Source organism: Choloepus didactylus, chromosome 2 (genome assembly GCF_015220235.1).
Source record: "Choloepus didactylus isolate mChoDid1 chromosome 2, mChoDid1.pri, whole genome shotgun sequence".
NCBI classification, from domain to species: Eukaryota; Metazoa; Chordata; class Mammalia; order Pilosa; family Megalonychidae; genus Choloepus; species Choloepus didactylus.
In genome coordinates, this window is record NC_051308.1 from 109,108,266 (window position 1) to 109,245,538 (window position 137,273).

General features: G+C 46.3%; 9 protein-coding genes and 3 pseudogenes across 19 annotated transcripts in view; 4 read left to right on the top strand and 8 right to left on the bottom strand.

Annotated features, from left to right (window-relative positions):
• Nucleotides 1–1,055: 1,055 nt before the first annotated feature.
• On the bottom strand, nt 1,056–13,034 carry TSACC (TSSK6 activating cochaperone). 4 transcript variants are annotated; one of them, XM_037825734.1, is made up of 6 exons: nt 12,962–13,004; nt 12,048–12,107; nt 10,794–10,968; nt 10,147–10,271; nt 9,504–9,623; nt 1,056–1,289 (listed from the first exon to the last, which is right to left on the bottom strand). In XM_037825734.1, exons 3-6 carry the CDS (start codon nt 10,826–10,828, stop codon nt 1,072–1,074), a joined length of 498 nt encoding a protein of 165 aa, XP_037681662.1. In that variant the 5' UTR covers nt 10,829–10,968; nt 12,048–12,107; nt 12,962–13,004; the 3' UTR covers nt 1,056–1,071. The 4 variants fall into 4 exon arrangements, with proteins under 4 accessions (XP_037681662.1, XP_037681663.1, XP_037681665.1 ...); XM_037825735.1 differs by lacking the exon at nt 10,794–10,968 and having other exon boundaries at nt 12,962–13,034; XM_037825737.1 differs by lacking the exons at nt 10,147–10,271; nt 10,794–10,968 and having other exon boundaries at nt 12,962–13,008.
• A 227-nt stretch (nt 13,035–13,261) lies between these two features.
• Nucleotides 13,262–27,986, top strand: CCT3 (chaperonin containing TCP1 subunit 3). Its single transcript, XM_037825738.1, has 14 exons — nt 13,262–13,415; nt 14,903–14,964; nt 16,232–16,282; nt 16,374–16,436; nt 16,784–16,880; nt 18,917–19,034; nt 22,264–22,450; nt 23,174–23,323; nt 23,999–24,131; nt 24,319–24,400; nt 25,963–26,143; nt 26,637–26,882; nt 27,161–27,292; nt 27,667–27,986. The coding sequence occupies exons 1-14, from the start codon at nt 13,385–13,387 to the stop codon at nt 27,769–27,771; spliced, it is 1,638 nt and encodes a 545-aa protein (XP_037681666.1). The 5' UTR covers nt 13,262–13,384; the 3' UTR covers nt 27,772–27,986.
• Nucleotides 24,967–25,373, bottom strand: LOC119528134 (annotated as a pseudogene).
• A 4,774-nt stretch (nt 27,987–32,760) lies between the features above and the next one.
• Nucleotides 32,761–37,491, top strand: LOC119526547 (glycosylated lysosomal membrane protein). 2 transcript variants are annotated; one of them, XM_037825739.1, is made up of 6 exons: nt 32,761–32,907; nt 33,340–33,597; nt 33,784–33,984; nt 34,122–34,340; nt 34,842–35,098; nt 35,212–37,491. In XM_037825739.1, the coding sequence occupies exons 1-6, from the start codon at nt 32,791–32,793 to the stop codon at nt 35,375–35,377; spliced, it is 1,218 nt and encodes a 405-aa protein (XP_037681667.1). In that variant the 5' UTR covers nt 32,761–32,790; the 3' UTR covers nt 35,378–37,491. The 2 variants fall into 2 exon arrangements, with proteins under 2 accessions (XP_037681667.1, XP_037681668.1); XM_037825740.1 differs by lacking the exon at nt 33,784–33,984.
• On the bottom strand, nt 35,959–41,361 carry TMEM79 (transmembrane protein 79). Its single transcript, XM_037825741.1, has 4 exons — nt 41,290–41,361; nt 39,725–40,509; nt 39,209–39,422; nt 35,959–36,933 (listed from the first exon to the last, which is right to left on the bottom strand). The coding sequence occupies exons 2-4, from the start codon at nt 40,464–40,466 to the stop codon at nt 36,726–36,728; spliced, it is 1,164 nt and encodes a 387-aa protein (XP_037681669.1). The 5' UTR covers nt 40,467–40,509; nt 41,290–41,361; the 3' UTR covers nt 35,959–36,725.
• Nucleotides 41,362–42,846: 1,485 nt separating this feature from the next.
• On the top strand, nt 42,847–72,549 carry SMG5 (SMG5 nonsense mediated mRNA decay factor). 2 transcript variants are annotated; one of them, XM_037825742.1, is made up of 22 exons: nt 42,847–43,060; nt 46,726–46,824; nt 47,334–47,457; nt 47,837–47,993; nt 50,250–50,339; nt 51,326–51,415; nt 52,580–52,658; nt 57,229–57,354; nt 57,448–57,516; nt 58,012–58,220; nt 58,883–59,020; nt 59,192–59,794; nt 61,029–61,204; nt 62,419–62,494; nt 63,186–63,361; nt 64,293–64,451; nt 68,355–68,414; nt 68,785–68,944; nt 69,341–69,431; nt 70,332–70,406; nt 70,757–70,895; nt 71,082–72,549. In XM_037825742.1, the coding sequence occupies exons 1-22, from the start codon at nt 42,987–42,989 to the stop codon at nt 71,163–71,165; spliced, it is 3,054 nt and encodes a 1,017-aa protein (XP_037681670.1). In that variant the 5' UTR covers nt 42,847–42,986; the 3' UTR covers nt 71,166–72,549. The 2 variants fall into 2 exon arrangements, with proteins under 2 accessions (XP_037681670.1, XP_037681671.1); XM_037825743.1 differs by lacking the exons at nt 70,332–70,406; nt 70,757–70,895; nt 71,082–72,549 and adding an exon at nt 70,104–70,324.
• Nucleotides 72,550–73,416: 867 nt separating this feature from the next.
• PAQR6 (progestin and adipoQ receptor family member 6) lies at nt 73,417–77,860 on the top strand. 2 transcript variants are annotated; one of them, XM_037825748.1, is made up of 8 exons: nt 73,417–73,548; nt 74,848–74,923; nt 75,394–75,521; nt 75,647–75,852; nt 76,021–76,147; nt 76,582–76,678; nt 76,896–77,046; nt 77,426–77,858. In XM_037825748.1, exons 2-8 carry the CDS (start codon nt 74,873–74,875, stop codon nt 77,698–77,700), a joined length of 1,035 nt encoding a protein of 344 aa, XP_037681676.1. In that variant the 5' UTR covers nt 73,417–73,548; nt 74,848–74,872; the 3' UTR covers nt 77,701–77,858. The 2 variants fall into 2 exon arrangements, with proteins under 2 accessions (XP_037681676.1, XP_037681677.1); XM_037825749.1 differs by lacking the exons at nt 75,647–75,852; nt 76,021–76,147 and having other exon boundaries at nt 77,426–77,860.
• Nucleotides 77,861–78,402: 542 nt separating this feature from the next.
• On the bottom strand, nt 78,403–81,089 carry LOC119526553 (bone gamma-carboxyglutamate protein). The gene is made up of 4 exons (XM_037825750.1): nt 79,445–81,089; nt 79,128–79,166; nt 78,878–78,947; nt 78,403–78,690 (listed from the first exon to the last, which is right to left on the bottom strand). Exons 1-4 carry the CDS (start codon nt 79,506–79,508, stop codon nt 78,561–78,563), a joined length of 303 nt encoding a protein of 100 aa, XP_037681678.1. The 5' UTR covers nt 79,509–81,089; the 3' UTR covers nt 78,403–78,560.
• Nucleotides 81,090–81,260: 171 nt separating this feature from the next.
• On the bottom strand, nt 81,261–119,197 carry LOC119526551 (solute carrier family 25 member 44). 4 transcript variants are annotated; one of them, XM_037825745.1, is made up of 8 exons: nt 118,913–119,129; nt 113,331–113,968; nt 108,340–108,416; nt 106,229–106,416; nt 84,895–85,000; nt 83,831–83,931; nt 82,326–82,521; nt 81,261–81,756 (listed from the first exon to the last, which is right to left on the bottom strand). In XM_037825745.1, the coding sequence occupies exons 2-8, from the start codon at nt 113,953–113,955 to the stop codon at nt 81,709–81,711; spliced, it is 1,341 nt and encodes a 446-aa protein (XP_037681673.1). In that variant the 5' UTR covers nt 113,956–113,968; nt 118,913–119,129; the 3' UTR covers nt 81,261–81,708. The 4 variants fall into 4 exon arrangements, 3 of the variants coding, with proteins under 3 accessions (XP_037681673.1, XP_037681672.1, XP_037681674.1); XM_037825744.1 differs by having other exon boundaries at nt 108,340–108,467; nt 118,913–119,126; XM_037825746.1 differs by lacking the exons at nt 106,229–106,416; nt 108,340–108,416; nt 113,331–113,968; nt 118,913–119,129 and adding an exon at nt 103,384–103,572.
• On the bottom strand, nt 96,930–97,298 carry LOC119528135 (annotated as a pseudogene).
• A 6,092-nt stretch (nt 119,198–125,289) lies between the features above and the next one.
• SEMA4A (semaphorin 4A) overlaps nt 125,290–137,273 on the bottom strand; it is a 21,382-nt gene continuing 9,398 nt past the window's right edge. The window contains exons 11-15 of one of the 2 annotated variants that reach the window (XM_037825751.1): nt 129,268–129,448; nt 127,656–127,774; nt 127,352–127,509; nt 126,922–127,022; nt 125,290–126,506 (exon numbers count right to left, since the gene is read on the bottom strand). In XM_037825751.1, coding sequence (XP_037681679.1) covers nt 125,914–126,506; nt 126,922–127,022; nt 127,352–127,509; nt 127,656–127,774; nt 129,268–129,448 — 1,152 coding nt within the window. In that variant the 3' untranslated portion in view covers nt 125,290–125,913. The remainder of the gene's footprint in view (nt 126,507–126,921; nt 127,023–127,351; nt 127,510–127,655; nt 127,775–129,267; nt 129,449–137,273) is intronic. The other variant, XM_037825752.1, reaches the window with a different exon arrangement.
• On the bottom strand, nt 135,787–135,886 carry LOC119528434 (annotated as a pseudogene).

A 137,273-nucleotide genomic window follows, 5' to 3' on the forward strand; every position in this document is an offset into this window, starting at 1 on the left:
CAAGCCTAACTCTCCTTTAATCTTCTCCACATTCCACAGGAAAATAAGGCCTAACTTGGTCTGTGGAAAGAGGATCCAGTCTCAAGAGTAATATGCCAATAAACCTGTTAGAGAAGGCGGTGACTTAATGTGGCTCAAAAGGCTAAGCCAACCTCAGTTGTCACCTTCTCAAATACTGAAAACTTATGGGGGGACTCGAATCCTCATTAAAATTAAACTGACTTCCCAACTTAGAAATTTTAGGATGCTAAAACACGAGCTTACTTCTTCAAGCTCAAGACTATACCTTCTCTGCAATATCACTCAGATTCAACCATTCTCTCTTTTCATTTCTAAATTCTTTATCCAGATCATGGTGATTTTACATCTGATTACTCTATTACTACTTTTTGCAGGTCCTTGAACATCCATTCCCCCTCCATCCCACATTGTTTTGCCCATAATGTTTTACTATCTTATGTGTGCCTCCATAGCGCCAAATAAAATCAGAATTTCTGATAGGTGCTATGAGAGCAATTCCCCAGGGAAAGCTGCCCTGTCTGTTCTCAGCTCCTCCTACATTCTACCTCACCCCTCTCTATTCTGGAGGAAAAAAAATTGACATCATTCCTTTCTTCTCCTCACTTCTGATGACATATTTTCCTACCTCTAGGTCTTTCTGACTGGCACAGAACTACTTGACTCCATTGTCCATGCCACCCAGCCTCTCCCAATCTTCAAATATCATCAGAAGGTTGCTTCTTCTGGCAAGATTCCAAGATTGTCTCAGTTGTATCCTACAAACCTCCAATGTTAGCTCTTGGTCCTCATTACCCCTCGGAGCACCACTAAATTTTACAATGAATCATCTCTCTTACTCTCTTACCTGTTTTGTTAGACAATAAATCCCCCCCAAATTGTCTCTTCTTTAATATGTATCCCTAAGTGCCTTGTACAATGCTTTGCATTCAATGAGCACTTATTATGAACTTGTGAACAAGCTAAACCATATGCAGAACATATGCCCAAATTCCACCAAGGGTTTACTGGGAAAAGAGAGGGAAAAGCATACACAATAACTTTTTCCACAATTCATTTACTGAACTGGGGCAGATGATTTAACAACAGATTACAAGGTACAGCTGGGAGAGAGGAGTTCTTGCTTTCCTTCAGAGGAGCCAGTTGTGCCATGGATGCTTGTAAATTTTCCAAAATGGCCATCTGTTGCTTGGCAAGCTGGGTCTGAAGCTGGAGATTGGCATACATACATTCTAGGAGCCCTAAGCATTCCTTGGGCTTGCAGTCAACTCCTGAAGGAAGAGCAATGGACGTGCAAAGAGTATAAAGGAGAGAGAATTTGTAATTGTACTGAGGTTGCAAGTGTGTACTAAGATGATCCTTCTAATCCCTTTGCACAACCCAAACCCAGATATACCTTTGCTCAGCTGTCATCTTCTCAGCGAGGCCCACCTAGCCACCCTATTTAAATTTGAAACCAATCACTGGAACTCACTACCCATCTCCCTTACTTTATTTTCCCCATAGTAGTTATTATCATATGGCATATTTTATACTACTTATTTATTTTTTGTCTAAGTCTCCCTTCTAGGATGTCAGCCCCAGAAAGGCAAGGATTTTTTGTCTGATTTGTACACTGCTGTATCGCAAGCACCTAGAAGAGTGTGTGGTGCATATAAGTGTTCAATAAATATTTCATAAGTGAATGAAATGGTCTGGGAGTGAGGCCTAACTTCTCTCTTAAGAACTCAGAGGATACCTGAGCCTTTATCTCTTACCTGACATAGTGTCTCACAGCAGTGACCTGAAGTTCTTCCTGTTATCTAACCTCAACTACTCTTGCTGCATCATTGGCCAATTTTTTTCCTGTTTTATATATATACATATTCTTTTATTTTGATGGGGCTAACATTTATTGTCTGCTTCATTCTTTTTTTTTAAAGCAGTTTTATTCGCACACCATACAATTTATCCACCATGTACAATCAATGGCTCTCAGTATAATCACAGAGTCGTGCTTTCATCACCACAATCAATTTTAGAACATTTTCATTACTCCGAAAAAAAAAAAAAAAAAAAAACCTCCATAGCCCTTATCCCCACCTATTATTGACACTTAGCATTGGTCTGGTACTTTGTTACATTTGATGGAAGAATATTATAATATTACTATCAAATATACTCCATGGTTTGCATTTGTTGTATTTTTTCCCATATACCACCCTATTATTAACACCTCATTACAATGACATACATTTGCTCTAGTTCATGGAAGAGCATTCTTATATTTGTACTATTAACCACCTTCATTGTCTACAACTGGGTTCACTATGTAAACAGTATCGAAACACTACTGATTTTTGTGTGTTGATCTTGTATCCCACTACTTTCCTGAACTCGCTTATTAACTCTAGCAGCTTTGTTGTAGATTTTTGTAGACTTTCTAAATATAGGATCATGTCACCTATAAATATTAAGTTTTACTTCTTCCTTTCTGATTTGGATACTGTGCCAGTTTGAATTTACTATGTCCCCCAGAAAAAGCCATATTCTTTGATGCAATCTTGTGGAGCAGATGTTTTAGTGCTGATTAGATTGGAATCCTTTGAGTGTTTCTATGGAGACATGACCCACCCAACTGTAGGTGATAACCCTGATGAGATAATTTCCATGGAGGCGTGGCCCCACCCATTCAGCATGGGCCTTGATTAGTTTACTGGAGCACTACATAAGCTTAGACAGAAGGAGAGAGCTTGCTATAGCCAAGAGGGACACTTTGAAGAATTCACAGAAGCTGAGAGAGTAGCTACAGATGAGAAATAGTTTGAAGACGGCTGTTGAAAGCAGACTCTTGCTCCGGAGAAGTTAAGAGAGAACAAACACCCCAAGAGCAACTAAGAGTGACATTTTTGAGGAACTGCAGCCTAGAGAGGAACGTCCTGGGAAAAAGCCATTTTGAACCCAGAACTTTGGAGCAGATGCCAGCCATGTGCCTTCCCAGCTAACAGAAGTTTTCTGGACACCACTGGCCAACCTCCAGTGAAGGTACCTGATTGCTGAAGTGTTACCTTGGACACTTTATGGCCTTAACTGTGTAACCAAATAAAGCCCCTTTTATAAAAGCCCATCCATCTCTGATGTTTTGCATTCCAGCAGCATTAGCAAACTAGAACAGATGCTTTTTATCATTTTCTTGTCTAATTGCTCCAGCTAGAACTTTGAGCACAATGCTGAATAACAGTGGTGACAGTGGGCATCCTTGTCCTGTTCCTGACCTTAGAGGAAAAGCTTTCAATCTTTCATCATTCAGTAGGAGACTAGCTGAGGAGTTTTCATATATGCCCTTTATCACGCTGAGGAAGTTTCCTTCGATTCCTATCTTTCGAAGTGTTTTCAACAAGAAGCAATGATGGATTTTGTCCAAAGCCTTCTCTGAGTCAATCAATATGATCATGTGTTTTTCCCCCTTCAATTTGTTAATATGGTATATTATGTTAATTGATTTTCTTGTGTTGAACCACCCTTGCACACCTGGAATAAAACCTACTTCATCATGGTGTATAATTCTTTCAACGTGCTGTTAGATTCAACTTGCTGGTATTTTGTTGAGGATTTTTGCATCATATTCATTAAAGCAATTGGTCTGTAATTTTTTTTTCTTGTAGCATCTTTATCTGGCTTTGGTATTAGGGTGGGGTTGCCTATATAGAATGAATTTAGGTAGTATTCCCTCCTCTTCAATTTTTTTGAAGAGTTTGAGCAGGGTCGGTATTAATAATTCTTCTTGGAATAATTGCGAGAATTCACCTGTGAAGCCATCTGGTCCTGGGCTTTTCTTCATTGGGAGGTGTTTTTTTTGTTTTTTTGTTTTTTGTTTTTTTTTTATTAAATTCAGTTTTATTGAAATACATTCACACACCATACAATTATCCATGGTATACAATCCACTGTCCACAGTATGATAACATAGTTATGCGTTCATCACCACAATCTATCTCTGAACATTTCCCTTACATCAGAAAGAACCAGAACAAGAATAAAAAATAAAAGTGAAAAAAGAACACCCAAATCATCCCCCCATCCCACCCCATTTGTCCTTTAGTTTTTATCCCCATTCCTCCACTCATCCATACACTAGATAAAGGGGGTGTGATCCACAAGGTCTTCACAATCACACTGTCACCCCTTGTAATCTACATTATTATATAATTGTCTTCAGGAGTCCAGACTGCTGGGTTGGAGTTTGGTAGTTTCAGGTATTTACTTCTAGCTATTCCAATACATTAAAGCCTAAGAGCTGTTATCTATACAGTGCATAAGAATGTCCACCAGAGTGACCTCTCGACTCCATTTGGAATCTCTCAGCCACTGAAACTATTTCATCTCATTTTGCATCCCCCTTTTGGTCAAGAAGATACTCTCAGTCCCACGATGCCGGGTCCACATTCATCCCCGGGAGTCATACTCTGTGTTGCCAGGGAGATTTACACCCCTGGGAGTCGGGTCCCACGTAGGGGGGAGGGCAGTGAGTTCACCTGTCGAGATGGCTAAGTTAGGGAGAGAGAGGGCCACATCTGAGCAACAAAGAGGTACTCAGGGGGAGACTCTTAGGCACCATTACATACAACTTTAGACTCTCCTTTGCGGTAATGAGCTTCATAAGGGCAAGTCCCATGCTCGAGGGCTCAGCACATCAAACCACCAGTCCCAATGTTTGTGACAACATCAACACCAGTCCAGGTGAGGATGTCCAACACATCCGCACCTTCCCCCAGATCCTCGGGGCTGGGGAGGGGGAGGCTGTAAATATATTTTTTATTATCTGCCCAAATTACTCTAGGATGTGTCACTATTTCACTCCAGCCTATACTAACCTACCATATCTCACTTCCTATTCAAAGTTCCATGCAACTGTGGTGTTTGAACAAATCGACAGTAGAGTTGTACCATTTAGAAAATTTAGATCCTGTACCAAATAGATATCTATTCCCTTGATCTCACATGAAAGTTGAAGTTTTAAAACACAATCAGTTTCAACCTTTACCCTTTGGCCTGGCTTGCCCTGGTCTTAACCAGACCTGCTTCATTCATATCTCTAATTGAAGTCTGGGCTCTTTTTCAGCTTTTTTTTTTTTTTTTTTTTTGACAGTGGCTGTATGCACTAATACTGACATTGATATCTGTCGAGCTCTAGCTCTGAGTTTCAGGTGTCTCAGAGATATGCATTGTTCCAGAGACCAATCAGGTTATACGCTAGGGGATCAGCATCTCAAAGTTTAGAGACAGGCCTTACAATTCAGGGATAGAGTTAACTGCTGTAAGAGCTTACAATCTAGGGACTATTACAATTATTGTGTCCACGTTAGGCTATGTTCTAAGATTCAATTCTGAATTTACACATTGTAGTTAGTCCATATTGGTGAGGCATCATCCCTCTCACCATGTTTTCTCCAACACTTTTACTCCTCTCTATATATTTTCCTACAATTTTACAGTTATATTCACATACCATACATTTATCCACAGTGTACAATCATTTGTTCACGGTATCATCATAAAGTTGTACATTTATCACCACAATCAGCACTTGAACATACTGATTACTACAAGAATTTTTTTTTTTTTTTAGCAATAAGAAAAAATGATAAAAAGAAAAATAACATGTCATACAATACAATATACTACTAAGGACAGCAAATAACACCACTACCAAGAATCCCATATTACTCCCCTATATTCCCCTCTCATATACATTTAGCATTGACATATTGCCTTTGTTACATTTAATGGAGGTATATTACAATGCTACTGTTGACCATAGACTCCAGTTTGCTTTGATTATGTTTTTTCCGTTGGGAGGTTTTTGATGACTGATTCAATCTCTTTACTTGTGACTGGTTTGTTAATGTCTTCTACTTCTTCTAGAGTCAATGTAGGTTGTTTATTTCTAGGAAACTGCCCATTTCATCTAAGTTGTCTAATTTGTCAGCAGACAACTGTCATAGTATCCTAGTATGATCTTTTTCATTTCTGTGGGGTCAGTAGTAATGCCGCCCCCCACTTCTGATTTTATTTATTTGCATTTTCTCTCTTTTTGTCTTTGTCAGTCTAGCTAAGGGTTTGTCAATTTTATTGATCTTCTCAAAGAACCAACTTTTGGTTTTGTTGATTCTATTATTTTTTTTTCCTCAATTTTATTTATTTCTGCTCAAATTGCTATTTCCTTTTGCTTGCTTTGGTGTTTGCTATTCTTTTTCTAGCTCCTCTAAGCATGCAGTTAGGTCTTTGATTTTAGCTCTTTCTTCCTTCTTAACGTAGGCATTTAGGATTATAAATGATCCCTGTAGCGCTGCCTTCACTGTGTCCCGTAAGTTTGGATATGTTGTGTTCTCATTTTCAATCATCTTGAGATGTTTACTGATTTCTCTTGTAATTTCTACTTTGACTCACTGATTGTTTAAGAGTGTGTTGTTTAACCTCTCTATATTTGTGAATTTTCCAGTTCTCTGCCTGTTATTGAATTCTGACTTCATTCCATTATGATCAGAGAATGTGCTTTGTATAATTTCAGTCTTTTAAAATTTATTGAGACCTGCTTTGTGACCCAACATGTGGTCTATCCTGGAGAATGATCCATGAACACCTGAGAAGAATGCATATCCTGTAGTTTCGGGCTGCAATGTTCTGTATATGTCTTTTAGGTCTAGTTCATTTATCATATTATTCAAGTTCTCTGTTTCCTTACTGATCCTCTGTCTAGATGTTCTATCTATTGAGAGAGTGGCATATTAAAGTCTCCAACTTATTACCGTAGAGACACATATTATTCCCTTCAGTGTTTGCCTCATGTATTTTGGGGCACCCTGGTTAAGTCCATAAATATTTATGATTGTTATTTCTTCCTGGTGGATTGCCTCTTTTATTAATAAATAATGTCCTTCTTTGTCTCATAACATTTTTGCATTTAAAGTCTATTTTGTCTGATATTAAGTATAGCTACCTCAGCTATTTGGGGTTACTGTTTGCATAGAACATCTTTTTCCAGCCTTTCATTTCCCACCTCTTTGTATCCTTGGGTCTAAGGTGAGTCTCATGTAGACAGCATATAGATGGATCATATTTTTTACCCATTCTGCCAATCTGTGCCTTTCGATTAGGGAGTTTAAGCCATTATCATTCTGTGTTATTACTGTAAAGGCAGTACTTATTTCAACCATTTTATACTTTGGCTTTTGTAAATCATATCCTTTTTTTGTCTCTCTTTTTATCCTTTTAGTTATGCTTACTGATAATTTTCATTTCTACACTCTCCTCCAAGGTTCTCTCACCTGTTTTTTTCTTTTCAGCTCACAGAACTCCTTATATTCTTGTAGGACAGGTCTCTTGTTGAAGAATTCTCTCAGGTTCTGTTTATCTGTGAATATTTTAAACTCTCCCTCTGTTTTGAAGGACGGTTTTGCCGGATAAAGAATTCTTGGCTGGCAGCTTTTCTTTTTCAGTATCTTAAATATATCATACCACTGCCTTCTCACTTCCATGATTTCTGATGAGAAATTGGCAGTCTTATTGAGTATCTCTGTATGTGATGGATCACTTTTGCTGCTTTCAGAATTCTCTATTTTTGGCAGTTGACAGTATGATTAGTATGTGTCTTGGAATGGTCTATTCAAAATTATTGTTTGAAGTATGTTGTGCTTCTTGGATATGTATATTTTTATCTTTTATAAAAGTTGGGAAATTTTCGGCCATTATTTTCTCAAATATTCTTTCTGCCCCCTTTCCCCTCTCTTCTCCTTCCGGGACACCTGTGATTTGTATGTTTGTGTACTTCCTGCTGTCATTCAATTCCCTGAGACCCCACTCAATTTTTTCCATCATTTTCTCTATCTGTTCTTTTATTTGTTTGATTTCAGATGCCTGTTTTCTAGCTTGCTGATCCTTTCTTCTGCCTGTTCAAATTTGCTGTTGTATGCCTACAGTTTATTTTTAATCTCATCTATTGTGCCTTTCATTCCCATAAGTTGTTATTTTTCTTTGCATGCTTTCAAATTCTTCTTTATGTTCACCCAGTGTCTTAATATCCCTTATCTCTTTAGCTATATTTTCCTTCATCTCGTTGAATTGATTTAGGAGATTTGTTTGCATATTTTTGATCAGTTGTTTCAAATTCTGTATCTCCTCCAACTTTTTAATTTGTTCCCTTGACTGGGCCATGTCTTCCTGTTTCTTTGTAGCGCTTGTAATTTCTTGCTGCTATCTGGGCATCTGATTATCTTGATGAGATTATTCTGAAGGTCAGTTTCTCTCTCTTGTCTAGGATTTTGTTATTGGTTGGGTTTGTGTTCAGGTTTTTCTTTGACCCTTGGTTTGTCGGTATTTCCCAGTCAGAACAGGGCCAGGGACCCACGCTAGAGGCAGACCCTGTGGAGAAGGTCAGGAAAGACACCAAAAAGTCCCCCCCCCCCCAGCTCCCCAGGGCAGTGCTTTCCTGGCCTGCTCAGCAGATGGTACTCTGGCAACCTATTTTCCCCAGCCCAACTGAGACAGTGTCCTTTTAGCCCTCTGGCAGCTTGCCTCTGATGCCAAAACAATGGCATGGTGGCGTCTGTCTGGGACAGGCTAAAGCAGCAGAACCTAGCAGTCTAAATACACTGTCCAACAGCTGGATCAGTACTGGGCCATATCCTCTTCTGTTCTGGCAGAAGAGGACTTCCGTGGCCCTCCCACTCTGTAGCAGCCAGTCAGGCAGGGACCAGGACAACCCGAACCTGCTTGCCACAAGGATGGGGAATGGGCGCCAGGAGCCTCTGCCGTGCTAGTTACTCAGATTTCCAGCACCACTTCTCAGTCTCTTCGTCCAGCTCTTTCCTGGATCTGTGCAGTACTCCCCTGGTCTTCAAAGCCCCAGAACAGTTTATTTTGGACAGTTTCTATCAGTCCACTAGTTGTTTCTGGAAGAGGAGTGGGCCCTGCAACCCCTATTCTGCCATCTTCCCAGCTGTCCGTCTGCTTTTCTAATGTTATATTATCTATTGTTTGTTTATTCATTGGTCCTGACTCCTTTGTTAGACCCTGAGGTCCTCAAAAACATGGATCTTGACGGTGTAGAGTCCTGTTAAGCTCCTTACAGGTATGCCAAATACCCACTGACTTCCCCAGGGCAGGATGAATACCTGAAATTCAAAGAAACTGAGACTGACCTAACAGTCACTAGTTCCTTCCCAAGCCTCCTGTTTACTAACTTTACTAGTAAGAAACAACATTTTCATTTCATTCCTGCTTAGTCTAGCAAAAGTAGTAATAACAAAGGAAACAACACAAAATGGTAGAACCAGGAAGAATGAAATCAATTAAATGAATAATCAACAAGGTGCCAATGAAACATCTAGAAGTGCCTCAACATAGAGTTGGTGGCCAGATCAAAAGGAGAAAGCCTGGGCCACCTCCCTCTGTGTAATCCCTCCCCACTGCTGAGTTCATTTGGGAAACCCTCCCCATATCCTTACCTGAGAACAGCTCTGTTGTCTGGATGTTCAGGAAAGCAGTTGGGGAATTTGTTTGAAGATTAATATAGCTGGGGGAGGGTTTGGCTCGACAAAGTGGTACAGCACCACCTTCCTCTTTGGCTAGAACAAATTCAGAGGCAACTAAGTCAGAGCTCATTCCAAGAATAGATGGCCTTTCCAATTAGATTCTGAACCTGAAAAACAGGTGCTGAGGTCCTACCCTGAGTATCTTCAAGGAAAGATATCTAAGACAAACAACAAAGGAAATAGAGTGGGACCAAGGGAAACCAAGCCGGAGTGGGGTAAGCTAAAATCTAATTTGCTCACATCTTACAAGTGCTTACTGATATGTGATACATGCCTACCACTGTGCTAGATGTTAGGGAAAAACAAAAGAGGAAGACACGGTTTCTCAGGCAGATAATATCTAGTAGGGAGACAAATCAGAAGCAGATAAAACAGTGATAAAACAACACAAGGACATAAACAAATCTGACAGTCTGGAGCAAAACTAAGGTCTTTTATCTTTTAGTTATACTAATTGTGATTAAATGTAAAGTGAATGTTTCAAAAAAAACGGGATACATCAATATGAGTGCACTAGTCAGAAAAGGCTCCACACAGGTGGAAGACATTTACTGACCTTGAAAACTTGGGAAGTTTTTGATGAGCAGAAAACACTTTCCAAATGTGGAGAAGGAGGACAGCATGAGCAAAGGCAAGGAAGTAAGAATATGGCTGGGATGGTCAGGAACCCTGGGAAACTGGCTAGAATTAGGAGTGAAGAGGAGTAAAAAAACGAGATGGACTCTGGAATACCCTTTACAATAGTAAATATGAGACGTTTAGGCTTTCTCCTGAATACAGTGGAAAGCCATTGACCCTTCTGGGGTTAGGAAGTATGATGTAAGTGGTATTTTGATTAATCTATAGGTATTCAACAGAATATGTTGGACATGGAAGAAGTTCTAAATGGGAAAAGAGGACCTTAGCAAAAACAGTTAAGTTAGAAGGAAAAACTGATTTGTACCCCATTCATTCATATACGTAAGAGGTATCTAAGTGCCTACTATGTGTAAGCCGCTGAGATTACCATAGTGAGCTGAACAGATGTGGTCCCTCCTCTCATGGAATGGACAGTCTTAAAGTATAGACAGTCATTGAGCGAGCATGTTATTACACCTGGATAAATGCAACAAGAGCACCTAATCTAGTTCATGGAGCTGTGAAATACAATCTGAGGAATTGATATCTCAGCTGGCATCTGAAGGATGAAGCTAAAGCAGGTACCTCTTCATGAAAAACAAGCCTGGGGACAGAGGCATGACAAGTAGTCTGTATGGAGGAAGATGTCTTATTCTTGTCCTTTATCCAAGGTCTAACAGAAGGAATTGCCTGGTAAGGAAGAAGTGCTCAGCCATAGATGCCAGCATGAGGTGCTTTCAGTCTGGAAAGTCACTGAGCCCTAAGAAAACTAAATCAGTTACTCTTGGTGAGGGAATTATTATTATTTTTTTTTTTTGTACAGGGTTTGAGGATTTTCTAAGGCCTACAATATCCATCTTCTCTTCCTGCTTGCTCCAAAGTCATCAGTCATTTGATGATTCATATAGAGCAGTATGGAGATAGAAGCTGAAATTCATTTCTCAATTCACCACATGAAAATTTGTTAATTTCCGTGCAAATGCACTTCGAAATTATTTGAGCCCATCCTGTGTGTATGAGGATGTGCTATCTACTGGACTGTAAAGTTTGAAGAATCTTTTACTCACAATCTGTACTAAAGGAACGATATTTCTCATCAGATAATGTATAATAGAGGACTAGGTTGGGGAGCAGTAAAAGAAGGAAGGATGGAGAAAATAATAAAAAGTGCTTAATATACCTTATCTTAAACATTTCCCTCAACAACCCTAAGAGATAAATAGCATTAATCCCCATTTTATTTGAGGAAACTTGTTAGGAAACTTTTTCAAGATTCCACAATTACTACATAGCAGTGCTGGAATTAAAAGTTGGGCCCATAAATGCCAAAGTTGTGCTCTTTACCACTGCACTATATATGCTGTGAAAAGAGCTAGCTAAATCTATATTTGAACCATGGAAGAGTGGCCCTCTCAGGTAAAGGAAGCTACTCCACTACAGTTAAGTGGGCAGGTTCTGGAGTCCTACTGCTTAAGGCATTTTCCTGACCACAGTGGGACTGTCTCACTCAACTCATTATCTGTTTACTCTAGTCAGCATCATGTCTTCAGGGATCCCTAGACACAAAGTCTTGTTACAATTATCATAGGAGAAGTTTATCTAATAAATTAGTTCACACATATTATTGAACAAGTACTATATAAAGAGATACAGTTCTAGACACTAGGAATACAGCAATGTTCCTATTTAGTAGGAAATGCAGAATAAACACAAACACCTTCCAATTAACCAAGTAACAGGGAAAAGCATATATACAACTAGAATCATTTTTCCAAATGCTGAGGAATTTAAGGGAGGGGAAGCTTTTAAGGGAGGGGAAGCAGGGTCTCTGACACACACCTTTTCTGTTAGTAGGATGACTAGTGGGCTGCTCCATCTGAACACCAACAGGTGTGGTACCTCGGAAAGAATCATAGCATCACATGATCAACAAACCATGCTATTATTTCTACTATTGACAACTTTATAAATAATCTTCAGCAAGTTTCAAACTGTTCAATTAGGGTGAAAGGGTGTGCTCTATTTCAAGGCGAAATATGTTACTTATTAATAATGTATTATTGCTGCCTTTCTTTTGGACAAAATAGTAATTTAACCAAACACAAACCTTAAATTTCCTAAGAATGGGTCACAAAATCCCAATAGAAAGCAGCCCCAATTACTCCCTAGTTTAACAGGGTGTTCTCTTCATGTTTAATTTCTGCAGTATCAGTCCTTTTCCTGTCCTGTATGTTAATTTTAAAAATCCGGCTCCCCATCATCATACTTAACAGATTAGCAATTGAGTACATGGTGGGTGGGTGGGTGGGTGGGAAGTGGGGGGAGTGTAGTAGGGAGGCTGCCATGGGGAAAGAAAACCGCAAAGTACTAGATGGAATATTTGAGGAGAAGTTTTACATAGACAAACTCAAGAAAAATGTAAGCCATCACCCTCCGGTACTGCTCACAGCCTCAGGAGAAATCACAAGCTTAAGAAGGGAAAGGTTCACACATAGCAACGAGCACAAAGCGATGAACCACAACTCCCAGCGTGCCCGGAAGAAAGGATCATTCCCGCCCAGCCCGCGAGGACTACAATTCCCATCTCGCCCCACATCAAACCGGCCGAGTCTTTCCTAAACGGCCAGTTGAAATTCCGACCCTCTGTTCCTTGCCGTTGCTAAAGCCGGAACAAAACAGTGGAAACTGTCACGCTTTCCTTGACTTCCACGGTCCGAAAGGAACCCAGGAGCAAGGCAGTTTAAAGCTCTCACCTGCGGCGTTAATCGAAAACCTCAACCCCACCGCCCGCCCCCACTGTAGTTGATGCGCATGCGCAGTGGGGTGTCTCCCAACTGCCCGAGCTTTGGCACTTGCGCTGAAGCTCGCGCTGCACGCGGTCAGGAGCGGCCACCCTATTGCGCAAGCGCCTGTGCCCTCCCGTTTCCATCATCGCGCTCTCTCTATCTAGCTTGCCCAGCCGTTCTTGCGTAGGGGGCGGGGATAAGAATATCAATTGGCTCGTTTTCTTGTCGGTTAATGAGCTACGTGCAGTGATTGGTGGCGGCCGGGAGGGTAGCGTGTTTAGGTGTCATCCTTGAGGAGGCAGCGTTTTCTGGGCTTTTGCTTGTTTCTCTCTCTCCAGAAGGTTCTGCGGGTTCCCCATCTGTGGGTACCCGACTTTGTATCACGCCGCCATGATGGGCCATCGTCCCGTGCTCGTGCTCAGTGAGTTCTGGGGAAGCCGGGGAAGGGTCCCCTTTTCGCTCCCTTATCTTTGCACTTTTCAGTGTTGCCCGCCGGTCCCGCCCTGGCTCGGCCACTGAGCTTCCCAGTCATCGTGCTCATGTAGGAAGTCCGATTTCTTCTCTTTTCCTTAACTCATTTCCCCCTCTTCACAAACGCGAACTGACGTTTTCCCTCGCCGAGCCTCTTATTTTTATTTGTATTCACATCAGGAGGCTCCTTGCTACTCCATCCCGTTCCTCACTCCCGGCCCCTGCAGCAGGATTTTCAGTGTGGTGTAGCTGAAGGAATAATGATTTTTTGGTTAAGCCTGGCTTAATATCCTTGGCCCATCCCTTAGTAGCGGTGTGTCCTCGGGCAAATTGTTTGTGTTGCCATCTGTATAATGGGGTTAGTAGTGTTTATTGTAGACTTATGAAGAAGTGCTCATAAAAGGGTCTGGCACATAGTGAGTGGTATTCTTGGACACTTTGAATTGATCCTTTTGAATTTTCATTCAGTGATTCCTGTTCCCTGAAGTAACCCTTCTTCCTTTATTGGTTTTTCCTCAGATGTAATCATTTTCTCTGAGGCAACTGCGTTGTCATCTTTACCACTAACCAACTGAGTTTTCCAAGTTTCTCTATTAGACTTGTTCTCTTTACCCTTTAGAAGTATCCTTAATCTCTTTCTGATTTATGAGCTGCACCTCCTTTGTCTTCCCCTAGTGTGTTTTCATTCTGTGTGTAACTTCTGTACTCCATCTAAGATACTTGTCTAGCCGTTTCCATCTTCAGTGTACAGAATGTTGTTCAGATTTTTTTTTTTTTAATCCATTTTCTCTCTACCTAGGAAATAACTTTTTAGGAAAATTTTTTCAAAATTTTACTTAGTCCTGGAAAAGTCATTTTCTTTTTGATAGGTTATAGGTCCATGCAGGTTTTTAGTTACTACTGCCTGAGATAGGAATGTAAACCTTGAAGATTTGCAGGTGTTTAGATTTGATGGGACTGGATTGAAAGATTTATAGATTTAAATTGTAGGAGAATATGTAATTTGGAGAGGGGGGGGAATAGCATCATGATGCTTATAGCCACTGCTTTGTTTTATCTCCATTGAGAGGGTCCTGGGGTGAAGGGTGCATCTGTGAAGTCCTTTTACAGTCTGTAGAAATCCTTGCTTTAAATACATGAATGTTTGGTTAGAGGGAAAGTAATGACCGGGATTCCATAGTTGAAGTGTTATGGGGTTATTAGTATATCAGTAATCAAAGTAAATAAAGAGGTAAATAGCCGTAAGTGTGTAGGTTTATTTTTTAACAGCTTTTAAAGATACAATTGATATACAAGAAGCTGTGCATAGTTTGATAAGTTTTGACCTATGTGTGTATCTGTGAAACCTATATATTTTTATTTTCAAAGGTTGGGTAATAAACAGCATCTGTACAATGGGGCAATCATGAGCTGTTGCCTTTTGTTTTTATCTCTCAGGCCAGAACACAAAGCGTGAATCTGGAAGAAAAGTTCAGTCTGGAAACATCAATGCCGCCAAGGTACCATATCTTTTTAAACTGTGTTCTGGTTTGCTAATGCTGCTGGAATGCAAAATACCAGAGATGGATTGGCTTCTATAAATGGGGTTTATTTGGTTACAAAGGTACAGTCTTAAGGCCATAAAGCGTCCAAGGTAAAGCATCAACACAGGGTGTACCTTCACTGAAGGATGGCCAGTGGTGTCCGAGAAACCTCTGTTAGCTGGGAAGGCATGTGGCTGGCATCTGCTTCCAGGTTGTGTTTCAAAAGGCATTCCTCAAAATGTCAGTGTCAGCTTCCAAAGGCCGTCTTCAAAATGTGTCTCAGCTGCAGCTAACCATGGGCTCCTTCTGTCTGAGCTTTAATAGGGCTCCAGTTAACTAATCAAGGCCCATGCTGAATGGGCGGGGCCACACCTCCATGTAAGTGATCTAATCAGAGTTATCACCTAGAGTTGGGCAGGTCACATCTCTATGGAAACAACCTAATCCAAAGTTTCCAACTTAATCAACACTAGTCTGCCCCAACAAGATTGCATTTAAGAATATGGCTTTTTCTAAGGGAAATAATATACCAACTGGTACAAGTGGAATTTAAAGTTTGTCTCTAGCTGCCTTCTTTAGTATTTCCGTATTTCTTCATAGTGATAAATTCCCTGTGCATTTGGACTTTTAAGTGTGCAATTAGAGGAAAAATTGATTTCCCTGTTTTTGGGACATTGCCCTGATGAGATGGGGAGGGAAAGAGGCCTTCCCCTCTGAGTTAGGCCTAATACATAAACCTGCGTGTTATTCTATTGCTGTGTGTTATTTTAAAATATTCTATTTGTGCTTGTCTCCCATATAGACTAAGTTACATGAGGGTAAGGAAGGACAGTGTATTAGTTCCTTTTTTGTATTCTAGGGCCCACTGTAGGTCCTGGATACATATTCACTAAATGTCTTTTGAAAGAAAGATTAAAGTGACCCTAGGCCAGATTTAAGGTGGTATGAAAGTCACTGTCATGCAAAGAAATACCGATAGATCTAGGACACCTTCCCCTTTTTTCTTGTGAAGTCATTTCTTTCTGCATCCACTCTGAAAGCAATAGGATGGCAGTGGAGGGGAACAAGAGCTAGCCACATGGCACGCTATGTCTATAGTGGTTGCCAACCCTACTTTAGAGGTATCATTATTAAAATTAAAACAGCGGCTATGCGTGTTGTTTGTGCCCTTTTACCCTACCACTCTGTCCTCTGATTTGTGCTTACATGTTTTTTTTGTTTTTTTATGTTGTTTCTCCATTAGACTATCGCAGATATCATCCGAACATGCTTAGGACCCAAGTCCATGATGAAGGTAGGCTTGTCTCTTATTGAAGCTTTCAGACTACAGATATTCCCGTTCTGATTTCTGGAATGCTCAAATATAACTTTTGCTTCTGTCTTAGATGCTTTTGGATCCAATGGGAGGCATTGTGATGACCAATGATGGCAATGCCATTCTTCGTGAGGTATGACTTTTCATTTTCCTTTCTAACCGTTTTATAAATAATAAGATTTATAAAGATGTTTGTATTAGGTGGTGCTGCGTCCAGTAAATAAGCTTAAAGATACCGTTCTGTTCTTTAGGAACTTTAATAGTAGAGTTGGCATGGTGCGTTTTTTCCCAAAAAAGTAAGAGACTTGGGAAGGTGAAATTACTCTTTTTTATCTTTCAAGGTGTGGTAAGGAAATAAAGGGAAAGGGAGTAAGCATAGAGCAAGAAGCTCAAAAGTTAGGGCCAAGCAGAATAGGTTAGAGGTCTTTAAGTAGTGTTGATTAAGTGGCAGTCTACTCTTTTCTTTTCTTTTATTTCCAGATTCAAGTCCAGCATCCAGCAGCCAAATCCATGATTGAAATTAGCCGGACCCAGGATGAAGAGGTTGGAGATGGGACCACATCAGTAATTATTCTTGGTAAGGGAAGTATAAGAGTTTGATAAGGAAAATAAGGTGGAAATGTGGAGATTTTTGCTAGAAATAAATATGTCATATTTTAAGAAGGAAATTCTGTTACCAATCCACTAATTAAAAATATTTAAACAACTTGTTGATAATTTTCTATGTATTCTCCCTCTCTTAGTTTCCTAGGGCTGCCGTAACAAACTTCCACAAACTGGGTGACTTAAAATAACAGAAATTTATTGTCTCACAGTTCTGGATGCTAGAAATTCGAAATCAAGATGTCAGCAGGGCCATGTTTCTTCTGAAGTCTGTAGGAAAGAATCTGTTTCATGCCTCTCTCCTAGCTTCTGGCAGTGGCTTGCTGGCATTCTCTGCCTTAAGTTGTCATGTTGCGTTTCCCCCTATGTCTGTCTGTGTCCAAATTTCCTTTTCTTACAAGTATATCAGTCATTGAATTAGTATACCATCCTACTCCAGTATGACCTCATTTTAACTTGCCTAATTCCATCTGTAATGACCCTATTTCCAAATAAGGTCACATTCTGAAGTACTGGGGATTAAACTTCAACATATCTTTTTGGGGGACAGAATTCAATCCATAATGCTCCACAGTTGAGTACAAAGTACTTTTCATAATATAGGATGTGCTGTGCAAATCTGGTTGAATAAAATGCAAGTTTCTAGTTTTAAAGACTAATGTTTCCCCTTTCCTACAGGATTATTTTCTTCTGAAAACTTTGCATATTGCTTTTATTGAAAAATTATTTGTTCTGTTCTGTAAGTTTCAAGTTGATGGTGAAATGTTTGTAATAGAAGCATTCATTTTGAAAATTTATAATTGTAGCAACACAGTGTTAGGAAATGAGAAAAAGAACTATTTTAAATTAAGGTGTGCCAATTTGCAGTCCTTACAAAAAAATTATTATAATAAGATTATTTGGCTGGAAATTTGGTTGAGAGTCACCACCAACTAATCACATCTTTAGATACAGTTCTTTTGAGGCTTGAGAATTATATGTGGCTATTCTTTTTGTTTGTGGTAGAAGTGGTTTAGATATCACACAGAATTTTCTAATAAAGTTAGATGGTTGAATCTCCTTTTGATATTAGGTAAGTATCCATGAATCTAGGCGTCTTAGATGTAGGCAGCTTATAAAAAAATAAAAACTTGGATTCTCTAAAGCCATCTTTTTTCTATATTACTGTTTGACTTCATTAACAGGACGTATCCTTTTCTAACGTACCTTACTCAAGTATCGGGTAAAAATATTCATTAATCAACTTTCTTTTAATATACATGGTGTTTATTAAAGGATCGGAATAAAGTATTGAATGCAAAGATTTGAGCACATGCTAAAGAGTATACATGTGAACTTTGGCACATTTGTTATCGATTTAAGGTTATTATCAGTGGGCAGGTAGTACAAGCAATTTGTGCAAAAAATTTGTTTCTCTTTTTAAACTTTTAGAACAAGCCTTTTTTGTGTGTATATGTATGTATGAATTATTTTGTGTATGTGTGTAAATATATATGTATTAATTAGAAAGCAAAGACACATTTTTAAAGAAGGGGACATTTTTATCAATAATCCCTCATCCAGAGGGTAAATATTTGTAGATACTCTATAAGGTGTAAGGTTTTGTATTTTGTTTTTGTTTTAATTACCAGCAGTTTGACTGCATTCCTAGGCATTAGAGTAATAATAAATCAGTTTTATCTTCATGTATTTTTCTTACTATTTTAGAGTCTTTGGAAATTTTTCCTTTTTTTAAAAACTAGTAACAAATATTTAGATAGAATGATCAAGAGAATATGTAAACCCTAGGATCAATCTTTGATCATTTAAAATAAGCCATATGAGGGTTTTTTGCTTGTTTGTTTTTGTGAATTGGCTTGTAGGAAGTGTAAAATAAAGAGATACAGTGACTGAATGACATCTTTTGGGAGAATCTGTTTTATAATAGGAATGGTATTTTTAGAAGCATAGTGAGGTTGCTTTGATATCCAGGCACTTTTAAAAATGTAACCATTGTGTTTGTATTTTCAGCTGGGGAGATGCTGTCTGTTGCTGAGCACTTCTTGGAGCAGCAGATGCACCCAACGGTAGTGATCAGTGCTTACCGCAAGGCATTGGATGATATGATCAGCACCCTTAAGAAAATCAGGTATTAGAGAGGCCAGAAACAGATAGTCAAATGTGGGAGGCCCAGAAGACTGATCTGTTCTTATGTGGTACAAAAATGCCAGGCAGATCACACACTTAGTGGTTTGTACCCTGCTATCAGTTTGTGAGAAGAAACAGAGGAGAGCAAAATGAGGAGGAATATCAGAGAAATAAACGTTTTAGAAAATACCAAGGCATATAAACACAATGACTATGAAAGGAACTAGGATTAATTCTTCAAAATATTTTGGTTTTACACGCTATTTTCAAGTTTCTGTGTTGGGGGCAGCTATGGGAAATGTGTAGTATGTAAAATATGCCCACCTTGCCCACCTTCTAAGATTTTAGATTCTAGTGGGGGGACCAAGGAATTAGATAACTATAAGTACTTAGGATTTAATGTTACAATATCCTGCTGTCCTGCATAATTGTAGCCAATTCAGTACTCTGACAAAGTGCTGTGGAAGATGGTAGCCAGCAGTTTTCCATTATAAAATCAAAATGACAGGGACTGCAAATGCTCTTTGAATCTCATCTAGTAATGGAAGAACTTGCTGTTAGTCCATAGTTGCTGAGTGCTGATAGGGCAATGAAAGGAATATAGAAATGCATGCTTTCTAGCTTTCAGATTATTAAATTATGCCATTATGTGGAGTTAGAAAAAGGAGTGTTTTTTGTTTTATTTTGTTTTTATTGTGGTAACATGTATACACTTAAAATTTCCCATTTTAACCATCTTCAGACATAGAATTCAGTAGTATTAATTGTATTCATTCAGTGTTGGGCTACTATTACCACCATCCATAACCAAAACTTTTCCATCATCCCAAATGGAAACTAAACCCATTTAGCATTGACTCTCCATTTCCTCCTACCCCCCGGGAATCCTGTAATCAACTTTCTGATTTGAAATTTGCCTATTCTATTTATTTCATATAAGTGAAGTCATACCTTATCTGTAAAAGGAATATTTTTGATAAAAATTTTTGCTTAGGAAAAAAAAACTGTAATGTTCTAGTTTTTTATGTGGTTGGGTCATTAGGTACATAAGTATTTAATAATTCGGTGAGCTTTGTGTTGTGCTGCTTGCTATTAAAAAAATAGAAAATGTACAGTAATATATCTGTCTAGACCTCTTAAGGTATAAAGTGTTTGATGTAAATCATTTTTATGAAATAAACTGCAAGAATGTGGAGATGCCCACGGGTGTTTTCTCAAATATCACCTTCTTCATGAAGCCCTTCCTAAATCATGAACCCCACTGTGGCAGACCCTGTGCTCCATCCCTGCACTGTCACCATCTAACTGACTATATATTGTACTTACTTTACCATCATCTCCACTCCCACCCCAAACATAAGTCCTGTGAGGGCAGGACCTTGACTTAATCTTTTCTCCGGTGTCTAGGACCTGGCACATAGTGGGTGTTCAATATGTGTTTGCTGGTGGGATGATAGAAAGCTGGAAAGTAGACAGGGGCCAGATTATAACAGTGGATGGGTCCTGCTCTTAGCTGGGCTTTAGGGTGACAGAAGAGGGACAGTCAACCAGAGAGAAGGTGATACACTTGGCTGGGCCACGCAGGGGAATGGACTGCAGAAGGGATAGGAGTCCACTGTCATCCAACTATCCCTCCCTGCCCTTGCACCCAGCAAGTTTCAGGATTCCATCCTGTAGAAATAAAAGCATCAGTATGAAGGCTTGATATACCAGGATGTTTATTGCAGTGTTGTTTGAGTTAGAGAAAAAACAAAACAAAACTGGAAACAACCTGAATTTCTGACACTGAGAGACTAGTTCAATAAATAATACACTCATTCTAAGGACTAATATACACAATTAAAAATAAGTTATATATATATAAACATCTAGAAAGATGTTTATGATAAATTACTAAGTGAAAAGAGTATGTTACTGAATATATAAAGTATAATCAAGTGTTTGGTGGGGGTGGGGGGGGGCGGGATGTAGAGATTCCCAGAGGTTTTATTGAATGTATAGAGCTGAACTAATAGAAGGTTTTTCTTTTTATCAAGCAGTAAGTACTTCCTTAGAACACTATCATTTATCTTAGATAATAGTTTTGAAGCTCTTGCCTCTTCCCTAAAATCTGTTATTCAGCAGCTATTTACTGATTGCATATTATGTGCCCTACATTGTTATAGAAGGGATTTTAGCAATAAAATGCTAATAGGTGAAAATCTGGGCTAGTTGTTATCTGAGATTCATATTTTCACCCAACTTCATTTTGTGGTTCTACATAGTATTGCCATGCAGAAATTTATAATCTTATAAAGACTAAACCAACATAACAGCAATAAACATTAAGTGGCACTATTATGTGGCTAGATAGAATAGAATCAGGCATTCAAAGTGGATAGTACAGATTGATGATTGTCAAGAGCTCTCAGAATTGGCTAGTTATGTGATAAGGTTTCATAGACGAAATGTGTCTTGACCCAAGCCTTAAAAGTTAAAGACAGTGGAGTAGGGAATGGGGAATTAATGCTGAACTAGTACAAAGTTTCTCTTTGGGGTGTGGAAAAGTTTTAGTAACAGATAGTGGTGATGGTAGCGCAACATTATGAATGTAATCAACACTGTGAACTGTATATTTGAATGTGTCAAAAGAGGAAATTTTAGGTTGTATGTATGTTACAAGAATAAAAAAATTTTTAAAAACAACTGTATAACACAGTGAACCCTAATGTAAACTATGGATTGTAATTAATAGTAAAATTACAATAATATTGTTTTATCAGTTGTAGCAAAGGTAGTCCACTAATTCAAAGTGTTAATGAAGGAAATTGTGTGTTTAGGGTTGGGGGTATATGGGAATTTTGTACTTTCTGCAAGATTTTTCTGTAACTACAGCTTCTCTAATTGAAAAATAAATACAGTAAAGAGGTTTTTTTTGGTTGATGTTGAAGTAGAAGGTAAAGAACAAATTATTTTAGTGTAAGCTCTTTAAGTGTAGAGAGTTGTCAGACATGGGAACAAATTAGTGAGGGATTTGAGACTCGTGCCAGGGATGGGTTAGTTGTAATCTTGGTGAAAGGCAGAAGAGTGGACAAGATTACTTCTTAATGTCCCTTTTAGTTTTCAACAAAGGAACAGATTTCCCTAGTTCTGCCTCTTGGCCCACTATTATAATCATTGAGATGTAAATGAAGGACTGCTTTAAATATCCAAGGTGTCTGCTGAACCTGCTATCTATTTCTTTTCTCTAGTTCCCCTGTTGACATCAGTAACCGTGATATGATGCTAAACATCATCAATAGTTCCATTACTACCAAAGCAATCAGTCGGTGGTCCTCTCTGGCTTGCAACATTGCCCTGGATGCTGTCAAGACTGTACAGTTTGAGGAGAATGGTCGAAAGGAGATTGACATCAAGAAATATGCCAAGGTGGAAAAGGTAAACACTTTATCCAATGTGTACTTTAGGGACAAACTGTTTCCTAGCATGAATCGTCCCACTTGAGAAAATAGGTTTGAATCAGAGCAAAATATCTTCAGTTTGAACTAGGAATAAGAACCATACTTGATGCCTGGAAAATGATAACCTAAAGAGGATACCAAGGAGGAATTCCTGGAATAATTTTGTAACCTTCAGTTGTCCTTACATGTGGTTTATAAGGGTTAGGGAAAGGATTATAGCTGTCTATGTATTTATTCATTTGCATACATACCTGTCATTTGGCTATAAACTTAACAAGGACTCTAACCTGTGCGACTGACTTAGATCACTAAATCTTAGGAGAAAGGTCTTTTACAAGCCCTAGAAAGCTATCTCCATCTCTACTAATTTGTCAAAAATAAAAAAAAATAGCAGTAGTAGCTTACAGCCAGTAAATGGAGCCCCAAGCCTAAAGTTCTGTGGTAATATCTTTAAGGAATTAGAAGTTAATTTCTGTGGGTCTCTGCTGACCTTCAAGTTGGGTATCATGGTCTAAGTATTAATGTATTTCCTAGAGGAAGAAAAAAATGTGATTGCAACCCTGTTTGTGTTTTTGAGGTTTGTGGAATAAAGATAAAGAAACCTGGAATATTGGTCATTTGGGAAAGATGAACATGGCAGAAGGGAGTTGGGAAATTGTCTCTGCTTGTTGTAGATTAAAGTGGGTCTTCGTTTGCTCAGGTACCTGGGGGAATCATTGAAGACTCCTGTGTCTTACGTGGAGTCATGATTAATAAGGATGTGACCCATCCACGAATGCGACGTTATATCACAAACCCTCGCATTGTGCTATTGGATTCTTCTCTGGAATACAAGAAAGGAGAAAGCCAGGTAAAGTACCTAACCTTATTCCTTAAAGTTGACCTTAAGAATCTGACCGCTAATTCGGACAGGAAAATAAAGGTATGTTTATTACATGCCTACTCTTTGCCAGTTACTGTCCTTTACATAGATTATCTCTGATTCTTACCACAATCCTTTAAAATAGTGAATATTGACCCCATTTTACAGATGGAGGCTCTGAAGCTCAGAGAAGTTAGGTTATTTGCCTGAGGAACACAGCTAATACTGGCCAAGTCAGGATTTGTTTGTTTAGTTTCAGTTCCACTCTCCCTAATGCCAAGAGTACGTTGGGTAGGAGTTAATTTAGCTTTGAAGTGCTAAAGGAGAATTTCCAGAATAAGACCCAGAATTAACCATATATACTGGCAGGAGAGAGATAAAGAACTGGATGGCCAGAGACCTTTCTAGGTCAGGTTGTACAAATTGGCTTGTGGCTTTGAGTTCCAGTTGCTTTATCATGAAATGAAGGAATTAGGCTGGATGATAGCTAGAGCTAAACTGGCTTAGAGAGGTGTGAGGGCACAGCTTTAATGTTATTCTAACTCATACTTTCTTGGATTTGTGAGAGGGCTGGGTGGAGGGAACATAGTAGTTTGGGTGGCCCTGGAGACCTTCATTAGTCCAGAGATTTTTAAATCAGAGCAACTTTACTCTACCACACAGACTGACATTGAGATCACACGAGAGGAGGACTTCACCCGAATTCTCCAAATGGAAGAAGAGTACATTCAGCAACTTTGCGAGGATATTATCCAATTGAAGCCTGACGTAGTCATCACAGAAAAGGGCATTTCAGGTAGGACTTTATTCATTTTTCCAGTCCGCCTTTGAGGTAGAAGAGGGTAGGTGATATCCCCTCCCTCCATATTGGCGTAGATCGAACATAATAAATATGTGATGGTTAGAGTACATTCAGGATGAAACCAGGCCAGAACTACTGGGTTCTGGCTTCCAGTGTAACACGTCTACTCTTGGGTTTGCAGATTTAGCTCAGCACTACCTCATGCGGGCCAATATCACAGCCATCCGCAGAGTCCGGAAGACAGACAATAATCGCATTGCTAGGTGAGTAGGACAGGTAGAAGTAACATTCTTCCTTCCTGTGCATTTCCATTGTTGTAGTTGTGTAATGCAGTCGTTAACATTGTTATCTGAAGAGGTTTAATATAGGATACAATTGGGAATCAGTTATAGTTGGAAATAACCTGGGTTTAGCTCTCTGCCCTTGTCAGAAATCCTCTAGTTCAACAATTATCCACTGCATTACCCTCTTCTATATTGCTCCTATCCCATAATGCACAACTTATGCTTAGACAACTGATCGCTTCCTTGGTAGGTGTCTGTTACATTTCTAAGTAACTCCTTATCAGGGAGTTTTTGTGTTTTTTTTAAATGCCATCATGATGATTCTGAATGATCTCTAGAGTTTATCTCTCTTGATGAGGTTTCCAGAGTAGTCTGTCTTAATGGTGCAGAATGTAGCAGAACCATCAGTTTCCTTGATTTGGACCCTCAGTTGCTTTAGATTGTATATGGTACTTCTGTGGTACTTCTGCATTGATATCTGTGCTCAGATACCATCCTTTTTTTTTTTTGGCAGTTATTTTATAATTTTATTTGATAATCAGCGGTTAGTTTTCATCCACATTGACTGTCTGTAGGTTTTGAAAGTGGTGACAGGTAACCAGTATATAGAGCTTGTTTGGGGAATCTTCATCCTCATTATGTTTTCTGGACAACCGTACACGGATACGATATGGGACATTCCTTATCCGTTTGGCCTGGACAGCCTTGTTGAGCCTTGTGTCAGTGAGCACATCTGGCATTCCCATCTCCCTTATGGCAAACTTCGAGATCTCTTTGAGTGCCCAAGGGGCACGTTTCTTGAAGCCCACTCTATGGATTGAATGCACTTGTGAATGTTGATGGTGTACTCTCTGGTCACCACCTTGCTGATGGCAGAATGGCCCTTCTTCTCACCACCCTTCTTTGTGGGAGCCGTTCTGCCTAGACCAGGTCGGAAAAAAGGACCATCCATTTTTAATGCTTTCTTTATAAAAAGGAAGATAAATCTACCAAATACCATATAATGTATCAATCCAAATTAAATTTTATACCTCTGCTTGCTCTGAAGTAGATCTGTGCATGCATACATACACATAGTTGACTTTACATGCCCATGAGTTGGGGGAATGAATAACAAATAAGAAATTGGTCTAAATTCATTAAAACAGGGTTAAACATAAACTTATGTACTTAACCTTCCTCTTTACTGGACCTGACCCTTGCATCTTCTTTTGTACAGCCCTGTTAACTGGCCTTGAGACCTAACTGAAGAGTACAGGATGGGTTATATCTAGAAATGACTGTATGTGATATGTAACATGTTGCATTAGGTACATACACTTCTATTAATAAAACTGTATTGGTTTAAGGAAACTTTGCCTATATATGTTTGAAAATCTTTTTTACCAGGAAGCCAAGACTTCTCAAGTGATACAGAAATGTTTCTAGCAACCCACTTTGGCTCTTACTCTAGCCACAGATCCCAGAGACTAGGGAGATGGGTAAAAATATCTGAAATCATCTGGTTCTCCCTTTCTCTCCTCTCAATTCCCTACCCATAGAGCCTGTGGGGCCCGGATAGTGAGCCGACCAGAGGAACTAAGAGAAGATGATGTTGGGACGGGAGCAGGCCTGTTGGAAATCAAGAAAATTGGAGATGAGTACTTTACATTCATCACTGAGTGCAAAGACCCCAAGGCCTGCACCATTCTTCTCCGGGGAGCCAGCAAAGAGATTCTCTCAGTGAGTCAGCCTTCTACTTCGTGAGAGTTTCCCAGAGGGTGTAAAAACATCCTGTTGCCCATTTATAGCTATTTAAGTTGAATCTGTAGCTACAGGTACCTTTCCTGTTTCCTTATTTTTCAGGTTGAACTTACAAATTTTATTTTCCCCTTTGCAAGGTTAGGTAACTTGCCCAAAGGTACACAGTAAATAGAAGAGTTTCCACTAGACCATGCAGCCTCTTAAAGGACACAACTGGGAGAGGATGCTGTAGGATAATGGATGAAAGCCTAACTTCACAGTTGGAGTGACACCTCCTCTACTGCTCCCCGCCCTCTTGTAGTCATGAGTTACACACTTTGCCCTGCCCTGCCCAATAGAGATTCCAGGGACCTTTCTTAGTCTCCCTCCTTGGTGGTTTACTAACCCTGACAGTAAGGAAGTCGTTTGGTGCCTCTGGTTTGTCACTGAGTCATCAAGTTTTGACTTCATACTGTCTGTTTGCTTCTCAAAGGAAGTAGAACGTAACCTCCAGGATGCCATGCAAGTGTGCCGCAACGTTCTCCTGGACCCTCAGCTAGTACCAGGAGGTGGGGCCTCTGAAATGGCTGTGGCCCATGCCTTGACAGAAAAATCCAAGACCATGACTGGTGTGGAGCAATGGCCATACAGGGCTGTTGCTCAGGCCTTAGAGGTCATTCCTCGTACCCTTATCCAGAACTGTGGGGCCAGTACCATCCGTCTACTTACCTCTCTTAGGGTGAGTTCCTCTCCATGCTGTTCTTTTTTAGTGGAATCAGAAAAGCTGTCTATGCTGTGTTTGGTCTAAGGGGATGTTTCTCATCTTATAACTTGTTCCCTTAAAATATCTGCCCTTTCCTAATTTTTGACTTGTTTGCCATTGTGGCCATTTCCCCTTAACTCCCCACTTTACCAATCCCATCATTTTTGGTTTAGTTTTTTCCTTAATGTTCCCTGCCAGCTTGCTTGTTCCCGGTATTTTCTCTCCTTAACTACTTCTGTTTGTTCCAACCGCAGGCCAGGCACACTCAGGAGAACTGTGAGACCTGGGGTGTAAATGGTGATACTGGTACTTTGGTGGACATGAAAGAACTGGGCATCTGGGAGCCATTGGCTGTGAAGCTGCAAACATATAAGACAGCAGTAGAGGTGAGGCACCTTAAGGCATATGCCTTGCTATTTATTTCCTCCTTTGCCAGTACTGGACATGGCCAGAAATCAGTGTGTCTGGAACAGTCTTGAAGGGATGCGTATAGAGTACAGAGTATTCCTCAAAACTAAGAGCATTCCTTCCCAAAGATCTCCCAAGGAATTCCATTCCCCTTCTTTTTAGCCCATACAAAAAGCAAGGTAGCATCACACAAGCCTTGCTTAGGGAGAACTGCATTTTACATTCACGACTCTAGTAAGGTAGCTTTCAGATAAAATGGTAATCCTGTGGGAGAAGTTAGGTGATATGTATGAAAGAAAACAAATGTTTTTCTTTCTCTGCTGATCTCTCTGGGGCTGTGGTTATTTCCTAGACGGCAGTCCTGCTGCTGCGGATTGATGACATCGTCTCAGGCCACAAAAAGAAGGGTGATGACCAGAGTCGGCAAGGGGGTGGTCCCGATGCTGGCCAGGAGTGAGCGGTGGTCACCAGCGGATTCTTCCCCTTCCCTGAGCCACTTTGTCAGGGCCACTGTGGACGTCTTTGTTTGGAGGGGATCAGGTTGAGGGGCAGCCCCCCGTGCCTTTCTGTCCCAGCTCAGTTTGCAAAAGGCACTGACATGTAATTCTTCTCTATTGTAAGCTTTCCATTTAGTTGCTTCCGATGATTAAATCTAAGTCATTTGAGACAGTCGTTATGTGTTTTGTTTTTCAACCTTGGTTCATATCTCTACCTCCTGACAAAGAGGGAGGAGGCAGAAAACCTTACTGGGAAGGAAGGGAGATGGGAATTAGGTCATTGGGTCTTTATTTGCTTTCTTGAAGGGCTATTATTCAAGCTTCTCAGTGTCTTGGTTGGGAAGATCCTTTTGGAGTTAAAAGGATGATACTGTAAACCTTAAGAACCACCATTTTGCATGTACTGCCCCCAAAGAACAAGAAGGACCTGTCTAAATCATGGGAGTTCCTCAACTCTGGTTATATGTAGAGCAACACCCAGTACTTGCTAGGGAGGGTTTGGGTGTTTGCTGTAAAGGGCATAAAACATACTCCTATTTTTTATTGTATTCTGTATCTTTCAATACCCTTTCTTAACCTTACCCTTTCCCAGTGTTCTTTGTCATTCCAATCTGTACTCGGGCTTGCTGGCTTATTCTCATGCCACAATTATGTCACATTCAGCCACCTACCCTCTGTGCAAGCAAAAACAAAAATTTAAGTCTGATCTTGTGCTTTGTTTTTATTAAGAGAAATGAAGGCCAGGTAGGGCCAGCTTTTGATTTCTTCAGTGCCCTTTCTCTTGGCTTTTGGGCCTTCTACCCTACCCTTTGTCCTTATGATTCATACATTCATCCCTGTTTATCTCTTCCCTGATCACAGGACTTAGTCATATTAATTTGAACTACCAGATAGAATAATAATAGCATGTGGTGCCTATTGTGCAACAGACATATTCTAGTCATTTTGCATTTAAAAAGATCTTGAAGAAATATTGCTCATAAGACCTGAGAAATTATGGAGGAAAGAAGCAAGTCACATCCTGTGGATTCTTTCCTCCCATTTTTCCCTTTCTCTTCTAGGTCCATTCTGATTTCAACACTAATGCTTAATTTAAGCCCTTGGATAATTAATTGTGTATAGTAGTTGTCCCTGCTGGCATTGGTGCTATTATTATTATTATTATTTTTATTAAATTTAGTTTTATTGAAATACATTCACACACCATACAATCATCCATGATATACAATCCACTGTCCACAGTATGATAACAGTTATGCGTTCATCACCACAATCTATCTATGAACATTTTCCTTACATCAGAAAGAACCAGAACAAGATATTATTTTTTTAATTGAGATATTAATACACATTCAGTGTTTACAAAGAGATTTTCTTTCTGTGTCTGTCAAATCAAGTGCTCTTTTTCTTATTTTCATTGCCAGTTTTTCACAAATTTAACCTCATGGTATGGGCCCTCAGGAACTTCACAACCCACTAGACTTTTCAACGGATAGCGATCACTCATTCCAAATGAAACTGGTATTTAGTAACATAAATAGTTTTATTAGACTTCAATCAACCACAAGGGTACTTTCAAAATTGTCAGGTTTTAATCAAGTAATTTCCCAGCAAATATTCTTCCAGTGGTTTGGGAACTTTTCTTTGCATCTTAGTGTCTCCACACCACAAAGCCAATATACCATTGATAGATAAGGCCATTGCGCTTACAAGTCAAAGAGTAACTTCCAAGTCCTGACTTAAAAAGAGGTGCTTGTTTCTTTAAAAACCAACAAACCAAAACAAACAAACAAACAAACAAAACACCTACAATGTCTTTTCTGAGCCTGTGGAAATCCCACAGGATTTTTATTATATCTATCTGTACTTTTCAGTCTAGCTTTCAGAGCTTTTCTATTCTCTTCAAAGCCTAAATTTAGCATAGTGTTCAAAGGCTGCTCAGACCGCTTTTACTTATTGCCTTGCATGAACCCCATTGTTCTGGTTTGCTAACACTGCCATTTTGCAAAATACCAGAAATGGATTGACTTTTATAAAGGGGGTTTATTTGGTTACAAAGTTAGAGTCCTAAGGCCGTAAAAGTGTCCGAACTAAGGCATCAACAAAAGGGTACCTTCACTGAAGAACAGCCAATGGTGTCTGGAACACCTGTCAGCTGCGAAGGCAGGTGGCTGGCATCTTCTTCCTTTGCTCCCAGGTTGTTTTTCAAAATGGCATTCTCCAAAATGTTGCTCTTGGGGTTTTGTCCTCTCTTACCTTTTCCGGAGCAAACTCTGGGCTAGCACCTCCAAAGTGGCAGCAAAAATCTGCTTTCAACCGCTGTTTCCAAAGTGTCTCTCAGCTACAGCAGTCTGGGCCTGTGATGGCTCTTTTTAAAGAACTCCAGTAAACTAATCAAGACCCAGGCTGAATGGGTGGAGCCACACCTCCATGGAAATAATATAATCAAAAGTACCACCTACAGTTGGGTGAGTCACATCCCCATGGAAACAACTCAATCCAAATATCCCACAAGATTGGATTAAAAGATCATGACCTTGTGGCAGATGTAATATATCCAAACTGGCACACCATATACTAGATTGAATCCATGAACACAGTCTTGTCACCTGGTGACTGCTGATGATCCTTTCCACTGTCAAACTCCTGGATTCAGTCAAATCCTACTTTTACCCCTTAAAGCAATTGGGGTGGGGGTGGGGGGCTTTAATTTCTGCTTACCCAAACTCTTCTCAGTCAGCCTAGACTCTGATTTTTCATTCTCCCTTATCAGTTCTCGGAGTTCATGCCTCAGAGGACTCAAGCACTATTTTTTGCCTCAAGAAAAATGAGTTGTGGAAACAATTTGTCACAGAGTAGCCATTTGGGAAAAAAAAATGGATCCCTTCTTCAGTCTTCACAGCAAAATTAATCCCAAGTAGCTGGAAGATTTAAATATGAAAAAATGAAACCATAAGCATACTAAAAGAAAAGATGGGGTTTAAAAAATACATTAGAGTGGTGAAACAACTAATAAATGTAACTAAAAAGTTTTGCATGGCAAAAAAACACAATAAAAGATAAATAGAAAGGGGGATGTTGGCGCAACAAAGAGCATTAATTTCCTTAAAGAACTTTTAGAGTTTGGCAGTTAAGGAAAGGCTTATAGAAAAATAGGCAAAAGGTTTATTTTTTATTTTTTATTTTTTTTAATCTTCATTTTATTGAGATATATTCACATACCACGCAGTCATACAAAACAAATCGTACGTTCGATTGTTCACAGTACCATTATATAGTTGTACATTCATCACCTAAATCAATCCCTGACACCTTCATTAGCACACACACAAAAATAACAAGAATAATAATTAAAGTGAAAAAGAGCAATTGAAGTGAAAAAGAACACTGGGTACCTTTGTCTGTTTGTTTCCTCCTCCTATTTTTCTACTCATCCATACATAAACTAGACAAAGTGGAGTGCGGTCCTTATGGCTTTCCCAATCCCATTGTCACCCCTCATAAGCTACATTTTTATACAACTGTCTTCGAGATTCATGGGTTCTGGGTTGTAGTTTGATAGTTTCAGGTATCCACCACCAGCTACCCCAATTCTTTAGAACGTAAAAAGGGTTGTCTAAAGTGTGCGTAAGAGTGCCCACCAGAGTGACCTCTCGGCTCCTTTTGGAATCTCTCTGCAACTGAAGCTTATTTCATTTCCTTTCATATCCCCCTTTTGGTCAAGAAGATGTTCTCCGTCCCACGATGCCAGGTCTGCATTCCTCTCCGGGAGTCATATTCCACATAGGCAAAAGGTTTAAATAACTCGAAGAGGAGCAAAAGTGTCTTTAACATATGAAGAAATGCTAAACCTCTTTCATGGAGAAACAAATTAAGTTTGGTAAACTATTGTTGAGGGTATGAGGAAATGGCACTCAAACACATGATGTGAATGTTAATTGGCAAACCTCAAAGAGGGCCATTTGACCTGGTAATTCTGCTTCTGGGTATTTATCCTACAGATTTGGTTGCAAACACACAAATGCTGTATGAACACAGATATTCCTTCCATCATTGTTTGCCACAACAAAATATTGGAAGCAATGTCAACAAAGTTCTGGTTAAATATATCCATGGAACATCCACCTACAATAAAATAGTTATGTGGAGAATGAGGCAGCTCCAAGTGTACTGATAAGGAGCAGTCCTTATATAAGTGGAGAAGCAGACTGCAGAACAGTATTTGCGTGCCATCATAGTGCAGCATTATATATTCTTGATAATGCATAGAATGTCTTTGGAAGGATACATAAACTAGGAATGGTGGTTGTCTCTGAGGAGTAACCAGGTTGCTGGGGAATAGGGTTGATACCCTTTGGTATCTTGAATTTTGTAGCATATGCTACAAAATATGTATTTATTTGATGTAATTGAAAAGCAAGCAAAAAAACACCAACAAACCAAGAATAACAATGTGTATTCATTCAACTAGACGTGACCTTCCTCCTCTTGACAAATATATGTGTTGTTTACATATCCTATTTTCTTCCACAATAAAATTGTGAGCTCTTTGAAGACAAGAAACTGCATACCTGGGAACTCAATAAATATTACACTGGCAAGAGCCTCTGCAGTATGCACTGTCTTCCACGGAAATCTTTCAAATTCCTCTCCAGACTTTTTCCCTACCACAGTGTTATTGGGATCTTGCTCTGATCTTGAATCCAGACATCATGGCCACTACAGGTGATTGTTCAGTTGGGATTGGCTGAATAGGAGAGACTGGGAGTATGTCTGCATTTCTAGTCCAGGATGTCTTACAAGCTCAGTTGGAGATAGCAAACTTCATACCATTCAGATTCTAATGTAAACCAAAATCTGGGTTAAGGGAGGAGGGCTCTTTAAGAACTGGTGTGTTAGCCCCACCCTTTTCTAAAGGATCAGCTGACTCTAAGTCACATGACTCCTATTCCCCTTCAGCCGGCTGAAGTTAGGGCCATATGGGCTGTATGGCGCTCCGCTGGGGTTGGGGGTGCTGTGCTCCCAATCCCATGCTCCTCCTGAGCCTATTTCTGACTGCAGCCCCGTTTGGTCTGCTGGGGGAGGAGACGCACCAGGTAAGGGCTCTGGGTCTGGCATGATAGAGGTTTCCGGAAATAAGAAATGTTCTTAAACCTTGGGAGAGAAGTGGCAGCTATGGGTCCTGGGAAGGGATTGACGGGTGGCGGTGGGTTGAGAGGGTTCTTTCTTCCCTGAAGTTTGGACCCTGACTCAGCCCTGGGTGACCCAGGTCTAGGCAAGTGTTGTTTTTTTTTTCTTCCTCCTAACCCTGTGCTCTGAACTCCCACTAGGGTCAGGGCAGCCTGGCAGTTCTCCATCACATCTCTGTCCCTTACCCCAGCATTCCCTTGGCTCCAAGACTCATTCCTCTTGCCCAGGCCCCTGTAGTCCCACCCCTCCCCAGCATTGCCCCAGGCTTCTCCTTTGCCTTGTCTTTTCGTGACCCTGTTCCCTCTACTGTCCCTCTTCCATATGACTCCATGTTCCAGGTGTCACTGGAGGTCATCCCTGATGAGCTGGGCTCCCCCCAAAATCTGCTTCATATCCGGGCAGTGGATGCCAACTCCACTCTGCACTATGTGTGGAGCAGCCTGGGACCTCCAGCAGTGTTGCTGGTGGCCACCAACACGCCTCACAGTGCCCTAAGTGTCAACTGGAGCCTCCTGCTATCCCCTGAGCCCGACGGGGGCCTGGTAGTGCTCCCCAAAGATAGCATCCAGTTTTCTTCCGCCCTCGTCTTCACCAGGGTAAGGAGGGGAGGGAGAACTAAGGGAAGAGCAGCAAAGGAGAGGGTTCATCTGAATTAGGAGAAACTGAAGACTGGGGGTGGGGGGTAAAGTAGACTCAGATATGAGAGCCTGGGGTTAGGAGCCAGTGAATGGGGGTTGGTAATCTAGGAGAAAGCCCAGTTCCACCACACCCCCACCCTCCAGCTGTTTGAGTTTGACAGCACCAATACATCTGATGCGGCAGCAACACCCCCAGGAAAACCGTATCCCCCATACTCCCTGGCTGAGTTCTCCTGGAACAACATCACTGACTCATTGGATCCTGCCATCCTGAGTGCCACATTTCGAGGCCACCCCATGCATGACCCCAACAGGGCTTTTGCCAATGGCAGCCTGGCCTTCAGGGTAAGGATGTGGGCGATCAGAAGGAACTCAAGGCTGGTTTCTTAAGTTCCTTCTTGAGGGTGGGAGTTAATGTTGGGGTGGCTCTCAGCACAGGTGTCCATCTGCTTCTCATGCCTCCCATGCCTCCTCTTTCCTAGATCCAGGCCTTTTCCAGATCTGGCCGACCAGCCCAGCCTCCTCGCCTCCTGCACACGGCAGATACCTGCCAGCTGGAGGTGGTCCTAGCCGGGGCCTCTCCTCGGGGAAACCGCTCCCTGTTTGGACTGGAAGTAGCCACCTTGACCCAGGGCCCTGACTGCCCATCAATGCAGGAGCAGCACTCCATCGATGATGAATATTCACCTGCCGTCTTCCAGGTCAGGCTTCCTGTGGAGAGACAAATGAATGGGGTATGTAGGTGGGACTGTAGTAGGACCTCAGAGAATGATCCAACCATTTTCCACTTAGCAACACTTTATTCAACTCCTTTAAGTGTTGGACACTGTGCTAATGAATCTGACCCAGTCTCCACCCTCAATGGAGGAGACAGACAGAGGCACTGCCCTGTGACTCATGCTTTAACAGGTGGGGACCTGCAAGGCCCAGTGTGCCCAGAGGAGGGAACTGAGTGCAGACTTGCAGGGTGTCAGGGCTGGAAAAGGACTCAGCACTCATCCAGTCAAACTCCCCCTTTCTACAAAGGAGAGATTGAGGCCCCGGTGCAAACGGCTTGTCAGTTCTAGAGTCAGGCCTGGGACTCAGGACTCCTGCTCCCCTTAGCACACTGTCAGCACTAGTGGAGGTTGGGAGAGAGTGGGGGATGAGAGGGGTTGGGCATGGGTTGATCCTCACTCTGCCTTCTTTGCTTTTCTCCCCAGTTGAATCAACTGCTGTGGGGCTCCCTCCCATCAGGATTCATGCAGTGGCGACCTGTGGCTTTCTCCCAGAAGCAGGGGGGCCGAGAATCAGCTCTGCCCTGCCAAGCTTCCCCTCTTCACTTCACCTTGGCATATCCCCTCCCCCAGTCCCCCGTTGTCCAGGCCTTCTTTGGGTCCCAGAATAACTTCTGCACCTTCAATCTAACGTTCGGGGCTTCCACAGGCCCTGGTTACTGGGACCAACGCTACCTCAGATGGTGAGAGCCAGGGCCGGGGTCAAAGTTTGGGGGGTTGAATGGGGAAGGGCTGAGCCTCCTAGCCTTCCCTCATAAGCTTAATCTACCTCTCTTTCTCACCCTACTCACTCTAGGTCAATGCTCCTGGGCATGGGTCCTCCTCCAGTGGACACCTTATCCCCACTAGTCCTGGGCATCATGGCAGTGGCCCTGGGTGCCCCAGGCCTCATGCTGCTGGCAGGGGGCCTGGTTCTGCTGCTGCGCCACAAGTGGCACTCAGAGTACCAGTACATAAACTGAGGCCTACTTTCCAGAGGGAAGATCAGCGCTGGACCTACATTGCTGTGCCTGAGACCTCTGGAGGTTGGGAGACAATGTTCTCATTCAGGCCCCTTCCCTCCCCTATCCCATCTTGCTTTTCTGCAGAACCTCAGAGATCAAGCTCAACTTCCTAGGGACCCCCAGGTGGGGCTTCCTTCATACCCTGGGGAGAAGGCTGGGGACAGGGTTATTGCTAGAGGGAGGGTCCCCTTGGTATTTCCTCCATGCCTACCTCCACCCCACATTCCCTGTTGCATGGGACTCATAGGCCTAAATGAAAGGCCTTCCGACTGGCTGGCTGCCCTGGAGGGAGTGAAATAGACTTTTTTCCACAGGGCTCAGTCTCTTGGGCTGTTTGGGGGCTGGTAACAGGGAATGGGAAGGCTAAGTAATGGGTGTGGGAGGCAAGTTTCTGCTCGAGGCCCCTTTTCCTCATCAGACCTCATTCTCCCTTGCCAACCACACTCCACCATGTGGAGCTGGAGGTTTCTGGTTCCCAGTCTAAATCAAACAAGGAAGGGATGCCTGAGACTGGAGGGCACACACGGAGAGCCAGCAAAGACTGTGGTAGTATTTATTCTCTCTCTGTCATACACACTTACACACACACTCACACACAGGCACTTTTTCTGCCCTTGTGAGGCAGGTTTTCCTGTCCGCTCCTCTCTTCTCATGGGAGAGGTGTGACTTCTGGGAAGTTAGGAGGTGGGAAATTATTACAGGGGCCTAAATAGGTTAGAAGGGAGCAGGTGGCAATGCTGGACTGGGGGTGACTGGCATAGTCTTGTCTGAGGCTAACCAGCCCATGAGGACCAGTTATGGGGGGTCCCAAACCCAGGTCCCTTAGGGAAGGTTTTTGCCTAACTTCAATGTCCTGTCTAACAGGACATTCAAGTATTCCAGTCTCCCTGAAGGCCTCTGCATAGACAACTTACAGAAATGGTCAGGGTTTGGGCTGTGGCTCTGCCCCCTGCCTCACCGGAGGCTCAGGAAGAGAGCAGAGTGGGGTGTCCATGGGCCCTAGCCTGGCAGTGGTGGGGGACTGCTCAGGAAGGAAACCTGCCTCTCCCCCTGTCTCCCTTTTTCCCCTTCAAGAAAACTCAGTCCCTGCCTCGTGACTGTTCCGGGCTCCAAAGGTGAAGGGCAGCACCAGCTGGGGGAGATCAAGGCCAGTCCAGACTGACTGGGTGGGGCCCCTGTTGGGACAGTAGCGGGGTATCCCACCGAGGTACCAGGACGGGGCGTTGGCAAGCTCAGGCCCCCATCCCGTTCAGAGAAGCGTCCGGAGCCCAGCCTGCCAGCCTGGGGTACAGGAGGGCGGAGCGGCTCAACCCCAGGGGCGGGGCCTGTAGTCGGCGTGGGCGTGGTCCGGGTAGTCCAGGCGGCTCTCGGCGGCGGTGATCATGCGCTCGGGCTCCACCACGAACATGTAGTAGAGGTTCCACACCAGCATGGACAGCAGGGGCAGGAACGTCAGGCCGTAGCCAAAGCCTCGGAAGGAGCGTCCCACGGCGAAGGTCAGCCAGTATATCAGCCTGGGGAGGCAAGAGGAGGGTCGGGCTACCCTCGAGGGAAGGGCGTCAGCTAATTGGCAGTAGGCTGATGGTGGGGAGCATAGTGAGGGAGACCGATGGGGGTTGGTGACTATGGCTGGTGCTTCTAATAAGTCAATATTTATGCACTTAGTATGTGCCACGCACGGTGTTAATTAAGTGCGCTATTTAATTTCGACTTCTCCACATCTCTATGAGGTTAGTACGTTATTCCCCTCCCTCTTTCATTTATTTACTTTTCAAATTTTAAGTAAAAATTCTTGAGTGGGCAGTATACATTCACATGGTTCAAAATTTGAAGGGACCAATGAGTATAGTAAAAAGTCCTCTTCCCTTTGACTCCCAGACACCCAATTCTCTGTACCCCCAGGAATGGTTTCTTGTGCATCAAGGGATGTTTTATGTTTATATAAGCAAAAAAATTTATGTTTTCCTTTTCCCCTTATTTGAAGTATTGTAGCATACTATATAGACTGTTGGCAGATTGATCTTTCTTCTTTTGTTCACTTAATATATCTTGGAGATTATTTTATATCAGTGTATAAACAGCGTCCTCATTCTTTTACAGCTGCAGTGCATTCCACTGCACTTACTTCCCTTTTTGCAAATGAAGAAAACTAAGATTCTTAACAGGGTTAAGTAAGACTGGTCCAAGGTCACACATCTGGGAAATAGCAAAGCCTTGATGTGATTTGAACCCAAGCCTGTCTATCACCCCCTCTTCTGCCTTTTTAAAGGGGCACAAGGAAAGAGGCAAGTAAGGAAGCCAGCTTCAAGAGGACTGAAAGCCCAGAGGGACAGATCAGCCACAACCAAATTTCCCCTTCTTGAAAATCCACTCAAAATATGAACCTTCAATGGGAAGGGTGAAGGAACACTTATTACACAATGGACGTGCCTCTACTTTTTTCCCTGTGAAAGGGAGAGAAGAGTAACTGCTATTTCTCTGCTGCACCAGGAGGCAGTGTGCAGAATAATGAGGCCACATTTTTTGAACCTTTACCAAGTGCCAGACTGCTGTAAGCACTCTGTATGAATTAACTGATTTAATTCTCACAACAACTCCATTTCATAGGTGATGAGCCTGAAACACAAAGTGCTTAAGTAACTCGCCCAGGATAGAGGAAAAAGGACACTGGATGAGAGAGGGAAGAGACCTAGATTCTAAAGTCCTGCCACTGCCACTGACTGCCCTGAGCAACTCTTCCCCCCAAATTAGTTGTGATTTCCTCTGTCAGATGGAAGGGCTCAACCAGACAATCACCGAGTCTTCCTTCAGGTTCCTGATGATTCTTACTGCTTAAGCCAACTTCTCTCTGAAACCAGCAGCATTCCACCAGGGGGAGATGGGAGTTGAGTTAGATGAGTAGGAACATATTTATCTTGGGAAGCATCTACTGGGAGAAAATGCAAAGCTGCATGATGGTCAGGAGGCTGTGGGGACAGCTGACCACTAGGCTACATTCAGAAGAGACAGGAAGACAAATTTTTGATCAATATGAGGAAGAATATTTTAGCTGTTAGAGCTACCTGGATGCCTAAATTAAAAGTAAGAAGAGAAAATGTGTTAGGGAAAAATGGAAAGACCTGTACTTGGGTTCAGAAATTCAGTGGTGTCCTCTGGGTTAACAGTAATTCACATGAAAAATAAAACTCTAAGGATGTCAGGAGACTACAGACCAGAGAATTTTCTGCTCAATGGGAAGGATCCAGGACAGTGAAGGGACCAGAGACCTTTAGCAAAGCAAAGAAACTGGGGGAATAGGGTGTTGGATGGAGAGAGTTAAGAGGTGTCAAATATCTGAATTTGTCCCAAGCAGTTCAGAGATCAGTGTAAAGTAGCAGTTTTCAGCACGATATAAAGAAAAACTTTCTAACAATTAGGACCTTTAAAAAATAAAACAGACTGCCTTATAAGGAAGTGAGCACCCTGTCACAGGGGGTGTTCAACTAGAAGCCAAACAGCCACCTGCCCAGAGTTCCCCAGAGGAGTGGCTGCAATGGGTGGGAGTTGGATCTATTTGACTCCTGAAGGCCCTTCTACTTCAAGGCTGGTGTGTGTGTCTCTGAAATCAGTTTCCTGGGGGAAGACATAGGTGTTGATCATCTACCACCAGGTGAGGTAAGGTGCAGGGTGCACATTTGGGCTGATGCAGACTCCAAAAGCCCCTTGCCCCTGGCTCTCCAGCCATTCAGATGCCTGGGTCCCCTCTAGCATCATCACTTCCCCCATGAGCCACACCTAGCCCCAACTCACCGCGAGATGGCAAAGAGACCAGTGAGCAGTGGCAGCAGCTTAAGGGTGTCCTGGGGCAGGTATGTGGAAAGCACGGCCAGGTTGAAGAAGTAGAGGATGAAGAGCTGGACTGACTGGGCCACATATTGCCGATGAATCTCCACCTCCCTCCGGGGCTCCCCGAAGGGCCGTAGAGCAGAAAAGCACAGCAGGCTCAGCCCATACACCAGGAGCCCTGGGGTGGGGTGGGGAGCACATAGGGTCAGGACAGGCAGGAGGACAGAGCTCTAGGTGGGAAGCTGGGGGCAGGGTTCACAGCAGAGGGCGCAGCCTCCACAGAAGTAAAAGGCATAGGTTGTACCCAATGGGGCTGAGGTGATCCTGGGAGGGGGTGGGCACATAGGGTGGCAGGGTGTAGGAGGCCCCAAGGGGTCCAGGCTGAATGAAGGGAAACCATCCCACTCCCCAAGCCAGGCAGGCCCTGCTCTCCTCAAGTCTGGTTCCCAGATGCCCCCTTCTCACAGGGCCCGGGCTCACCCAGCACGATGGGGAAGGTGGCAAAGACCCCGCAGCGCAGCGTGTAGATCAGGCGGGAACTCATAGTGGGCAGCCGTGGGGCGTCGAAAGGCAGGAAGGCATATGCCCCATATAGTAGGCAGGGGAAGAGGATGAGGGCGGCCCCCACCGAGGCCACGGCCCTCAGCCCCTCTCGGCTCCCACAGCTCCCGCAGCCCCTGCAGGAGTGGCCAGGCGACCTCACTGCTGCCTCAGCCCACTTGCACTTGGGGGGCTCAGGGTGGCTGACCCGGGGGGGCCGGAAGGCCCGGCGCTCACCCTCGCCTGCCTCACAGCACACAATGAGGTCCTCCTGGGGCCGCCGCTCAATACACTGTAGGTCAATGGGCACGAAGGCCCGAGCCACCTTCTCAGGCAGCAGGTTGTCGTCATCTCCGGGTGGCTCCTCAAGCTTGGTGGGTGGCTCCAACTCAAGGGGCTCTGGCTTAATGCCCCGCCAGCCGGGGGGATCGGGGAATGGGCCACTTGGCTGGGGGTCAGCCCCCCAGGGCAGGGTGGCAGCCTCGCTCACTGTGCTTCTTGGACCATCCTCAGCCTCCTCGGCAGCCGTGGGAGACTCTGCCGAAGACTCCACCCTGGGGGACTCAGCTTCCCCTTCCTCTTCTTGCTGCCGGCCATTGGGGACCAAGACCTGGGGTGGGCTCTTCTCCAGGGCTGAGGGTCCCTTCACTTCCAGCAGGACCAGGGTCTCGGGTTCTGTCATCTTGGGGCCTCAGTTCTGGGGTCTACTGTGAGGTCATGTCACCCTGGAGGGAGCCGAGGAAAGCTCTGTCAGAAGCCCCTGTCCTCTGCCCCTTCGGAATAGTTGGCAGAACTGGAACTCTCCAGAGAGGCCAGCCTCATGGGTTTTAGTCCCTTTTGGGACCTTAGGGAGAACATGGTGCGGAGGAGATGTTGAAACAGAGGGAGGAGGGAGGGAAGAAGTGAGCAGCTGAAATGGAGGCACCCTTTCGACATCAGCAGGAGAGGGTGAGTCAGGGGGCCCAGGCCCGGGCAGCTCCGGCCTCAGCCGGCCCACTCACACCTTCTACCCCCTCCACCAAAACCCCTGGGGTCATGGCCACCCTAATCCATGAATGAGAGGAAGAGGAGGTGTCTAGAACTTTGCCAGGAGCTTCCTTCCCGCCAAGGATCTTCCTGTGGACAGAGAAGCTGCCCCTCCAACTTCCCACCTCCCCACCTCCCTGGAGATCCCCACTTAAGACTCTCCTGGAACTGATACCAGTGATTTGCCGACAAATGTGTTCCAAGGAGCTGGCAGTCCCTGGGCAGCCTGCCCTCTCTACTACAATCTGGGTACTTGGTCAGTTTCTGAACTCTCCATTAGCCTACTCTGCAGAGTCCAGGTCTGTCCATTCCCAACTTCTAGGTCTAATCATGGCTGTTTGCCATGCCTCCTCTCCTGCCTTTCTCCCCTCCCTGCTGTCCTCCATCTCACTGCTCTTATAGATGGACTGATTCCTCTCCTTCCATCTCCTCAAGTGCCCTCCTACCCCTCACCATTTGGACCCATGAAACCCTCTTACTTTCCATTTGGAGAGAGGCAGCGCGTCCCTGACGTCCTGTCTGTCGGGGAAGGAGCTCCTAAACTCCCTGCTGGCTCTGCAAGTATTTCTCTCTGACTCTCCCTTTACCTGTGTCTCCAAACCTGTCTGACCAGAGCAGGTGGGGCCCAGATTAAAGGGGCAGGCCCCGCCCTGCTGAATCTGCCGACAGAAAAAGCCTGTGTGGAGGAATGTCCTCCTTTCTGGAAGTGGTGCTGCTGGGCATAGGAGGCAAGTGTGTGTTCTAGGTCTGTGGGATGTGTAGGAGCTGCCAGTTTAGGAAAGCAGAGGGGGTAGAGTGTATCTGTACACCTAAGTGTGCTTGGAGTAGGTTGGGATACCCAGAAAGAAAGATGGAATTTGTACATTTATTCATTCAGTAAAAATTTATTGAGCACCTATTATTAGCTAGGCACTCTTCTAGGGACCGGCACAGAAGAGAACAAGATGACAGGCAAAGTCCTTGCTCTTCAGGAGCTTATGTTCTATTGCAGTGACAGAAAATAAAGAAGCCTAGCAACTAAATAAGACACATTCACCTTTTTGACAAGGTGACATGTGAGCTGAGACCTGATGGGAAATCAGGAGTATGTGCATTCCAAGCAGAGGAACAGCAAGTGAAAGGCCAATTGGTGGGAAGGATTTAGGCTGTTTCAAGAACAAGAAGAAGGTCAGGTGGCTGGTGCCAGGAACATCGAGGTGGAAGGAGAATTTATGTTCCCATTATAACATATACATAGGTCCAGAACACCTTGTTTTTTTAGGTTTGGTTTAAGGTTAAGAAAGCAAGAGGAATCCAAGTTGGATATCAGGTGATCCTTCCAATATAAGGACCAAAGGGGCAGAAACTTGAGAGAGTAGAAGAGAAAACGGCTGTTCGTTCTTCCAGGACCTTATCCCTAAAATCATTTGAACTCTGCGAGGTCAGGGACAGTGTCCAGCTTGCTCATCTTTGCGTCCTCACAACCCAGCACAGTGGCTGGAAGATCACAGGTGTTCAATAAATGTTTGCCGGCTGGTGAGAGATGGATACGCAAGCTGGAAATCTTTCAGAGGGGGAAATGAAGGATTGAGGCGCTTTTACAAAATTCATGTCTTCTCGGGTCTTGCTCCTATGCAACGCTCGACTCTTTCCAAGGAGGTTTTCATATACACTGTTTTTTTTTAATTATAGAAAAAACAGAATTGGAGTCACTCTAACCAACGATCTGAAAGAGGTTCGACTCGGTAGGAAGGAGGGGCAGAAGGATGAACCAAATGAACACAGTAGGACAAAGCAAAGTGATGCTCCTAAATTGCCTGCCTGCCCCGACCAGCTTAGAAACCCAGCTCACCCTGTCAACTCTCCGTTCCCTGGCGATTTTGTCAATAAAGTTTTTCGCAAGGGCTTGGTAAAGCCGGAAAGAGGCTTGGCTGCCCAGACTTAGTTCTGGCAACTTCCCGGGAGGGAAAACGAGTTGCGCGAGATTTGGTAGCAGCAAGCCACTGGCCTACACCTGAGCGGCTACTATCGCGAGATTTGGCAGACGGAGGAGGAGCTGTCGCAGGCAGCCGCCTCACAGCCATGGCGGCCAAGCAGGGCCGGCAGCGGTGGCTGCTGCGGCCGGAGACGGCAGCGGTGGCGGTAGCAGTGGGTGGCGGGGGCCTGTGACCGGGAGCCACCCCCAGACCCGGGCACCATGAGCCAAGGCCCCCCAACAGGGGAGAGCAGCGAGCCCGAAGCAAAGGTCCTCCACACCAAGCGGCTTTACCGGTGAGAGGGGCCAGGGGCGTGAGTGCAGCGGTCTGGGGAAGTGGGGGGAAATGCGGAGCAGTGGGGGGCGGGGCCTCCCAGGCGGGCGGGGCCCGGGTGCCGGGCTAGGTAGGGTGTGGGCAAGGGAGAAGGGTGCAGTTTTGGAGGAAGCAGGGGAGGCAAGGGGCCCCGAAACCCGGAATAGAGCTGAAAGGGGAATTGGGTGGGTGGGAGGTTTGGAGGAAAGCACGTGGAGGAATGCCCTCCGCATTGAGCTTGGGGCGGGCGCCGAGCTTTGCGGAATCGGGATAAGAATGTGTGAATTGGGGGCTGCAGAGGTTGGGGAGGTGAGAGTGGGGTCACAGATGGAGAAAAATCTGGAAAGGAACGGTGCTTAGAATCCTGTGGGGATTCTTGCGATTAGGATGAACTGGGAAGAGCCCTGGACTAGAGAGAGCCAGGTTTATGTCCTTGTTTTGACACACTCTCATTGTATGACCTTGGGTCTCAGTTTCCTCATTCTTAAAAGGAGAGGTTTGGATTGATAAGCTCTGAAATCCTTCCTGGTTCTAATTTTTGGGAGTCTGAGTAGTAGGTAGAAAGAGGCTGGAAGGCTAGTTGTGTTGGACCGGAAGGGCCATGAAGGATTTTGGGTCCAGGATGTTCTTAGGATGTGGGAGCCCACTTCGGGGTACCTGGGGACTAGAATGCTGCCTTCCTTCCAGCCTCAGGCTACAGTCTCTTGCCAGGCAACCTCCATTCCTGGCTTCTGATTTCCAGGGTGTCACCCACACTCCTCAAGTCCCATCTTCAGCCCTTAAATCCTCTGTTGGGAACAGGCCAGAATAAACTCTTCCCACCCTGGGTCAAGGATTTTGGGGGTGGGGCAGCTGGAAATGGACCCCAGAACTGGATCAGAATAGAATGAAGCACAGAACCGGGATGAGTTTTCTGACTTCTTGTAGGGAATAGAGGTTGGGGTTTTCATTTAGGTTAGGTTCTATAGAACAGAGATGTTTGCAAGAGAAGACTACCTCAGAGCCTTGGGCTCCATCTTGGCAAGTTGTTTCTCCCTCCTTGAATAGGCAGCCTGCCTGCTCTAGCTTTGTAAACCAGAAGGCAGAGGGGAGCTGCTCTAAAAATAGCAGAATGAGCCAATCCAGCAGCCCCTGGGCTCCCACTATGGGCTGCCCCAAGCAGTCCCCAGGCGGGTAAGGAGTTTGCTGGGAGTGGCACGTGTACCTCGTTATGCTGCGGAGTGTCAGTGCTGCCTATCAGACAGAGTGTGGGCAGTGTGTGCAAGATTCCTTATCTCCAGCTTTTGGGGGTGGTTCTGGTCATCCTTCTAATCATTCTCAAATCTAGTTCTTTCTCAAGCCATTGCCTTTACAGTACTGATTGATTTAAATGGGTGCTTGCGAGTGTGGTTTACATGTCTGCACATGGGTATCTCTGCCTGTAATTGTGTGTTGTTGGCTTTGAACAGGGTGGAAATTTGAGGCAGCTTGTCTTTGTTATTATTTATTATAGCAAGGGCAATTAGTATAAGGAAATGGAGAGAAAGGTCTGTCTTCTCTGCTCAAGATAAATGTGTTGTTAGTCTATCGACTTGTCACTCTGAGCTTCAGTAAATTTGGGGAACTCCCATGACCTAGCTGTTTACAGAGATAAAGTTCTGAAAGCCTCCCAGAAGAAAAGCCAGCAGGAGAAGGGATGCTGGACAGGACAAAGCACCAATTAATAAATTAAGGCAATTGATTTTTCTTTTTTTTTTTCAACACTTTTCTTTCTTTCTTTTTTTTTTTTTTTAACACTGTCAGGACTGGGATTACAGTTGTGAATGAAACACAAGACAGGTTTCTTTACTAAAGGAGATTACAATTTAGTGGCGGAGTTTATGTTCTGATGAAAAATGGAGAGAAAAGTGCTGAGCCCTCTCAGGTTTAAGAACTTACAATTAGAACTTCCTAGAGTAGTGGTTGTTAACCTTTTTTAGATTGAGAATCTGAGCTCTGGAGCCTTTCCATAAATACACACACACACACACACACACACAAATATGAACATACAAACACCTGAGATCTATTCTAGCACTGAGGTCAAGAAACCCTGCTCTGGAGACTAACCAGGCATAGAATAAATCACTGATGACTGCCTGTTGCTGCCGCTGGCATCAAGGGCCAGGCTGGCTAGAAGGGCTTGGTTCCCATCTCTAGGCAGCCCAGAAGGTTTATGAAGAAATGGCTGTGTTCTCAGATTGCTTGTGAGAAGGCCTTTATTACCACCCCACCTACTCAGCTGGGTGTTGGCAGCCCCTTTGCTCCTTACAGGGCAGTTTTTAGTGGTGTACCACTTCAGCCATCATGAGCTACCAGCCTGCTGTGGCCCACTTTTCCCATCCCAGGACCATATCTTGGTTTGTTTTGGAAATCACCATTCCCTGTTTTTTGGTTGCTTTTGTGTCCACAGCTGTGCCTAATTTACCTATGCTCATAACTGCTGCCTGTTGTCCTCTGGGTTTTACCCTTCCAGCAATGACACCTAGCTCTGGGACTTCTTGGCCATCCACTATAGAGTCAGTTTCCTTGGCCTTTTCTTTGCTATAATGACACATTTACCTCTTAGTGTCTAGTCTCCCCCTCAGACTTATAATGAGAAGGATGAAGATTTAATGCTTATTGAGCGCTTACTATGTGCCAGACACTGTTCTGAGTGATTTTTATATATTAGCTAAAGTGATGTGACAGTATTATTCCCATTTCATAGAACGTCATAAGGACGTTATATTTTGTCCAGGACCATATAAATAGCTAGTAAGTAGTAGAGCCAGGATTTAAACCCTGGTAGTCTGGTTCCAGAGCCTACACTCCTAACCACTGCTGAACAAGGCGTTCCTTGAGCATAACCCAGGAGACTGGGTAGCGTGGAGAAATGGATGGTCCGCCTTACAACCATGCAGCTCAGGAGCCCCCTGCTTTCTCATACTAGAATTTTATACTAGAATGCCTTTATGTCAGAGATAATATTCCCTTACATAATAACCATTCATTCCACCATTATTTATTGCATGTCCACCGTGTGCCAATGCTGAATGTAAATTATTTCATTTAATCACAATGGTCCTCTGACATAGCTGCTATTATTATCTCCATTTTTATTGATGTGGTAACTAAAGCTTAAGGAGGTAAGGTAATTTGCTTAAAGTCACAGTTCATAAGTCACAGCCAGAGTTGTAACCTTAGATTTCCTCCTAGGCGTCATAGCCTGTGTTCTTTCTACTGGGAAAGTCTGTTTTCCCGTATCACGGAGTTTCTCTGCCTTGACACTATGGATGTTGTAGGTCACGTAATTCTTTGTTGTAAGGAGGTGTTCTGTGCTTTGTGGGATGTTTAGTAGCACGCTTGGCCTCTCTACTCACTAGATGCCAGTAAGCACACCCCATGCCACCCAGTTATGACAGCTAAAAATGACTCCATCATTGCCAAATGTCCCCTGGGGGGGGAGGCGGTTTGGGGGGAGGTGGTCCCTGGTGGGGTGACTTTATCTTGTTTTGCATAGAGCTCAGCCTGCAGCCTTCTCCTACTTTCCCCACCCCTGGTTCTTTAGCTTTTCCTCAAGGATCAGCCCAGCATCCTAGGTGTGCCAAGTGCATGGCTCAGGGGCTCTTGGCCTGTATTTCCCTGCAGGGCCGTGGTGGAGGCTGTGCATCGACTTGACCTCATCCTCTGCAACAAAACCGCTTATCAAGAAGTGTTCAAACCAGAGAACATTAGCCTGAGGAACAAGTAAGCTGGAGGCTAAACCAAAGATCCTTACTGTTTCTCTGCCACTCTCCGCCCAAAATCCTGTTAGATAGAAGCACATGTTCTCTCTTAATCTTTTGATCTCCTGGTACCAAAATGTGCCATAAAAACTCTGGCCTTTGTGAGAGAGAATATGGGGATCCTTCATTCCATCTGCAGCTTCTGTATCTAGTAGTCTGGTGCCACAAGAATGGCATTTGAGTTGGGGGAGTTGGCCATACTACATAATGAAGGGGGAGAAAGAGTAGATAAAAAGGCAGACAATAAAGGAGAGAAAAGTACAGAGGAAGAAACTGAGTATTATTAAAATTCTTATTGCTTCCTGCCTCTTTATTTTGGGGCTCTCACTGCCTTCCTGGACTGCTGTTGCCCTGGGTCATAGCGATTCCTGTTGTCTCATAGGAGGCCCAGAGATTTGTTGTGGGTGTATTGGCAGTTGCCTCCTTGCCCTCTCAGTTCTTGTCTCTTTCACGCTCCTCCACGCCTTCCAGGCTGCGTGAGCTCTGCGTCAAGCTTATGTTCCTGCACCCAGTAGACTATGGGAGGAAGGCTGAGGAACTGCTATGGAGAAAGGTGTACTATGAAGTTATACAGCTTATCAAGACTAACAAAAAGGTAAGGGGAGGTCCTAAAACTTGGGAAGGAACTTGTCTAAAGAGGGGAAGCTAAGGAAGGATGAGACAACTAGGATAGTGGGCCAGAGCACAATCAGAGGTAGGGGAACCAAGGAAGAAATGGTGGAAAGGAGAGAGGGGTCAAGCATAGTTAGGATTGAAGAAGGAGGGGGACCTGGTCCCAGATGGGGAGAACAGAGGTAGACTTAAGGGCATGGCGGTAACTTGTGAGTGAGAGGTGATACGGGTAAAGTTCTTGAGTCAAGAAGGTAAATTTATTTCCTTGGTGAGATGGACAGGGCTGGGGGGTTGAGAAGGTGTCAGGAGCGATACTCTCAGTCTGTTGCTTAGCCCACTGTCTTCTCTTTCCCAATCTCTAGCACATCCACAGCCGGAGTACCTTGGAATGTGCCTACAGGACACACTTGGTCGCTGGTATTGGCTTCTACCAGCATCTCCTTCTCTATATCCAATCCCACTACCAGCTCGAACTGCAGTGCTGCATCGACTGGACCCATGTCACCGACCCCCTCATAGGTTAGTGAAATCCGAAAAGTGGACTTGAAGAGCAGGTTCACATGCTTCTACCTCTGCCCTTATCCCTCAGGGATCAGGTAGCTTGTGACTCACCAGACGGAGGGGGTCCCAGCAAGACCTCCAAGTGATTTTTGAAATTCTCATTTATCCAAACAAGCATATGCTTTTAGGATAAAGTTCTTAAGGAAAGAGAGAGGTCTCTTTTGGTCTGGATTTGTAGACTGATGCAGAGGCAGGGGGAGGGACAGAATGATCTAGAGTACATCTGACACTGGAAGATGGTATTAACAGCATTTCTTTTCTTCCCCAGCTCTTCTCCAAGTTGAACTTGGCCAGCACTGTTTCTTTTGACTTGAGATTGTTTCCCAGTGTTTGATGAAAGTGTTGAAGCTTTTAGAAATGTTGAGATAATTCTGGACATTCTCTCAAAATAGTACAAATCCTTTTTTGGTCAACTGAGGGACTGGCAGCCACAAATCTACCTCCTTTTCTAGTTGGAAGTTTTCTGTAAAGTTGAGCCACCCTTTAGAGCTCTGTACCACTTCTCCCAGCTCTGCTTGCTCTCTATACTTCCTTCCCTCCCCTGCTCTTTGTCCTACCCCCACCTCACCCCCACCAGAACACTGGCATTCTGGGTCACAGGTGGAGGGTGGAGGGCATATCCTTGCTATCACCATAGCAGCATTCTTTGCTCAGAAATAGAGTATCTGCTTCTTAGGGCATCCCCAGTCGTGGCTGTGATGCAGCCTACAAAGTAGGGGTTCCACATCTGGGATCATTGTATCCTTATGGGGTCTGTGGCTAGAATTCAAATCATCTCTTAACTTGAATGGGAAAACCTATATCATTTTCAATAACTTATCATTGAAGTGCTGTATTTAAAATTTAGAAATGTAAGCAACAACAGTAGTCTTATTAGCAGACCTGCATTTTGTCAGTCATAGAAATCACTGATATTTTCACATCACAAAATGATTATTAGAGATATCTTCAAATGTATTTTGTAGTCATCACATCTTTGAAATTGCGACAGTTATTTGATCCTCCACTAGATCTTATTATTTAATGCGTTGATAAGGAAGCACATATGCTACTATATCAGACATTTAAAAAATAGTTTGATGACTGTTTCTCAATATAATTAGTTTCCTTCATAGTCCTATATGTTTCATTCATTTAAAAACATTACTTAACAGCAAAATATTATTCAGAGATGGTGTCCATAGACTTTACCAGATGGCCAGAGGCTTCCACAATCCAAAAAAAAAGGTTATGAGCACTTAACTTCAAAGGGTTAATTCTCCAAGCCACTTTGAACCCCTTTTTGGCCCCCCTCCTCCCTTGGTAGTCTTTTTCTTCATTGACGTTTTCTGCATCAGCCAACTAAGAGGTATCTGTATTAAGAACGTCAGGGAGGGCTTTTCAGAATGGGACAGAGGCTGCAAGGTAGAGTGGTTAAGAGGATGGTCTCTGGAACCAAGACTGCCCTTTGAATCCTAGCTCTGCCACGTACCAGCTGTGTCCTTGATTTCCTGAACCGTAAAAGGGGGGGTACCTACTCATGGAGTCGCTGTGAAGATTAAGTAAGTTAATTCTGTGAAACACTTGGAAAAACTGTGTTCCAAAGAGCTCAAGCTCTCTGAACTGAAGGACAAGACTGCTTGGGTGAAGAGAGAGATGAGAAGCCAGGCATATTTGAGTTTGACACCATCAGTCTCCTGATGTGGCAAGCTCATCTTATCTTTTTCATGGACAGACCTTCCAGTAGGTATCCTTCCCTCCATGGACCTCCTCTAGGCAGAAGCCAGGAGCATTTGCTTTGGCCTCATTCAGATTCCATTCTTTTGGGCAAGTTAGTTTTCCATCTTTACTTAAACCTTTTACCTTTATGAGGGTAGTTTCTACCCAAGGCATTGATGACCTTGAGCGTCGACTCTTCCTTCTTTCTGGAAGCCTTCCCATGGTGACCTTTCACATGACTTTTCCCCAAGGAGCTGTCCTAGGTTGAGGGTCTAGCTCTCCTCTTCCAACTCTGTCCTGTAAGTGAATCCTACCTGTGAATCTGTCTCTCTACTCATGTCCACCTGTGATGAGCCTCTTGTGTCCTTAACCTGTGTCTTCTCTGCCCCTTAAGACAGTGTTCCAAGGCTGGACCTGGATTCTCAGTCTCCTCCCTCCACCTAGGAAAGGTGTTTCTGCCACAGGTAGGAGGCAGAGGAATGGGCTCAAACCTCTCTCTCTCTCTCTCTCTCTCAGGATGGAAGAAGCCAGTGTCTGCCTCAGGGAAGGAGATGGATTGGGCACAGATGGCATGCCACCGATGTCTAGTGTACCTGGGGGATTTGTGTAAGAATCTGCACCTTTCATTTTCTCTTTTTTGGGCTACAGTTTAAGCCCAAGCTGCTTCAGTTGTTGGTACTCCCTTTACCTGATTGGAGCGTGAGAGGTGTAGCCTCTTGATAATTTTTCCCTCCAGTCTGCTTTTCACTGCCCTTCTGTGAATACAAGATCAGCAAATCAGAGAGGATCCGTGAATATGGGAAAAAGGGAAATGTCTTTGAGCTTTGGGACATCAGAGTGATAACTCTGTTTCAGTAGTGGGTTAGGAAGTTTTTAATTTGATGTCTTTCTCCCTCTGGGGTTTTCTTTTCTCTTCATGGACTCTTAGGTGAATAGGAACTTCAGCAGGAAAAGAATTGAAGTTGACCTCAGGAAAGACTTATCTGCCTGACAAATGTTTCTAAGAATGGAAAAGTACCCTCTTGTTTTATGGTCCCTGGGTCTCTAGTTCTGATAGACAAAGGTTCCTCATTAAGCTGCTGGTATGTGGCTGCTGAGTGCATTATCTTTTATTGACCTGAGACTCCTTTCCCTGCTCCTGGCCCACTCCTGGAGCCCTCATTAGCAGTCTGTGCGCAGAGAGAATCAGCTGGTTCACACTAGACCAACCAGACTGGCCTTAGTAATGTCTTTCCTCTGTAATTGAGCAGTTGCATTCCAGAACCAAATGTCAGAGGTCCGTCCAAGCAATTGTATATGCCGCAGCTCCCCTCCATTCAGAAGAGATAATCAAGAAGAGACTGTTTACCTTACAAACACTAAATATTCTTTACATTTTAAACCTACCAGCAAGGACGAGAGAGTTGAACAATTTGCCCATAGTCATGCAGATTTAAGACTGTGCCAGAGGCCCAAGCAACCTGCCTCCTAGCTCAGGTATCTTCCTCCCAGGCTCTTATTACAGCTCCTTGGAGTGGACTCCCAGATGAGGGGAGATTTTTTCTGAAACACGGAATCATGGCTTTTCCCTTCCCTCTCTTTTTCTCTGGCAGCACGATATCAGAATGAATTAGCTGGTGTAGACACTGAGCTGCTAGCTGAGAGATTTTACCACCAAGCCCTGTCAGTAGCTCCCCAGATTGGTAAGTGAACCCCCACTTGTACCCCCCAACCCAGTAGCATTTTTTTTTTTAATATCACCAAATATCCAGTATATTGTTTACATTTTTAAATGGAAATGAGCTCCTTTTCAAAAAAATAACTTTCAAAGTCTATGGTGCAGACTGCAGTTTCCAAAAGATAGTTCCATGTTGGTTTTGCTGATCAGAATATTATCCACTGTTGATTACCATATATTGTTACAGAAAGATAATCTATGTATGAATTCCCCTTTAATCCCAGACTTTCTTCACTCTGCCACCTCACATACTTTTTTCTTTTTTTTTTAATCCATAGTCACATACCATGCAGTCATGCAACACAAATCGTACATTCGACTGTTCACAGTACCATTACATAGTTGTGCATTCATCACCAAAATCAATCCCTGAGACCTTCATTACCACACACGCACAAATAACAAGAATAATAATTAAAATGAAAAAGAGCAATTAAAGTAAAAAAGAACACTGGGTGCATTTGTCCAGTAGCATTTTCCAAGAGGAAGATGGTATTGTTGAGATGACAGGCAGGTCATACTCAGTTCCTCCTAGTGCCTTCCCACCCTCAGCTCTCTCCAATTTCACCTTGGTGATACGTTCTTCCCCTTGTAACACGCGCTCAGAAGATGGTGGAAGAAGAAGAGAAATGGGCAAGTGTTGAACTAAGGAGGGAGGCAGAATAGAAGGAAGAGAAGATGGTTTCCTATCCCTGAGTTTTCTGTAGAAAGAGATCGCACTTTCACTGCCCCCGCAGAAGACACAGTGTGTGGAGGGATAAGACGGTTATAGGGAGTGATGGAGATAAGCATGTAGGAAGGAGAACTCAGAGGTGAGAAACTGAGCTGGGAAGATAGAGTGGGCTCTGTGGAGCTTTGTCACCTTGGAGGAGCCACAGGCAAAGAAATTACACCTCATCAATGCCAGTAATCTCTGGCAGACCATGTGGGAATAGGCTAATAGGTAATGGGAAGAAATTCAAAAATCCCTTGGATAAACAAGGTCAAGCTGCTAATTAACTGAGACACCAGTGTCACCTGCAGATCCAGCTGCTCTCTCTCTCTCTCAGTTCTCTGATGCTTAGCATGTGTGGGCCTGGCAGCTTTGAGTATGGTAGCCTCAGACTACATGACTTCTCTTTCCTACCAGGAATGCCCTACAACCAGCTGGGTACTCTCGCAGGCAGCAAGTACTATAATGTGGAAGCCATGTATTGTTACCTGCGCTGGTGAGTATTTCCACCTCTTTCCCCAGCTCTGCCTTCATGTCCAGATTATTCCTGCTTGGTTTTCTCACTTCCTTTCCTCCCTTCCCTAGCTCCTGGCTGAGAAAGATAGAGGAATGCTAAGATGGAGGAATCTGTCCCCTTAGGGGGTCCCTGACCCGGCCCTGCTGCTTTTCACACACCTACATGGATTAGTAGGCACAAAATAGTTATCCACTATCTTATGCAAAATACAAGATTACTGTCTTCCTGGAGAAGGAAATTAACTTGATAAATTTGATAAAATGTTACCAAATTGGCGTCAGACAAGAGCCTCTGAGTTCTAGAGCTCCAGTTTTTTTTTTTTTTTATGTTCGTGAGAGATGACACAGCATGGAGGGGTCACTGTAGCAAGAAGGGTGGGTCATTGTTTCCCAGGGTCTGATCCTCTGCTTTTTAGTATGTAAGCTGCTGAACTGAGCACTGACCCTCTGCTTTTAGAATAAAAAACAATCCCATCAGGGCACCCAAAGTTGATTAGGCTTAGGGTACTGAGTCACTATAGCTAAATGTCTATAAGGCTGACAGGTCAACCAGGATACCATTGATTAAGTTATATGAGAAATAAACTGCCCAGAGAGCTGGAAAACTCACTGTTGTCACCTAATTGGGGCTAGAGTCTACTTGAGAAGCCGGTCATTCTCAGAAGAGGTTATTAGTGAGTCGGGCTTCAAAGCAAAGGGAACAGAGTGACCGTAATAGCTTAAATACTAAATACTAAAGTGGTTTACTTAATTCTGTATAATTCCATGTGCCTTGGTTCACTTGGTCAAGGAAACCTACTCCCTGAAGTATTTGCTCTTGGGCTCTTCTTCCCTGGATCAGTACAGGCTGGTCTCCCTCCACTACTGCATTCATTTATTTATTTTATTTGTTTATGCACACTGTTTTCCCTATTATTAATATTTTGCTTTATTGTGGTACATGTGTTAACAACTGATGACTCAATAATGCAATTATATTAGGCTAAGTTTGTTTTTTAAATTAGGGTTAGCTTTCTGTTGTACAGTTCTGTTTTTTTGGTATTTATTGTGGCAAGATAATATGCAACATAAAATTTCCTGTTTTAATCTCTTTCAAATATACAGTTCAGTGGTGCTAATTGCATTCAGTGTTGTGCAGCCATCACCGCCATCCATTATCAAAACTTTTCCGTCACCCCTCACCCCCCACCAACAGAAATTCTGTACCCATTAAGCATTAACTCCCAATTTCCTATCCCTATTTCTTACCTCTGGTAACCTGTATTCTAATTTCTGATTCTGAGTTTGCATATTCTAATTGTTTCATATCAGTAATATCTTACAATATTTATCCTTTTGTGTCTGGCTTATTTCATTCACTGTGATGTCTTCAGGGTTCATCCATGTTGTACCTACCATGTATCAGAACTTCATTGCTTTTTACGGCTAAATAATATTCCATTGTATGGATATACCACATTTTGGTTATCCATTCATTGGTTGATGGGCAATCGGCTGCTGTGAATAATGTCACTGTGAACATTGGTGTGCAGATACCTGTTCTAGTCCCTGCTTTCAATTCTTTGGGGTATATACCTAGAAGTGGGATTGCTAGGTCATATGGTAACTCTCTACTTAACTTTCTGAGGAACCACAAAACTATCTTCCACAGTGACTGTACCATTTTACATCCCCACCAACAGTGTATGAGGGTTCCTGTTTCTCCATGTCCTCACCAATACCTATTTTCTGTTTTTCTTTTTTTTTTTTTTAAGTAATAGCCATTCTAGTGAATGTGAAGTGGTACCTTTCGTGTGTGTATGTGTGTGTGTGTTTTAATAAATAGCATTTTTTTTTTTACTACTGCAGATGGTTCAGAATAATTTCCCTAGACATATTTGCCAGCATTAAGAGCATAGTAAATCAGTGGTTCCAAATGTAATTGAAAATACTGCCTGTTTGTCCCCAGAGAGAGGTAGGCTGACAAGGGGAGTCCAGGCCTGGGCAGCATGACGAGCTTATCCTCAGAGAGCAGCCTCAGTGGGCTAAGAAAGACACCTGCATGTGGTAGTGGCCAGAGTGAGAGATCCAAGAGAATCAAGGAAGGTGTCTGTGCTTTTGGGGGGAGGGGGAGTTTGTCACAGTTTGAGCAGGATGAAAAGGTCACACCTGCAGAAGGTGATGCTGCCATTGAGTGTCAGCATCTGCACAGGGAAGGAGGTGCTGTGTGGGGGAGGGAGGCTGGTTACCTAAGGCAACTGAACCAGTAAGTAACTATTTTGTTGGTAATCAGAGCCAGATTTTTGTGTTCAGAGAAGGTACTTTTAAATATGGAATGGAAGAAAACTAGAATGAATCCTGTGCTGTTGGATGAGAATTGTTGTATTGGTATGAACTAGTGATTTTCAATACATGTAGCTATGTAGTGAAATAAATGTTGATGTAAATACCCGTTTGTGTATGCACACATGCATTTATTCCCTAGCCCTGCCCTTCATCAGGGTTTGAGTACAGTGATGCCGCAATAGCAATGAGCACACCAAGGGCCCTGGTCTTGGTTTCTTAATAAGTTTCTCCACTAAAAAGAGCCAGGACTTCTTGGAGAAATAGTTGATTCATGTGCTGAAGTATAAAATGTCTTGTTGAGCCTGGACTCATGGTAATTTTGATTTGCATCTCTCTAATGGCTAATGATTTTAAGTATATTTTCATGTACTTATTGGCTGCTTGTATATATTCTTTGAGGAAATGTCCATTCAAGTCCTTTGCCCATTTTAAAATTGGGGATTTTTGTTGTTGTTGTTGAGTTGTAGGGGTTCTTAACATATTCTGGATATTTGAGGTTTAATCCTCATCAGATTTGTGGTTTCCAAATATTTTTTCCCTTTCTGTAGAATGTCTTTTACTGCCTTCATTGTTAAATATGATTACCAGGTTTACCCCAACATCTGGAATATTGGTTCATCTGGGCCCCTCTCTCTCTCCATGTAGTCTCAAGGCCTCTCCAATGTGTTCTCTCTGTCAAAGTTGACAGACATTTTACGTGGAGGCTCAAGACTCCAACAGAGTGACCCAAGAGATTTGGAAGTGGAATTTGCCAGTCTCTTAAGTCCAGAGTTTAGAAACTGGCGGAGTCACTAATCATATAATATTGGTTAAAGAAGTTGCAGATGTTCTGACACCCAGAGGAGTAAATCTCCCTGGCAACGTGGAGTATGACTCCCGGGGAGGAATCTAGACCCGGCATCGTGGGATGGAGAACACCTTCTTGACCAAAAGGGGGATGTGAAAGGAAATGAAATATGCCTCAGTGGCAGAGAGACTCCAGAATGAGCCGAGAGGTCACTCTGGGGGTCACTCTTATGCACAATATAGACAACCCTTTTTAGGTTCTAATGAACTGGAATAACTAGCAGTAAATACCTGAAACTGTCAAGCTACAACCCAGAACCCATGAATCTTGAAGTCGATTGTATAAAAATTTGCTTCTGAGGGGTGATACTATGATTGGGAAAGCCATTTGGACCATACTCCCCTTTTTGCAGTGTATGGATGAATGAGTAGAAAAACGGGGGCAAAAAAAAAAAAAGCACCCAGTGTTCTTTTTTAATTTAATTGTTCTTTTTCACTTTAATTTTTATTCTTTTTATTTCTGTGTGTGTGTGGTAATGAAAATGTTCAAAAATTAATTTTGGTGATGAATGTGCAACTGTATAATGGTACTGTGAACAATTGAATGTATGCTTTGTGTGATTGCATGGTATGTGAATATATCTCAATAAAAAAAAAAAAAGAAGTTGCAGATCCTCACTCCACCTTATCCCTGCCAAGATTTAAGGAGAGGGGACATAGACTGCACTGCTCAATGGAAGGAGTATCAAATAATTTGTGGCTTTGTTGAATTCATTACAGATATATAATTCTTTTTTATAACTCACTTTTTATAATTAAGTCGTTAAAAATAAGATACAGAAAGACAAAGTGTAATGTAGTTTTTAAGGCTGTAGTTTTTGGAGTGAGATGGACTTCGGTTGGAGACTCAACTCTCCCACTTATTAAATTGATGATCTTGGGTTGGACACTTGTTCTCTTGGCCTCTGTTTCTTCGTCTGTAAATGTAGACAGTAGTAGGGTGCCGTGCCTGACACACAGTGGGTGCTCAATACGTTCTTGGGTTTGAATGAGTATTGTGAGGAGTATCTGAAATAGTGCATCTAACATCCTTGCATATAGTAAATGCTTGTTAAATGCTGTCTGTTAGAAGGTGCTCTGTGCTTAAAGGTGAAAGAATGTATTTCAGGGATGATAACTAAGTTAAGTTTGTAACAGGATTAATTATCCCATTTATAGATATAGACGAGATTAAGACTTCATCTTTACTCTAATTATTCTGAAAGGAGTTGTGTGTGTGCATGTTTTGTCAGAAAAGAAAAATAGCTTAGGAGTCTTTTACCCTGAGAATACTACCCTGAGTAGCAGCCTGTATTTGCTAGTAACACTGTTCCCTGAAGCCCTGTCTGAGCCCCTCTCCACCTCCATGACTCAGTAGCTTACCTCTGTATCTCCTTCAGCATCCAGTCAGAAGTGTCCTTTGAGGGGGCCTATGGTAACCTCAAGCGGCTGTATGACAAGGCAGCCAAAATGTACCACCAGCTGAAGAAGTGCGAGACACGTAAACTCTCTCCCAGCAAGAAGCGGTCAGTGCGGCCTGGGACGAGGCAGGGGTTCTTTCTGCAGGGACTCTGGGACCATTGAACATTTGCATTTACCTTGGGCTCCTTTCATTTCAGAGGTAAAGACATTAAGAGGTTGCTGGTGAACTTTATGTATCTGCAGAGCCTCTTGCAGCCCAAAAGCAGGTGAGTAGAGAGAACACGAGTGATGACTGTGTCCTGTGATCCCTAGTCAGAAAGGCTTCTTTACTGTGTGTTTGTTGAAGGGAAGGGAGCAGACTGTTGATTCGTGCCCCTCAGTTGGAAATTCTGTGCCCGTTGAGTCTCTCCTTGGCAGCCCTCCCTCTTCTACCCAAGGGGATGGTGGTGCCTGTCCCCTTTCTCCAGGCAGCTCATCCTTTGGCAGAAAATTGATGCTCAGTAGATTTTGAATGAAGGTGTGGCTGAATGGGAAGCCTGCCTTAATCCCTTCCATGAGTGTCTGTCCTTCCCATGTTAACTTGTCTGCTGTGGCAGTCCGGCCAGCGTTGCCCTCCCCTTGCTGTTCTCTCTGAGTCTCCCCTACAGGATCTTTTAGTTTTCTCTCTGAGTCCTGTTTTCTCAACTTTTTTTTTTTTTTTTTTTTTTTGCTTTCCCCAGCCCCTGTCATTGACCTCCCCTGTTATTCCTGCCTTTCCACAGCTCCGTAGACTCCGAGCTGACATCACTTTGCCAGTCAGTCCTGGAGGACTTCAACCTCTGTCTCTTCTACCTGCCCTCCTCACCCACCCTCAGCCTGGCCAGTGAGGATGAGGAGGAGTATGAGAGTGGTTATGCTTTCCTCCCGGACCTTCTCATCTTTCAGATGGTCATCATCTGCCTCATGGGTGTGCACAGCTTGAAGAGAGCAGGTAACCCTCCCCATGTTTCTCTTTCGTCCCCCACTGACTTCTAGGATCCTCACTACCCTTTTTTGCAGCTCCTTATTCATAAAATTCTTTCCACTAAGTGCCCCTTCATCGCATGTGTCTCAGCTTGGCTGTGGGAGAGTAAGGGGCAGAGAGCTCTACCCTAAAGGAGCTCCTGGTGAACGAGCAATGACAGCAGCATGCTCCCTTCCCCCTCCTTGCCTCTTTACCACAAACACGCACTGTTGGCCAGGACCTAGGCAGAGATGAGGGGAGGAAACTGAGCTGACGATCCAGTCAGAGTTCAGACCTTGCTTTTGGGGACAGCTTGGCAATTTTGGAAATCTTTCTGGCAGAGGTGTATGCAGAGCAAGGCTGGAAGTGAAGGTGCCTGGGGTATGGGGAGGAGCCTTGTGTAGGTAGCAAAGCCAGGGAGGATGAGGTGAGACAAGAGGCTATGCTTACACGACGGAGCACAATGTGAGCTGGCCCATCTAGATTACAGGAGGGATAAAGGTGCAGAGCCCTGGAAAATCTTTTTTTTACCTTAGGAGAAGCTTTGAGAGGTAGTTGGATCCTTGGAAGGGTTGAGAACAGTTGGGGGTGGTGGTGCCTACTACTCCTCAGGGCCCTGGGCCCCTAATGCCTGGCCTTTCTGGCTTTAGGATCCAAGCAGTACAGTGCAGCCATTGCCTTTACCCTGGCCCTCTTCTCCCACCTCGTCAATCATGTCAACATACGGCTGCAGGCAGAGCTGGAAGAGGGCGAGAACCCTGTCCCGGCATTCCAGAGCGATGGCACAGGTGCGGGAATGGGGGAGGTTGTGACTGGAAAGTCTGGCAGGGCATGGGGACCGAGGAGGAACATGAAACCTGAGAGGGGAAGGGGTGTGCGGGGGTGGTATTGGAGAGCTCTTTCTGGCTTTTAGGTTCTGATTTTTCCTGAGACTCCACCTGACTTTCCTTTTCCCACAGATGAACCAGAGTCCAAGGAACCTCTAGAGAAAGAAGAGGAGCCAGATGCTGAGCCTCCTCCTTCTGAGCTTCCTCAAACGGGTGAGATCAGAAAGAGCCGTAAGTTCTCTCGTCTCTCTTGCCTCCGCCGCCGCCGCCACCCACCCAAATCTGGTGACGACAGTGACCTGAGTGAAGGCTTTGACTCGGACTCGAGCCATGACTCAGCCCGGGCCAGCGAGGGCTCAGACAGTGGCTCAGACAAGAGTCTCGAAGGTGGGGGAACGGCCTTTGATGCTGAAACAGACTCGGAAATGAACAGCCAGGAGTCCCGATCGGACCTGGAAGATATGGAGGATGAGGAGGGGACACGGTCCCCAGCCCTGGAACCCCCCCGGGCCAGGTCTGAGGTTTCCGATTCCCTCAATGGCCCACTGGGCCCCAGTGAGGCCAGCATTGCCAGCAACCTACAAGCCATGTCCACCCAGATGTTCCAGACTAAGCGCTGCTTCCGACTGGCCCCCACCTTCAGCAACCTGCTCCTCCAGCCCCCCACCGAACCTCACACCTTGGCCAGCCACAGGCCCTGTGTCAACGGGGATGTGGACAAGCCTGCAGAGCCAGGTACCAGGGCCTCTCTTCTTGCTCTGGCCCACCCCTCCATGCCGTGGGCACTCACCCGAGGAGGGCCACTTTCCTCTGTGAGTGACCTCTCAGCTCCACCTTTGCTGCTGTACCTTTAGCCCTCTGTAGGGTACCCCATGAGATGTTTTACCTGAGCATCCTCTCTCCTTTCCACTTCATTTCCAGCTCTCAAGCCATTTCTTGGTCTTATTCTTATTCCACTCCACCCTCCCCTCTGAGTTTGGGGTTTTCCAACCCACACAGCTGCAACAGCAGTTTCCTCCCCTGTTGCCATCCCAGGTCCCCCCAGGGCTCCTGGAAGCTAGAAAACCGTCACCCACCAAAGCAAGTGGATTAGAGCAAGACTCATCTTCTGAGGCTCTTCCCTGCACCCATTCAGTAGCAGCAAGCATTTGTTGTGCTTACTCTCGGCCAGGCAGGAGGCTAGACTTTTTTAGGGTGTTGTCTTACTTCATTTTCACAACAACCTTGTGGTTGGAAGCATTATCATGCCTATTCTGAACACTACCTTTTACCTCCAAGCTTTTGCACACAGTGCTCCCTCTGTCCAGAACATATTCTTTAACTCCCTTGCCCTAGGCCTTTCATTTGCTGATTCTTACTTGCTCTCTAGGTTTTGGCTTAAAAGTTACTTCCTCTGCAATTCATCCACGCTAGGTTAGATTGTCTTCCTGTAGGGCCCTTCTGTACCTCTCTTACCCCAGCCCTTTCCCACTCTTGTGAAGTTGTCTGTTGAGTTGTCTGTCTCCCCAGCTAGACTGAGAGCTTCTTGAGGTCAGGACAATTATCCTTCTTGTCTGTGGCTGTATCCCCATTACCTAACCAGAGCCTGGCATGTGGTTGGGACTTAGAAAGAATGGAGTGACTCAATGAAGGAGAGAGACAAGGAAGCTGATGCTCAGAGAAGTGAAGTGGCTTGCTCGTGTTACAGCTTATGAAGTAGAAGAGTTAAGAGTTGAAAGTATTTCTTGTAACTATATAGCCCTTGCCTTTCCCCCTCCCTTAGAGTTTGGCTCTGTCTGCCCTGCCTTCTGGCAGAGAGTAGGCACTTTGTAAATATCGGTTGAAGGACTGGCTGTAGATCAGCTACCAGAATTCTGCAGGAGAGCCCAGGCAGGGAGGAGGCATGTTCCCCTCACCCAGAGCTGAGGCCTTTGCCAAGTGCCTGTTAGTTGTTCATCCCGGTTCTCCCTCTCCCACTCACCCACCCCAGCCTCTGAAGAGTGCTCTGAGTCGGAAGAGAGTGAGTCCAGCGGGCGTTCCTGTCGGAATGAGCGCAGCATCCAGGAAAAGCTTCAGGTCCTGATGACTGAAGGCCTGCTTCCTGCCGTTAAAGTCTTCCTGGACTGGCTGCGGACCAACCCCGACCTCATCATCGTGTGTGCACAGGTGCGTCGCTCCACCCCACTGCCCTCTGTCAGGTTCCTGTGTGTTGGGGGAGGGGCCAGCCAGGATGGGGCCTGGTAATCCTCTCAGATGGTCTCAGCAAGGTGAGGGTGAACCAAGTACTGTACTCACTCTGTCCTGGGCCCTTTTGCTTTTTTACAGGAGAAGGATTAGGCATGCTCTTTGCCCTCAAAGAGCCTGTGGCCTGGGCTCGGATACAAATTCTGAGGCCTGGGAACAGTGAAAGAGCTGCTTATTTGTATTCTCAACAGCAAACATAATACCTGCCATTATGAGTAATGCTGAATGAGTGAAATGAAAGTACATGTTCAAGGGCCAAACACAATAGTACTGACCATAAATACCAAAGAATCTAAAGAAGGGAGAGATTGTGACGGAAGAGATGGGCTCCAGGAAGTGGTTGGCTCTTCACACAAGAGGGGGTGTCAAGGTGTCCTAGGAGGGGAGCAGCTTAAGGAGAGCCACAAAGCAGGAACAAGTGTGGTGTTAGAGAGGCTGGTGGCTGTGGAGGCTGGGTGGGGGTGACGGCAGCCTTCTCCTCTCAGGCTCAGAGTCTCAGTCTTGAGCCTCTAATTTCCTAAGGCTTTTGTATAGAGGTGTTTTATTCCAATAGCACCCCTGCCCTGCCATGGAAGACCTTCTTCCCTGTCGGTTGTCCCTTTCCCCAGATGAGAATTTGGGTCAGGGCCAGGCACACCCTTGGGTGTGTGTTAATGTCCTGTGACAACTAGTTGCTCAGTCATTATTAGTCATTGAGGTATAGGTGTGGTAATGATGGAGATGCTGGGTCATGTCCCCAGAGAGGTGTCCCAGTATGGGCACATGGAGAGCTGAAAGAAAAGGTTTCTTCTGCCAGACATGGGGATGCCTCCTCCTCCAGCATGCTAGATTTTCCCACTACCAAGATCCAGAAAGTCCTTCCTCTGGTCTCACTGCCTTCTCTTTTCACGAGGCATCCAGCTGGTGACAAAGTTCAGCAAGCCTCCACTGTTCTCTTTCTTCATTCCTCAAGGGACCAGCTCTTTTGTTTTCCAAGTCCTCCTTGAGCCTCTTGGCCTCTCGTATTAACTTTCCTATCCAGTCCCTCTAGGGCCCCTGAACTTAGCCCCAAACCCCCAAGAATAATGCTTTTCTTGCTCACTGCGGTCCTCCAACAGTCCCTGGCTCAAGGCCTCCCATCCCCTCTGTCTCCCCAGAGCTCCCAAAGTTTGTGGAATCGCCTGTCTGTGTTGCTGAATCTGTTGCCAGCTGCTGGCGAACTCCAGGAGTGTGGTAAGTGATCTTTGGCAACCCCCAGCCACTGGCCCCACTAAGCCCATCCCCCTCCAGGTAACCCAGCCCTTGGGGTGTGGAGGTTAATGGGATTCACTGCCCAGCTTCCCTAGCACACAGCAGCCATTGTGGTCCAGGCTTCTCTGGTTTCCCACCTCAACACTGCCCCACTCTGGGCAGGTAGCCTGATCTGCTCAGGAGTGTGCTCCCTGGGGAAGGCCATGGGCGGGGCAGAGTGGGGGGTGGGCAAGAGCAGGGTGAGAGGAACCTGAGAGCCGAGCGCTGTCATTGAGTATTGACTGACCTCCAGACCTTATTTGTTTGGTTCTCCCTACCACCTTCCAGCTGGAAAACCCTACCTTCTCCTACTTCTGAGACTCCAGAGTCCCTTCTCCTGTTTCCATTCCAGTGTAGTTGTTCTTTCTATCAGGGAGCCCATCAAGTGTGAGCTGTCCTGTTCCTTCCCTCTCAGCTCTGCTCTAACCCTTCAGCTTCGTTATCCTAGAGCTCTGCCTGACTGCCCTTGTATGTCTGTCTCTTTCCTTCCCTCTCCCCGCCCCTTCTCCCCACCTTCTGTCCTAGGGGTATGTCCTGTCTCATCAGCCTGAGAATTCCCAAAGGGCAAGAGCTGTGTCCCTTTGACTGGGGGCTCCCACAGGCAAGTGGTCTGATGTGTCTCTTCTCTCCCTAGGCCTGGCCCTGTGTCCCGAGGTTCAGGACCTTCTTGAAGGTTGTGAACTGCCTGACCTCCCCTCTTCCCTGCTGCTCCCAGAGGACATGGCACTCCGCAACCTGCCTCCCCTCGGGGCTGCCCACAGACGCTTTAACTTTGACTTGGATCGGCCCCTGCTCAGCGCCTTAGAGGAGGTAAGGGTGTCATATCTCATGCCACAGCAGCAAAGCAGGGCACTCAGGGCTGGAGGAGCAGCAGGTCCCCTCCCATCCAGACAGGGAGAGGGTCTTCGGGCTCCAAGCTGTGCCTCCCTCTTCATTCAGTGAGCCGTTTTTGCTTTCTGTCCTTGACTTGGCAGGATGTCCTCCCAAAGGTCTGTTGTTGGAAGTTTCTTCTATTGTAGAGCATCCTGCTCCCTATTTTTCCCTTCCACAGATTTGAGCAGGGCTTGGAAGCCTTTATCAATCTCTTTTCTACTCGAAGCTGAACAACAAACAGTAATAGAAAGTTAGAGGTGAAGGGAACTTACTGCCCATTTGTTCCACTGACTTTCCCCCCGAATCTGTGTCACATCTGGGGGCAGCAGGGGGAAGGCAAGCAGACAGGGCTCCCAGCCCCCTCCTCAGTTCCCTCTTTGAACACACAGTGGTTCCTCCCTCTGGAGCCAGAGCAGCTTGGCTTTAGTCTGTTTTATTTTGTAGGTTTCCAGATAAGGTTTTGTTTGAGGAGAAAGGGTTTTGCTGACCAAAAAAATGAATTGAAAAATGTTAATCTAGTCCAGTTCCCTTGTTTTAAACCTGAGGAACTGAGAGACAGAGATGGCATTAGAACCCAGGCCTCCTCACTCTCAACTCTGCACCCTTCTCTTTCTTCTCAGCTCTGACCCTCCTAGAAGTCTCCTTGTCCTACTTGCTTACTCCTTTTCTGGCTACTTGAGAAACTCTGGTTCTTGGTGCGCCTCTTTCCCACCTTCATAGACCACAAGCATTTTCTGGATCCTTTGTTGCTGAGGTGGCTGTGGACAGTGGAGAGGCAGGAGGGAGCCAGCCCTGGTGGGTGGGGTGGGTGACTGGGGTGGGCCTAGAGGCCCTGCTCAGCCAGGTTGGGTGTTCTGTCTCCTGGCAGTCGGTGGTGCGCATCTGCTACATCCGCAGCTTTGGCCACTTTGTGGCCCGCCTGCAGGGCAGTATCCTGCAGTTCAACCCAGAGGTCGGCATCTTCATCAGCATCGCCCAGTCTGAGCAGGAGAGCCTGCTGCAGCAGGCCCAGGCCCAGTTCCGCATGGTGAGTCAGGCCCCTTCTCCCTCCCTGTCTGCTCTGCTCCCACTGGGCTCCGTCAGAAACCAAGGTCAGAGGCTCAGGCAGAGGGGTGGCTCTCAACTGAAGAACATGGCAAGAGGGCTGGGGAAGCCCAGCCAGGGAGGGATGATGTTCTGCTGGGCTTCCTGCAGGAGGCCTGGAAGGGAACTAAGGGATGGGCTGCAGAGCCTGTGTCTGTCCAGCCTGCAAACTAAGTTGCTTAACCTCGCTAAGCCTGCTTCTTTTCTTTATGTGGGAGTACAACAATCACTTTTGTGGCAAATTTGTGAAGATGAAATGGGAGTGCGTAGAAGGTACCTTGCCCTTGTCTTCTTAGACGCTCAGCAAATGTTCCCTTCCCTTCCCTTTAAGAGGGATGGAAGGGAGCGGTGGGATTCAGGGACCATGCACGTATCTTCCATCCCGGAGGGCATCCCATCCCACTAAGACTTATATCCCACTAAGACTTATATCCCACCAAGGCTGTAAAGAGCAGCACACAGCCTGTGTTTTCTCTTTTCTATTTGTTAATTCATTCTATAAATGTTTATTGAGAGTCTGTTCTATGCTAGATGTGTCAGTATCCTAGGCACTGGGGTTACAGCAGTGAACAAGACAGTCCTTTCTCCTGTAGGGCTTATAGTTTGTGAGCACCAATCTGGACTCCACAGTGTGGTCTGCACAGCCCTGTGTGTGCTGACCTCCCTGAGCTGAGTGGCACCAGTACATCTGAGGTGTCGGTGTCTGGCAGGGAAAGCACAGCCCATGTGTCTCAGCCAGCCTGAGGGTTTCTTCTTCATCCCAAGCCAATCCCCTCCCCCAGTGCTTCCTCCCCCCACCTCCCCCAGCCCCTGGCTAGCAGCAGCCTTAACCTCTCCCAGCCGCCGCCCCCCCCACCTTCCTGTGACCTTCTCTCCAGCTAGGAAGCGGCAGGGACTCCCCTGAAACTCCCTTCCTTGCTGTCTTAAAAATAAGTACATTTTGTTTAAAAACAAATCTTTTGTGTTAAGGCTTTTATTGCTATTCCATAGGGGAAAACACAGGGGGTTACAAAAATATTACAGGGGAGTTATACAAAATTGTTAAAAGTTTCTGCAGGCATTGCAGAAATGTAGCTACAGAAATGTAGCTGGCTACCTACAGCTCCCAGAGACTTATCCTGGGGATGGAAGTACCTGAAAGCCCCTCTCATGAGGTGCTGTACAGCAGGGGTCTAGCCAAATGGGGGCTGCACGGCCTGCCTGGGTCACAGGCTTCCATCCCAAGGGGCCAACTCCCCAGCAGTGTCAGTGTTGTCATTGTATTGCCATCTCCTGTCATTTAGTGAGAGCTTTCTGTGTGCATGGGCTGCTTTGCATGTGATGTCTCATTTAACCCTTGCAGTAGTACTTTGAGGTGGGGGCTCACATCCTTATTTTATAGATTAAGACCCATGGAAGGACAAAGGAACATACCCGAGATCACAAATGTACTGCACGTCCGTGCTGGAGCCAGGGCTCTGGAGTTGGACAGACCTGGGTTCTTGTCCTGGCCATTCTAAGCTGTTTGGGGGACTTAACTTCTCGACAGGCCCAGTAGGTACCAGGAGCCACTGCACCTACTCTCTGGGGCTCCAGCGCCTACCTGGTCAGAGCCCTCCCTTTCCTGATGAGACCTCTGGAGGTAGGTTTTCCCTCTGAGGAACGCACAGCTCCACACTGTCTGAGCTGCTGGACTGGTGATATCAGACCTTAGGTTGATGCAGCACTCCTCTGCCTCTTTCCAGCTGGAATCCTGCTCACCTCTACTGGTTCTCCGGGGTGACCTACTTAGGGGTTCCCATTCCCCTCTCTGGAACATGGGGTTTCAGAATTACAATTTTAGCCCAAAAGTGAGATTCATGGGCTTGATTGCCACAGTGAGGAGAGGGGAAGTTTGTTACAAGTTTACCCATCTCATCCAGTCTGACACCAGGGCCTGTGGTGGGCTGGCACCCACCTTCGTTCTCATCCTCTCCTTCCTTCCTTCCTCTGTTAGCAGCTCTCAGGAGAGACATTATTAGCATTTGGGGCAGGACAATTTTTTGTTGTGCAAGACTGTGCAAGGAGTTGGGAGTGGATCTTTTATAACCGTAGAGTAGTTATCAAGACTGAGAAATTAGCTTTGGTGCAATACTTAACTACAGACTTTATTCAGACTGCACTAGTTTTTGCACTACTTCCATTTTCTGTTCCAGGATCCATTCTAATCCAGGATCCTGTTACATCTCTTTAGTCTCCAATCTGTAACAGTTCCTCAGTTTTTCCTTTCATGACCTGGGCACTTCTGAAGAGTACTAGCCAGTTATTTTATAGACTGTCTCAATTCGGATTTGTCTGGTGTTTTCTTGATTTAATCTCCCAGATGCTAAAACAAATACCATACAATGGGTTGGCTTTAACAACGGGAATATATTGGCTCACGGTTTTGAGTCTTAGGAGAAATCTAAAATCAAGGTCTCAGCAAGGCTGTGCTTTCTCACTGAGACTGGTGTTCTGGGGCTGGCTGCCTCCAGTCCTTGGGTCCTCGGCTTTTCAGTCACCTGACAGTGTACATGGTGGTGTCTTCTTTCTCTTCTGTTTCCGTTGTTTGCAGCTTCTTGCTCCTCATGGCTTTCTGTGTCCAATTTCCTTTGCTTATAAGACCTTCGTATATTTGATTAAGGCCCACTTTCGTTCATTTTGGGCATACCTTAACTAATAACGTCTTCAAAGGTCCTGCTTACAAATGGGTTCACACCCACAGGACCAGGGACTGGGACCTGCACATATCTTTTGTGGGGCTGTGATTCAATCCCCAGCACTTCTCAGGACTAGAATGAGGTTATGCATTCCAGCTGAATATTTTAAAGCACTACTCTGATGATGCCACTCATCAACGAGCCTTCAGTGACTCCCCTGTATCCTATAGGATAAGATCCCTGTCCTTTAATCTGGTGTTTTTAGACCATGTAAGGGAATTTGGATTTCATCCAGAAGACAAATGAAAACCATCAAAGGATTTTTAGGCAGAGGCCTGATGGATATCAGATGGTTTTTGAAAGATTGCCTTGGTCATGGGTAGAGGAAAAGGTAGGATTATTGGGGTAAGGAGGTTGTTATAATTGTCAGTGTGTAAGATGTTATTGACTTAGCCTAGGGTTGTAGCAGGAGAGATGAGAAGTGGAAGGCCTTGAATGATATTTAGGAGGTAAATGGACAGGATTTGGGAAGTAATAAATTCTGAGGCTGAGGGAGAGGGAAGAGTCAAAGCCAACTCTGCGTGTTCTGACTTGGGCAGATGGTGGTATATTTACCAAGATCAAGAACACCAGAGGAAGAGAAGCAGGTTTTGAGGACCACATGGGGCTGCTGAGTGGGCAGTTGGATATGTGGATCTGAAACTCAGAAGTGGTCCAGTCTGGGCTGAATATGCAGCTTTGGAAAGAAATCAGCAAATGGATGGTATTGGGGGGCTGCATGGATGAAAATCCCTGGAGGTGGTTACAGCTTGAGAAGAGCAGAGACCAGATCCTGAGGCATAGCCAGTGTTTCGGGAGTAGAGATTGGGAGTGACTTAGTTGGGAAACATGAAGGCACAGTCAGGTGGTGTCCTGCATAGTGACAGTGCATGTCTGTCTGTTTCCTGACCCAGAGGGCTTAAGACAGTGCCCAACTGCTGTGGTGGGTGGGCAGTGGAGGTTGTGTGGCTTGCACCACAGGAGTATGTTTTCTTTCATGCTTCCCTTCTCCTTGTTTGGAGGTGACTTCATTAGAGGCCATACCTATTTCAGGCCCTAGGAATTCCTCTTGGTCTTCTTGATCACAGGGGAAGGAAATAGAGCCCCCATCTCCTCACCCCAAGCTTATCACTCGTTTTTCCCCCTCATAGGCACAGGAGGAAGCTCGGCGGAACAGACTAATGAGAGACATGGCTCAGCTTCGACTTCAGGTAGGAAATTGGGGCCAAATGCTCCTTCAGAAGTGGTTATTGCTGGAGTTCCGTGGCGATTCCCACCCCTCCAGCTGCCGTTGTCCTGCACTGCCCTGCGATGGCCCTCCATTTCTCCCAGATTATCTTCCTGGTCTCATCGGCTGCCCTCCCTACTGCCCGTTCTTCACTGTGCCTTCATCCCCCGCTTCTGCCTTCACTTCTGGCTCTTTTCTTTCTCGTTTGTTTCCTTAACCCCTTGTTTCTGTGTACTTTTTCCCCTCCCCCTCAGCAGCAGGAGGAGCCCATAGAGCCACCCTGAACCCCACCCTTCTCCTGCCTGGGCTGCAGGGCCCCTCACAGCTCCATCCACTCTACCTTCTTTTACCAGCTCGAGGTATCTCAGCTGGAGGGCAGCTTGCAGCAGCCCAAGGCCCAGTCAGCCATGTCTCCCTACCTCGTCCCTGACACCCAGGCCCTCTGCCACCACCTCCCTGTCATCCGCCAGCTGGCCACCAGTGGCCGCTTCATTGTCATCATCCCAAGGACAGGTAAGCATATGGGAGAGGTGAGGGGACAGATAGAGTTTGGCTAAAAGAGACTCTGGGTTTGGGATTGAAAGACCCTTACTTGAGGCCCAATTTACACACAGCTGCCTTGATCAAGCCCCACCACCTTTCTGCATGTCAGTCATTTCCTCTGTGAAATGGACATAACAATCCCTGTCACAGGACAGTTGGGAGAAAGAGATGAAAAAATCTAAGTGGAAGCACCTTGTAAATTGCTTGCAGAGACGGTCACATTTTCAGAGACCTTGAGGAGCCCTGCAGGGAGCCCATGGTCCATTTTTCCCCTGTAGTGTGTGCTGGGGTGAGCTCAGATGCTTCCTTGCATTCTGCTCTCAGCTCATCTGTTTTATCCTTTCCCACCCCCACCTTGCCCACTAGTGATTGATGGCCTGGATTTGCTTAAGAAGGAACACCCAGGGGCCCGGGATGGGATCCGTTACCTGGAGGCAGAATTTAAAAAAGGAAACAGGTGAGTGCCAGGCCTAGCTGGACCTGTGCTGAACCCTCTGTCCATTTTCCAAACAATAAATGCTAAGTGCTTGGTAAGACACACACTCTCAGTCGGCCTACAGTTTGCTCACTGTCCGGGGAGACCAAAGAGATATATAGAGGTTAGGGTCCCAGTGCTGAAATAGAGGGTGATCAGAGGAGCGAGGAGTCCTGTGGGGGGAGCACTGACCTGCTCTCCATTTGCCTCTGGGGCAAACATGTGACCAGTATTTGCTGGGTGAGAGGGCACAATCCACCCCCCAACTCCAGGCTCCAGGCTCCTTTTCAGGAGAGTGTTTCCTGCCTTACAGTTGGGTCAGGTGACCAGGTTTCTAGGTGGGAGTTCCCTCATCCGGGCTGCACAGGAGCGTCCCACCTCCCCATTGAGCTGAGGTGGTGAGACTCAGTGCCACCCAGGGAGGAGCAGATGACAGTATATGCAGGTGCTCAGCCCAGGTCAGGCCCTTCCTTCTGGCCTTTGGGGCCAGAAGAGGACTAGGCGGTGGCTGTAGGGAATAGGGAGAAAGCTCCCCTCTCTCCTGCCCTCTCCTCTGCATCTGCCCTTGCCTGGCCAGGAAGCTGTACAAAGCCTGCTTGTTTGGGCCTTGCCTCCAGAAGCCCTGACTTGAAAAGCATCTATCTCCCCTCCCAGCTCCTCCCCCGGGAGGAACCAAAGAAGCGATGTTATCAGGAGGAAAAGTGAGCTGGGCCCAGCAGCCAGGAAGCCACTTCAAATGGCTCCAAACAGACTCATGATGGGAGAGACGTGCTCCCCACCTCCTCCCACAAACTGGGTCCCTGGAGCCACAATGGCCTGCTTTGTATGAGGTACCCTCCCTCTCCTCTGCCCCCCACCTCCACTCTCGTGTCTCCTTTGCAGGTACATTCGCTGCCAGAAAGAGGTGGGAAAGAGCTTTGAGCGGCATAAGCTGAAGAGGCAGGATGCAGATGCCTGGTAAAATATCAGCCCTCACCCCTAGAACCTCAGGCTGCCCCCCTTGCTCCTCCATGAGCACTCCCTGGGAGAGTGGCGCAGGGCCAGAGAACTGTGTGGCAGGAAGTCTGCTCCAGGCCTGAGCCCATTCTGACCCAGTGATGCAGAGGCTCGGTGGCCCCACTCAGGACACCTTTGCCCACTCCCTGCAGCACATCCTCTGGGACCAGCTTCCAGGACCACCCACTACTACCCTGGCACTCCCTGGTTTCTCTTGCTCTCTCCTCTGGTGCCCTCCAGCTCCCAGCTTCCTTTGTTCCCTGGAGATCCTGGTGTTCAGGTTGTGCTAATGCTGGTCCCCCCCACTCCAGGACTCTCTACAAGATCCTGGACAGCTGCAAACAGCTGACTCTGGCCCAGGGGGCAGGCGAAGAGGACCCAAGTGGTATGGTGACCATTGTCACAGGCCTCTCACTGGACAACCCCAGCGTGCTTTCAGGCCCCATGCAGGTGGGTCCTGGGGTGAGGTGGGGGGCTGGGTGTGGGATGGGGAGGGGCTGCCAGAGTAGATGCCATCCTCGGGCCCTCTGTGTGGTTGCCTTTTTGCTCTCCTGTCACCCCTCCGCAGCCCCTTGACAGCTCACCCCCCACTTGGGGAGGCCAAGCCATCTCATGTCTCCTCTCCCTCTTCCACAGGCAGCCCTGCAGGCTGCTGCCCATGCCAGTGTGGACATCAAGAATGTTCTGGATTTCTACAAGCAGTGGAAGGAGATTGGCTGAGACTAGCCCCCAGGCCCTGCTGTGGGGCTGACTCCAAATCTCTCCTGGCTTCCCTGGCAGCCAGGACCACCACCCGTAGTCACCCCACCACATGCAGACTCACGCATGCACACAGGAACAAAGCCCAGCAGCACACGGAGGCTGCAGGGAGGGCCCAGGAGCGGGCTGGGAGGGCAGGGTACCCCTGGTGCCAAGCGATGTCAGGAAAGCGAGGAAAGTGCTTGGAGCAGGAGAGGACTGTAGGCCCCTAGCCAGCCTTCCTGCCTTGACCCCCCTGCTGTCCCCTGGGGCAGGTGGCAGGCATGGGTGTCTGCATTTCATTGGCGTGGTTCCTGGACCTCTGAGGAGAAGGGACAGCAGAAGGGGCCTGTCTTCCTCACCCAAGATCCAGGGTGGCTGGGGCCAGGAGTTCAGACTCTCCAGGCCCTGGGGAAGAGTTGGATAACACCGGATGTCTGAGTGGTTCTCTGTAGACCCTTCCCCTCAAGGACCACCCATTCTTTCATCTCCCTTTGGGGGGGGCGGGAGGGGCTGGGCCACTCGAGCCTTGGGGACTCTTAAAGAAGCAGGACCTGATAGGGCCTGGAGCTTCCTGCCCTGGGTAGCAGGGTCAGGGTGTGCACTCCCCTCCCCTGCTGCAGGGGCCTGCCACCCTACCGCCCCCTTCTGCTTTCTGCTTCCCTCTGGCGAGCTTGCAGGTCAGGGAGCAGGCCCCACCTAGGCTGCAGGCAGTCTGGCCTGTGCCAGTGGGGTTCCTGTGCCTATCAGCCCCACAGTGACTGCTTTGTGCCCTTGGCTGCTGTGTTGGGACAGAGTTAGCTGCCACTAAGAGAAGGGGAGGGAGGTGCAGCCTGAGGCCACCACCCCCTTGCTATCTCTGGAGGGCTTTTATCCCGCCCAGGGGAAGAGCTGAAGACAAGGGGACTGCGTCCTGGTGGGCAATAGGTGTGGCCCCCTGAAAGCTACCTGCTCAGGGGCCTTCTGTCCTGATGGGCTGCCTTGCTTTTGCCCTTCTTGGGACTAATGGCCTGGGGAACTGGGCCTGGAGCTGACATTTGGGATGTTGAGGTGAATGTTGGAGCAGAGATCATGAGTAGCTCAGGGCAGTGAGTGGAGAACCTGGAACAGGGCCCTGTGGGAGGCTCTGCCCTTCAGGCTGGGAGTATAGCACAGGCTGGGGGGTGGAGGAGCTCAGCTCTGCCCCCCTCCCCCTTGGCACTAGCCCAGCTTCTCAAGCTGTGCTTAGAGGAGAGCAGGCTCCCTGCCTCATTCCTCTAAGATAGTAAGTCTGGGAAAACCTGGGGGGGGGGGTCACCCCCCACCCCTAGTCCCAGGCAGAGACTGAAACTAAAGCATCACTTAATAAAGAACCCCCAAGCCCACACCTTGTCTCCTGGTGCCTTTCTGTATAGCAGTTTTATTGGAGGAGGGGAATTTTGGAGACTACATACTGAAATGCATTTTGGAAAGGCTTTTTGGTGGATGGGACAGAGCAGCAAGAGGAGGCAATTTAAATAAAGATAGGAAGTAGTTTGGTGAAAGACTGGTCAAGTTCATTTGACTTGGGAGCTGCGGTGCCCTCACAAAGGTTGAAGATTAGTGTGGGGAGGGGGGTGGGACCGAAAGCCAGGAGAGGTGAAAACATTTTGAAGGCAGCAGAGCTGCCATAGGGGAGTAGGGGTAGTGTTGCTGCTTTGCTAGGGAAGTTACTGGCTCCATCTGGCTCTTCTGAATCAGAAACTTACTTCCTCAAGGGGGTGGAGGTGAGCCTTGAAACCAGCCTTTGAGACTCCGCAAGGATAAGCATCTCGGGTTGTACCTATGGGTTGTGAATAAGCATGGCAAATGCCTCGTGGTTGAACCATTTACCAAAGGCATTTGCTTTGAACCCTGCCAACACCAGGTGCTGAGAGGCAGGAAAGCATGGTGGGAAGTGGTTTCACAAATCCAGTTCAAAGTCTGGAGGTCTGTCTTCTGACATCCAGCCTAAAGCAGAGCTACCGTCACCTCCTGGGTGAGCCTGGAACCAAGATGCAGGCCCACCTGAAGGGGTGGGCTCTCCACGTCACCCAGGCTTGTTTGAGCCAGTCCGATCTCAATGGGATTGGGTCAAGCTGGAGGCGCTGGCTGTGTGCTGGAGGCCGAGTGAGCTGCCTGCTAATGGGGCTGGGCCACCCCGCACTGCTCCCTGGAGGCTGGACAAGGGTGGGATTGTTCCCTGGCTCCCCTTTGTCTCCCTACTCCCCGCCCAGGCCTGGCCCGCCGGTCCAGCCACTCTGCTCTCCCTCCCTCTGCTCAGTCTGGCTGGCAGGAGGCTGGGACTCCGCCTGTGGCGCCCCAGGCCTGCTGACCCACCGGCCTAGGAGCACCCGCCAAGCTCAGGGTAAGGACGCTCACTATTCTGGGGATATAGAGGTAAAACTGCTCCGGCCACCCCGTCACCATTTCCATGGCAACAGCACGCACCTCACCCTACTCCAGAGACCTCCACACCCTACTGCTAAGGGAAAGGACCGTGAGGGGAGATAGACTCCATCATCTTCCTCTCCCACCCCTCCTTCAGGTAGACTGCCGCAGTGTCAGGATAGACCCGACCTTCCTGTATCCTGCCCCTGGGAGGGGTGGGGGATACTCTGGAAGGCCTTCATCCTTCAAAGCTGGGGTGCAGGAACTAGGGGCCAAGTCTGCCTTGTGCCCAGCAGAGTTTGCAACATCCATCTCAGGGGCAGAGGGTTCCCAAACTGTTGAATGACAGAGGAGCAGAGGCCTGGGGGATTAACCAGCTGTGTGATACCCAGAGTGTGTGCGACACACAGATGGATGAGCAAAGCTGGCGGCAGAAAGAGGGGCGGGGCTCGACTGTAGAGTTGTGGGAAAGTTCGGGCCTAGGGAGATGGGGAGGGGAGGACGTGTTCTCCCTCCTCCTGGGGCAGCTCCACCCCCTGGCTGGCCCCACCCTTTGGCTTGTGCCAAGGAATGTGCCTGGGAGAGGCCGCCTGAGAGGCGGGCGGGGCGGCAGAGCTGCGAGCTGCAGCCACCCGGAGGCAGCGCACAGGTCTGGGGCTGAGGGGCCCGGGGCTCTGGAGGGGCAGGGACCCAAAATCTGAGTGTAGTTCTCAGAGAAAAGCTAGGCATCCCCCCTTGCCTCCCCGGCAGGCATACAGCCTCTCCAGAAAATGTCCCTGAGGCCCATGAGTTTTCTGTGCTCAGGCCAGGCACCGTGGGCCAAGGGGCTTTCTGGAGGGGTGGGAGGTGCTCGGTGTGCTGGCCGCCAGGAGCCAAGGTTTACCCTAAGACAGAAACTAGGGGACTGGGAGCCTGGATCCAGGATTGCTAACGAGGCAGCCACCCAACTGGGGCGGACTCTCCACTCCATGCTAGGCTGAGGCTGACTAGCTCCTCTCATTGGGAAGACTGAATCCCCCAAGGCCAGTTCAAGGGGAACCTGAACAGCAGCGTGGAAGGGGTGGGGGTTCTGGGATATGATGGTGGAGGTGGGAGCTGGGCCAGACTCTCCAGGCCCGAGGGAAGCAGCTTAAGGGTCCAGCTACCACCTACATATGCCTGGGTGCACAGAGCCTGGTTCCTGAGGCTCAGTGACCTGGCCTGGCCTGCACCTGGGTGAAGACGGGCCTGTGAATGGGGCAGACACCTGATCCTCCATCCCCTACTCTGCCTCCAGGTCACCGTGGAGGCATCTGCCGGCCATGCTCAGCCTCAAGCTTCCCCAACTCCTTCGGGTCCACCAGGTCCCCCGGGTGAGGGGCTCAACCAATCTCCCCTTCCCAGGGAACTGACGGGGACAGTGGTTCTCTTTTAGCAATTGGGGCGGTCCCTCCTGCAGGCTAACTAACTCCTATTCCTCCCATTCCAGTGTGAGACTCTTCCTGTGTTCCCTGAGGAAGGCACTTGTATCCCACTCCCTAGAGCCCAGCCTGACCCTCCAGCTGATGAACCCTTCCCAAAGCACCCTTTTTGTGCCTGCCCCCCTCCTAGCTTAACCCTTACTCTGGATCGTCTCTGATTTCTCACTTCCTTTTGGGTAATGGGACCCATGGTAAGATGGGAGGAGTGTGTGGGGGGGAATGTGCAGATTTAATTTGGCTTTGGGACCACTGTGACCTTCAGTCCATCCTCTTCACCCCTGCTTCCAGAGGTCCGTCATGGAGGGAAAGTGTCCCTGCACAGTGACTCCTCTCCTCTCTCCCCACTCCCACAACCACCCCAGGTGTTTTGGGAAGATGGCATCATGTCTGGCTACCGCCGGCCCACCAGCTCCGCCTTGGACTGTGTCCTCAGCTCCTTCCAGATGACCAACGAGACGGTCAACATCTGGACTCACTTCTTGCCCACCTGGTGAGGGTAGGCTCTGCCCCAGGCGGCAGCCTTGAGCTCAGAGCGGGTACCCAGGCGGGCAGGGACCATCCCAGCCCGCGGGCTGCAGCAGGAGTCGCGGGGCCCTGAGCACCTGACCACCGCAGGTACTTCCTGTGGCGCCTCCTGGCGCTGGCAGGGGGCCCCAGCTTTTGGGCGGAGTCGTACCACTGGCCGCTGCTCATCTTCCTGCTGCCCGCCTGCCTCTACCCCTTTGCGTCGTGCTGCGCGCATACCTTCAGCTCCATGTCGCCCCGCGCGCGTCACATCTGTTACTTCCTGGACTACGGCGCGCTCAGCCTCTACAGCTTGGGTGAGCCCGGCGCGGCGGGGTGCGCGGAGTTGAGGACAGGGGCGTAGGGAGTCGGGGGCGGGAGTGAGAGTTGTGACCTGGACGGGGCGGGGGCATTCTCCGCCCTGCGCGCGCGTATCGGGCCTCAGCTCCCGCCCCTCCACCACACCCCCCTCCACCACACCGCAGGCTGCGCCTTCCCCTATGCGGCCTACTCCATGCCGGCCTCCTGGCTGCACGGCCACTTGCACCATCTCTTTGTACCCACCGCCGCACTCAATTCCTTCCTGTGCACCGGCCTGTCCTGCTACTCTCGGTGGGTTCTTAGGCCTGGTCAGTGGTGAGGGGGACAGGACAGGGCACCCCCAAACACAGGGACACCTGGGAACCTAGTGGCCAGCAAAGGTGTGCCTGTGCCTCCTGGCTCTTGAAAAATAATAGTAACAAAGGGACCATTTATTGGGGAGGTTACTGTGTGCCACATCCTGTATGCCAACACTGTATACACTGTCCACACTGTCCCTTTTAATTCTCACAGTCACCTAAGGGGCAGGTGTCTTTATCCCCATTTTCAGGTGTGGTGATTTACAGAAGTGGTCATGTGCCTTGAGGGCCCTCGTAGCCACTAAACTACGTGGATATTCCGTCTTGACCAAAAGTACAGGGGGCCCCCTGCCCTTCTCTGACCCCATCCTGAGCACAGGGAGGGTAGGGATGGTGACCAAGCTACCTTTCTGTCCCGCCTCTCAGGTTCCCCGAGCTAGAAAACCCTGGGCTCAGTAAGGTCCTGCGCACAGCCGCCTTCGCCTACCCCTTCCTGTTTGACAACCTCCCGCTCTTCTATCGGGTAAGGGTGCCTGGGGCTCCTGCTCTCCCATCCTGACCTTCAGGGTGCCCACTTCCAGTCCTGCCCCCTCGACCCCTGACCTCAGCCCTGCTGCCTACCCTTCAGGCCCAGTTCCCTGCCCAACCGTGCCCACCCCCATCTGCATCCTCACCAGATCTGCCTCCCCCCAAAGCTCCTCCCATGCCCTCAACCCCCAGCGCTGCTTTTCCTTTGCCAGCTCGGGCTGTGCTGGGGCAGGGGCCACGACTGTGGGCAGGAGGAGCTGAGCACCAGCCACGGCTACCACCTCTTCTGTGCACTACTCACGGGCTTCCTCTTTGCCTCCCACCTCCCCGAGCGTTTGGCACCAGGACGCTTTGACTACATCGGTGAGAGTACACTTGGGGCTGGCCAGGGAAGGGGTGGGGGAGATACCTTCCTCAAAGCCCAAAGCGCGCACTGGGCATCCTTCAGCCAGAAGGATGCAGGCAAATTACAAGAACTTCCCTGTCTTCCTATAACCAGAGGATGTCACTGCTGGAAGGGGCCTGGGTCCAGCTCCCCTTTCCCCCCACCTCTCAGATAACAGCAAAACTAGCAGTTTGCATGTTCCTCTGCTAGGCGCTTTATGCATCTCAGCTCATTGACTCCTTCCACAACTCGGAGAGTGGCAGGCCCAGAGGGAGGAGTGACTTGCCTGGCGTCACAGAGTGAGTCAGGGCAGCCCTGGGAATGGGGGATGTCCTGACCTGTCCTCCCTCCCTGCAGGCCACAGCCACCAGCTGTTCCACATCTGTGCAGTGCTGGGCACCCACTTCCAGTTGGAGGCGGTGCTAGCTGATATGGGCTCGCGCCGAGTGTGGCTGGCCACACAGGAACCCGCCCTGGGCCTGGTGGGCACGGTGGCCACACTGGGCCTGGCAGTGGCAGGGAACCTGCTCATCATTGCTGTCTTCACGGCCGCCCTGCTTCAGGCCCCCAGTACATGCCCCCTGCTACAAGGGGGCCTGCCGGACGGGGCTACCCAGGCCAAACAGCAGTGAGGCTGCACCCCTCCCCTGCCCTGATGGGAGGCAGAGGCCAGGCCCAGTGCTGGGGAGAGCTCCTGTCGCAGGCCTGACTGAGTCGGGGGTGCAGCTGAGAAGGCAGAGAGAAGGCAGAGGGGAGGAGAGAGGGGCTGGGGGGTGCTGAGAGTGGGCGGGACAGTGATGGTGCTCTTGATGGGGAAGGGGAAGTGCTGAGGGTCCGTGAGGGGAGGTGCTGGGGGCGCCTCATCCGGCCCCATTTCTGGTGCTCCTGGAAGTCTCCGTTCAGCCCAGGGAGGAACTAACATGACTAACCTAGGCGTACTCTGGCTACCTGTTCAACTAGGCCAGGAGGCCACAGCCTTGCGCCCCTCCAACGGCCCCCCAAACCAGGCACCATGGGCCCGCTGGCCGCTACGTGCCTGTAGGTCTGTCCTGGTCCCAACCCAGGGGCAACGCCAGGCCTTTGGGGGCTGGATTTATTCGGGTGCAGTGGCCCTGATGGTGCAGTGGGTCTAGGTGGGGTGGGGGGTGTTGGGCTACAATGGGGGACCCTAGTTAGTCTTTAGGAAATCGCCTTAAATGCTTTCTCAGAGCAAGGCAGGTGCAAATAAATCAATAAACAATAAGCTTTAAGAAGCACTTTCTGGAACTGACGAAGAATGTAAACCCCACTACATCCCCCATCCCCGCACCCCACGGACTGGACCAAGAATCATGGGCCCACCAATTCCTCTTCGGAGTTTATTTTTGGAGCAGATGGGGTGATGGGGACCCCACACTCACAAGGTGGGGACAGTCAGGGTGAGGCAAGGGGAAGGGGTCCTGAGGAGGAGCCAGAGCTGGGGTCTCCAGAAGGGCCGGCAAAATGGGGTGCCCTACACCACACCATAGAAGTGCCGATAGGCCTCCTGGAAGCCAATGTGGTCAGCCAGCTCGTCGCAGTCCGGGTTGAGCTCACACACCTCCTTCTTGGGCTCCAGGGGATCCCGGTAAGGGGCTGGGACTCTGAGAGGCCCCACACAGCAGTGTCAGCCCCCTTGCAAACACTAAACAGCTGCCCTCCCTCTCCTCCCACTGCACATGGGGCTTCAGGATCCCTCCAGGGGTCATTGCCCTGCCCTGTCCCCGCTGCAGCCTGCAGAGGCCACTCCCTGCTCTGACCCCTCTGGCCCAGCATCCACTTTGCCCTTACCCCAGCCAGTAGTCCAGGTAGCGCCTGGGTCTCCTCACCACCTTGCTGCCCTCCTCCTTGGACACGAAGGCTGTGGGCAGAGAGGGGAGGAGTCAGCTGGCTCCAGGTGTGGGTGTGCAAGGGAGGACGCAGGCTGGCAGGAGGGAGAGGATGGGACTGCGAGGAGCAGGGTGAGTGGAGAGGGGGCTGGGAGAGAATGGCACCATCAGGTGATGTGGCACACAGCCCCCCAGCAGGCCCTGCCTCTTACCTGCACCTTTGACAGACTCCGCACCGCTGGGCTTTGCATCTGCAAAGGAAAGGGAGCTGGGCTCACCCCTGTTCACCCCTTGATCCTCACCCTTGGTCCAGCTGCCCTCTCTAGCAGCTTGCTCTTCCCTCCTCTCCCTGCACAGGGGGTGTGTGTTGTGGGGTCAGGGCAGGGAGCAAATGGATAGAGCCTGCAGGAGGGTGGTTAGACTGCAGAGGGACTGCCAGCAGGAGAGACGAAGGAGAGGTGGGGCCACAGTGCCTTTCCCCTCGCCGCCCTCACTGGAGCATGGACTGGGTGGAGGTGGGGACACTCACCTGCCCGGCCAGCAAGGCAGAGCGCGACCAAGGCCAGCAAGGCGAGGAGCGTGAGGGGCCTCATGGTGCGTCGTCAGCGGCTGTGTTGGGGCTGCTGCTTGGGAATGGCTGGTCTGTCCCTCCTGCCCTCTAGAACCGTTTATACCCTCTGGGCTGTGCCCCAGGGCTATTTGGGGTCAACCACCCAGCTCTGTAGGCCAAGCCCTAAAGGATGTTGTGGTTGGGAGCTGTGGCTGCCTGGGCAGGGCCCCCAGGACGGACTGGGGAGGGTGGACCTCAATCGGAGACTGCCAGGCTCTGGACATGGCCCCTGGCCCCTTTCCCAGGGGGACTGCCCCAGGTCCCCACCCCCATGCGCTGTACCTCAGCAACTTCACCCTGAGGTTGAGCATTGGCTGGGCAAGCCAGGAGGGCTGGGAGGGGGTGCCTGGAGAGGAAAGGGGGCTCAGAGGTCTAAAATAGGTCTGAGCAGAGCCAGGCTCCAGCCCTCTGGTAGCCTGTGATTTCCACCATCAGCCCCTTGGGCAGGAGCTAACCCCAGGGAGGGGGTGCCTGCAATGCCCTTGTTCACCCAGAGGGGCCCTGCCACAGTGAGACACCAAAGGCAGGACCCGTGCAGAAGAAAGCGCTGGGGCAGCACAGGGCCAGGAGCCCAGAGCAAACAGACATGGGAAATGGCGACCTGAGAACAGCCTCCGAGGCAGGCAAGGAGCCTGGAGAGTGCCCCTCCATCAGTGCAGCCAGGTGGGCAGGGAGGTGGGGCACTGTGGTGGGAAACCAACCCCCCCCCCCTTTCTGGGCCCTAGCAGGGGAGGGAGCAGGGCTGCGGGGAACAGGGAGATGGAGAGCACCTCTGGGACCCTGGCCCTCCAATTCTCTTCCTGCCCTTGCAACCTCCTCAGTGTTAACATCCTTGGAGACCTGCCCTCAGACAGCCCAGCCTGCAAACATGCCATCCCAGACCTGAGAGCCACTGCTGCCTCAAGCCGGCCCAGGGAGGGGCAGAGGAGGCATCCTGGCACCTTGCCTCTGTCTGTCCTGTCCTCACTCGTCCACCTATGGCCTGAATGAACAAACAAAGCACTTGCTGCCCCTGCAGACCTGCGCTGGCTGGACAGGTGGGGCACCTGGATGGTTTCATGCTGCAGAGGAAGAGATGGAGACACGGTGTAGTTTATGGGGCAAAGCAAGGGAGAGAGGTGAGCAGGGGCCACCTTGACGTCTTCCTGTCTGTCTCCAGCGCTTCTCAGACTGTACTGAGTCCCTCTCACAGGGTTAGGGACTCCAGCCTCACTAGGGAGAAAAGTTTCATCCATCCCCCTTGGCCTCCTGGGCCAGAGGACTCACCCGTCCTGCCTTTGTTTGGGCCCTTTCTGATGCCCTGCTGGCCCTGGCTGGGGTCTAGAAGGTGTGAGAAAAAAAGAGGATCAAGTGCCCAGCTATTCTGGAGTGCCCACCTTACCTGTGAACCCCCACCCGGCACCAGCGGCACTAGCGAGGCCCCCCTCACAGTGAACCCAACTGGCAAAGGGCAGGTGGTTGGGCTGCAGAGTGATGCCCCCTGGGCCCCTCGTCTGGGCCTCAGGAAACCAAGGGGTCCTGGTTTCTGTGACAAGAGGCTCTACTGCCCTTCTGCAAATGATGGTCAGATATGCTCCCCCACTCCCACCCCCACCCCACCCCACCCCACTAACACAGCCCAGCCTGGAGGTTCTCAGAGCCTCCACTGGAACCAGAACTCAGGAGCTGAGCCCAGGGTGGGTCATGGCCCCAAGGGGCCTGGAAGGGGCCCAGGCAGCGGAAGCAGCCTCACAGATTACAGTGCAGTGGAGGAAGTTTATTTATGGTTGTGGGGAGAACATCGTAAGGGCCCTTGTGCTGGCCGGCAAGGGGGCAATCAGTGAAGATTGGAAACAGATTCCCTAAACCAGGTCCCTGGGAGAGCTCAGGCAGTGGGGTGGGTGGGTGGGGGGTGGCTGTGCTAGCCTGAACGTAGAGGAGAGAAAGCATGGTGCCTGATCCCCAGGGTGGGAGCTGGCCAAGAGTCCTCAAGTTAGAAGACAAGCAGGAAGACTAACGGTGGCATGTGCAGGACCCCAAGAGAGCCTCAAAGGCACAGTGGCAGTGGGGCCTGCTCTGGCTCCGTCCTCCAGCAAATTCCATACTGCTGAAGGACTGGGCACCGTTTCAGCTGCTCTCAAGAGCAGCTGGGCCACAGGCCCTCGACCTTGACTGCCCTCTGTCCTGGGCCAGATGGCCCCGCCTCACTCCCTCAGCGTGGCTGCCAGCTCCCTCTGTTCTCTGTGTAGAGCCTGTGATCAATGGGAGGGAATCGGCAAATCAGGATATGAGAAAATCCAAACCGTTCCCCTCCACTGTCCCTGACTCTAGGCTGGGTTCCCCCAGGACCGTATGGACAGGCTCTGGGGTTCATGTCACTGGCCCCGCAGGGCATGTTCAGATGAGGCCCCATCATTCAGCAGGTGTCTGTAGCAGGACAGGTGCGGGAGTGTAGAACAAGGACAACTGGACACGGAGGGTTTTATCTCTACCTGAGACAAGGAGGAGCTGTTCCTGCCAGCAAGTCCCCTCCCCTCTGCCTTTTTTCTCATCTGTAACACCTCAAGCTGCTGCAGCCGGCATGGGCCTGCGGCTAGACTTCAGCCTGGGGGCAGGATTCTGAGGGAGCCTGAGTGCTAAGCTGGGGAGGGGACCACTGCAGGCATCCCGGTGTGAGGTAGTGAGTGGCTGTATGACACAGGCAGGCTCCCTGACTCCCTCCAGGGGTTCCTCAGGTTGAAATGGAGGAGGCCACTGACTGAGGAGTCTCCTAAGGCTCAAGTAGGGAGAAAGGGGAAGCGGGCCCAGCCGGGATACTTACCTGCCAGGCCTGCTGCTGGGCCTGGACCTGCTGCTGCAGCTCCTCCACCTGCCTGCGCCCGGCCAGGACAGCGTCCCCCAGGCGCCTGTTCTCGGCCTCCTGCTTCTGCACCCGGCGCTGCAGCGTGTCCCGTTGCTGCAGGAAGTAGGGCACCATGGTGCTACGCAGGTCCTCCTTGGGAATCCCACTAGGGCGCCTGGAGGGCCACATGGGACACAGCAGATGGGGACGGGGAGGTCATAACGAAGAGGCCTCTACTTCCAAAGTGATATTCCCACCTCCAGTCCTAATTGGGCTGGCACTCAAGGTCCCTCCTGAGTGCCCCACTCACCTCCCAAGACCCACTGCAAGGCCCTGCTCCTCATGGGACTGCTCACCACCTGTCCTCAGCTCTGATGCCCAGGGATCCCCTTCCTGACCACACCCCACGTTCTCCTCCTCTCTTCCACACACTCCCCCATCTCTAATGCTCCAGGGCTATGGGTGACATTTCAGCCCCTGCCATGTGACCTTGTGCTCACTAGTCCACCCATCAAACTGGGAGCTGGAGAGGCCAGGGGTTGGTGGGATGAGCCTTCTAGAAGGGGTGGCCACTTGAGAGAGGGCTCAGGCCATGGGAGGCCCCGGTATGCGTTGGCTGATGTGGGAAGATAAGGAAAACTCAGGCAGGGGAGGCAAGATTTTGGGGGGCTGGGAGTGCCCAGAGTAAGGAGATCAGGTCAGTTCTGATGGGCAGTGGGGTGGAAGCCACCGTGGGTTTTTTCTACAACTTTCTTTTTTCAGTTGTAAAACTTAATTCTAAGTATTGGGGTCACACAGCATAGAAAAATTGGCAAGATGACAACTCCCTCTGGCTGAGGGTTCTGTTCAGGGAGGGGAGGGCTGGAGGGAGTAGGGGGGAGGGCTCCACTCTCCATCCCTAACCCCGGTCCTGCTTCTCTCTCTGGACATGACACAGGCAGCCGCATCACCCCCTGAAGTGTTGGCTACAGGAGAGTCGGAATCCTGTCTTGTTGATTCTGAATCTCTGGCATCTCCAGCAGTATTGAGTGTATTGAGCAGTACTGCTCTCTAAATATCTGTTGAATGAAGAGACGAATGAAAACCAGATGCCCAGGCCAGCCTAACTTAAACAGGATTCCAAACCTCGCTGTCCTGCCTCCTCAGCTCCCCCTTCCCTTTCTCCCACAGGTCAAGTGGCTCCTGAGATGAGCTTGCTCAGAAAGGCTCCCTCAGCCATGCCACAAACCACTCTCCTTCCTAACCCCTGGACATCATGCACTTGCCCCTGGCCTTCCCCCACTTCACACTCTAGGGGATCTCTGCATTTCCACCATTCTCAGCCTCTGTTGGGTGTCTTTTCTCTCCTTTGTCCCTGTGAAAGGTCCTCTCCCATGGCCCTGAACCTAGAGTCTCATGCATATGGGTCTGTCATAAGGTCTCCTTCAAGAGGATGAAATGCTGCCTCTTCACTGCTTTGAGCCTTCCACCCCTGCCGCCCTCACCAAGCTGGCTCCTTGCGTTCTTTGCCTTCTTCCACAATTTTATCCAAGGCATTCAAGACAGCTTCCAGGTTCCCCTCCTCTTTGATTTCTGAGATTTCATCCTGAAGAGATAGGAGGAAAGAGTTGTAACAATAGTAGACAAGCCCATAGCAGAAATATGCTAATAGCACTTAGCTAAGATTTTGGCTCATTTCTGTTCTGTCCTTATACTATCTCAAACATTCCAGCTTCTCCAATGTGTGACTTTTATAATTAAGAAACTAAGGTATCCGATGGAAAACATTTAAAAGGAAGCCTTTTTCCACTGCTCATGTGAGCCAGCCCCTTCTCCCCATCCTGGCAGTCAAAGCCCCCCAGAATCTCACCTCCTCAACCCAGCTGTCTCCCAGCCTGGCCACTCCACCCTCCTGGGCTCCTCACTCTCAGGGGATGAAGGCAGCCCCCTCCCGGGGCTGTGCCCTTGTGCAGGCTGCTACCTCCCTCACACCTCTCTCAAAATCCTACCCGGTCTCCTCCCACCTCCACCCTAGCATCAGCTCTGAAAGCGGCAGCCCTTGCTGTCACCCACTCCCAGAGCAGCCCTGGCTGATACTGCACATTTTGACGCCTAATAGGACCATTCTGGAGTGGAACGGCAGGAAGGTTTAACTCAGAGTTACTTAAAAGACATGCAATCGTGTCCTTTTTTGCATTCCCTATAGTGTGCGGTTCCACTGAATTCAAATAATGTATTAAGTGCCTCCTCTGTGCCAGGTGTTGCACCAGGTGCTGGAGGTGCAAGGATGAGTAAGGCCCAGTCCTGCCCTGCTGAGCTCACCTGGTCTAGTGCAGAGACTATATAAATACAATTACAAAGCAGGACGGAAGTGTGGGACAGGGGCATTTAAGGTACCCACAGAGTTCAGTGGGGAGGGAGGACTCACACTGCAGTCTTCTGGGCACCGGGGACAGCCCTTGGGCTGAGGATACAGAGGGGCAGAGGATGGGGGCCGACCCTCCAGGGACTGACAATCGGGAGGCCGGACCCAAGCCGAGGGGACCTGCCAGGCTTCTTGCCAACTCACCCGGATAGATGTCTGCAGCTGCGTTATAAACTTGTCATAGATTCGCTGGGTCACCTCTGGCTGCAGCTGATAGAAGCGCTTGTAACAGTCCGTGAATCTCTGGTAGCTGGCAGGGAAGGGAGAGACAACGGTGGGGAGGGTCACACACAGAGCCTGTCCTCCTGCCTCGCCTGGGGACCCCCACTTCTCTAAACTTTGTTTGCTTCATGGCTCCAGTTCAAGGCCATGGGTGCAAAAGTCTTACCTGCAGCCACAGTCGCTGAGGACTGCTCAGTCACCGATCCCACCCCCACATCCCCTCAGCAGAGCCCCAGCTGAGTGGGGGTGTTTACTCCTTAAAGGTGAGTCTTGATTAGTCCAGCCATGCTTCTCTGACTTTAGTGTGCCCACAATCACCAGGAGGGCTAGTTAAAGCACAGAGTACTCGGCCCCTCCCGTCAGAGTTCCTAACACAGCAGGCCTGGGGGAGGGGTGTGGGGTGCAGTTCTAACAAATTCCCAGGTGGCCCTGAGGCAGCTGGTCTGGGGACCACACTTTGAGAACCTCTGCTCTAAATTAAGCTGGGTCCATTCCAGTCCCCCTGCAGGGCTTGTGGCCTCTGGGAAAGGTTTCCTCATTCCTAAAGAGCACACAGGAAGGAGAAAGAGACTGAGGCCCCTTCAAGAGGACATCGCTGTAGCTGGTGAGTATGGGGGGTCCTGGGCCTGAAGGCAGGGCTTACTCCCTAAAGAGGCACAGCAGAAAGAGAGAAAGAGCTGCTGAAAACATCAGCCTTGTTATGTGAATTAATGTTTTTCTCTTATTGTTCAAGCCACTTTAAATAGCGTTTCTGTTGCTAGCTGCTGACAGCCTCCTTGCTGATACACCCCATGAAAAGGACCTTGGACTGACCAACAGGCACCCAGTGCACCCCCAATAGCTTGTTCCCTCTTGTTCAAAGAAACTCAAATTAAGTTAAATCAGCCCTCTCAGCTGTTCCCCCCACCTTGTTTTCTTGCCTCTTTTCCATTCTCTCAGGCCCTATCCCTTCCTTTAGCAAATACTCACTGAGTACCTGCCAGGAGCTGGTCGCCCCCTGAATGAGCCACAGCCCTCCAGGAGTTTCTGTGGGGCGGGAGGGATGCAGGTAGTTACCCCATGTGGAGAGGGCTCTGGAGGAAACAGGCCAGGGTTGAGGGGGGTGGACCTGGGGATCCTCTTTAGGCCCCTCTGGTGAAGCGATGTTCAGGGGACCTGCAGAGAGGGTGTGAGCCGAGCAGGAGCCCTCAGACACCCCAATCTCACATTTACGCCGCCCTATGGGGCAGAATGCTCCTCAACCTTGAGAAATGGGATTCAGTTCCTGAACCCAAGGCATAAGCCCCTCCTCTGGGGAATACCTGCTGGGGCCACCCCTTCCCATGACTCCCTCAAACCAGACGAGGAAAGAGTACGAGCAGTGGTGAGCTGGTGACTGCTCAGAGCAGCTTGCAAGAGAAGATTTTTTAATTTTTTAATTTTCAGGAAATCTGCGAGTCAGAATGTTAAACTTAAATTATATAAACTTACAAATAAATCAATTATATTAAAAGCAAAAGTACTAAATACCTAAAACTTGTCACTTTCTAATGATTCTCCCACAGTTTACTCTGCTTTTGAGATTATAGTATGTCTTGTGGAAATACTAATTAATTAAAGGTGTGCTGCTGCCTACTTCTTCTCTACTCTGCATTCAGTACTGTCACATTGGTAGCTCAGGAAGATTTAGGTTTAGTATTTATTCCTTGGAAATTGACAAATGCTACAAATCAGTGCACTCACCACCACCCCCACCCCCTGCAGAGAGCTGGTTGTTAAGAATTTACCAGCACACCTCTGGGTCAGGGTGACAGTGTCCCACCTACTCAATGGAACACATTCTATGTTAGTACCCGGAAGCTAAGCCTAGTATCAAAAGGAGAACACAAAGAACAGATGACGAGCGTCCCTTCACCCCTTGGCTGGGTCCTGGCTGGTGGTTTTGCTGCTGGCTCACTAGCCACGCAGTCTGTGGCTGCAGGGAGGGATGTGGAGGGGCACATGATGCCTGACTGAGCGGGGCTGGAATCGAAACCAGGTAATTGTGGCTTGACTTGGGCTTGGCTTGGACACGAGAGATCCTGTCCCTTCTCCTGGCCCACTCAGCAGGCGGAGGGTTTGAGCCGGGTGCATTTCTCCTCGGCTCAGGCCCTGGCAGTGGCGAGGGCCCAGGGCAGGGTTGAGACAAACCCTGCCCTACCAGGGCTGCTCAGGAACTCTTCCGGGCCCTCTCTGGGGGTTGAGAATTCAATAAAAGTGAAGGACCCCAGAAACAGACACATTTGTACAAATACACAAGATGGGGAGTCTGTGCCTTAACCAAGGAGGAGAGACGGGCAAGTTGGGGGCGATGTCAGTGAGTCTAGGAGGGAAGTGATTCCTTTCCTGAGAGCCAGTTAGAGACTTGGGAATGATGTGAATGTTCTTGTGGCTTTCCTGAAAAAATACACTCAAGGAGAAGCAGGAAAGTGATGCATTTTAGAAAACATTCACAGCCATCCCGACCCATCCCTGCCAAGTGTCAAATCTTATCTTTTCATTCAAATGTAATATCCTGGTGGAAAGGGATGCCATCTGCAATGCTGCTGGATCTCCAGGGAGCCTAGGACAGTGTTAGATGCACAGTGGCACAGGAGGCGGTCTGTAAACTGGGCAGCCAGAGCCGAGGTGAGGCCTCAGCTGCCCGGCCCCAGGCCTAACCTGCTCCAGCCTCTGCCACCCTGGACCAGGGTCCTGGGTCCTGGGCTGGTTGGGTGGGAGAGTCTTCCTCCATGAACATCCTCACTGGCCTCTCTGCCTGTGCCCCCTTCACCCCTCTCTGGCACAGCCTCCTGCCCTTAGCCTTTGAGAGAACATGAGGGGCCACCCAGCTTTGTGCTGGGTAAGGGCACTGGCTCTGAAGACTACCTGGGTTCAAATCCTACCTCTACCACTCATCAGAAGCATGCCCTCAGACAATGAGACAATTTCTTTACCTCTCTAGGCCTCAGTTTCCTCCTCTGCCAAATGGGAACAATAACTGTATCTGTACCTCACAAAATTACTGAGGATAAATGAAGTTGCACATATAAAGTACTTAGCACAGAGCCTAGCACACTGAAATGCTCCGGGTTGGCTACAGTTATTGCTGTTCCCAAAAGAATGGTCCTCACAGCCCCCTCAGGTGTGTAGTTCCTCCCCAGGGGGAGTAGGTGCTTAATAAATGCATTTTGGCTGCCACTGCATGTGCAGAAACCAACCCAGCCATGCGAAGAACTGGCCATCAGGATTTGTCCCCACTACAGGGAAAAAAAAAAAAGAAAAAAAAAAAAAAAGGCTAAACTGTGGCTTTATCATCATGAAAGTCATTTTTAAAACCACATTTGCTGTTTCAAAACTGCAGTGACTCTATTAACTGACTTTCCTCTTAAATGTTTATTATGCAACATTTGAGATGTTGTCACTGTTTATGAACTTACTGAAAAACCAGTTCATTTACTGCACTAAAAACTCACTGTAAATTGAGTTATCATATAAGGTTTAACTAAAAATTTAACTTCAAAATATTTAAGCCTAGAACAAGTTGTGGTGGTTTCCAGTCTGTCAGTTCACATACATAAATAAATTGTGTAGGGCACAGACAAGTAAACAAATCATTACAATAACATGTGCTCCAGCAACCCCACGCTTGCCTTCCTCCTCCTGGTAACCCTGCCTGGGGCCCTATAAACGCCTGTTTCACAGATTGTCCACCAGAGGGCGGGCAGGGACTGGCACTTTGTTCCCAATAAAAAAGTAGAGGGATGAGAAGACAAATAGAAGAACAAATAGAAGAAACAAAAGCTTGGGGATGGATGTGATGACTGAAACTCATGCCCTCCATCCCCACCTGCCACCCATGCTTACTATTTCATTAAGAAACTTATCTCTGTTCTGTCTTTTTCTCTCTTTTCTCAGTTCCAGGACTGAGAAAGGGAGAGGGAAAAAGGTCAGAATAATGTTTCTAAATGAAATAAGAGGAAAATCTCAAAGTTGGTGATTCAAGACAAATGGCTGTATTAAGAAGTTATCTTTTAAAAATTAATTTTAGTTATGTCTTTAGGTTATTGGGTCTCTTGGGCTAATTTTACCTTAATGGTTTGGCTACTTTCCTTGGGAACTGCTGGAAAACTTGATGAGAATCTGAAATTGGGAAATTGGGATACTTCCACTGATTTTAAAAAAAAAAGAAAGAAAGAAAAAAAGGGAAAAAACCTTCTGATTTGATAAATACTAGCATGAAGATAAATATACCATCAGAACAACTGTCTACATATATTCATATACTCATTTGACAAATACTGAGCACTTAGGAGCCCAGCCGAGCTCTGGGGTACAAATCCAAAGACAAGAAAGGTCCAGTCCCTGCCCTCGGAGGGTGTTTAGTTTAGCAGGGAAGACAGATCAGTCCTCAGGAAATTGTGACGGTAAAGCACGAGGGGCCTGGCAGGGGTCACAGGAAAGGCTCCCTAGAAGAAGCATTGTCTGAGACCTGAGAGAAGCAGGAATCATCCAGAGGACAGGAGAGGAGCATGTTCTAAAGTCCAGGCAGTGTGGCTGAAGGGTGGTGTGCACACGTGTGTGTATGTGCATGCATGTGCATGGAGTGCTTCTATGTGTGAAGACAACAGTAGTAGGAAATGTGTACTGAGCACTGGCCAGCAACAGGCACGGTTCAAAGCATTTGACACGGTGTAGCTCATTTCATCCTTGCACAACCCTTTAAAGTAGGTTCTATTATCACCCCCATTTTGCAGATGAGGAAGCTGAGGCACAGAATGGTTAAGAAGTTTGGCTCAAAGCCACCCAGTTGGGAGGGGGTGGAGCCAGGATTCAACTTGGGTGGTTTCGCTCTGGATCAGGTACTCCTGGCCTCCAGGAGACATGGCCTGCAGGCTGGAGGGAGGCAGACAGGAGCCAGACACATAGAGTCTGGGCTGTCTCATGACAAGAGTTAGGAGCGAGGCAAGGGGTTTTCAGCAGGGATGGGATCTGATCAGATGTGCACCTCAGAAAGCTCACTCGGGCTGCTGGGTGATACCAGATTCAGGAGGTACAGGTGAGATGATGGCAGACTTGAGCAAGGCAGAAGTGGGGATGGAGAGAGGGGATGGTCTGGAAACATATGGAAGAGAATCAGCTGGACAGGGCTGAAGCCACACACACAAGGCTGAAGAGTCATCCCCTCACTTCAGAAATGAACCACTGCCAGTTGCACGCATCATCTGCATGTTCAAAGAGGGTGAGGTATTTCCAAGGATTTACAGTACTCAGAATATTTTATATATTAAACCACTCTTCCTGTGAAGAACTGTTTTCTACGAACAGCAACGTCTTTGCCATCAGCATTAAGTTCGATCAGTTCATGCGCAAGTGTAATTAGATCCCTTTCCTTGCTCACGTTACACAAAGCAAACTCTGCACAGGACATCTCAGGCCAGAGATTGGGCCAGAACGACACGAATCAGACCCAGTATGGCAACTAAAAACTGAAGAACTCAATCACCTCCTACCCCTCAGCCCCCCAGGAACAACACCACATGTGGCACGACTGCAGGGTGTCATGGGACCTGCAGCTGACCTGCTTTCCTCTGAATAGTGCCAACTGCCAACTGGTTTTCAGTCTGGGCACCACAAACACCACCCACTGACCAACTGCTTCTGTCTTGGTAGGACCTGATTTGAAACAAAACACAGAAAGGGGGCAACCTCATCTGCTTGCTTTAGCTCAACAGGATAATAGAAGTTCTCAGAAGGTCCAGGAGGCTATGAAGACAGAAAAGAAGCCTTCATTTTTAGAGGATAAGGCAGAGGTCACAAAGGGCAGGCTTCAGTAGGGCCACGTTTCTGTATTCTGAAGCTTGAGAGAGCAGATTCAGGGAACTTCTCCTCAGCCAGGCAGATAAGTGGAAGATACCCTAGCTGAAAGCAATGGGGTGTGGATCCCTGGACCGAGAGCCCAGCCTGGCTGATAATCTTCCAGTCATTCTGGGGTAGCATCATATAATTTGCCCTCCTAATCAAGCTAATATTTACGTTAAAAATATGCTCGGTTGTGGGGAAAAGTCATCTGGGGTTTAAAATATCCCTTTGGTTAACTAACATGTGAATAAACTGGCATTTATTATTTATAGACTCCTGCCCTAGGTGTAAGTACTTCATCTTTGGGATTGAGGACTTTAAAAATGCTTTTTACTAATGAATAGGAGGTGGGGGGAGGTCAAAGATTTGAAAATTCTTCATTCGTAATGAACATTTATTGAGTAGCTTCTAGGCAGCAATCAGCCATGGATAAAGTTCCTATTTAATCATGAATATGCTAGCAAGGAGCAGCTTGGAAAGACAAGGAAGCAGGGGTGGGGGGGCAGCAGCAGCCCTGGATGTAGAAGAGCCTTGGGGCTAAAGAAATGGGGATGAGCTAAGGCATGAGTGGTCTTGTGTGCTGTGCTAAGGAGCTTGCATTTGCTGCTGAAGCAATTCTGAACCAATTAAACATTTTTTGCAGGAAAAAAGACGCAATAGAAGCCAAGTTGTAGATGGCGGGAGGGGCAGCACTGAGGCTGGAGGACGTGTTAGGAGGCGGGTGCAGTGATCCAGTGAGAGGCAGCTGGGCCCTGCACAGAAGCAGCAGAGGTGAGGAGAGAGACTGGTGCTAGCAGGGTTGCTGGTTGACTGGAGGTGAGAGGGAAGGAGGGCCCAATCTCTGGCCTAGAGAATGGGTAGATGGCGGCACCTTCAGCCAAATTAAGGACCACAGGAAGAGAAGAGGGGAAGGAACCTGGTGGTTCTATGGGCACGGAGTGGCAATTTTCTAGTAGTGGACTGGTAGAGACAGAGGTCAGCAGCTCAGGAAAAAGATGCAGCTTGGGGATCCTCATTTATTCCAAAGCTATTCATTGGGTGCCTCCATGTGCCAGGCACTGTGATAAGCAGTGAACAGACAGTGGTGTACACGGCAGAAGAGATCCTGTTTTCAACAGCCTTACATTTTACGTGGGGAAGGCAGACCACAAACAAGTATATAAGCAGACAGTAGAACTGCAGACTATATAAGTGGTATGAGGGAATAAAACCAGGTGCCATGATAGTAAAGAATAACCTGGGGAGAGAGGCACCTTCAGAAAGGGCGTCAGAGAAGAGATGGGGGAGGACTCTTCCTGGTGGCACCAATAGCAAGTGCAAATGTCCTGAGGCAGGGAAATGCTTGATATTCTAGCGAAAGAGAGACCATCAGTGTGGCTGAGTCTGGCTGGAAGGCACAAGAGGTAGTCAGGGGATAGTGCCTATGGGGCTCCAGAGGCCATGGGGAGGGGCTCTGGGGAGCCACTGGAGGGCTTTAAGCAGCAGTCATTAGATGGGATGTGATCAAGCACGTGTGGAGGTGAAGTAAGGAGAGGTCATGGCCAGAGCCCCAAGAAATGCTCACACATGGAGGAAGAGGAGCCCAAGAAGGAGCACTGGTCAGATGAAGTGGCAGCAGACGGTGTTGGAAGACAAGGGAGAAATTTCAAGGACAGAGGAGAGGTCAACAGCTTCAAATGCTACATGGAGAGCAAATATGTTGAAGGCAAAACATATCCACAGTATTTAGCACAAGGAGGTTATTAAGGACCTTCAAAGGAACAGTTTTAAGAGAACGGTGACAGCAAGGACAGACTGTCCTGAGCTGAGGAAAAAACTGGAGTTGGGGAAGTAGAGACTGGGAATGTAGAAACCTGAAGCCATAGCCGTGGCTGTAAAGGGAAGGAAATTGACCAACCAGTCGGTGGCTGGGACACAGGACTGGGCATTTCTCAGCCACATTTATAGACGTGGAAACTTCTGCCTGGTGGCATCACTTTTCTCTATGAACCAAGTGTCGGGGTCATTTTCACTGAGAAGGTGCAATGGGCAGGGAGCTGGCTGGGGACTTGGGGCTTGTGGGCTCAGTGACGGCCCAGCTGAAGTCCAAGACCGTGACTTTGTGGAGGTGCCAATATCCAACTTCTGCGAAACTCCACAGTGATGCTCAGCAGGCAGACATAGAGGCAGAGAAGTGCAGAAAGAATATTTAAGTTTAGTTGGGGTTTTGTCATTTGGTAGGTTGGAAGGGTGAGTGAACAAATGAGCTGAGAAGCAGGAGTGTGGCTGCTGTGCGTCCCCGATGGAACCTGTCCAAATTGATGTCTTGACTTCCACTCCAGATCGGTCTCTCCCCCAACCCTCATCTCCGCTCTTCCCCATCTCAGTAGATGGCACCACCCTCCACCAGCCACCCCAGTGAAGAGTCAGCATCTTCCTGGAATTCTTCTTTCCCTCATCTTCCCCTTCGATCCATTCTACTTTCAGTTGGCTCAAGTCCGCCCACATCTCTCAGCAACCCCAAGCCTGGATCATGGACACAGCCCTCCTCGCTTCTGCCACAGCAGCTGGGACCCCAAGCTTTTCAAGGGTAGACAAATGTTTTAGACTTAAAAAAAAAAAAAAAGGCTTCAAAACACAAAAGCTCAAAATTGTATTGCAGCAAATTGTTACCCTAAATGCATAAAAAAAGTAACATTATATTTACTAGTCAACAATTTTAATATAATTAGATTAAATAATATTTAATGTAGGATGTAATCCTTTCTCCCCTCAGTAGCCTGATTTTTTCCCCCCAGGAGTCTTGGGAAGTTTGTTTGTTTTTTTTAATTCAGTTTTATTGAAATACATTCGCACACCATACAATCATCCATGGTATACAAGCCACTGTCCACAGTATGATAACAGTTATGCGTTCATCCCCACAATCTATCTCTGAACATTTTCCTTACATCAGAAAGAACCAGAACAAGAATAAAAAATAAAAGTGAAAAAAGAACACCCAAATCATCCCCCCATCCCACCCCATTTGTCCTTTAGTTTTTATCCCCATTTTTCTACTCATCCATACACTAAAGGGGGTGTGATCCACAAGGTCTTCACAATCACACTGTCACCCCTTGTAATCTACATTATTATATAATTGTCTTCAGGAGTCCAGACTGCTGGGTTGGAGTTTGGTAGTTTCAGGTATTTACTTCTAGCTATTCCAATACATTAAAACCTAAGAGGTGTTATCTATATAGTGCATAAGAATGTCCACCAGAGTGACCTCTCGATTCCATTTGAAATCTCTCAGCCACTGAAACTATTTCGTCTCATTTTGCATCCCCCTTTTGGTCAAGAAGATACTCTCAGTCCCACGATGCCGGGTCCACATTCATCCCCGGGAGTCATATTCTGCATTGCCAGGGAGATTTACAACCCTGGGAGTCGGGTCCCACGTAGAGGGGAGGGCAGCGAGTTCACCTGTCGAGATGAGTAGCCTGATTTTTATTTACTACTATAATATGATCCTTTTCTCATGATCTAATATTCAAAATGGAACTTTAAATACTTGCATATTTTATTAGTTATCATACTTAAGAAACCAGTCCTCAAATGCTGAACATTTTTCAATGATTTTTCATTGAATGTGGTGCTACAATGAATATCTTTTGTTCATAAACTTTTTTGAATTTTTTATTTTGAAACAATCTTAGACTTGCAGAAAGTTGCAAAGAAATGTATCCCCCCCAATGTGAACATCTACAACTATGGTACAATGCCAAAACCAAGAACTTGACATTGGTATAATCCACAGAGCTTTACAGATTTCCGTGTGTGTGTGTACAGAGTTTTGCAATTTTATCACATGTAGCCATGCATAAGGGTAGAACAAACCTGCCACAAAATTCCCTTAAGCCAAAGCCTAATCCAGAGCAAGGCCCTAACTCTCTTTAATTGTATAACTGCTGAGAGAGGTAAGGAAGCTGCAGAAGATAAGTCTGAAGGTAGCAGAGGTTGGTTCATGAGGTTTAAGGAAAGAAGCTGTCTTGATAACATAAAAGATCAAGGTTAAGCAGCAAGTGCAGATGCAGGAGTTGCAGCAAGTTATCCAGAATATCTAGAGAAGATAATTGATGAAGGTGACTACACTAAGCAATAGATAATCAATGTAGACAAAGTAGCATCCTACTGGAAGAAGATGCCATCTAGGACTTTTCCTAACTAGAGAGGAGAAGTCAATGCCTGGCTTCAAAGCTTCAAAGGACAGGCTGATTCTCTTGTTAGGGACTAATGCAGCTGGTGACTTGAAGTAAGTTGAAGCCAGTGTTCATTTACCATTCTGAAAATCCTAGGGCCCTTCAGATTTATGCTAAATGTACTCTTCTATCTGTGCACTGTAAATGGAACAAAAAAGCCTGGATGATAGCACATCTGTTTACAAAATGGTTTACTGAATGTTTTAAGCCCACTGTTGAGACCTACTACTAAGAAAAAAAGATTCCTATCAAAATATTACTGCTCACTGACAATGCACATGGTCACCCAAGAGCTCTGATGGAGATGTTCAATGAGATTAATGGTGTTTTCATGCCTGCTAACATAACATCCATTCTGCAGCCCATGGATCAAGGAGTAATTTTGACTTTCTAGTCTTTTTATTTAAGGAATACATTTATTTCATAAGGCTATAGCTGCCATAGATAGTGATTTCTCTGACGGATCAGGACAAAGTCAATTGGAAGTCTTCTGGAAAGGATTCACCATTCTACATGCCATTAAAAATATTCATGATTTATGGGGGGAGGTAAAAATATCAACATCAACAGGAGTTTGGAAGAACTTGATTCCAACCCTCACGACTGACTTTGAGGGGCTCAAGACTTCCGTGGAGGAAGTAAATGCAGATGTGGTGGAAACAGCAGAACAGAATAAATAGTGGAGCCTGAAGATGTGACTCAGTTGCTACAATCTCATGATAAAACTTGAACAGATGATGAGTTACTTCTTACAGATGAGCAAAGAAAGTGGTTTCTTGAGATATATATAATCTAGTCCTGGTGAATACACTGTGAACATTGTTGAAATAACAATAAAAGAATTTAAGAATATTACATGAACTTAGTTCATAAAGCAGCAGAAGGGTTTAAGGATTGACTCCAGTTTCGAAAGAAGTTCTACTGTGGGTAAAATGCTAAAAACAGTATTGCATGCTACAGAGAAATCTTTTTGAAGGAAGAGTCAATTGATGTAGCAAACTTCACTGTTGTTTTATTTTAAGAAATTGCCAGTCACCCCAACCTTCAGCAACCACCACCCTGTCATTCAGCAGCCATCAACATCAAGGCAAGACCCTCCATCAGCAAAAAGATTACAATTCACTGAAGGCTCAGATAATAGTTAGCATTTTTTAACAATAAAGTATTTTTAAATTAAGGTATGTATATTGTTTTTTTAGACATAATGCTATTACACAATTAATAAACTGCAGTATAGTGTATATAACTTAAATACACACACACACACACACACACACACATATATGTTTCCCAGCATATAACTTTTATATGCACTGGGAAACCAAAAAATCCGTGTGACTCACTTTATTGCAATATTTGCTTTACTTCAGTGGTCTGGAACCAAGCCTACAATATCTCTGAGGTATGCCTGTATTCAATTCAAGAACTTGGAAACAGACTAACAGAACAAATCTAAAGAAATACAAAACAAGGAATAATAAAGATAAGGGCAGACTCCAAAGAGACAGAGAACAAGAATAATCTCAAAAAATAGATTTTTTTTAAAAAGTTGATTCTTTAAAAAAAAGAAAGAGAGAAACAGCATATAATGGAAAATGGGCGATAATAAAAATTAAATAATTAAGAATTAAGACAATTTAAAATATTTGAAGCAGTTATAAGTTAATTAAAACAGACAAGGTAAATTTCTGGGGGGCAAAGCCTGTCAAAGGACAAATCTGTCACAAGAAGAAACAAAAACTGAACAGACACAACATTAAAGAAACAGTTATATACCAAAAACCTGTAACAAACATTATGGAGACACTTTGAGGAAAAGATAAAAATGCCTATTGGAATTGTTACTGTTTGTTTTTTTTTAATTAAATTAAAAAATTAATTAAAACTTTCAGTTTTAAATTTAGCTTTCTGACTCTCTGCTTGTGCCTCAGCACTTTCACAATGATTTTCTGTTCCTCAATCAGGAAAGCACACTTCATGGACATATTTAGCACCCACAGACCCACCAAAGGCTCTGCCCACCTTTGTTTTTGTTTGTTTTAGATACCCTCATAAGAATGCTAGGTCTCCCAGCACCAACCCCTCATAGTCAGCCTGAGCACACTCCACATGCTGATTTTGGTGCTTTCCCAACTTCCTTGATATAAAGGTAAACAATTCTATTATCTGGGGTCCGGACAGCCTGGTTTTGTTAGAAACTGTATTATGCCATAGCCTACCATGGTAGGTCAAATATTGGACCATTTTGAATGCCTCTAGGCTCTATTCCTGAAAGAGGAAAAAGGAAACATTGTTACTGTTTAACTTAATACTAGAAGCCCTCAAAACCTCCAAAAGCCCTAGGGCTAGATAAATTTCTCCAAATTTCTAAGGAATAGATAATCCCTATCTTAAATAAATTGTTCCAGAAGAAGAGGGAGCATGTCCCAGCTCCTTATACAAGGCTAGTATATCCCTTGATTTCAAGAGCAGAGAAGGACTGTGAAAGAAAAAAATTATAGGCCCATTTTACTTAAGAGGATATAAACACAGATCTAACTGAATCTAACAGCTAACAGTATATATATATAAAATAATGCAGCATAACTGTGCTTGTTTGAAGCTGTCATGTACCCCATACAAGGCCATGTTCTCTTAATCCATCCCTGTGGGGCAGACCTATTGCGGGTGGGACCTTTTGATTAGGTTGTTTCCATGGAGATGTGGCCCAGCCCATTCAAGGTGGGTTTTAATCCCCTTGCTGGAGTCCTCTATGAGAGGATAAAAAACAGATGAAACTCAGAGAGTTCAGAGAAGCTAGGAGAGAAACGCCCAGAGACATTCTGGAAAGAGAGCCATACTGAAATCAGATCCTGGGAGTGAAGAACCAGTAGACGCCAACCATATACCTTCCCATGTGACAGAGGAAACGCAGATGCCATCGGCCTTTCTTCAAAGAAGGTATAGTCCTGTTGATGTCTTAATTGGGGTCTTGGAACTGTAACTTGAAACTTAATAAATAAAGCTGCATTCTGGCAGCTTTAGCAAACTGAAACAATAATCAAGTAGATTTGTTCCAAGAACACAAAGATAGTTTAACTTCCATAAAATCTATCACTGTAGATAACATTAAAAACATTAATGAATTAAAGAACATTCAAAAGATTGCTTTAATAGGGGAAGAAAACATTTTACCAAATTCTACACCCACTTATGATTTAAAAAAGCAAAACTCGGAAAACTAGGAAGAGACGACTATATATACAAAATCTACAGTAAACGTTATAGAGAACTTTAGAAACAAGACAAAAATGTCTTTATCAGGATTACTGTTTAATGTAATACTGGAAGTCCTTGACGACACCACAAAAAAAGGAAATAACAGGTAAAAGGACTAGAAGGGAAGAAACAGGACTAGCAAAGTCTGCAGATGAAATGATCATCTACAGAGAAAACTCAATAATTAGCAAACAGTAAGAAATAATCAGAGTCCATCAAGAGTAGAATTGGTAAATAAATAGTGGTATAGTCACACAATGGGAAACTATGCAGCAAGGGGAATAAACAATCTACAACTACCCACAGTATGAATGAATCTCACAAAGGCAATCTTAACTTAAAATCATAGTTCTCCAGGAGTATTCCATAGAATGCTGACGTTAATGAAGAATATGTGAATCTCAAATATTTAATTTGTATTGACCTTATCATCACCAATTCTTGTTCCAACACTGAAGTAACAATAGAATTCTGAAGTGTATCTCTCTCTTTCCCCATAAACATTGTTCCACAAGTTCAAAAAGTTCTCAAAAGTGAAAAAGATTACACAAGGTTTATCATGCTTGCAAATGCCATTTAAAGTGCTATGGTAACACGCTTAAGATACAATATTCTTCCACAGAGTTCACCCAACTTGAAATATATGCCCATATTGTAAACAAAACAAAACTAACTTCAGGTGGCAGACGTCAGGACAGTGGTTGCAGACTGAAGGTAAGGATTGGAAGCCTCATGAGAGCCTCCTGGGGTTCCCATGATATTCTGTTTCTTGATTTGGATGCTGGTTACATGGGTGTGCTCATTTTGTAAAATTGTATCAAGCTGAACACTTAAGATTTTGTGCACTGTTCTGAAGGATGTTATGCTTTAATAAAGTTTACAAAAAATAAATAACAAAAGAGTGGAACAAGGTTGCTAAACACAAAATTATATTATAAAAATCAATCCCCTCTCTAAACCTGCAGCATTTCTTTACTTGAAAAGAAAATAGAAAATAAGAGAACATTCACAATAGTTACAAAAACTATAAACTACTTAGAGTACTTAGGCAGTAACCTAATAAAGAATGCACGAGTCCTTCACAAAGAACTTTAAAACTCTCCAAAAAGTCATAAAAGATAATCTGACTAAATGGATAGGTTATATCATGTTTGTGGCTGGATGACGTCATCGTAGAGGTATCATTTCTCCCCAAGTTGATCTATTAATTCAGTACAATCCCAACCAAAATTGCAGCTGAATATTTTGTGGAACCAGACAAACGCATTCTAAAGTTTTCAGAGAAAAGTCAGGGTCCACAAATAGGTGGGCCAATTTTAAAGAGAAGAGAAGAACGGGACTCACTGTACCAGAATTAAGGCTTCCTACAAAGTCCTGGTATTAAGATAACATATGCACTGGCAAAGAGACAGACAAACAGATCAAGAGAGACCCAGGGATTCAGGGTGAGGTGGGGTTGCTATATGATAAAGGAGACTTCCTAAAGAAATGAGCAAGAGCCAACAGTTTAGTGGTCGAGGCTGGGAATTGTAGAAAAATAAGTCTGGCTGAGACTACCATCTTACATCTTAATGCAGGCAGACTAAAGATTTAAGATAAAAAATAAAATGATAAAATAGCTAATAAAAGAAAACATTGGAGAATATCTTAGTGACTCAGGTGTTGAGCACAGTCTTTACAAACAAGACCCCAAAAGCACAAACCATAATGTGAAAAAACCAACAAATGTACAAAATTACATAAAAATTAAGGATTAAAAATTAATTGATTAGGCAATACCAAGAAATTTATTACAGCTGTTTGAGGGAGGCTGCGCTAGCCAAGAGGCTGAGAAAGTCACGAGGAACCACATATCTTGTGAGGAGATCCACTAGGATGACTGAGTTTCTCCTTCTGCTTCATCTTCTTGGGGTAAAGTGTAAACAATTAAAATCTTTCTATTTTTTTTCTTCAATTAAAGATGTCTGTTCCTCAAAGTGCCCTACAAAAAGTTAACAGCTGATGGACAGAGAAAGATTTTGCTTCTTCAGTCTAAAGCTGACAAGGGATTGATTTCTAGACTACACTAGGAAATCCAGCAACTTGACAAGATTAAAAAAAAAGAGGCAATTTAAAAAAATGGGTAAGAAAGACAAGGTTGGAGAAAATGAGTAGAGACAGTTTACAGACGGGGAAGCCCAAATGAATAACAAGTAGACAAGGAAATGCCCAAACCTCTGAGGAATCAGGGACATGCAAATTAAAACAATAATGAGACATTCCTTTCACACCTGCCAGAATGGTAAATATTGGAATGATGGATACCCAGGGATGGTAAGGATGTGGGAGACAGGAAGAGTTTTCCTGGAAAGCAATCTGACAAAAATTACTGAAGTGAGTTTGGTGTGAGTCCTGGCATCCAGTGATCCCTCTCCCAGTTACCTACTTTAGAGAAATTCTAGCACTAGTCTGGGAGGGAATGAACAGGGATATTCACTCTGGCAAAATTTGTGGAGGAGGAACATGGAGGCAACCAGAGTTCATGATAGGGAGTGGGGAGGTGAATGCAAACAGCACTGAGAAGCTCTGAACCATACACACTTATGGTACATGCTTAGATCTTAAAACAACAACATGGTGTTGTGTGAAAAAACACATATGTAGCACAATATCATTCACATAAATTAAAAACATACACAGACAAAAGAACATATTTTACAAGGACACAAACATATTCAAATATCACTTCCTTGCGTTCACACTAACCCTGACCCCTCTTCCCACTGCTCCCTATTCCCTTACCCAGATTTGTTTTTCTTCACAGCACTAGAATGTCTGCTCTACCTGGGCAGGGATCTTATCTATTTTGATCACTGCCATATCTCTAGCTCCTAGAAAGACCCTGGCATATTGTAGATGGTCAATAAATATTTGTATTATGAATAAATGAATAAAAGGAGAGGATATAGCCAACAGAATGTCGCCTATAAGAGAGGGTAAGAGGGTAAGAATATGAGTGAGAAAAATAAATAAGGGAGGGGCCTTACCTGGACATATAATGATGGTATGTTATGTTATGATATGTCATATCATAAAGATAATCACAAGTTCTTTTTTCAAACTCATTAATATGGCAAACTAAGGCCCTGCATGATCAGGCTGCCAAGTGCCAGTCCAGTCTCCTGGGCTTTTACACTCTCCCTCCAGTCACTATGTTGGAGCCAAGAAGGCCTCTGTCAGTGTCTAGAACATTCTGACCATCCCAGGACCTTTGTACAAGCTCTTCCCTTTGCCTATAAGCTCTTTCTTCAGTTCTTCAAAATGCTAGTTCCTCTTCATCCTTCACCTTTCAGCTCAAATGTTACCTCCTCAGAGCAGGCTTGCCTGACCATCCTATTTAGTGTTCCTCTTTCTCCCAAATTACTCTCTGTCATATAACCTGTTCATTATCTTACCAAGCTCTATGATTATCCTGTTTACTGCATGTCTCTATCCCTAAATGTAAGCTCCCAGGGGACACGGGCTTATCTGCTGTATCATATCCCCAGCACCTGACACAATGCATGGCACAGAGTAGGTACTCAAATATTTGCTGAGTGAATCACTGAGTGAAGAGATGAATCGTAAGATCTATGTAGGAATGGTAAAGTACTGAACATAGGAGGCACTGAGATGGGGAGAAGATGTGAGTCATGATGAGGCCAAAGAACAGGTGAAGTGGGGATAGAGAAGGCTGGATGGAGAAGAGGCTGGGGTCAGGGCACCAAACCCTTTAGATTCTATTACCCCTATTTCAACACTAAGGTGGAATAATGGCAAAACTTTAAAGTGTCCACTATTGTTAAAACATTGTGTAAAATAAAAATCAGGGCAGGAAAAATGTTTCTTCCTATGGTAATATATTTAGTCCTCACAAACTCCCAGTGAAGAAGGTATTATTCCCATAATATTAGTTAACATTCTAATGTTTTTTATATGCCAGACACTGTCTTAAATGCCTTACATATGTTTCCTTATTTAATTCTCAAAAGACCCTAAGAGAAGAGTACTATTGTTGACATTTTACTGATGAGGAACTGAGGCACAGAGTGGTTAAGTGTGGCTCACATAGAGGTGAGGCCATGATTGGAACTCTGATCTAATTCCCAAACCTGTAACTTCCAACCACCTGAAGTTTTAGTGAAAACTAGTCTTATTGGGAGGAAGGGACAGTTGTCCCATGACTTTTTAAGGGTCAAGAATTGACAGTGTTGTCTGATTAGAAGACTGCCAGTCAAAAAACCAGGAACCAGGGGGGTGGGGGGATGGAAGGTGGTGAGGGTACCCAATATTGTGAATGTGATTAATCCCATTGAATGGTATGCTTGGGCACAATTGAGATGGGAAAATTTATGTGGTATATATGTTCCCAAAATTGAGAAAAGAAAAAAAAGCAACTAAAGAGACAATGACAATTAAATGCCAACACATGATCCTGGTTGGGATTTAGCAAGGAAGAAGAAAAGGTTCAAAGGGACATTATTGGGACATATGGAAAAATTGGAATACAGACTGTAAGCTTTGTTATCAATGTTAAATTTCTTGAACTTGACAACTGCACTTAAGTTGATTAAATAAGTGAATATCCTTGTTCTTAGGTAATGCAGATGGCAGTATTAAAATATTCACAGAACATAGTGTATACAGCCTACACTCCAGTGTCCAGAAAATGGGTTGATAAAACAGAATGAAACGGCTAATGTGGCAAAACGTTAAAACTGGTAGATCTGGGTACCTGGGAAGGGAAGGAGTACAGTGGAGTTCTCTGTATGGGGTTTGTAGTATTTTTTAAGCTGTCCTGCACGTCTGAAAGTATTTCAAAGTAAAAAGTTAAAAACAAAACAAAACAAAACCAACCCAAGAACCAACTCTCCTGCCCCAAGACCTGCCAACCCGCCAACCCCCACATCCGGAGACCCATGTGACTGAGCTGTTTGCCATCTTGCAGTCCTAATCTCTCAGGATTTGACTCTTGTTCGGGAAAAACTCTTTATTCTCCCTCAGCTTCTCAGCCTATTCCAGTTGCCCTCATCTCCACTTTATTTCACCTTACCTCCCGGCGGCGATCAGCTTCTGGAGAAAAGTTTCCACCATTGTGTCGAGGAGCTTCACCCTCGAAATGGTGCCCGGTAGCACAGTTTCCAGGGACAACCCCTCAGACCCTTTTTGCTCACAGCAGCTACGCGTTTCACGGCTGCTCGCTTCGGCCATGTTGAAGACAAACCGCCAAATCTAACTGGCCCGGAAGTCCCGCCTACCGGAGCTCCCGATTGGTCGCCGCTGGCACTGAACGCCTCCGATTGGAACCGGCGGAATGTCTATCACCGAGCCCAGCTGGACTGGGGAGAGGAAACTGCCGGAAGCCGAGGGTTATGCAGAGACTAAGATAAAGTACATCAATGTATTTTCTCGACAGCCCAGCAAAATACTTAAACCAAAAGCTCGCGTAAACCAAAGCTCAGGGGCTCGATAAAAATTTTTTAATTACATGTCAAAGACTTCGTACAGTATAACAGTGAATATTCACCGTTAATATTCACAAGAGTCCACAGTGCATTTGTATTTTCATCCCTGGGTCCCTCAGTACTCCAGGTTTCCCGTCTTGCCCAATCTTCCAAGTTTCTTATACAGTTTTGGTGACAGACCAATACATCAAAAAATTTCAGAGGTCTGGTATCTGGTTCTGGGGAACAGAAGCCCATGGTACCATCCCCATCAAGACATGTTTGAATAAAACCCAACCCAAGTTCCTAAATTATTAAATGGGAAAGTAGGGTCCAGAGGTCCTTTTGATAATACACACATCATCCTTTAAAACCCTACGTGCTGTGTGAGAGAGGGGGAGGGGGAGAGGGAACAGGTGAAAGGCTATGAAATACTGTACAAGAAAAATAAAACAAGGAAAGGAGAGTCTGGGACGGATAAACATCCTAAGACATAAGAGGCCAGAGCTTATCTCCTCCTCCATACTTCACCTACTTTGCAATAGTGGGTAAGGACTGAAGAAAAGTCTCTAGGGAGGGGAAGGTGTGGAGATGAGAAAACCAACCTTGAATGGTCTTGGTAGAACAAGCTTGAAAAGGAGGAAAGGCCCCTTGCTTCCATTAGATTGTAGTTCTTAAGGTAAAAGTGTGGCTGAGGGGCCAAAAGATTCAGAATGATTTGTGGGCCCAACCCTTTGGATGGTCATTCATGAATAGAAATTGGAGGACTCCCTTGACAAAATGAAAGACAGGACAAACAAAAGTAAAAATAAAGGTTAAGTGAAAATGGGGGAAAAAAAAGCCCTCAAAGATAAAAGATCAAGATAGGCAGCGGTGGTGTGAAGGTAAAGAAATGTGGTCTTCAGATTCTGCTCTGGCCAAGAGAGGAAGAATATGGTGCTGCCATAAGAAATATCAAGGCTTCAGGTAACTAGCACCTTTCAAATTGGCACCATGGCCTTTCCCAGATGGTGGGACCAATAAAGTTTGAAGGATGATCCAGGTCAAATGTCTGAAGTAGAAATCAAAGGTTTTTGACGTGCTTTCTTCTCATTCTGTGTGCTGCCCCTCTCTGCATGTAACACAGGCATGGTGAAGGGTCTGGGGAAGAAGGATGAGGCAGGGAAGGAGTGCCCAGCTCCCAGCTCCTGAGGAGAGCATCAACAGATAATGTCGGCAGTATCAGGCTGGTGAATGCAGTAGTCCTTATATTGGGTAACTTCTTTACTCTCTTCCAAGCATCCCTCCATAAGGTAACATTACTGGAATGACACTTCGCAACCAGGAAGAAGAAAAATAAACAATTCTGCATCTCAGAGATGCCCACGTAAGAGAGCATGTTTTCGTGAGTCTCAGTGATTGGGGCATATATGTTTAAGTCCAGGGCTGCCTGGGGCTGAGAACCTCCACTGCCTTCTCCTAGGCTTGGCTCAGCTAGCCTGGGGGAGATGAACTGGGGCACATGCACCCTCTCGTCACTCTGCAAACCAACTACTCTCTCAACCTGACCTTTCAGAATAGTATTCCAGGTCCAGTGTGCCCCAGACAACCTAATCTACTTAAAACTATGCTCACCACCGTGGCCATCTGGACCAGGAAAAGCCAACAGCTTATACTGTGCTGGGGCTCTGGGACTAAAGGGATATCAAAGGCATAGGAAAGTGGGATTGAAGAAAAAGCTATATTATATGTTCCACCTGTCTGAGGAGGGGGTGGGCTCCAACTGCAGGATTGGCATTTTAGCAGGACTAAGACAACAGCTTGTTTCACAGATGTTTAAAAAAAAAAAAAAAAAAAAAACATACACACACACCAAAATAAAGTATCAACACCTCCCCCCAATCTAGTAACTCCTCCAAAGAGTGCTCTGGAGAACCAGAGGTTTTTTGCTGCTCCTTTTCCTGGTGCAAAAGTGCTGGTACCTTTCTCCAACGGCAGGGGAAAGCAGTAGTCTGGTGGGAAACTCAGTCCCAAAATAAAAATAAGCCTAAGAGATGAAGCAGGAGAGGGCTGATGTGGAGTCTGGGCTGTAAGCAAAAGAGGAAGAACCAGTGGTGGCAAGCAAGTTCTACGTACAGCTCTTCTCAGGATCTCGGGGATACAGGTGGAGGGGACGCCAGAAGAAGGTTTACCAGGTGGGAGTTTCCTTAGGGCAGGATCAAGTACAGGGACTGTGTGAGGGAGCCCAGTTTGGCAAGAGGATTAAAAATAGGGAGGGCAGGGAATCCAGGCTTGGAGCCTCTTCAGCAAGAGCAGTTCAAAGTCTCTGTCTCTGCCCCAGACAGGCCACCTGGTTCAGGGCAGGGCTGGGTGTGTGGTGGGGGCATGTGGAGAGGATGCTATCCTCCTCCTTGCTCTGCCCCCAACCCAGTGTAGTGTGGGAAACAGCAGGATTCTCTCCCCACTACTGGTTACCAGTGTCTTGAGTCCATCAGCTCAGGTCGGAGGCTGAGCTTCTTGAGGCTCTCGTAGCCCACCACAATGACGATGGTGGAGGGTGTGGCTGAGATGATTCTGGCTGAGAGGCCCTTCATGAGGCCCCAAGGTCCCTCCTCTGTCATCAGCTGCCTGAAGGTCAGGATGATGGAATTCTTGCCCTCAACCTGGAAAAGTCAACACAGTGAAGGGCCACTGACTGAAGTCAAAGCCCCTCTGCTCAATTTCTGTTTTAGGCTAAAGTGAGAAGAACTAGACTTGGGAGTCAGAGGGGCTGGGTTCTGCTTCTAAAGGGCAGTAGAGCAAAGTAATTTAGCATGGGCTCTGGTTCCAGACTGTATGGGTTTGAATCCTGCACCCCAGCTTACTAATGGTATAACTTTGAATAATTTACATAACCTCTTTGTGCTTCAGTTTCCTCAATATAAAATGGTGATGATATTACCTAGGCCATGAGGTTGCTCTGAGCAGTAAACAAAAGAATACTTATCAATGCTGAGAATCGTGCCTGGCAGATAGTAAGTTATCAATAAATGACAGTTACTATTAATATCATTATATAAACTACATTGCTATGAGTTTTTAGACTGGGTGGTTCTCTCTGGTCTCAGGGACACTGGATTAAATCACCTCTAAGGTCCTCTGCAGCTCTGCCAGTCTGTAATTTTGATTCTGACCACCCCAATCCTTCTGAACCGCCCCCCCCCCCCCCACCTACCCAGGGCTAGAGTCTTCTCTGTCCCATCATCTCCCATGTACTCTGTGGCCTGTTTTCCCTTTCATGTTGGATGCCTGGCCAAAGCAAGAATCTCTTCTCTCATCTTTCTCAGCAGTCCCTCCCTAACCCTACCCCTGCCACCAAACGAAGTATACCTTTAGAACCACCCTAGTTCAGGCTATCAGCCGATGCAGGACAGAAAAATTTCCCGTTCATACCTCCCCTAGACTGGATGATCATCATGAGATGATCCCATCCATGGTTAAGAATATCTTCCCCTTCCTCCCTGCTCCTTCAGCATCCTCCTCCACACTTCCTTCTTCCTCTCCGATATGCTCTCAGCCAACCACCTCTGCTCCCCTAACCTTCCCACTTATCCAAGCCATATCAAGGGCATTTTTTTCAGCTCTGCCTGCGGTCCTTATATGTACCATGTCTCCTCCAGACTGGGAGCTCCTCGAAGCAGGGACATATCCCTTCTCTTGGATTTCCTCCTAGAACACCCACGACAAGGCTCAGAAGAGAATGGGGACTGAACCTGTGTACATTATTTTTTGTGAAACAATCAGATGTCAATTTATTTATTTACTAATGGGGAGGTATGCCTTCCTAGGGAAAAATACCTATATCTATCACCTTCTTCCCAACACTCTGATACCAGGGAAGCTGATTTTATCACTGACCTTTAAATTCAATGACACACCTTCCTGTACACCTGTTTTGATCCTCCACTTTTCCTCTTCAGCTACCCAAATTAGACATTAAAATCCCTCATTCTTTCCACCTAAAACTTCATACAACAAAACCTGCTATTTGCATATTATACATCATTACTCAGAATCTGGTCAAGTTGCTTATGTAATTAGTCTTTGAGCTGACTGAAGGCAGGGACTAAAATTTCTACAGCACTATTAAGGGTTTTGTCAGCATTTTGTCTGAATCACCCAGTATAATCTGTGAAACTGATTCCAGAACAGTCACTCTCAGTTTCATAGAGAGCTCATAACCTAGTGGAGAAATCAGACAAGCTTATCAAATTAACTGAAATAAATATTTCTTATAACCTGAAACTTGCAAGGTAAGGAAAGGGTGGCTGACAAGCTATGCTAATAGGATGAAAGGCTGGAAGAAACTAGTCAGAAGTCCTGGAGATGTGGGCATTGAAAGGAGTAGAGGCATGCAGGGCAGCAGACAGGATAAGAAACATTCTAGAAGCTTAAAAGTGCTCAGCTGGTTTCTGTAGCCGTCACAAGGAAGGGGCTTGGATGACAAGAAATGGCCATGAGACAAGGTAGTCAGGGGAATGCTGGAGGGCCTGAAGTTTGTGCTTCCAATGGCTTATCCGGAAGGAGGGGAAGGAGGCTGCTCTTACCTGTACGCGGGTTCGGATGACATCCATGGGATTGGTGAGGATGGAGGCAGTGGCTGCAGCCAAGGGCCCCGAGACAGCTTGAAAGACAATGTGAGGGCACTCCTTAGGACAGATGTACGAGAGCTGCTCTGGAATCAGGGGAAAGATAGATGCCTCAAGACATGACGTACCACCCTGTCTGCCTTATCTATGCTTGCTGCTTCTACCCATTGGCCTTCCCAACAATGACAAACTTTCCATCCTTAGCCATCTTAGACCCTGTAATTCCTATATTTTCTTTTCTCTGCTTTCATCTGAAGCCAACAAAAAAAATTATTAGTCTCAGGCCCCTTCCAGAAGACAACTTGATAATGTTATCCATTTGAACAGGACAAGATTCCTCTGGATAAAGGGATTCCAAAACTTCTTTGCTTGCTGGCTCGTTTCTGATGGACAGAAAAACCTTCCTAATATAACAACCTTTTGCCACTTACTCTACTCCCAACTCACAGGCTAGAGAAAAGCACATACTACCTATTTGATCATATGTGCAGTGACTAATTCTGATAGGATACACTAAAAACTGGTAACACTGACTATCTCTAAGGAAGGGAACTGGATGACTGGGGTGGGTAAGGAGCCTTTTCATTGCATACCCTTTCCTCCCTTTTGAATTCTGAACCATGTGAATGTTTTTAAAATTAAAAACAATTAAAATAAAAAGGGAAAGTCGTATCATAGTGAGAATTTTTCTCAAGTCCATATCAAGAAAGAAAAATTCATTATTTAAACTGCTGGTGAAGAAGACAGAATGGTACACCAGGATTCACCCATTCCCAGTATAACTGAAAGTCTACCTGCAATTGAATTTTCTGCTTCACTCTCTCTGGAGGTGAAAGACAAGAGTGCATTCATTTACTCAACAAAGATTTATTGAGTGATTGCCATGAGGCCTCTCCAAGAAGTTGGAACTTGAGCAAAGACTGGGAGGAGAGAGTAAGCCACATGGATCTGTGGGAAGAGCTTTCCAAGCTATCCTGAGGCAGGAACATGCCTAAAGTGTTCAAGAGACAGTTAGGCCAATATGCCTGGAGTTAGAATAAGTGAGGGAAAAGAGAGTAGATCAAGTCTGAGAGATAAGTCCCTTAGGCCTTACAAGGACTTTGGCTTTTATTCTGAGTAGGATGGGATGTGAAACAGATTTATCATCTCAAAGATTCCCTTTCAGTTTCCTCTTCTACAGTTCAGTTGCCATGCCTTTAACACTTTTTTTCTCATGCTCCTAGTTTTGGTCATTTATGGTCAGGCAACCAAAGACTGGGGCAGAAGTAGGGAGGTAGGGGTTGTCAGGGCAGAAGTGAGAGCTTCTCAGTTCCAGTTGGCATGGCAGGATTTCTTAAGCCTTAGCAGAACCACCTCTCCCTCAGTTTCTAATCACTTCCTTCCCCAGGGTCAGCACACAAACAGAAAGAAGCAAACTGAACTGGCAGCTCCACCTCCTGGGTATCCTGTTTCTCCTGAGAAGAAGGCATTTTGCAATCATTAGAAGGTAGCATCTGTACTGGCATTGCCAGCCTTCTTGGGCCTGTCTGCACTGGCCCCCAGGCCTGTAAGCTGCAGCAGAATCCAGGTTCTAATTCTAATCATGCAGACATGCCATCTTCCTGGGGCTTAGGGGGAGGAAGAACAAAGGCCAAAAGGATGGGGGAAAGAGCCCCATATCTTTCCTTCATTTCCATTATTCAATCAACAAATGTTTACTGAGCACCTATTATCTGTGAAGTGGAAGATAAAACCCAGACAGACTTAGTTTAAGTCCCTCCGGACTAAATGACTCTGGACAAGTAATATAAATGAATATTTATTGAATGCTTACTAGATGCCAGGCACTATGTTAGGTATTGAGTATAAAACAGAGACACGGACAGGGAAATGTTTTCATGGAACGTCTATCATAATTAGGGAGCTGGGAGTTAGGGGTAAAGTAATTGCAAATTGTCACAAGTGCCATGAAAGAAACAAGGTGCTGAAACAGAAAACAGGAAGAGCCCTCTCTCCAAGAAGGCAGTTAAAGAAGGCCTCTTTTCAAGGGTGGCATGTAAACTGGGGCTTGAAGTGTGAAAAGAGCTAGCCACACAAAGAAGAGGGCAAGAGCATCCTGACAGAGAGAACTTAATCTGCAGAGGCCTTGAGGTGAGACTAGAGCTTGGTGTGTTCTAGGCACTGTGAGAAGAGCAGTGAGCAAGTGAGTAAGGAGAGAGTGGCACAGGATGGGGCTGGAAAGGCAGATAGGGGCCAGATCATGTAGAGCTATGTAAACCATGGGAAGGAAACTGGATTTTATTCTAAATGTCATAAGGCAGCATTGGCAGATTCAACAACAATTTACTGAGAATTTATGATTCACTGTACCCTGAGCCAGGTGTTGGGAGGTACAACAGTGAACAAAAACAAACATGGTCCTTATTCTTACAGATGTTGCAGACTAGTGGAGGAAAGAGACATTAACTCAATAATCATACTAATCAATGTATCATTACAAATTCAGCTAAGTATTCAGAAATATATTAGTGTGGTTTCAAAAAACATATAAGAAGGAACCCAATCTAGACTGGGGCATCTCTAAAGGTATCCTATGAAGACCTACATCATAAGGTTGTTGTGAGAATGAAATAATGGGAGACATGCAAAATCTCAGCACAGAGCCTGGGACATAGTGGGAATTCAATAAATTTTAGTTTCCTCCCTTTCCAAGAACCTTTCCATGAAGTAGAAGAGATCAGGCACAAACAAATAACATCAAGGCAACAATGTTATAAAACTGCATTAAGAAAGATTCAAACAAAATGTCATGGGGGTTGAAAGAAGGGAAAGATCACTTCTGGGTTAAGGATTGGGTGGAGAGGATGGGAAAGGATACCATAAGGAGCACTTAAGGTAAGTCATGATTTCACCAGGATAGGTGTACCTGGAAAGCATTCTTGACAGAGGGAGGACATGAACAAAGCACAGAGGTGAGAGAGATAAGGTATGGCTGAGGAACTGTCAGCAATCTGGCCTGGCAGCAACATGGACAATACACAAGGGAACGACAGGAGATTTTTCTAGACAGGGAGGTTGAAGCCAGGCTGAAGAGTTCAATAGTGGAAATCACTGAACACCATAACTAGGGTTTAAAAAATTAAAATTAATCCACATTAATTTTACATGGGACGTGTATGATGGATGAGAAAGAAGAGAGCTTAGACTGAGAGAACTGCTGGAAGACTGATGCAGCAGTCCAGGAGGTGGTAACAGAGGCACAGTTTCCAGGCAGCAGGAAAGGAGAGGAAATTTGGACAGGTATTCTGCACTAGATGTGTGGACAAGGAAGAGGCAGTGGTGAAGCACAACCCCCAAGGCTTCAAGCCTCAGTGATGTGGAAAAATAGGTCACTGACAGATGAAAGTAAGTCACAAGGGAAAGCCAGTTTCGGATGAAGGATAGTCAACTGAATAAAATTTCAGATGTAAGCAGATGCACCCAGGTCAAGAGGTTAGACCGTCTATCCAGAGCTCTGGACAGGCTAGTCTATTTACAGAAATAGAGATTTTGGATGCATGAGAAAAGTGCAGCTATAAATGTAAATGAAACCAAATTAGGAGAGAAGGCCAAAGACAGACTCCAGGGAAAATGCTCACATTTCTCTGAGGAGCTCTTTTAACATTAAGATTGGGGGAAGGAAACAAACAGACAAAGGTACCCAGTGCTCTTTTTTACTTCAATTGCTCTTTTTCACTCTAATTATTATTCTTGTTATTTTTGTGTGTGTGCTAATGAAGGTGTCAGGGATTGATTTGGGTGATGAATGTACAACTATGTAATGGTACTGTAAACAATCGAAAGTACGATTTGTTTTGTATGACTGCGTGGTATGTGAATATATCTCAATAAAATGAAGATTTAAAAAAAAAAAAAAAAAAAAGATTGGCAGGACCTATTCTGATACAAAGAGTCAGAGGTGGAGTCCAGGAATCTGGATTTTTACCAAATACTCCAGATGAAAGATTGAGTTAAAAAGAAGAATGAAACAAAGTTAGCTACTACCCCCCTCCAAAAAAGAAGAAAAAGAAGAAGAAGAAGAATAGAAGGAGGAGAACAACAACAACAACAACAAGGTGGTATAATCAAGAGAAATAAAAGAACCAGAAAAGTACAGTGCCTCTGAAACAAAGTGACTACAAGGTTAGTAAGTCATTACAAAGTTTGCTCAGAAAAGTTCCGGATGGGATGGGGCAGAAGGCCCCCTGCCCACAGCAGGGATGAGGAGGTTGCAAGCACAGACTGCCCTAACTGGAGTTTGGTAGCTGCTCAAAGCTGTGGATGTCAGAGTACCAGGTACACTCAGGTCCTGCTCTTAGTGATGTGCTCTGCTCTTTTTTAAGGAAATCTGTCAGTATGTGTGTTGAGGCCCTCAAAAATATTCTTACCTTTTGACCCAGTAATCCCATCTCTAGGAAATACTTAGAAGTAAAATGTTTAATAAACAAAACTACATTATAGGAAGTGGAGAGGTTCAGGTTATAACCCACCTTGAATTTAACGAAGCTAAGGAAAGGCATCCAATCAAAAACTAACTATTATTCATCAATTTCATACTCAAGTCCCAAACAGCCCATGAGTTTTGTCATTCCTCACCTTCCAATTCTCTGCCAATATTCTACTAACCTTAGTTGATTCCAATGTACCCAAAGCATACTGTATGTACTAATCTAAAGTCACCCATTTTACTTGTCTGATCCCTCCCTCCACCCCAGACTACATTATAAGCTCCTTGAAGGCAAGAACCATGTCTTGTTCATCTCTGAATCCTCTTGGCACACAATAAGGGCTCAATAAATGTTTGCTGAATGGATGGCCCATTCCCCCCTTCCCTCATTAAACCTCCCCTCCTCTCCAACAAGCATAAAGCAACATCATCTCAGCCCCATTAGCAAACCCAAACCCACCCCACTCTGCTGGCCCCTGCTTACCTGCATAGAAGTGATAGAAGGGCCACCAAACAGCACTGTTTGGGATATAGGTAAGCAGTGAAGCCACGTAGCCTCGGTAGAAGCCTCGAACCCCATCAGCCTGCAGAATCTGCCTGATGATGTCCTTGGTTTGGCCAAAGGCAATCACCCCTCGTCCCTCTAGGCTGCCCCGTACCTGGAAGCGACCCATTTTATCACCCTTGCGCTGCATCATCAGGTGCTGGGAGACTACATCAATTGGCACTGTGATGCTCTGGGCCACCAGGGAGGCTGAGCCACCAGCTACCAGTGATTTGACTGTGTTGCTCTGGCTGTAGTCAGCCACAAACTTCCGAGTAAGCTCATAAGTTGTGACATAGCACTGGCCAGAGATGAGGGTGAAGGTGTTGACCAGGAACCCCCGGTAGAGGCCAGTGACACCATCTGCCCGCAGGATCTTGATGAAGGCATCAAAGGTCCCATGGTACAGACTCTTGCCCTTCTGAACCTGCAGCCGGGTGCGGATGAGAGTGAATGGGTAGACACTGACACGGATCATCATGGTCATTGCCACACCTAACACATAGAACTTCTTCTTGTCCAGGTGTTCCCACTCGATGATCTGGATGTTGCGTTTGTCCTCCATTGTACCTGAAGACCTGGGGGGTTGAGTAGAGTGAAGGCACGTAAGAAGAGATCGAGACTTGACCCTTACCCTGCCTGGCTAGGCTCTATAGCCCCATCGTAGGCTTCATTTCCTGGGACACTCACCTTCCACAGCTTAGACTTCACCCAGCCTGGCTCTGTCAACCCCCACCTGAGTCTTCCTTCCCAGACCAGGATACTACTTGCTTCTCTCTCCTTGATCAGTCAGTCCTTCCCAACTCAGGTTCCCTCCTCCAAAAATCATTCCTCACCTCAGTGACTTCCCTGGTTCCACTCCTTCCTCAGCTCCCTATGCCCAGTCTTTAGGATTGCCTATCTTCAACTCTCTGCCTCTGCCAGGCTCTGATGACTTGGCCCTAGGCAGGGACAACTCTCCTTCTCTGGCTCCCCCAGGCAGAGGTCAAGATGATCTGGACAAACCGACCACCTGGAAGGATGCAGGGCCCTTTAGAGGACTTCTGGATGTCACTGACATTTAGGAGGTCCCTACAGACTGAAAGAGAGTGCTCCACTTTTGATGCTCCTGGGCCCATTGAGGAGGCACTACCTTTGGCCTTTCATCCTCAGAAAGGTGCCTCTCTTATCACCATTTTCCAGCAGCCTCATCCCACTCTATTTCTGGTCTTCCTTCCTGGCCTCTTGGAGCTCCCTTGACCCATATTCACTATGCTTCTCATATTTTCTACAGTCTGAATTAGAACAAACTGTGGAGAGGAGGGTAAATGCAGCTTTCACATCACAGGGCACCCCCGTACCACCTCCCTCCCTCCAATGAAAGGAGTTACAAAGTCAGGAACAGACCAAAGGTCAGAGTCCTCTCTGGTTATTAGATAACCCACTCCAGACAAAGACAGAAAAGAACCACTTGAGAATTAAGTAGTTTCTCTGTAGAGTCTTAAGACTAATTGAAGGTAGAGGGCATGTTTGACCCATTTCAACCTTAAGCATATAACTACAACCTTAGTTCTAGATAATGTAGGGAGATTCAAGTGATAGAGAAGATACAGACTCTGCCTTTGAAAAACTCAGTTGTTCAAGGAGACATTAACATCCCTCCGGGAAATGGATACAAGATACAAAGAAAAAGAAACTACGGCAAATTAATGTTATGTGAATCCATTACATAAAATTTCAAACAAAACTAATAAGTTGACTAGTGTAATGGCTATATAAAACCAGGAGCTTTAAACTTGGGAAATGTCAAACCACAGGACATCGTCTACTGGATATGTACTTAGTCATAAAGTGTTCCAGCGTAGCCTACCCCTCTTCTGTAGGACACTGGAAATTTTCAGCCAGAAGGGGAAAGTGGGAAGTTAAATTCCAGGAAGTGGGAAGTCAGGGGCTCTCCAGGCTTTGAGAAAAATCCCTAAGGGCTTGGAAAGCAGGCAGCCACATCACTGGGATGACTCTGGAGAGCTGAAATGTTCTACAGCAGCAATCCTGGTGCCAGTGCCTTGGCAAACCTCATGCCAAATGCCTAATCAGAGTCCATCCTCAATCACTTTCCCCAGCAGAAGTTCCCAACTCAGGCTTCAGTAGCTTTTATTTCTTCAGAACTGCTCCTGGTTGACCATGGAAGCCAGTGGGGAAGCAAAGTTGGCTTTTTGGAAATCCCTGTGCTGGACTGTATCACTTTCATTAAAGAATGGGATACCTGAAGTGCAAACTGAATGCACGAGACATTAGATGAGGTACAGGTAACCAAGACAGGCTTCCTGGAGGAGGATAAAGCAATGTGAAAGAAAGAGGGAAAACATGTAGACTGTGAAAAGGAGCAAAGAAGGGTTTGGAAATGAGGAAGACAGAAATCACCTGAGTTGGCCAGAGTGGAGAATCTAGGCTGTGGAAAATGAGCAAGAGGTGGGGTTCTGTTGTCAGGAGGAAAATCCCTGGAACACTGATGTGCCATTTGTTGTGGGCAAAGGTGGCCTTTCCTCCCCAGCCTCAGCCTGGAACACCCACCAAGTCCGGCGAGGTAATCTTTTCCTCTGATGATGTCTTTTGTTTGACCAAAAGCAACCACCTTCAAGAGAACATGGTCACTGTCTCCCCTATCTGAGGGTGTTTGTCATGGGGGGATCCCATGGTCATGTTTCTAACACCACTGGGAAGTGAAGAGGGATAGGGAGATACTAGGATTTATTGAATACCTGCTAACTCATGTAATCTTTACAACTTAACCTATGTACATATAGTTAGACACTTCTGACAAATGAGGAAACAGAGGGTCAGACAGGTTAAAACTATCAGGCCAGGGGTCATATAGCTGGTCAGCGGTGGAGGCAGGATATGAGCTAAGATTTCTCTTCTACTCCACTATGCCTCCTGCTGGGGAATTCCAAAACAAATCACTCTGTTCGGTCTAAAGCCAAGTCATTCCCACCCACAGGAGGCAGAACTGATGTCCTCAGGACTGCTGTCACCTAAGGGATAAGTGTAAGCTCCTGGCCACAGACATGCCCAGGGACTCCTCTTAGCTTTGGTCCAGAGAAACCAAGAGATGCCTCTGCTTTCCCTAGGTGTTTGTCAAGTGGCCAAGTTGAGTGTCTGAGCGGACATGTTGTTGTCACAGAACAAATACCAGCAGGGCTCAAGCAGGAGGGTCTCCTGATGGGCTCTTGCAAACTGTGTACTAAGCAGGGCAGAGGGGCAGAGCAACAGAGAGACAGAGCAGTGAAAGAGTCCATTCCAAGAACTGATTTCATGGACAGAACCACAGAGTACCTGCACCTCGTGAAGAGAATTCCTAAAGCAGGATCTGATGCCCATTTCCCCCTTTCCTCCGGCTCTCAAACGTACCAGTTTATTATAAATTCCCAGAAGGGAAAGGAAGACATTCCAGGGCAGATGACTCTTACTATTGCCATGGTGACAGGAGAAGCCACTAAGGGTCATGTCTCAGAGGGATAAGTACTGCACTCATCCCCTCTATTCCTCCAACAGGTGGGACCGCTTCTAAAAGGTGGGATCTCAACCTCCTCTTTGTTACATAACACCAAACTTCCTACTACAATATCAACCCTGTTCCTCTTGTTTTAACCTCTATGCAACTTCCTTCAGCCTTCTCTTCTTTTAATTCAATTAGCCCAACTGCTTTATGTTTCATTCCCAGCTCCTTATTTGTGTGCATTGCTCCAAACACAGATTTTCTCCCACCCATTAACACTGCTCGGGCACAAAGGTTGAAGTCCTTCCTGTGGGGACCTGACCGATGATGACCCAGGATTTAGTGAGTGCTTTGTCCTGAAGTCACCAAGTAAGATGTTAGAGGCAGAGCCCCCACCATTGACCCTACCAGTGGAAAGGGTCAAACTGGCCCAGGCAGACCTGCCTCCTCTCCACTTTCATTCTCCCTGCACCAGAAAAATCATACCAGATTCTGAGATAAGATTCTGGCTTAGGAGTACAAAACATTTATGAACCCTAATGTAAACTATGGACTATGTTTAATAATATAATTGTAATAATATTGTTTCATTGATTATAACAAAGGTATCACACTAATGTGAAGTGTTAATAATAGGGGAAAACTGTGGGTATAAGGAGGTGCTATACGTGAATTCTGTTCTTTTCACCTGATTTTCCTATAAACTTACAATTTCTCTATTTAAAAGACTTTTTTTTTTTTTAAACTTTGGCTTGGAAGAAGGCAGTGTCACCTGGAAGGAAATGCCATACAATAAAAAGAATACTAATAGTCAGGAGATCTAAGTTTGAGTTCTACTTCCACTACTTGCTAGTGTGGGATTGTAACCAAGTCACTTCATTGAAATTCAATTTCCTCGTCTGTGAAATGGAGCTAATGAAGCCTGCCATAGTTATATAACAGTCGTGGTACAGCTGGTATGAGGTAATATTTGTGAAAGCATTTCGTTAACATTTTGTAAAGCACTTCTATCATTGCAGAAACTTCTACTGGACAGTGCTGTTCTAACTCCTTCTATCAGAGTGTCCACAGACCAGCAGCATGTGCAGCTTGTGGGAGTTTGCTGGAAATGCAGAATCTAAGGCCCCTACCCAAGACCTGCTGAATAAGAACCAACATTTTAACAAGATCCCAGGTGATTTATATGCATACCAATGTTTGGGAAGCATTGCTCTAAATATAAAGACTGTCAGTATGACTGATTATTCTGTTTACATCTACAAGTCTAGGTCCATTATGCCTAGTTTAGGGGCCCTCTGACTCCATCCTAACTTGTCACCGGAACTAGGCCCAATGATGACCACTTGGCCTGCTCTGATCCTTTTAGACAACCACCCCCTCAAATCCAACCACCTTCTACAACTCCTGACAAGACACCTAAAGGGCTTGGTCCCCAATACTCAGGTAGAAACAAGGAGAGTACTGACCAGCATCCTCTCCTCACTCTGTCCTTTCTACTGTGTGGGCATCAAGGCCCTGCATCCTTGATGAGGTGAGCTATCTACCACATGAACGTGAATATATTTACAGCTTGCCCACCCATCGTACTGAATATACAGTTCTCTACACGAGGTCCCCGGCAATGCCTCCAACATCTCCTTCAGGATAATCTTCTCCCTCCGACATGATGCGATTCCCACCCAGCCTTCTTTTGGTCCTCCATGGTCCCCACGTGATCCCTCATCACAGACACCACATGACAATCCTCTCCACATACTCCACGTGACATTCCCTTCATGCACCTTCGGTCCTAGCCCCGCACAGCCCCCTCTGAGTCCTCGTGAACGCGTACCCCCCACCCCCCACGCCCCGCCAAGCTTCATGCGCTGTGAGCGAACTTCATACTCCTCAGAGAAGAGCTGCCTCGCCGTGGTCGTCCTTCATTCCCAAAACTGCGTGGCGGGGTCACTGCAGCCCGGCTCCGCAGACACCCACTGCCTTCTTGACAAGTCCAGGTCCTCAGAGACCCTAGTCCTCAGGCACCCCGAGCCAACCCGTGGCTTCTTACCTTCTCAGATCCGGGCGGTTCCGCCGCGTCTGAGGCGAACTCCAAGCCCGGACCGCTAGGCCTCAGCACCCCCCTACCCTCCGTAACCGACGGCTGCCGGTCTCCGGTCGCATCTTCCATCTCGACTCGGGTCCCCGTACTGCCGGAACCGGAAGTTGGAATGTTATCGTCCCCGCCCCCTAGAGGGCGGAGATAAGCGATGGGCAAGTCCACCAATGGTGCTTGAGCCTTTGCGCCCTCTTCCCTCCGCAATCCTCACCACCCAGGAACAAGGATGGGTAGCCCTGGCAGCCATCTTGGATTCGGGCGGTAGCCACGCCTTCTGTAGCTTCGCTATGGCCTTATCTTTAAAGCGCGTGCGTGTTCTGTTTTGGTCTTTCCTATTCGTGGATGTCTAGTTACCCGGCGCTTCTAGAAGATCTAGTGTAAGTGGGTCACCTTGTGTTTGAGATTGATTGGAATCTTTAGTTTCAAATCTAATTTGTGACTTTTGAGACTTTTTTCTCCTGATCTGTAGAGCCCAAAACAATGGAGTCCGGAGTAGCGAGAAAGGATTGAGGCTAGACAACCAGTAATGAGATTTAGGAACTCAAAAAAAACTGCAGGAATGGTGAACATCGTGGAGGTGGACTAAATGACTTTATAACGGTCTCTTCAATCTCCGAAGGCTTTTGTCTATACACAGATTCAAAAGAAGAGAGCTGTTAAGATGAGGGTCTGAGAGACCTGGGGTGGAGCGAATCAATTCATTTCAAAATTGGTATTTCTACACTACCACAACAAAAAGACAAACAGTTCAATTTAAAAAAGGACAAAGGACTTGAATAGACATGTGTCCGAAGAAGCTATACAAATGGTCACTAAACACATGAAAAGATGCTCAACATCATTAGTCAGCGGCGAAATGCAACCCAAAGCCACAGTAAGATACCGTAGGAAGAAAGGGAGGGAGGGAAAAGAAAAAGGGGAAAAACAAAAAAAGCAAGTTATGTCAAATATGGGGAGAAATTGGAACCCTTGTGCATTGTTGGTGGGACTATAAAATGGGGCAACTGCTGTGGAAAACAGTTTGGTGGCTCCTCAGTAAGTTAAATGTAGAATTATCATATGACCCAGCATTTTTAGTATATACTCAAAAGAACTGAAAACAGGTATTCAAACAAAAACTTGTACACAAATGTTCATAACAGCACTATTCACAATAGCCAAAATGTAAAAGACCCAAATTTCCATCAATGGATAAACAAAATGTGGCATACACATATAATGGAATATTATTCAGCCATAAAAAGGAACAAAGTGCTGATACATGCTATAACATGGATGAAACTTGAAGCCATTATGCCTAGTGAAAACAGTCAGACACAGAGGGCACACATTGCATAACTCTGTTTATATGATATATACAGAATAGACAAATCCATAGAGACAGAAAGCAGATTAATGGTTGCTAGGGGCTCATGGAAGAGGGTAATGACGGGTGAGTGCTTAATGGATATCAGGTTTCCTATTGGAGTGATGAAAATATTCTGTAACTAGGTGGTAGTGATAGGTGCACAACATTGTAAATATGGTAAATGTCACTAATGGTAAATTTTATGTTATATGGATTTTACCACAATGAAAAAATTGATAACTCTAGGGTAGATCCTGCCTTCCAGACTTGTGTTGACAACTGCCACAAAATAACGAATGGACTTTTCAAGTGTAGTGTGTTGGTTAGCTTTTTGTGTCAACTTGGCTAGGCTATAGTGCCCACTTATTCAATCAAACACTAATCTAGGTTTTACTGTAAAGGTATTTTGAGGGTGTGCTTAACATCTACAGTCAGTTGGCTTTAAGGAGATTACCTTGATAATGTGGGTGGGCCTTATCCAATCAGTTGAAATGCTTTAAGAGCAAAACTGAAATTTCCCAGAGGAAGAAGAAATTCTGCCTCAAGCCTGCAGCATCAGGCAGGGATGGGGTTGGAGAATGGGGAATTAATATGTACACACTTACTGTTTGGGGTAACAGAAAAGTTTTGGTAATAGATGGTGGTGATGACAGTACAACACTGTGAATGTAATTAACACCACGGAATTGTATATTTGAAAGTGGTTAAAATGGGTAAGTTTATGTGATATATATATTACCACAATAAACATTTTTTTAAAATCTTTTCTGCTGCCACTGTTTAAAAAAAAAAGAAGATTGTAACATCAGCTTCTGTCCAAGAATTTCCAGCCTGCCGGCCTGCCCTGCGTACACCTCCACAATCATGTAATCAATTTTTTGAATGGAAAAAAAAAGTGTGTTTGTGTGTATGTGTGTGTGTATAGTCTCCTACTGGTTCCGTTTCTCTGGATTATTTAGGTAGCTTCCTCACTGATCTCCCAAGCAGTCAGAGTGATTCTTTTAAGCTGTAAGTCAGATCATGTCCCTTCTCTGTTCAAAATTCTCCAATAGCTCCCCATTTTACTCAGAGTAAAAGCCAAAGCCTTTACAATGGCTTACAGGGTCCTACAGGATCTGGCCCCATGTGTACCCAGTATCTTTTTCACATCATCTTCTCCTACTCTCACTCCTGCCTCAGGGCCTTTGCACTGGCTGCTGCTTATACCTGGAAACTTTTCCCTCAAGATACACATGGCTCATTCTCTTACTTACTTCAAGGCATTGTTTAAACTTCATCTTATCAGCAAGACCTACCGTAACTTCCCTATTTAAAATTGTAGACACCCTTCCTGCAAATTTGTTCTTGCACAACCCATCACCATTTAACACACTCTATATTTTACTTATTTATGCACTTATTATCTGTCTCCCATGCTAGAATGTAAGCTCAATGAAGGCAAGAATTTTGTCAGTTTTGTTCACTGATATGTCCTCAGCACCTAACAGTGCCTGGCACATAGTAGGTGCTCAGTAAATATTTGTAAAATAAATGAATGAATTTCAGCATTTAGAGAGTGCTTACCATATTCCCGGTGCATGGAAACACATTGAAGAAGCAACATTGTGTGGAAAGAGTTATACTGAGGTATACGTAGGACACTAACTCTGATTGGGAGGTTGGAGAAGAATCCACAGAAAGGATGATGTCCTAGGCAGAGGAAATAGCCTGCCCAAAGGAGTTCCATCATTAGTTCCTTAAGGCAGGAACTATGTCTGTTCATGTCTGTATCACCAAGGTCTGTGATGCAGATTGCATTGTGTGCTGCAGTTTGGACATGTTCTTGTTCTTGATCTGCATTCTGGTGGGCGTGCAACCATTGTAAATAAGATCTCTTCAAGATGCCACCTCAGTTAAAGCATGGCCCCACTGAATCAGGTTGGGCTTCAATTTGGATTACTGGAGTCCTTTATAAGCAGAGTGAAAGTCAGATGAGGGAGAAGCCACCGGGAACAGCCAGAAGGCAGAAATCAGTGGGACACAGAGGAGAAAAGAGATGCTGCCACAAGCATTGCCATGGGACAGTAAAGCCAAGGACCAAGGATCCTTGGCAGCCAGCCCCAGAATTCCACAGTCTTCAGGGAGAGAGCATTGCCTTGCTGCCACCTCCATTTGGGGCTTCTCCTAGTCTCAAAACTGTGAGCCAATAAATTCCTGTTGTTTAAGCAGCTGGGAAACTGAAATAGCCTAGAACAGTGTTAACACATTCAACAAATTTTTCTGTGAAACTGCCTAGAGGGTTCAGGAACTGCAAGTAGTGCCAAGGTATGTATGGTAGAGTTGGAGGCAAGGCACACCATTCCACGGGGTTTTGGTCTTTTATTCTGAATTTAGAGTTTTAAGCAGGATTTCTTTCTACAAAGCTCCCTTTGATCCTGACGGAGGGATGGGAGGAGAAGAAAGCGGCAGAAGGTGGTTAAGGGTCTGCTCTGGTTATGCAGGTGAGGTGGTGTGGGTCCGGTGGGGCTGGAGAGGTGCTGAGGAATTCCAGGGAGAGGGAGGAGGAAGAAGAGACGGGACTGGGTGGCCAACTAAATGTGGTGGGAGTGAGGGAGAGGAATTGAGGGATGAGTCCCATTGCAGGGTGATCTACTAGCATGGGGGACGTGAGACAGGGAGCAGGTTTGGAGGGGATGATAAATTCAGTTTGGGGCATGTTGCATTAGTGATGTCCAGGTGGAGATCACCAGTAGCTAGAGAGGGAAGCAGGGGGCCTGAGCTAGCAATACACTGTCCCCTACAACACCTCTCCCCCTTCCCTGGCTCCGATCGTAGCTTGGTCTGTCCCCACTGCTGTGAGGGCAGGAAGTTCGAATTCATGTGTTCCCTAGCCATCAATGCCAGATTCTGAACCACAGAGGTGTTGAGTTCGCATTTGCTGAATGAATGAATGGGCATCCTTGGTAAAGAGGTGGGAGTGGAAGCCACAGGCATGGGAGACAAGTTCCAAGGGAGACCTTTATAGAAGAGAAAAGAAAGAAGACTTGGAGGAGACTGAGGAGAGGCCAGAACAAGAGCATTGCGACGGGAAACCAAGAGACTAGTGTTTCAAGAAGGCATTGCCACCAATGTCAAAGGCTGCAGAGATTCAAGTAGGATGAGGACTGACAAAAGTTTTGATCTCACAGATGGTGGGCTTTTCCCAAGGGGCTCCCTTCCCCATAGCAGAGTGCCTTGTACTGTAGGCTATTGAGATAGTATGAGATACTTCCTGTCCTCGGGATGTTGGCAGTTCAGCAGGCCTTCCACACGTCCCTTCCCATCCTGCGACTTATATTCTTACGTTAAGTACCCCATGAGTGATACAGACAGTGAGTGCTGGGAAATTTTTAGGGAAGAATAATCAGCCAGGATTGGGGCAGCCTAGGCAGGTGGCACAAGGAGATAGCTTGTAAAGTGTACCTTAGAGGGAGACCAGGAGAAAGGACATTTCAGAGTGATGGTGGAGGGAGGCAGAGAAAGGGTGGAGAGAAAGGAGTGTGCTGTGGTTCAGTCTGAGGAGACGTTGGGTCACCTGGATGAAGATGTCCTTGTACTGGCCTGGAGTATAGGAGAAAGTTGTGGTCTGGGGCTGTACCTCCAGCAGGGAGTGATGCATAGTGCTTGGAAGCAGGAGGAGCTTCCCGTCCAGTCCTTTCATCTGACAGGTGAAGAAATTGAGGTACAGACTGGGAAGGGCTGTCCAAGTCTCCTAACAGAGATGAAGGCCCCGGGTACCCGATCCCAGATCAGTGCCCTCTCCTCGGCCCCAGGCTGCTCCACAACCCTTGGCCTAGAAGTCATCAGGGAAGCCACGGGAGAGGAAGCCTACAAGGGGGTCTTGGAATGGTAAAAGCTGGGCCTTGAGGTACAAGTGCACTGGGGAGGGGGAGGAAACAAAGGAGCCAGCAGGGCAGAAAAAGGTAACAAGAGAAGCCAACCACGGTAAAAAAACCCCAGTAGGTGAGACTTGTGAGAAGAGTGGGATGGCCACGTGAGAAGTCTGCAGCGAGGTCAAGGTCAAATTTGGCAGTTCGCAGGTCATGAGTAATCTTGGAGAGAGTAATGTGAGCAGACAGGAGGGGGAAGAAGCCAGACCACAGCGATTAAAGAGGGTGAGGGCAGGGCTGAGGGTGGGGGGTGGGGGGAAGGCAGCCAGTATTGACCCTCTCTGGTAACAGAAAGCAGCTGGCGGGGGGTGGGCTGAAGGATCGGGGTTGTGGGAAGGGTGGTGGTTGTGTTTTCGTCATACAGAGAACACCTGTGCACATCTGTGGCTAGAAGAAAAGAAACAAGGGGGGAGGGGAGATTAAAAACAAGGCAGTGGGATAAAGTAAGGGGGTGGTCGTGCTGGGGGTCAGATCCCTTATAGAACAAACTCCTGGTGGTGGCAGAAGAGGAGAGGGCAAACACACTGGTTAGCCTTGGTGGGAGTAATATGTTCCTTCGTGACGAGAGGGGCGGGGGGAGGTGGTGTGGGGGTGTTAATGGAGCGTTTGTCACATACTGGGAAGGAAGTGGCCAAGATGGGGTGTCTGTGGTCTTTTTTGTAAATTCAGTCCACCAAGATTGAAGCCAACAGTTGCAGCGGGAGGGGGTTCTAAGTGCAGTCACGAGAAGTGTCGGAGAGCTGGGACAGCAACTGTGAGGGCCGCAGCAAGGAAGTCAGTGACAGATGGGGAGTGCCTGTCCAGCTGGGGCTGGCCAGCACGGATCTGCAACTGTCACAAAAGGCAGAGTTGGAGGCTCTCTCTAGCAGTGCCTGGGGCAGAGGATAGGGCTGTAGGGCTGGTTTGGGGCCAGGAGCTGGCAAGGCAGAAGAGGTGGTCTGTGGGTGAACGGAACAATCACTCCACAAACCTAACGCTCCTCCCTACTGATATCCCCGGCTGCCTGTTCCCACACATCCACATATCCAGGCAGTCCTCTGCTGGAGCTCTCTCTCCAACAAAAACAGCACAAGTCATAAGCTTTGTCTTTTAATAAAAAATAAACCATCTGTGACAAGCAGTTTCTGAATCCCAAACAAAGGAAAGGGAGAAGAGGGGAGAGGTCAAGGGGTCAGCCAGGGAAGGGGGAGTGAACAAGGCTCAGATTACCCCTGTCATTCTAGCCAGGGCAGAAGGAGTCAAACTCTGCCCCAACTAAAGCAAGAAGGAATGTGGTCAGACTTCAGGAAAGAATTCCTGGGAATCAGCAATGCATGGTTCCCTACAGAACCCTGGAGACCCCTGGGAGAGAGGAGTGTTGGTGTCCAAAGCTGCTTTCAGAGTGGGGTCTCCAAGTTGGTGTTTATTACTACAGGGTCCTGGAACAGTCGGGTTTTTTAGGGTCTCCTGGAGCAACATGTTTCTGGAAGGTTGCCAGAATGATCAGAACTGAAGGTCTTCTCTGGGTCCTCCTGTGATAGCCTGGGTCCAGGTCTGGGCCTGCTGCATGCTCTTGGTGGTGCCAAGTGGCAACAGAAGCTCCTCGCACAGGAGGAAGGTGGTCTTTTTTTTGCTACTCCCACCCTGGTCAGGGCTGCACTGCCAGCGTGGACAGGCACCGTGCCCTGCCCAATAGCCCCAGCCTGTGTCCACAGAGTTTAAGCCACCTCAGTACCCATGTGGTTGTTGTCAGCGTCCAAGTCAGTGGCTGGGGTCCTGTGTTCCTTGGAGGGCTTAAGGGGCTGCTCCCTGCTCAGTGGGGCCTTCTCCCCGGGCACCAGGCTCCCACAACCCTGGACCTTGCCCCGGGCTCGGAGTGCCCCCAGCGGGGAGGCGAGGAGGAGGATGAGGGCTCCCGAAAGCACTAAGGCAAGGAGCACTGTGACGGTGAGGAAGTGGGGCCAGTAGGACCGTTGGGCAGCCAGGGCTGCCCCACCACCGACCCTGGTCAGCGGGGCCTCCACGCGCTCCTGAGGAATGCCCTCAAGTTTAGGGTCCAGGGCCAGGGGCTGGTCCTTGTTGCCCACCCAGTAGGAGACCACAGGGTAGGAGAAGTCATTCTCGGTGGCCCAGCACTGGTAGAGGCCCCACACCCCATCCTGCAGGAGCAGCAAGAGGGAGCCATTGTAGACTGTGGAAGATTCAGGAATGGCGGCTGCCTCCCCGTGGCTCCAGCAGTAAGAGGCCAGGGCTGAGAGGTGGGGGCAGCGGAGCTCCAGGATGGAGTTGGGGGCAGCCAGGACTACTTTAACTGTGGGAGAAAGAAAGGGGCAAAGGGATAAGGGATAGATAAAGGAGGAAGGCAGGAGAGAGAGTTGGTACCCTACATTTGGACCCCAACTCTCATCTCCATTACTATCCCCATTTCCATTCCAACTGCCAAACTGAACTCTGACCCCTACCCCCATCTCCAATATGGACCCTAAACCAACCTCCAGTCCTAGCCTCCACCCCCATCTAACTCTAACTCGGACACCAAAACCAACTTCAAACTCAATCCCGAGTCTCACCTTGGCCCCCAGCTTAGAATTCCTATCCTTCTTCCCCACAGCCAAGCCAGATAGGGGCTGGCGTAGAAAGAGGTTGGGAGGAAACTGAGGCAGGAACACCCACACCTTCTCAGAATCCCTCCAGAGCCTTTGCATCTCCCCCTAGTCCCCACTCACTGATTTGGGGAAGGCTCTGAGGCTGGTGGCTCCTGCCTATGGGGCCGTTGGCACACGCCCACCGTGGGTTCCCTCGCTCCATGTCCTGCTTCCAGGAGTTCCTGAGGTGACGGGGGAAGCAAAACCATGCGTTGAAACAGACAAAGGTGGGAAAGGAGAGGAAAGGACGGAAGTGCGGGGAGGAAGAGGGTGGGCACAGGGGAGAGGGAGACAAGCTAGAATGGAGAGGAGAGCGGGAGAAACCCAGGACAGCTGGGGCGGCTTCAAAACTTCCTGGCAAAACTCCATCCCTGGAGGAGCCCACCAAAGGAGGGATGGATTCTGGAGATGAGTGCATCAGTAGCCCCTGGAGAGAGGAGGAAGTGGTAGAAGCTGGGTATGAAGGGTCCCAGTGGGCCATCTTCAGCCACCATCTGGGGCTGGCACTCACAGGATGGGGGCAGACAGGAGGCGGCAGGTTCGGGACTCGGGGTCCCAGACGCAGTGGGGATCCCGGGCGAGGACACAGTCCACACAGCTCTCGTAGACACTACAGTTGGCTCGGGGCACCCTCCAGACGCCTCCTGAGAAGCCTGCAAACACTGCTCCCTGGAAGAGAGATGGGGAGTCAGGGCTCCCCAGCCCCACCTAGCAAAGACCCAGCACCCTGGCCCAGGCCCAGGGGAGCCAGGCCAACCCATCCCCAAGGCCCGGTCCCACTGCAAGGTCATCTGAGCCTCAGGTCCCCTTCCCACCTGGTTAGGGGCCAGCTGCAGGTTGCGCACAGGTTCAGGGTCAGGGACCAGCTGGATCTCCTCCACCAGATGAGCACTGCTGTTCTTACTTACCACGGCCTTGTGGAGGAACCCTGTGGCTGCAGGGAGGCAGAGAGAGCTTGGATCTTCTCATCTCACCAACAGATGCCACTCTGTCTCCCTCTCCCTGCCTGCAGGTGGCCTCCCCAGTTGTCAGAAAGTTCCTCCTGAAGTCTAACACACATGGGCTACAAATCAGACAGACCACCTCCCTCTAGGCCACGGAGATGGGGTTCTCTCACAAATGGCCTAAAATCCCTTGCCCCTCTGTCCTTCTTTCTTCGCAACTGCCTGACACAACACTATCCTTCGAGGAACCTGACCATCCACGTTCTCCGTGGACGTAGGGAAGTTGACAGCTGAGCACTTCTGCAGAAAATCATACCATGTGCCCCCCTCACCTCCATCAAGTCTTTACTCAAAGGCACCTTTTGAGGGATCACCCTTTTAAAAATTGCAACTTTCCCATCTGGCATTCCTGATCTCCCTCACCCTGCTGTACCTCATTTTCTAATCTCATAATGTATTAGGTAAGGTACTCATTCTGGATGTTTATTGTCTGTCTTCTCCCACCTACAAGGACTAAGATTTTTGTCTGTTTTTTCACTACCAATATACTGAGTTGACACAGCGCCTAGCACATAGCGGGTACTCAATAAAACATGTTCTGAAAGAATGAAGGAAACTGGTGGGTTCCTTCCACTAAAGTTCCTGGTACTCCACCTCAACCAGGCCCTCAATATGCTTGGTAATCTTTCCACATCCCCACTGACTCTCTCCCTCTTTCCACAATAGCTGTCTGAATCTGCTTCTGTCTCCTCACACCTCCCACCTCCCACCTCTTGCCCCCCCACTTCTGACCTTGTGTCCTCCTACTTCAGAGGGAACACAAAAGCCTTCAAAAAAGAGCTCCCTTGGCTTGCCCCTGAGTCTACATGCTACACCCACCAGGTCTCACCCTCTTGTACCCTTCACTCCCATCCCGGCAGGGGATCTGGCCTTCTTCCACCCAAGGCCAGGCTGTCGACTGACTGGGTTGTGGGCTCCTGCCTCCTGCTCTCACAACCGCTTTCCCTGCTAATCATCCCCTCTCTTGCCCATCTCCCTCTCTGCTCGATCCTTGTGATTTTTCCCATCTTTAAAAAGAGAACCCGTGCTGGACCCCACAGCGTCTTCCAGTCACCACTTATTCCTCCCTTCCCCTTCACAGCCAAGCTTCCTGAAGGAGTGATCTCTACACTCAGTGCTTCCGGCTCCTCTCTGCCCACCCACCTTCACCCCTCTAACATGGCTTCCCCCAGTAAGACAAGGAGCTCTTGCTAGGGCCACCAAAGACCTCCATGTCTATTCCCTGCCCCCACCCCCCACCAGAAGGAAAGCTCAGAAACGGCTGTTTAGTTCCCTGCTGTATTTTCAGAACCTAGCAAGGTGCACAGTAGGTGTTCAGTAAACATTTGTTGAATGAATGGATGAATGAACACATTCAAATTTTTCCCTGGTTTGAAGGCCCTGCTCTCGTCTGCTGAAGGATGTCCGGGAACCCCGTACTCACTGGTGCCCAGGTACATGACCAGGTGGCTGTGCCCATCAAGGTCCCGGGCTGTCTCCACCGCAATCCGTGTGTACTCCACACCAGACTTCACCAGCAGAGGCGTCCCCACCACCTGCTCATCCATCAGGAAATGGTCCTTCATGAAGGTCAAGGCTTTATCAGAGGAAGGGCCCACCAAGCACTGAAGGGAGAAGGAGGCAGGTCAGGGTGGCTCTTCCCTTCCCTTCAGATCACCTCTTGCCTCTTCCCTCCCCACCATCCCCTCCGCTGGCCTCCCTGTCTCCCTCCCTCGTGGCTTTATACAGTCCTCATCTCAGACCCTGGAGCTGCCTGCCTTCAAATTTCGGCCTCTGCTGGACTGTGATATGGGGATATTACCAATACCTTCCTCATAAGTTTGCTGCAAGGATGAAATGCATTCATACATGACAAGCAATTGGAACAGTACTTGACATGAAGTAAGTACTCAGTAAACGTTAGCCGTTGCTTTCCTCCCCCTCAACGTCTTCATCAAAGGTGCCCGACAGACAGCAGGAAGCAGGGGTGTGGGGTGGGTGGCCCCTTGCAGGCAAAGACCACGTTTTACTCATGTCTGTAGCCCAGCCTAGTGCTGGTGCACGATCTGGCACTGAGTTGGTGCTCAGAAAATGTTTGCTGAGTCAGTGACTGCATGGAGGAGGTGACAGAAAGGGATTGTGTAGTAGGGAGAGTGTCTCATCAAAATTCCGTGTGAATTTGCTGCATGACTCTGGGAAAGTCCCTTCTCCATTCTGGACCTCCTTTTTCTCACCCATAAAATGAGGGGGTTGGACCAGCTGTTCTCTAATGGCCCATGCTGTGGTTCTGGGACACCTGTGAGTGGGTCTTCCTTCAGGATCCTTGTTCTTCATACCCAAAAAGCACATGCTCAGGACCAGCCCCAGCTCTATCACCTACAAGCTGTGCTCTCAGAAAGTTACCTCACCCCTCTGCGTTTCAACTTCCTCGTCTGTAAAGTGACGTACTAACGTCTACATCTCATTCTGATACTAGAATGAGCAGATGTGCTCACTCTCACTTCCTCCCAAAGGGAGTTTCCTTAAATGCATAAACCTATGGGGACGGGGAGAACAGGACAGGAGGCAAAAGCAGCCACATTTTGGAAGCTGGAAAGCAACTGAACAAATGATACATGACTTAGCAGAGAGAGAGAAAGGGAGACTAATAAGCTAGCACTAGGAGAAGCCGAAAACCATCCTGATTTACAAGGCAGAATTCCTAAAAGTCCCTAAATTAGTGGCCTCTGTGAGTGAAGTTATCTCTGGAAGTGGGGTTAAAGTGGGAACTCATAAGGAAGATGATTTGAAAGTTTAAATGGGCACACAGATCCCCTTCCCAGCTCCATGCAGCTGAGTGACTGATCCCTCTACATTCTGGCCTAAGCCTGGAAGTTTATTCTCTGGAGAGAGTAAAACAGAGGGTTTCTGGATGGTGGGCAGCAGACCCAGTTGAGGGGGATTAAGTACAGGCAGGCACACTGCATGCTGACATTCCTCCCCCACACTCAGCCCTCGCCCCAGACACTGGGGGCCAGAACATCTCCCTCCAAACATCAGACTAGACTAGAAGAGTCTGCTCTGGGGGAAATGACCAGATAGCCAAAGGAAAGGCCCCCAACAAAACCATCCTCAGTGGAGCTATAAATGCACCCAAGGGGTCAAGCAATACCAGATACAGAAGCTCCAAATAGCTATATGCCCTCCTCACTCTTAAATACCTATTGCCAAGGTTTACCAAACAGGAGGGTAAAACCACTAACATGAAAGAAAAAGGCCAAAACAAACAGAAAAAGCAAACAAACAAAAACCTAAGAGGAAACAGAAATGATTCAGAGAAAACTTTATAGAAAACTTTCACCATCCGCAGAGAGATGAGAGAAGATATTTTAGCCATGGAACAAGAACAGAATGCTACAAAAGAGGAATAGTCCTTACTTTACAAAAAGAGAGCAGCCAGACGTCATGTGCTTCCTAAAGGAAGAACACACTACTACAATGAAGTAGTCATGTCCAAAAAACAAAACAAACAAACAAACAAAAAAACAAAGAAAAACAAAAAAAGTCAAACCTGAATCTAACCAGGCCTCTAGATCCAACTACCTACCAGTTACAGAAAAATTTTTGTAGTCATTTGGAGCTGTGTGTATCCCAGAAAAGCATATTCTTAAATTTAATCCATTTCTGTGGGTGTGAACCCACTGTAAGTAGGACCTTTTGATGAGGTTGCTTCAGTTAAGGTGTGGCCCAACTCAATAAGGACGGGTCTTAATCCTATTACTGGAGTCCTTTATAAGCAGATTGAAATTCAGACACAGAGAGAGAGAAAGCCACAGAAGGAGCAGCCAGAAGCTGAACATCAATGGAACCTGGAGGAGAAGGAAGAAGCCAGAAGAAGCCGCCATGTACAATGCCATGTGACAGAAGAGCCCGGGACCAAGGATCACTGGCAGCCAGCCCCAGAATGCCAGTCTTCAGGAAGAAAGCATCGCCTTGATAGATGCCTTGATTTGGACTTTTTCCTGACCTCAAAACCTTGAGCCATTAAATTCCCATTGTTTAAGCCAGCCCACTGCATAGTATTTGCTTGAGCAGTCAAAGAAACTAAAACATACTTAAACTACATCACAGAGATGCAATCATCAAAATCCAGACTGTGCTGAGGTTTACTTGACAAACAAATAAATTACCAGAGAAAAAAGATGGAGTGGGAACATATATATTAAAAGAGACTTAGAAGACAACATCCAATCACAATTTGTAGGCCTTATTTGGATATTGATGCAAATAAACAAATAATATAAAAATTCTTATGACATTTATGAAACTAGTAAAAATGTGAACACTGAATGCATATTAGGTTTAGGAATTATGATTAAATTGTTTAGGTGTGATAACAGTACCATGGCTATGTGTTTTTTCCAATCCTTATCTTTTTGAAGGTATATAATAAAACATGGATGAATGGTGGCCCCCCAAAAAGATACATCCACCCAGAACCTGTGAATGTGAACTTATTTGGGAAAAAGGGTCTTTGCAGATGTAATTAAGTTAAATTTCACAAGATGTGATCATCCTGGATAAGGGTGGGCCCTAAATCCAATGAGAAGTGTCTTTATAAGAGAATAGGAGGAAAGGAAGCACACACACGGAGGAGGAGGCAATGCAAAGTCGGAGGTGGAGAGGGGAGCGATGTGCCTACAAGCCAAGGAACGTCAGGGATTGCCGGCAGCCAGCAGCAGACAGGAGAGAGGCATGGAATGGAATCTCCATCAGAGGCTACAGAAGTAAGCAACCCTGCTGACATCTTGATTTTGGACTTCTGGCCTCCAGAACTGTGAGAAAATAAATTTCTGTTGTTTTAAGTCACCAATTTTATGGTAATCTGTTGCCACAGCCCTAGGAAGCTAACACAGAAGAAATGATATGATTCCCCAAATTTGCTTCAGAATAATAAGGGTGGGGAGGGGTGAGGGATAGGTGGGGTATAGATGAAACTCATTTGACCGCTATGAGTTGCAATTGGCTAATGGGTACACAGAGGTCCATTATACTAATCTGTTTAGTTTTTTATACATTCGAAATTATCTATAATAAAACATTCTTCATAAAAGGGATATTCAAAGTTCGAAAAAATCTTGGAAATTAAGTATTTTAGTAGAAATGAAAAAAATTGCTAGAAGGATCAGAAGATGATGAGAAACCCTCCCAGAAAGTAGACCAAACCAAAGACTTATAAATAGGAAAGAATTAAAAAAAAATTAGAGGAACATTCCGGGAGGTCCAAAAAGCAGTGAGAAGACACTCCATTAGACTGTGAGTCCTACGTGGGAAGGGACTTCTGTCTGTTTTGTACACTGCTGTATCCCCAGTGCCTAGAACAATGCCTGGCACATGTGCCCAACAGATATTTCTTGAATGAAAAGGAAATAGTTCAAGAAAACTTGGAACTGAAGGAACTGAAATTCCAGACTGAAGGAGCCCATTGAGTGCCTAGCACAATAAATGAAGAGAGTCTCAGTAAAGCACAGCATCTTGAAATTTCAGGATACTAGGGACAAAGAAAAGGCACTACAAGATTCCAGTGAGGAAAAAAAAAACAAGCTACATTCAAAGGATTAGAGATCAGAATAGTTTTGGACTTCTTAATAGCAGCACTGGAAACTAGAAGATGATAGAGCAAGCCCTTGAAAATTTTGAAGGAAAATTACTACTAGTCTAGAATTACATACACCTACCCACTATCAATTACATGTGAAAGTAGATTAAAGACACTGTCAGACATTAAGGTCGCAAAGAATTTTAGCAGCCATATATCCTTTTTCCAGAATCTACAGAGGCTATCATCCACTAAAATGAGATAGTAAAGAAGAAGAAGAAGAAAAAAAAAAAAAGAGGAAGCAGGAAGCACGAGATCAGTCACAGGAGAGAAGTGAAGGGAACCCCCAGGATGATGGAGAAGGGAGATTCCAGGATGGCAGCTATGTCCTGGATATAGAGGGCCACCAGCCCAGACTCTTGTCAAAGACTCACCAGGATGATGAAATTGTTAAGTTACCAGAAGATTTTGTCTTCAGATAATTGAGGAAAGGTCTGGGGTTGAAGTAGAGATAAGAGCTTAGAAAACAAAGCAAGCAAAAAAGTCAAGACAAATTACTTAACCCTAGGGAAAACAAAAAATTATGCATACAGGAAAAGCAATCATTGACTATTTGGCTCAGCTGTGACGAATAAGAATCACAATAAATATATTGATCTAACAAAAATTACCATAAAAGTAATTGAGAGATTGAGGGGTGTGTCAGTTTGGATGTATTATGGCCCCAAAAAGCCATTATCTTTGATGCAATCTTGTGGAGGCAGACATATTAGTGTTGATTAAGTTGGAACCTTTGGATTAGGTTGTTTCCATGGAGATGTGACCCATCCAACTGTAGGTGATAACTGTGATTAGATAATTTCCACAGAGGCGTGGCCTGGCCCATTTAGCTTGGGCCCTGATTAGTTCACTGGAGCCCTACAAAAGCTTGGACAGAAGTAGCCACTGCGAGCTGCAATTTAGACATTTTGAAGAGGGCCGTTGAGAGCAGCTGCAGCTAAGAGAGGACAAAACGCCCCAAGAGCAACATTTTGGAGAATGCCATTTTGAAATGCTACCTGGGAGCAAGCAGATGCCAGCCACGTGCCTTCCAAGCTAACAGAGGTTTTCTGGACACCAATGGCCATCCTTCAGTGAATGCACCCAACGGTTGATGCCTTATCTTGGACACTTTCTGGCCTTAAGACTGTAACTTTGTAACCAAATAAACCTCCTTTATAAAAGCCAATCCATTTCTAGTATTTTGCATAATGGCAGCATTAGCAAACCAGAACAGGGGGTGAGTACAAATGTGTTGGTAAACCAGCTCTCCACAACAGCCCTGATTTATAGCATTTGCTGAGTTCTGTGGTGTGAATACTCCCACCATGGCTGATTTCAAGTCACCAATGTAATACTGAATACGAATTTGGAAAGGGATACACAAAATCCGCTTTTGTAATTTGCTGCAAACCAGCTACAGCACAACACTGGGGTTGGGGATGGGGGAGTGTGGAGAAGACAGCTAAATTGTCACCTTCTATAATGGGAATTCAATGGATACCACCTAAAACTGAAACATCAAGAAGTAGCAATGCCTATATCAAAAAAGAAGAAAGAGCTCAACTCAGTAACCTAACTTCACCCCTTATAGAACTAGAGAATAAAGACATTTTTTGCTAGCTCAGTTAGCAGAAGGAAGGAAGTAATAAAGATTAGAGTGGAGATAGTTTAAGTAGAGAATAGGAAAACGATAGTCAACAAAATCTAAAGTTGGTTCTTTATAAGGATCCATAAAGTTGACATATATTTAGCTAGACTGACAAAGAAAAAAAGAAATTAAGTGCAAATAACTAAAATCAGAAATGAAAGTGCTACAGTACTATCAACCCTACAGAAATAAAAAGGCCTCTAAGAGGATACTATGAACAATTGTACACCAACAGATTAGATAACCTAGATGAAATGGGCAAATTCCTAGAAACAAATTACCTAAACTGACTTAAGAAGAAACAGAAATATCTCAACAGACCAACAAAATGTAGATTGAATCAGTCATTAAAAACCTCCCACAGGCCAGACATCTTGGCAGAGTCACCACAGTTTCCTGCTTTAATATGGCTTGAACAGAATTGCAGCAAGTTCTCCTCTTCTAGCAGCTGGGAGCCAGCCCTCTGCCATCTCCTCACAGTGCCCTCAGACCTCCCAAGAGCCCTGACACCACCTCTCTTCACCCACCTGCCATGAAGATCACATCGCTTTCTCAGGGGCACCAGAACTACAACCAGGTGGCCTGGATCAACCTGGATCAACCTGGAGTTCCACACCTCTTACATCTACCTGTTGTCTCACTTTGACCGTGATGATATGGCTTGCATTAGTGCGGTACATTTGTTACAGTTTATGAAAAATATGGAACGCTTCACAAATTTGTGGGTCATCCTTACACAGGGGCCATGCTAATCTTCTCTGTACTGTTCCAATTTTAGTGCTTGCCAAAGCAAGCTCGCCAACTGATTTTTAACAAGGGTGCCAAGTCCACTCAATCGGGAAAGAATGGCCTCTTCAACAAATGATGTTGGGAAAACTAGATATTCATATGCAAAAGAGTGATGGTGGATCCCTAACTCACACTATATACAGAGAGTAACTCAAAACGGATCAAAGACCTCAATATAAGAACTCAAACTATAAAACTCCTAGAAGAAAGCATAGGGAAGCATCTTCAGGACCTTGGATTAGGCAATAGTTTCTTAGACTTTACACCCAAAGCACAAGCAACAAAAGAAAAAAAAGATAAATGAGACTTCATCAAAATTAAAAACTTTTGTGTATCGAAGGACTTTATCATGAAAATAAAAAGGCAACCTATAGATGGGAGAAAATATTTGGTAACGACATAGCCAATAAGGGTTTAATATCCAGAGTATATAAAGAAGAATTCAACAACACAACCAAATTTAAAAATGGGCAAAAGGGTTAAATAGACATATCCCCAAAGAAGATATACAAATGGCCAATAAGCACATGAAAAGAAGCTCAACCTCATTAGCCATTTGGGAAATGCAAATCAAACCACAATGAGTTACCATTTCACACCCACTAGAATGGCTATTATTTTTAAAATGGAAAATAACAAGTGTTAGCAAGGATGTGGAGAAATAGGAACCCTTGTACATTATTGATAGATTGTAAAATGGTGCACTTGCTGTGGAAAATAGTTTGGCATTTCCTCAAAAAGTTAAAGAATTACTGTATGACCCAACAATTCCACTCTTACGTATAGCTTAAAGAATTGAAAACAGGGACTCAAGTAGATACTTGTACACCAATGTTCAGTGGCATCATTCATAACAGCCAAAAGATGGAAACAATCCAAGTGTCCACCATCAGATGAATGGATAAACAGTGAGAAGCTGCTTATGTACATGTATATGCGGTATATACATACGATGGATATTATTCAGCCATAAAAAGGAATGAAGTACAGGGATGAACCTTGAAAACATTATGCTTAGTAAAATAAGCCAGACACAAAAGGACAGATACTGTGTGAGTCCCCTTATAGGAAATATCTAGAACAGGCAGATTCATAGAGACAAAAAGTAGGTTAGAGAGAGATTAGTTTAAAGAGAGAGGGTATGGGGAGTTACAGCTTAATGGGCACAAATTTTCTGTTTGAGGTGATAAAAAAGTTTTGATAATGGATGGTGTTGATAGTAGCACTACACTGTAAATGTAATTAATGCCACCGAATTGAGTATTCGAAAGTGGCTAAAATGGTAAATTTTATGTTACATATATATGTTACCACAATTTGAAAAATTAAATTAAAAGAAACTAGCAATAAAAGCATGCTATTTAGAGATAAATGCGAAAAGGATCAGCTAAAA

What these genes read in the sequence shown, in the direction of transcription:
- CCT3 (XM_037825738.1), top strand. Translation starts at nt 13,385, where the DNA reads ATGATGGGCCATCGTCCCGTGCTCGTGCTCA. An exon ending in AATATGCCAAGGTGGAAAAG is followed by an intron (nt 22,451 to 23,173) that starts GTAAACACTTTA and finishes TCGTTTGCTCAG; the next exon opens with GTACCTGGGGGAATCATTGA. An exon ending in CACAGAAAAGGGCATTTCAG is followed by an intron (nt 24,132 to 24,318) that starts GTAGGACTTTAT and finishes TTGGGTTTGCAG; the next exon opens with ATTTAGCTCAGCACTACCTC.
- LOC119526547 (XM_037825739.1), top strand. Translation starts at nt 32,791, where the DNA reads ATGGGCTGTATGGCGCTCCGCTGGGGTTGGGGGTGCTGTGCTCCCAAT. An exon ending in TGGGGGAGGAGACGCACCAG is followed by an intron (nt 32,908 to 33,339) that starts GTAAGGGCTCTG and finishes TCCATGTTCCAG; the next exon opens with GTGTCACTGGAGGTCATCCC. An exon ending in ATTCACCTGCCGTCTTCCAG is followed by an intron (nt 34,341 to 34,841) that starts GTCAGGCTTCCT and finishes TTTTCTCCCCAG; the next exon opens with TTGAATCAACTGCTGTGGGG.
- LOC119526551 (XM_037825744.1), bottom strand. Translation starts at nt 113,955, where the DNA reads ATGGAGGACAAACGCAACATCCAGATCATCGAGTGGGAACACCTGGAC. An exon ending in AGCTGCAGACATCTATCCGG is followed by an intron (nt 83,932 to 84,894) that starts GTGAGTTGGCAA and finishes CTATCTCTTCAG; the next exon opens with GATGAAATCTCAGAAATCAA. An exon ending in CCCAGCAGCAGGCCTGGCAG is followed by an intron (nt 81,757 to 82,325) that starts GTAAGTATCCCG and finishes CATTGATCACAG; the next exon opens with GCTCTACACAGAGAACAGAG.
- TSACC (XM_037825734.1), bottom strand. Translation starts at nt 10,828, where the DNA reads ATGCCTCTGTCCCCAGGCTTGTTTTTCATGAAGAG. An exon ending in AAACTTCCCAAGTTTTCAAG is followed by an intron (nt 9,624 to 10,146) that starts GTCAGTAAATGT and finishes AATTTGTTCTAG; the next exon opens with CCAAAGAGGAAGGTGGTGCT. An exon ending in GACAACAGAGCTGTTCTCAG is followed by an intron (nt 1,290 to 9,503) that starts GTAAGGATATGG and finishes CTCTTCCTTCAG; the next exon opens with GAGTTGACTGCAAGCCCAAG.
- SMG5 (XM_037825742.1), top strand. Translation starts at nt 42,987, where the DNA reads ATGAGCCAAGGCCCCCCAACAGGGGAGAGCAGCGAGCCCGAAGCAAAG. An exon ending in AACATTAGCCTGAGGAACAA is followed by an intron (nt 46,825 to 47,333) that starts GTAAGCTGGAGG and finishes CACGCCTTCCAG; the next exon opens with GCTGCGTGAGCTCTGCGTCA. An exon ending in GAATTTAAAAAAGGAAACAG is followed by an intron (nt 69,432 to 70,331) that starts GTGAGTGCCAGG and finishes TCTCCTTTGCAG; the next exon opens with GTACATTCGCTGCCAGAAAG.
- TMEM79 (XM_037825741.1), bottom strand. Translation starts at nt 40,466, where the DNA reads ATGACAGAACCCGAGACCCTGGTCCTGCTGGAAGTGAAGGGACCCTCA. An exon ending in CACCTTCCCCATCGTGCTGG is followed by an intron (nt 39,423 to 39,724) that starts GTGAGCCCGGGC and finishes ACCCCACCCCAG; the next exon opens with GGCTCCTGGTGTATGGGCTG. An exon ending in GGTCTCTTTGCCATCTCGCG is followed by an intron (nt 36,934 to 39,208) that starts GTGAGTTGGGGC and finishes TTGCCTCCCCAG; the next exon opens with GCTGATATACTGGCTGACCT.
- PAQR6 (XM_037825748.1), top strand. Translation starts at nt 74,873, where the DNA reads ATGCTCAGCCTCAAGCTTCCCCAACTCCTTCGGGTCCACCAGGTCCCC. An exon ending in ACTCACTTCTTGCCCACCTG is followed by an intron (nt 75,522 to 75,646) that starts GTGAGGGTAGGC and finishes TGACCACCGCAG; the next exon opens with GTACTTCCTGTGGCGCCTCC. An exon ending in ACCTCCCGCTCTTCTATCGG is followed by an intron (nt 76,679 to 76,895) that starts GTAAGGGTGCCT and finishes TTCCTTTGCCAG; the next exon opens with CTCGGGCTGTGCTGGGGCAG.
- LOC119526553 (XM_037825750.1), bottom strand. Translation starts at nt 79,508, where the DNA reads ATGAGGCCCCTCACGCTCCTCGCCTTGCTGGCCTTGGTCGCGCTCTGC. An exon ending in GGAGTCTGTCAAAGGTGCAG is followed by an intron (nt 78,948 to 79,127) that starts GTAAGAGGCAGG and finishes CTCTGCCCACAG; the next exon opens with CCTTCGTGTCCAAGGAGGAG. An exon ending in TACCTGGACTACTGGCTGGG is followed by an intron (nt 78,691 to 78,877) that starts GTAAGGGCAAAG and finishes GGGGCCTCTCAG; the next exon opens with AGTCCCAGCCCCTTACCGGG.